The sequence below is a fragment of the Centruroides vittatus genome, unplaced genomic scaffold (genome assembly GCF_030686945.1).
Source record: "Centruroides vittatus isolate TY-2023 unplaced genomic scaffold, ASM3068694v2 contig_634, whole genome shotgun sequence".
Taxonomy (NCBI): Eukaryota; Metazoa; Arthropoda; class Arachnida; order Scorpiones; family Buthidae; genus Centruroides; species Centruroides vittatus.
The window spans coordinates 43748-159765 of NW_027122389.1; the positions used below are offsets into that span (position 1 = coordinate 43748).

At 34.9% G+C, this 116018-nt stretch overlaps 2 protein-coding genes across 2 annotated transcripts; both read right to left on the reverse strand.

Moving 5' to 3' along the window:
- Nucleotides 1–20184: 20184 nt before the first annotated feature.
- Nucleotides 20185–69716, reverse strand: LOC136979769 (nose resistant to fluoxetine protein 6-like). Its single transcript, XM_067275801.1, has 13 exons — nucleotides 69698–69716; nucleotides 67820–67907; nucleotides 59381–59475; nucleotides 58998–59172; nucleotides 49869–49962; nucleotides 49633–49719; nucleotides 49411–49573; nucleotides 48267–48349; nucleotides 39295–39414; nucleotides 39086–39209; nucleotides 22611–22797; nucleotides 21898–22040; nucleotides 20185–20355 (listed from the first exon to the last, which is right to left on the reverse strand). The coding sequence occupies exons 6-13, from the start codon at nucleotides 49710–49712 to the stop codon at nucleotides 20185–20187; spliced, it is 1071 nt and encodes a 356-aa protein (XP_067131902.1). The 5' UTR covers nucleotides 49713–49719; nucleotides 49869–49962; nucleotides 58998–59172; nucleotides 59381–59475; nucleotides 67820–67907; nucleotides 69698–69716.
- LOC136979770 (nose resistant to fluoxetine protein 6-like) lies at nucleotides 58913–96589 on the reverse strand. Its single transcript, XM_067275802.1, has 7 exons — nucleotides 96536–96589; nucleotides 96254–96479; nucleotides 69964–70214; nucleotides 69698–69821; nucleotides 67820–67907; nucleotides 59381–59475; nucleotides 58913–58938 (listed from the first exon to the last, which is right to left on the reverse strand). The coding sequence occupies exons 1-7, from the start codon at nucleotides 96587–96589 to the stop codon at nucleotides 58913–58915; spliced, it is 864 nt and encodes a 287-aa protein (XP_067131903.1).
- Nucleotides 96590–116018: the final 19429 nt, after the last annotated feature.

Sequence of the window (116018 nt, forward strand, 5' to 3'; positions counted from 1 at the left end):
GGTAATGACTGGTCGAGTGCAGCTTAGTAAGCATTGATAAATTCAGCCTTTTCTGTCATATCGAATTTCTTAAATAATTTTTAACTCGTTTTAAAACAGAGAAATGTTTTGCACTGAAGCCAGGCCCCTCCGAATTACGGGCCCTAGACATTTGTCTAATTTGTCTATTCGATAATCCGACCCTGCGCCCAACACACACTAGTATACGTACATATAAAAAAACACTGAATTTTGTTTTTCATTTCTCCATGCCTCCAGGACTGTTGAATTCATAAATATAAAAACCTTGACGAAGTTATTTTCTGACTCATCTCCATTTTTTCTACTGTTGTATATAAACGTTGATAGAGTAAACAATAATATTTTAGTAAAAATAAATAAATAAAAATAATTATGTGAAAATAAATATTATAAAAAACTTTACAAACGCAATAATTAAAAAAATAGTTTAACAAATAAATTATTTATTTATCGTTAAAGTGTCTGAGATTTTCCCAATTTAATAATAATTCAAGTCACACGTACCGAAGCACATGATTAATTGAAAATACGTGTTGTAATTTATATTATCAAAGACGTCGATATGTTAGAAATTTGCTGTTCGTACGTAAAATATTTTCTATATATTATGTATACGTCAAATAGTGTGTCTCATTTTTTTAAACAGTTGTCTCATGCAAGACAGAGTGTAGTGTAATTTATAGTATACGTTGTCGTCGTTATACCAATTTGTATATTTTTATGCTTTAATCTTCGTATTAATGTTTTATATTTATATATGGCTCGTTTGTTGCAACAGCAACAAAGAAATTCAGTAATCGTCACCTTTACATATTACTTACATTGTTAATTTATATAACTTTGTTGTTAATATTAAAAAGTTTATTCCGTACAGTGCGATTTACTCTGTTACAAATTTCGTCTACTTTATTTTATTTATGTGAATAAATTAATTTTTATTTTCCCGGCCGTTGTGCGCAGGAATGGTTAGAAAATGAACCCTACGATTTTTTGGACCTAGAACATAAAAATACCGAAAAAGGAAGAAACAATAAATTGAAAGTTTTCTTTATACATGTGTGAATATGAAAGAAACGATTTTTCTACCCATTATCAAGCATAATAACTCCTCTCTGTTTTTGACAATAATTTCTGAAATTTGGTAGAGTCGTTTGTGTATTGGAGGATTGGTGTCATTAAATTTCATAGTTAAAGGTGGAAGAAATTGCGGAATATTGATGATGATGAGTACAGCGATGAATTGATTTTAATATTCTTATTGTTTCGGTCATAAAGTACGACAATTTTCGTTTAAAGTAAAAGAGGAAGCCATAAATTAAAACAGCAATTGAAAATTTAAAAAACCGGATGTCCCTGATTACTGAATGTTTCCAATGCACGTCCACTCCATTTATCAAATTTAACCTTCCGGCACAAAAATATAAAAACTAGCGACAAGAGTAGAGTTAATTTATTTTTATATCTATCACATATCGTAAAAAGTGGTATAATTTTAATAGAAAACAAAAATAAAAATCAGGTCGATTCTAACCCGATTATTAAAGGATATGTTTACAAGTGATATTATATATTTTTCTATTATTACATAACGGCGGGGGAATATTGGCTTTCCTGAAAAATTTCCTTCCAACTCCGCATCCGGCTTTTTTTCCAACACCGACAGATCTATTAATTGATTCTCTTATCTCTTTTTCTGCCAACTCGATAGTTTCGTCCAGTATCAATTTAAATATTATTTTAAATATGAATTAAACAAATAATTAAACAATCGTATACTGTAATATGTTTGCCGTACTGTATTAACAATCCGGCGCTTCTTAATGTAAGACCGAGACAATTATTTTATTTGAAAATTTCTCACAATGAGCTGTAATATAAATGACACAAGGCTTTCTTTACATCAGTTTAATTGTTTTTTCCATTTGCCGAGACGTTTCGGGCCTTTCTCTTTCTTCTGTCTGCTTTATTTTGTGTAATAAAATGCTCCACAAAAGTATAAAACCGCTCAAACAATTGGTCTTTTAAGGTCAGAATATGCACTAATAGATTGAAATAAAATTTTTCCGTGCAATTCAGCACCTAACTTATAAAAACATAATTTTAGGAAACTGATGCGTAGCTGACTGCGATATAGCGAGAAAGTCAATTTACATATTGCCACATAAGTAAAGAACCTGCATGTTTCTCTCAAGTTTTAAGTGTAAAAGTATTTTTCTATCATGTCTCGTGGTATCCATTAAACTAACATCAAGAAAGGACAAATTGTAGCTTTGAGAAGCACTGATTTCAGTCATCAGGCAGTAGCAAACCGCATCAAATGTTCAAAAAGGTCGTTCGGCATTATTTGTCAAATCCTGGAAGTTATAGACCAAAGCGTAGAAGTGAATGACCTTCGAAGCTTACCCTGCATAACCGCAGACGAACTATTAACGCACCTTCTAATTGTACAGCATTCACGCGTAAAATTTGAGACGATTTGGTTATTTAAGTACATCACGAAACCGTTCGAAGGATTTTATATGGCAAAAACAATAATGTTTGGGCTCGAATGAGAAGTGCTCTGCACTTAAGCCTGAGCACAAAGCTGCCGAACTCGATTTTACTAGGAAAAATATCGCCACTTAATAGAATAATATAAGTTTTTTGTTTCGTTTAGACCTATTGTACTAGCACAAGAAATAACAATGTTTTTTTCGTATAGATAATATTTTCGGGCAAAAAATTTAATTCGGATGGGCTAGAATTTAATTCAATTTAGCGTTCTACTGGCGTGATTTACAAAAACAGCTGAAATCCTTTTTGCAATGGAACTTCGGTTGTGGGAGTGTTATTGTTTAAGGTGCTTTTTCTGCATTGAGAAAATTTGATTTAGCATTCGTTACCTGTCGCATGAACAGCGCCGACTATCAACAAGTTCTGGAGAACAAATTGCTGCCATACAAACGTAGATTCAGAAGAATTCCTGTTATTTTTCAACGGGACAACGCATCTACCATGTATCACAACATACGAAACAGTGTTAGAAAATAAACGAATTGGCCAGTTCATTCTTTTGATTGCACCTCTATAGAATACGTTTAGAGATCTTGGTTGACCGAATTTATGACGAAAATTATCAGTATGTCGACATTGAACACTTAAAACAAGCAATTTTCACTGCATGAAACTTTTTTCGGGCACCGATTATAAAAAACCTTGTTGATATTATGCCAAATTGCATTTTCGATGTTATCAGTAAAGGAGGTGCGCAAATAAATCACTAAATCATACTATTTTGTAGTATATAATTTTTTCTCAATTTTTTTACTAGTCAGTTCTATACTTTTGTGCAGTGGCGTGCCGTGACATTTGATGATAGAGAAGCTGTGTTTCTGTAAGAAGCCGACTTACAGGGGCAATCAATTAATTGCGCGTCAGGACCCGTTGTATTCGTTTGTTCGATAAGCCAGTAAAAACCGTATACTTCTTTAAATGTTTTTTTTGGTTAATGCAAACTTAGGTATACAAAATGGCCGCGCTTCCTGTAGCCTCGGTGGCAAGTGTTTTTAGAAAAGAAATGTAGATGGCGCTGATAGTAATGATGCATCCGTATGCAAATATCCATCAAAAATTTTTGTTCTGGATACATGAGGAATAACGTGAATTTAGAATTTTCATTGCGATGTAGTCGGATTATGTACGAGGTTTTATTTTTTTTTAGTGTCTGTGTATTTTTCAAAGTGTGTACAATTCACACGAAGACAAAAGTTATCGAGAAGAAAGTTTGTGAACGGTAATTAACATGATAAACGTGTCATTAATGTGTTTAATGCGTGTTAAATGTCATAAAGTGTGTAAAAGGTGTGTTAACATTGTATAAGTGAGTTAGAAGTTTTTTAAAGGGTGTATATGCGGTTGTAATTTGCGTTTAAAGTGTGGTAATGTGTTAAATATGTGTTAAACTTGTTTAAAATTGTGCAAATGTGAGCTTAATGTGTTTAAACGTGATTTAAATATGCATTTATAGTGTATAAATGTGTTTAAACGTGTTTTAAAGTGTGCAAATGTGCGTTAAACGTGGTAAATTTTTCATAACAAAAGATATGTAACAGTGATTTCCTACACGAAAGACAACGTGAACGACACAGGGAAGGCTACGTGGCCGTGGATCGCAGGTGCCAACCTTTATGGCGACGCTCTCTATCGTCGATGAAAGGTCGAGTGATGTGAATCGTCGGACTGCAGTTCTTAAGAGGAGTAAATTTTATGTACAATACAGGCAAATTTGGTTCGAACCACTGATGTGTAGAAACTTGTAATTTACATCGTCCATGAACGAATTTATAGGTAGTATGATGACTTTTTTATTTTTCGTTTCTGGTCCAAGAGTAGGAAAAGTAACCGAAAGGAGGAGAAAATGTAAGTAGCAAATTTACGTTTTAACAATTTTTTAGTTTTAGAAACGATTAAATTTAAGCGTGTTTAGGTTATTTTCAACAGTCGCCATCTTGTTTGCACACGCAGATGTGCAAACAAGATGGCGACACTTCCGGCCGCCATTTTGTATGCTTAAGCTCACATTAACCGTTTTTTAATAGATTCGCTGACGTACTTAATAAATAACAGAGGTAATTATATTTAACTTTCTTATTAGATTCAATAAATTCTTTGTGCCCTCTAAATACCAATTCTCGCTTTGAGAAAAAACATATAACATCTATTAATTTAGATATATGTATTGATCGTAATTATCTCTTTATAATTTTCAATATTTATTTTATATTGTCTACCAATGTTAAATTTTATTCCGCTTCGATTTCCAAATTGCTTCAATTTTACAAAAGAATCGTCATTCGTCATAAATTTTATCGTTAAAATGTCGAAATTTGTTTGCCGACGTATTTATATTTAATTTAGGCATTGGTCTTTCTCTTCTAATAACGTTTTCTTTTTCATTATACGGTCTCGAGCCAAAACTTTTTTAAAATAAATTTTTTAATCACTAGCCACGATATAAGGGCTAAAATTAAAATTATAAAAAAAAGTTACTTGGTAAAACAAAATGTGTGAGGAATATACATGCCTAGTACAAAAAATTCGGTACAATTCTAGATCTGTGTGAGGGGGTTGGGACCTTAACAGGGCTGTAGAGCATATTAATAGGAACAAAAAAGTCTAATAAACCATGGGTGTACGGGCGACTCTTCGCGAGATACACGTTCCGCAAAATGACTATATGTGAACTTTTGGTTAATGTTACCCTACGTTACAAAATGGCGGCGGCTGGATTTTTTCCCTACGTTGGAGACTGCAACGGGGAAAAAATTTTTCCCTAGAGTCGTGACGTCGACGCCTTGGAGAACTGTTCCCTGTTTGGTTTCATACCTGAGTTCGACGTTGGCGAGTGTCCTGTAACCTCGAAACGGCGACTTTCGTGTGTGTAAATTTGAGACGGTAGAGGGAGCCTTTTCGTGACGTCGTGCGAGAGTAATATCGGCGGGTAATTCGTAGTGGTTTTACGAACGAATATGCAAAAGCTTGATCTGTGACGTGAATTCTGTTCATTTCGATTCAATTTTATGCAAATTGCCTACCAGTTGGAAACGCCTGCTGCTGTGTTACAGTTCGGTTGAACAGTCGTATTTCTTTTCATAACGATTTATCGGTTTCGCATTAACTATTAGCGGTTAATATTTGTTATTATTACTTCCTGTATTTGTAAGTATTCCTATTTCTTTTATTCCAATATTTCGCTAAGCGTTAGAAAAACCTGTAATTAGAAATTAAGGAAAGGATTTGTTTTTTTTACCTACATTTCAACCTCCCCTCTTTTAGTTTATTTCAAATTGTTCGGAAATGAGTGATTTAGTCGATTTGCTTTCCAACGACGAATTTTGGTCGAAATGCACTTGCCGTGATTTTTACAAGTTGATGGAAGGCGAATATTTTGGAGTTAGGTGTACCTCCTCTTATCGATAGCGCATTTAAATTTGCTGCGAAATTAGGAATACAGCCGACCGAAACCATTTGCATTTATTGTGACTCCCTATGCAAATTATACTACCGGAGTAATAGAGAAAGCTGTTTCCTGCGATGCACGAAGTGCCGTACAATGACTTCAGCCTTCGAAGGTACTGTACATTTAAAAGTAAATTTGGTCGCATTTCCTGGGGTAGCATTCTGTCGTTTATATGGAACTATCTTTGTCTGGAATGTACTGCGACGACCTCTGCGATTGCGGCAGGCATATCTAGAAAGGCGGGTGTCGATTGGTCCAATCACATAAGGTTGGTAATGCTTATTGCTATGAGTAATATGTCATCATTTAAAATCGGAGGGCCAAATAAAACAGTGGAGATTGACGAGACTGTCGTATGTAAGAGAAAGTACGAGAGAGGGCGTATATTAAAGAGCACGAAATGGGTGGTTGGCGGAATCTGCCAGGAAGACAAGAATTGCTTCGTATGTCAGGTTAACGACAGATCAGAAAATACTTTGAATTGGATCGTGTATAAATACGTAAATTCAGGCAGCACTATATTAACGGACGAATGGAAAAGATACATGCATATTGAAGACATCGAAGGGGTAGCAGTTGAACATAGAACAGTAAATCATTCGAAAAATTTCGTCGATCCCAAAACAGGAGATCATACTCAGAATATCGAACGCCTCTGGGGCTATTTAAAAAACAAGAAACACCTGCCAAAACACTATACTAGTGATCTATCTGACTCGTACATGTACTTGTTTATGTATAAGAAATTCTTGAATCGGCCCTCCAGGAAACCAGGCGAGAGATTTCAAATTTTTGCTCAACACTTACGCAACATGGTTAATGTTACCCGTGGTATCGAAGATGGCGACGGGGAAATTTTTTCCCCTAGATACTAGACGCCGACGGGGAAATTTTTTTTCCCTACGTTCGAGATGGCCGCGTTTCCGGTCGCCGTCTTGTCTGCACGCAAGCTAACGTGCAAACAAGATGGCGACCGTCGACGACGACGACGACGACGACAATAAATTATACTTAACTAGATGTTAAAAGATATTTTAAACTATTTTAAACATATATATATATATATATATATATATATAGATGGTATAAATAAACTTACATTAGCGTTGGTCCTTCGCGGTCCTTCGACGCTTTTTTGAAATCGATGTTGAAGACTCGGAAATACTTGATGTCGTCGTTCTTTTCTGTTTCTTTTTAGTAGTACTTTTCTCTGCAATCTTCTTAGTTGCCCCCCCGCATTCCTTTTTTTTCCGAACGTTTTTCCGCTATAGGGGCTGCTGGGACTGTCGCGGGTTCCTTCCATATTGGTTCCTTTCCACGTCCGGGATATATATTCCGTAAATGTCGAACGAAGGTAAAAAAACGATCTCCTAGTTTTTTTGAAGGCCAATTCAGGTATTTTCTATACATAAATGCGTACATGTAAGAATCGGAAAGGTCTTCTGTATAGTGTTTTGGAAGGTTTTTTTTATTTTTCAAATATCCCCACAGTCTTTCGATATTTTGGGTGTGGACTCCCGTTTTTGGATCGACGAAATTTTCAGAGTGATTAACCGTCCTGTGTGATATTTCGATTCCTTCCAATTTGTCGATATTGTAGTAGCCTTTCCATTCGTCAGTCAATACAGTAGTGCCCGAATTAATAAATTTCGATATAATCCAATTGAGAGTATTTTCCGACCTGTCGTTTACTTGGCAAACGAAACAGCTTTTATCTTCTCGGCAAATGCCTCCGACGACCCATTTTGTGCTTTTAAGCTTTCTACCTTTTTCGTATTTTCTTTTACAAAGAACGGTCTTGTCTATTTCGACAGTTTTATTTGGTCCTCCTATTTTGAACGATAGAATATTATGTAGTGCTACTAGCATTACAAATCTGATATGGTTCGACCAATCGACTACAGCTTTGTTAGATATTCCGGCGGCATTAGCAGAAATATTTGTAGAGCAATCGAGCGCAAGGTGATGCCATATAAACGACGAAATCGAATTCCACGGTAAGTTTCCACATTTATCTTTAAACGTACCGTCGAAGGCAGAGCTGAAGTTCCAACATTTGTGGCATCTCATCGCACACGATTTTCTGTCGTTGCGATATACTACTTTGCACGGTTTGGAACATTTCGAACAAATGTCTACAGTGTGCTGTAACCCCAATTTGACAGCTAATTTAAACCCTCTGTCTACTCGCGAGTCAAGTCCAAGTTCAGTATAATCGTGTTCCAACAATTGGAAAAAAGTCTGGGAAGTACATCCCGCCCAAAATTCTTCGGAATTAATATCTATATCACTCAGATCTTGAGTTAAAAAAAAACTACAAATTAAATAACAAAGCTATCGTTAATAATATTATCACACAAAATGCGAATTATCTCGAAATATACAAACCTAAATCACAAAAAAAAAGACTTCTCTTACGAATAAAATTTCGGTTTTCGATAGACGTACCGCACGTCGAAACTTTCCTCTCGTCGAAAAATTAGTATTAATTTGCATAATGCGACAGATAGTACGGGTACGCCCCCAGTAGAGATTATCACTCGAGAATCTGATTCGAGATTACCGGAAACGCGGCCATCTTGAAAGTAGAAAGGGGAGAAATTTCCCCATCGCCGACGAGTCGCTAGGGAAAAAAATTTCCCCGTCGCCATCTTCGATACCATAGGTAATATTAACCCGCAACATATATCCTGGCAGTGAAAAAGTGCCGATTTGGCGCGAGCCCGAAACTGTTCCTTCGGCGCCCGCGGCGAGTACGAAGCAGAAAGGAAACAAGAAAAAGGGAAAGATGTCAAAAAGCAAAAAAGTGCTTCCACATCAAAAGAAGGAAAACGTCAATCGACCAATAAAACAGCGTCTAAAGGAAAAAAACAGGTAAGAAAAGAAATGCACCAAAAGAAAATCTGGAGGTTAGCGAAACCGGGAAAAACTTGGATCGGACAGGGAAGAAACAAAGGAAGAAGTAGCCAACGTTCATCGGAAAGTAAGTAAAAAATTACTTTTTCGCTTTTTTTAATTTGTTACATTTTGGTTAAAATCCGCGTATATTGTCGAGCTATTCAAGATGGCGGCCAGTCACGTGGCCGTCTTGAATCGAGGGAAAAATTTATTCCCCGTCGCAGTCTCCAACGTAGGGAAAAAATCCAGCCGCCGCCATTTTGTGACCTAGGGTAACATTAACTGAACTTTTCGAGACCATCAAAAATGGGGTAAAATTTGAAAGTGAAAATTTTCACAAGTACAACTAAAATTTCCGTTTCGAACGCTTTCTGTTACAACTTACTAGAGACTCCTAAAAACCTCCTGAACACGAGAGTGCCACCTCTCGACCGCCACTTCCGGGGAGCGCCGTAGGGACTCGCCCCGCTCTCTCCGCTAAGCCTGTCGCGCGTTTAACGGCCAGCAAGCCCTATTCTAACGATACTCGTCGACAACGATCAAAGAAACGCCTGATTAACAAGACTAATTAGGCAACGCTTTCTCCGACGCTGCTCCAATGTAAACAGAGCGCGCTTCTTCTATTTCGAAATATCTTTAACACGCTCTAACTACCGAAAACGCCAAGAAAACAGATCCTGCACTCACCTTCGACACAGTCTCCTCTTTTCGCTACCTGACGACGTCTAGCCTGTTTCCGATCTTGTGTAGAACGGGGTGAGGTCGCCGGTCGCCGCCTCCTCCTCGGCTATGTCCCGGAGATCGGCGACGACGAAGATGATGTCCGAACAATCGCATATAATCCAGGTTTCGCGTACAAGTATCCTTTGGTAACGCGCACCATATACACACACAAGCTTCGCCGTTCGCTGGCCAGTCGTCTTTCCCATGCCGTTTCTCTTCGTCGTCCTCGTGCACGGGTAAATCAGAAAACACACGTATACAGATGATGCAGACATGTCGGCGAAGACAGAAACGTCGGTCGATCGTCACATGTAAACTTCGCCGCCAAACTTTCCAAGCTACGATTAAAAGAAGTCCTAATCCATGTTCGTTGAGTTTAGGCATCCATTCCATACGAACTACATCGTTCAAGCTTTTAACGAAATCCTCAGCGGTCTTATAACCGATCTCAGCGTAAGGAAGCCTTCTACTGTTTAAGTCACGATAATCCTTACGTAATTGTCCAATGGTTATGTTCGAGCGACAGGAGATCGACAGCGAAGGCACGATTTGTTTCGTTTCTAAGAACAGATCGTTCATTTCGCTCACTTTCGACCTTACATTTCCTAAACCATCGATTACACTTCAACTTCCGGGTGGTGAATGGTCAAAACCGGAAACATTGACTCGGCTTTTTGCCCGCGAATCCGCGTGACGTAAGCGCATCTTTCGAGGGCTATATCTCGCGAAGGGTCACATATAGAGGTTTGGTTCTTTTGATTTTTTTGCTCGCACGGGGGTCGACAATTTGGGGGGACCCCGCCCCCTCACACACATCTAGAATCTTGCCAAAAATTCTTCAATTGTATGAATATACTTTCAAAGAAACTTAGAATTAAATAAAAGTTTGTAGAAACGTACATAAAAATAACAAAATATTCTTTACTTTTTAAATCTTAAAACCAGCGATTTCCAACCCTTTTTGACCAGGGACCACTTTGATTTCATTGTTGTTAGCAGGGACCACAAGGTTTAAGAAAAATAAACTGTGTCAATCCGAAAATAAACTTTAATCGAAACTTTTGACATAAGTAATAGTTAAACACAAGAGTAACATGCTTTAACAGTTCTATTATAATAGAAAACATAACATTTTTAGTAAAAATTAAATTCAGTTTGTATCAATGTGGGAATAATAATTTAAAATGAGTAAAAGTTTTAAATCTTTCGCGGACCATATTTTAGCTCTTGCAAACCACTGGTTGGAAACCGCTGCTTAAAACAATCCACTTAATGAAATAGCTCCCTACGAGTGGCTAATGAATGGAATCAAAGACGTCCTGGTAGGTGTGCGGTGCGTGCATCACGCAGGTTGTTAAATCCCGAGAGTGCCGATACCGGTCAATGTCAATGCCTGTTTTGTCGCTTCACTAGTATATCTCAAAGGACGCCACAGGGCTGTTGTAAATTTTAAACGTTTCTTACCATAGATGTAAATATGTTAAACTTAATAGTCATTTGTTTTCTAACTACTGTAATTCGTTTTAGTACCAGGTGTACACGGAAATCAGTTCCCCACTGTACTGAGCTAGTGATTGGTTCGGTTAAGCTTTTGTTTAAGTAAAATTCTGGCTCCTTCGGCAGGGTTTTATATATGTCCCCATTCCCTAATCTCTTAATTATTTAACTACTACTTTGTAGAAATAAGTCGAAACCAGTTACTTTGTACCTGAATATCTGTAGTCTTGAGAAAACATTGGAAAAACAAATTTTTATGACAATTGATATATAAATCGTAAATTTAAGGAAAATAAATTCTAGACCGTTTTTCTATCATTGTACGTCTCATTCATTAAATTTGGTTGTAAATGATGCTGCCAAAGTAACAGTTAATTTTTTAACACTGTACTAGAATTGTACACGTTTTTTCTGCATTCCCTTACAGATGGGACATACTAAATCGTAATATCACCGGTTTAACATTGAAATCCGTAAGTAATATAAGATGAAAGAGCGGAATATACGCGGAATAAATATATCAAATATTTTAATAGATTTTTATAAAACTCCTGTCAACTATACAGAACTATCATAAAAACATGCCAGTAAACTCCTATCGGTTGGGTTAAGTTATAAATGTAGTCTAAGGTGGGCAACTTTTTTTATAACATGGGCGAGAATAAATTTTACGGTTTTACCGCAGGCCGTAGTAGTTATTTGACGCCTTCTTGTGACTCGTAAATTCTTTAGTCTGCAAATATGAAATAAATAAATAAAAAGTTAATTACTACATTTATTTCTATTATCGTTCTCGAAAATTACAAAGAATAGAAAAAATTTAATAATCTATTAAAGATCTTGTGGGGCCAGATAGAAACTTTTCGCGAGCCGCAACTGGCCCGCGAACCGGGGGTTGCCCGCTGTTGATCTAGTCTACTCATGATTCTCATAATCGAGCGAGGGCGACCGAATATCTAGCAGGCAGGCGGCTAACAGCCCAGAACTAGTCTGGGATATAAAATTGGATGCTTTACGCCTGTGTCTCTTCTACCAGCTAAACTGGGTGAGGTTGGTACTCTGTAAACCGCATGCGCCAATGCCTGCATAATCTGGCTGATTGGAAACTGACCCGGTTTCGACACTCCTTCTGCCACTAAATTATACCAATATACAATAGCAATCTTATCGTTTTTTTTACATGTAGTATAGAAATTTGTAAAAGATACGTGATGCAGTTATAATAAAATATTAATTTTAATTAATTCAAAATACGTTAAAATATGAAAATTTATATTGTATAAAATACAAAGGAAGGTCATTAAAAGGTGGAAGCAGCGCTTTCGTCGCTTCCAATGACGGCACGCCGCTGCTTTTGTGGTGCTTAAAATCTGTTTATTTACAATTTCTGCTGTTTGTGGCAATAGAGGAAACTTAGGGTACGTTCGTTAAGTGGAACGAGTTAAACGCGTTAGTAACGAATCGTTTGAAAAGTAGTAGTCTCGCTAAGTGAGCATGCTCTGCGGTGATGACGTTTCGAACGAAACTCTAACGAAGCTGACAAAAATAAGAGTTAGTTTACTTCGTTACGAAAATGGCGTTCGACGATATCGATGTTTCTAAATTTACTATTAACGAATTATTCGAAAAGTCTAACGAAACAAGAATAACGGTGACGTCATTCTCGTTTAACTCGTTTGACTTATCGAACGTACCCTGAGATCCGGTTTCACGTAGCGCTGTCTATTGGCAAAAATGTTAACAAAATAATTAATTACATATAATTCTTACAAAAAGAAATATAATTTTAAAAACTATTTGTCATATTCACTAAATTACTGAGACCATAATATAGCGTGAAATAAATGCGCCATTACGCCATCACTACGACAGGCCTGTCTTGGAGTGTAGTAGTGATTTGCTTCCTTGCATCATACTATTCCTGTTAGCAATAGAGCCGTGCTCATTATTTATCTAACTCTGTACGGAAGAAAATTTTGGATTGAAATAACGTGACTTGCTCTACAGATATGAAGTTCATATATACTTATATAAACTCAAGATAATTTCAAAGTTGACAAGTGAAAAAATTGTTTTTTAATATTTTAAAGAAAAAATATATTTCAGATCTGTTAACTACTCCGCATTTTGTATTAGCCTTGTTAATTTGCGTAATACAATAGATAACTGATTACTTTGTTTTACCAATAAAGAATTGAAGAGCGATAAGTAAAAATATTGTTGTATCAATTGAAAGTTAACAACCAAGGAAACATTGTAAATACTGTAAGAAATTAATTTTAAATTGATTATAACACGAAATTTAATTCCAGAGTTGTCAATTAAATAGTTTTATAGTATTAATAAGAAAGTACTTTAAAGAAGAAAGAATTGAGTCTGGAAAAAAGAGTAAAAATTGTACAGTACACGAGCAGAAAAAATAGTGATTCTCCTTCCATTATTGCAAAAAAAGCATCAAATATCACAAGAAGGAGTCAGAAAAATAGTGGTCAAATATTAAAAAACAATAAAGTGAGAAATTTATCACGGAGACACTGCCCTAAGGCTACAACATCAAGAAAAAATGACACGATTCCTCGTGAGACCTCCAAAAACTCTTTTATAATAGCTAAAGAAATAAAAGAAGAGCTTACGCTTGAAGCCAATGTTACAACTATTAAGAAAATAATAAATAAATACAGTTTCCATGGAAGAGTGGTTCGTAGAAGAACCAATGATTTCAGCAGTAAATCAAAAGGAAAGATTAGCTGTGGACAAGCCCCGAGAGTTTTGGAAGTGTGTTATTTGGAGTGATGAGTTAAAACGAGAGTTGCGTGATGCTATGACAAAAATTTGTTTGGAGAAAGAAAAATCAAGCATTCGATAAAAATACAACTAAGAGAACAACAAAACATCCGTGTAACATAATGGTTTGGTGGGGTTTTTCGGGTTCGAAATGGGCAATATTGTTTAAATTCATGAAAGCAAGAAAGCAATAGATTACAAACAGATACTTTAAAACAATTTAATGGCATCAGCAAGGAGAATGGAGATTGAAAATAAATTTACTTTCAACAAGACAATGATTCCAAACATTCAGCACTGCTTCTCAGAAATTATTTCAATGAAAACGATATCAAAGTTTTTAAATGACCACTGCAGTCATCAGACTAATGTTTAATAGAACATCTATGAGACAAATTAAACCGCGTATTTCTCTTAACCATAAAAACTCTTTATCAATGTACAAAGAAGAATTATTTAAGGTTTGGTCAGAAATTGGGCAGGATGATATTCGTAAATTAATTAAGAGTATGCAAAATCGACTTCTTCGTGTAATTCAGGCCAAAGGTGGTCTAACAAAGTTCCTATTTGACTCTTTTTGCATGTTATATTTCGTGTCAACTTTGTCTAATAACAAACTAGTAATAGTCTCTTTAATCCGAAAAATATTGGCAGTAGACTGCCTCACAGCTTAACCCTCGGGGTGCCTGGTGGGGTCTGAGAGGCCCGGCTCATTTTCAATAGTTGATAACTATTTTAATATTTGCGTTAGCAACTTAAGGTTATTAGTAGCTTCAGTTTACTCCATGCTCTTGCGATCCCCACAAAATTTTTAGTTTATCGCGCGATATCCTGCGAACCTAGGCGTGTTTGAATAAGTGCCGGGCATCACAGACCCCACCAGGCGCTCCGTGTTGCAAAAGTGTAAGTAATATTTTATGTGTAAAATATGTCGTCAATAGATAAACGATTATGCAGCTACTGAGCGTCTGTAAAGAATGATCCGGATTTATTTGCATGGAACATGCGAAATTACTATGGGAAAAATGCCTGAATTCTCGATTTCAAATTTTAACTGAAGAAGATTAATTTTTATGCCTTAACAGATAGTTATATTATGTGCTATTAAAATGAAACCAAAATACTTAAATTATAATGAGATTACATCATGATTTCTAAAAAAACCAAGTTAATATTTTTGTTACAACAAAAAAAGTTAACATTTTTTATTATGTAGTTGTGTGAATAAATATTTCACGTAAATCAATGATTGTTTTATTCTATATATGTCTTAATAAACTTATTATATATATATATATATATATTAACATAATATTAGAATTACCTCTACGAGCCATATAATGTAGTGTTTTATTTTGGGGTCACTGAGACCCCATCAAGCGCTTGGCGGAAATTTCTTTACCAAGCACCTCGAAGGTTAAAAGGTTCCAAAAAACTCCGTTCTTGCCTTTTTACAAATGCATTTCGGATCAGTATTATTTTTTCTGACCCCTCTTCAGTGCTTAAGTCTTTCATATACTCCTTAACACCTATACAGTACTTTCGAGTTCTCTTTACGTCACTTTCTAAAAATACAATTATTTTCCCTCGCAACAGCGCACTACAGCAATAGCACAGGCCTTCTGATACAAGATCAACATATAATACAGCTACCATAGGAAATTTAAAAATTTGTCTAATATCATTTATATGTTTTTCTGTTCTTTTCTGCCAGGCAGACTTGTGATAGAATTGCGTTTCCTGTGTATCTGTCTGTGATTGTACTTTCAGTCCATGGTGTGTCACTACTGTGACTGCCCAAGCATAAACTAATGTATGAATGTTATTATTATTATGTTGGGTGTTTTGAAAGAATGCAATGAGTGATGGATGTATTTTGTACATGTGTAGAATATGCAGCAGCCAACTGTGCCGAACGCTGTTGAATGCTTATCTGTAGTCTATATATGCCATGTGTATGTTTCTGTGTTGTTTGTGTGCTTGCCGTAGGATGACTGAATCTATCAGTAACTGTTTTTTATATCCCTCGTGATTTATAACGCAACATTTTTGTTGTTACGTAAGAATGTTGGGTTCTTCAACATGTTTGTATATTTTGTTTGCGATTCAGAATGTCAATAATTTGTAGTGTTGGATGGCATGTAATCGGTCTGTATTGTGTGGGGTCTGTGTTATTGGTTTTAGGTTTCATGTAGGTGATCCCTGAGTAAGAAATTTTGGCATGTCTTGCGAATTGATGATGATGTGTGTTAGGTGTTACCTGAGGCAGACCACCCTTACAATGGGCGCGTTTCTTTATGCAGCGCTCGAGAAGCGCTTTACAGCGAACAGTCTGAAATTCGTTTCTAAATGCATCGCTGCAATGTAGCGAACCGTTTCTAAATGTTTGCTGCAAGAGATCTCTGCAGCAAAGATAACGCAGCTTTTACGTCCACCACACGTGTAAAGCAAAATGGACGCTAATGTGTATAATACGATATTATGTTGTAAAAATAAAAACTCGAAGTGATTGTTGTGTTGATAAAAATATTATGTAAAGATTAAGAAGAATTAAATTTTATACAATGACTCTGAAATTATATTTTCCTATCTTTTAGATAACCTAAAGAATAAGAAAATATAATTTTACATCTTCCATCTCTTTACTTCGTTCACATTTTCGGAAAGAGAAATGCTCAATCCTTTATATCTCTTTACTTAAATATTGTAGGTTAATCGTCGACTTGTGTACTGGTATAATCAAATAATTCACTCCCAACAACCTTTGAAAAAACCAGTAATAGTTAATTGAAAACAAACGTTTTCGACCGTTAACTCAGTCTTCCTCAGGTTATAACTATTGAGATTCGTTACAAGTTCAAAACTCTTTAAGAATGTATTCAAAACTTTCAAATAGAACCGTTGCGCGTTTGTGTTGCCATGGTATCATACGTTCTGTTGACATACGTGATACGTGTGGCGCAATAACACAGTGTAATTACATTGCATATATAAACGAAGGGTTAGGGATGTACTGTACATTAAATATAGCTGTGGAGAACTTCCCCTTCGTAACAAAACTTCTAAGCTTGAGAAATGTTATACGCATCTTTAGAATTGATGCAGGCTGTGCGCAGTCCAGCTTTGTATATTTCCAGAATTTCCAGGGATTGCAGATCGTCCAATCGGTGGGAGAGTTTAATCAATTTTGCGTTTTGCAGATCAGCACTTATGCCCGGGGTCGAGGCATAGGTGGAAAGGGCATTGGTGCATCTGTTGCGGTCAATACTTGTGCTCGCATAGACGCTTGTCGAGCGACCGTTTCGTTGAACCGATGTATATAAGATCTCTTTGAAATCTGCCATCCCATAATGAAACAGAGTATACCCCCGGTGCCATTCTTTTATCTACGTTGTCATTGGAATTGCGCATGAGGTCATATATAGTGATACGCCTCTTTTAAAAGATCTTTTTGTTGGTGTATGCGTCAGTTTCCCTGTAAATGGAGTCTAGGTATTTATTATATTTAACCACAACAAGTTATTGAGTGATATTGGAGTCGTTAGTGCGTGTGTTGGTGTTGTCAGTAAGATGCAATTGTGTATAATATGCAGACGCAAGGTTATGAACCAATGTACGGCTATAGCCGTGTCGTGTGGCTATGTTCTGGATGCGCTCGATTTCAGATATGGTGTCGTCGATTTTGGAGTGGTGCGTGAACGCTCTTTTCGTAAGGGAACGAAAAACAGCTACCTTGTAAGAGAAGGAATCCTCTGAAACGGCAGGAATGAATATCGGTGTGTAGCATGGTTTGTAATGGTCCTTAGTATATATTGTGTTACCATCTTATTGCATATGAATATCTAAGAAATTTGCATTTGAGTTGCTTATTTGGTCAAGCTTGATGTGGAGTACATATGGGTTGTTATTCATTGCATCGATGAACCTGTTTATATTGGGCTTAGTTTTCCATAAAATAAAGATATCAACGACGTACCTCCTATAAATATGTATGTCGGAATTGAAGAGGGGTAAAATTCTTTGTTTCAGTTTTGTAATGAACAACTCGCATAAATCGCCGACAGCGGGCTGCCCATCGGAACACCACGTTTCTGAAGATATGTTTTGTCGTCGAAACGAAAAAAGGAAGTGTAGCACAGAATGTGGGCTAGTTCCAAGACTAGTTTACGGTGCGTTCCGTGCGACGTTAGTAAGAGGTCTCTAATCGCGCAAATCAAGGTTGAATTTTTATCGACAGCTACAATGAAAGGAAATCGAGAACAGTGATGTATGCCCGGTCGGTTACGTTAAGGGGTCTCAATGCATCTAATAATTCATGTAGGTTCCTGACTATCCAGGGGTAATTGTTTAAGTCACGAATTATGTGCTTGTGCACCGCCGCATCCAGCTCTCTAGTGAGGGATTTTGCCTCGTCAAGGACCGGTCTCAAGGATGGTGTATCCTTGTGAGTTTTAGCGAACGCGAATAGCCTGAGAGTATCAGGGGAAGGCACCACTGCCCTGTTAAAATTACGCTCTCTGGCTAAACAAGTGTGTGTAAATCTTTTTACGCGTGCTTTGACAAACAAGATGCAAGATCCATGATGCAAACATACATCGACGACACAGAATGTAAACGCATCGAAGATGGATTTCTCAACAAATAAAAAAAGTAAAAAGTAAAATAACAAGTAAAAATGTCAAAATTAGTACAATCTGATTTTTGCATTTGACATTAATTTAATATAATTTTTAGATTAAAAGGTAAAATAAACACTTCGGAGACTTTTTGTGACTTTGGCGATCAGTGCTTTTTGTATAAGTACCTCAACGAAGTTTCTAAGAAAAAGCGATTACCAGCTTGCTGCAGCCATCGTGTTTTTGTATTGGTAAATAAATATGCTGGTTGTCTTAACTTTTTGTGTATTCAGTGTGCTGTATTGAACAAAATGGTTATGCGGCCCGTGCTCGTCATTCTTTCAGTTATCTGGCCCGCTGTGAAAACAGTTTGGTGACCCATGGTATAGACAATAAAAATTACGAATTTTTGAACAGACGTACTTAAGAAATCTATTTTCACACATGTGCTATCGCTTAACTGAACGACTCAAACGCCCTGTAAAGTTGCCAACTCTTTAGTGTTAATACCAAATCTCAGCATGGTACAACATTCCTTTGAATGTAATGCATTTTCTAGATTCTGGTACTTTAAAATATTTGTGGTTCCTGGGCGTACCACCCGGAAAGAAAAGACTCAATGCGGTCCAGAGAGATATTTGACAGTCCGAATAAAATAACACTTCCATGGCTTGTACTTCTGATTTCTGAATTTTACTTCCGACATTACTTTTGAATCTCAAAATAATCCTGTTTATTTTCTGACAACATAACTATGATAAAATATTCACAAATAAAAAAAGTTTGATAAGGACTTTTTGTCTTTAGGAATAAATGTGCTACATACTATTACAGCAGTGGTAAATTTACGGTAGGAGACATCCACTGCTTGTCAGAAATACCCGATAGCCGCATCACGTAATTACGGTGTGTATTATAAAAATAAAATACTGTAGCTATCACAGTTTTATAGCAAATATCACTATTTCTTTATTTGTTCGTTATATATTAACAAGATAAACAATTTTATAACTCCTCTTAACTTAGAACCATAAAGTTGCATTTGCCCGTTGGAGGTTAGCATTGCGTTATATTTACAATCTCTGTGTATATTATAAAACATAACAGTCAAAAAATTATAAAAAGGTTACATATTAGTAAGCAGTATGTATCAAGTATATTATAGTTGCAATAAACGTCGAGCCAAGCATTATGCTGCTCGCAAGACATATGACATTATCATAGTAAATCAAATTTAAAATATATTTAAAGTTTACTAAAATTTTTTTAAAACATTCCTCAAGACAATACATATAAACGTGTTTTTTTTAATTTAATTTTTTATGAAGTGCCACCGCCAGAAAGATATTTTAACTGTTTTACAGTTAAAAGCGGAGGAGCAGCTTATAAAAAAAGGTCAACTCCGCCGTAAGATTGTTAATTCCTCAAATAAGCATTTGAAAAGACTAGATTAAAATAAAAACACATTCGTATGTATTGTCTTGAGAAATTTTTTTAAAGAATTTTGTATACTTTAAGAAAATGCTGCCCATAGAAAGTCCTGGCCATATTTTAAAATATTTAAAGTTATTTAATTAACAGTCTTATATTATCAGAATATATAATGTTAATATAATCTGCAATGTTTACCACATAACAGAAATTATTTTATTCTTTCTTATCTCCATTTCCGTAATGTTTTGATTGGAAGTTACTTTTTTTGTGATGTTCTATTTCTTGAACGTTGGACAGAAGACTGCTCAATGGGGAGTCGAAAAATACGAAGAAGAACAGAGCAGCGATCAGTGACAGGAACATAGCAAATGAATATACCATCAACTGTAAAAAAGAAATGTAATCAGTTACAAAGGTGAAATTGTCACGCCCCAAAAAAAAAGCGCGTACCCACACGCACATTGCGGGACCAGTTCAGGTAAATCTACCGGTTTCGCAATTCGTGGCTGTACGCATTCCTTCTTCATTTTGCGCTTACACTTTTGAAGAGTGTATATAGTTTATATTTTTATAGTTATTTTATAATGACAATTATAAAAGGTAATTTCCTAGTAAGATCTCATCACAGCCAGAAATGTTATGCACTCGTTCCTGGATTTTCTTATTACGAACAGTGCTACATTACATTTTAAAGGCTGGAGATATTTTAAATGTCATTCGTTCAGAAATGCTTCATATTACTTGTGATTCTCATGGTCTGTCTATCGATTAGCCGAAAATATGAAAGTATGTTCTCCTGCAATCAACGAGGAGATAGTATCAGTGAAAGAAAAGTGTTTCTGAAATGTCCCTCAAAATTGAACGTTTAGAGAAACACTCCAAATGTTTCCCTGCCATAAAAATCAGTTTTGAACCATTTAAGTACATGTACTGTACATGGCTAGAAGCTGTGTATTCTACCATGTAAATCGCATCAAAGTAATAAATAATATTAAAGAAAGGATATAATTTCATTAAGTAATGCTTATATGACGATTTACTTAGATTATCTTCAAATCATTCAAATATTTGATAGCGAAGAAGCTGCAGCAGTTTGGCATGCAATAATTGCAATCTGTTGCAGGTTAGTTAAAGCACATTGGAAATACTTGCAAAATAATTTTGAGGATATTCTAAATTCTACTGCCGAACTGGAAAGTAAAGGTCTGCTGCTAATGAAAACTGTTGATATTTTCTTTGAAACTACAGTCTTGCCACAGCTTCTCGCACAATTGCAGCAAATTATAAAAAGGAATTCAGATAGGGTAAAAGTAAGGAAAATTGCAGAAATTTTATCGAAATCTTGCACAACTACAGCCGATTATGAATATTTTCAAAGTGAAATCGGTTCATTCAAGCATGCAGCAATCACGTCATGCAATGTTCAAGAGTAGTTTCTCTCATTTAAACATCATTGCATAGGCAAGGAATTATGTCTACAAACTAATGTAGCGCCGATACCTGAACTTTCAATCGCCACCAGGTGGCGCGTAGAAAAAATATATAAAGCCGGTTCCCGCACGTCTCCAGCACATTTTTCATAGTTTGTAATTTCTTGTGTGGTGATGAAAGCGATCGTAAACTCTGAACTTTTTGTTGGCGAACAAAAAGCAATATGCCGAAAATTCTAGGGATAAATACACATAAAACAAAGAATACGTGCTTTCAGTATTAGTTTCAACTAATCTTTCTATTTTTAAACATCAAAGTGTCTACTTTTTGCCTGTGTACCTATATTTTACACTTATAGAAATTTTTATGCCTATATGTCCTACACTTTGTAATAATTAAAATTATCACGAGAATGAAAGTGCATAAGCCACATCGCGGTATATTAAATATCAGATTGATAAGACTATTCCAAAATACGAAAAATTACAACTTTACCATATTAAAATGGGATATAACAATAGCTTTTTTCATACTGCAAAAAATGTAAATGATGATCAGACTGTTAGACAGATATATCCAAGTATTCAGACTGTTGAACACTACAAAAATACGAAGAGATAACAAACGATTGACGGTTCCTGAAAATAAACAAATAAAATTTTTATAACGTGACGATTGAAGTTAACTAAAATGTACACAAAGTACGGTTCACGGTAAAGTGATTACTTAATGTTTTTCGAGTGACAAGAAAATAAAAACTTTTAAACAAATGCAGTCAGATTATTTTATTCAGAACAGGTTAAAAAATTAAACTGAAAAAAGTACAACTTCCAGCCTATTAATTTCATTAACTAGAATTATCATGTATAACTGTATCGGTACGGTTAATGAACCAGTTCAGATAATATAGTATTGATTGGCTACAATACAAATATACTTTGCGTTATAAAAGTAATAATTATCTAAATAATTCTAATTCAGTTTCTGTATTTATTTACCTAAATGTAATAGATAGGATATGTATCAGGTAGGAAATTGTATTTTCCATCAGGTAAAGTTCTATTCTTAGTAATTTTACAAAACGTAATTAATATTATTATAAATAGAGCTCATTACCAGTTACAGTAAATTAAACAGAAACAAAAATAAATATAAACCCGAAAAATAAAAATCGAACGTAAACACTACATAATGAGAATTTTCTTTACCTCCGTGACCTGTCACACAAGCCACTGTCAACCAAGCGAGTCCGACGGTCCACGCAAATGGAGCAATGCATTGAAAGGCGATGATTATGTTTTCGTTGGCCAAAATATTTTTCTTGTAACTACGAACTCCAAAAATTGATAATGTCATTAATACAATGCATCCGGTCCAACAAAGTAGAAGGGTAATCTAATAATTCAAACGTAAAATTCTTAATAAACGGACTACAAAGAAAGTTTAATTTACAATTATATGATAATACTTCCTGTGAATTGAAAATAAATGTTTAGAAATTTAAAGAGAGAACGTCTTAAATGAAAATTTTGATATTTACTAACATCATGAGTAACAGTCCTGTCAACAACAATGTATCTTTCGTTAGCAGCTTCACTTAATTAAACATTAAATATTCAATGAATCATTTTACGATGGTAAATTTTATTCGTAAGAGGGAGATGGAAAGTACAAGTTTTCCTCGTATAACACGTTAGTTATGTTTCGAGAAAGGCCGTGTTATGCGAGTCCGTCCTATGCGAAACTAAAGAAGACTGCAAAAAAAAGCCTATGTTCTAAAATCTAATATAAGTATACAATTCTTTTTTGTTCCAAAAAAAAAATATGTTTGTTACAGTAATCGCTAATTTATTTCTAATCAATAATGAACTAACAGTCACAATTGAAAGTATTGTATTACGCATTTATATTAATTTTAGTTAAACAAGGGCATTTTCTTTTTACAAAGTATCGTAATTATCTGCGCTTGTTCAGTCAAGTACCGAGAATTTTTTTTTCTAAAATTTGTGTTGGAATACCAAAGTTTTCGAGTTAAAACAGTTCGAGTACCGAGATACCGCTGTATTTCGTTCGTTATTGTTGCAAACGATTACTTACCTATAATTTTAAAAAATTTTAATTACATTTAACCCTTAATCCGTGAGGTGAAAAAAGAAACATAACCCGTGAGGTGGGGTCACTGTGACCCCTGAACTTTTGTTACAATTTGTGTAATTCAGAAAAAGAAGATAAAGAAAAATATAATCATAAAATACTTTTTACACTTTATTTAACACACCAGAAATATAAAATAGAATTTTTAATAATCAATTATAATTTTAAAAAATCTTTAAACTTTTAGAGTACTAGTAACACTTCAAAATGTTTGGCGCTTAATTATTTTAATATATTAAATACGGTATACTAAATACAAAGATTAATCTATAAAATCTAAACACTGTGACTCACTTAGTGGGTAAAGTCTAAAAGCAACAACAATACCAGCTGATTGATAGAAAAGCAAAGACAAAAGATGAATAATTGTATTATTAGTTTTCATTAATGTAAACCTGACGAAAGGCACGTAATAATTTCAAAATTTCAATTTTCTAAAATCCGTAGGTAGATTTGAGAAAATATGCATGTTGACTTGAATAAAAAAATATCGAATAACAGTGTTCGGATTTAAAGATTGGGAAATTTTGCCAAAACATTTTTCAAATTCTCGATCCGTGTAAGAGCGAAATCGGATGTAGAAAAGCCGTCTTGTGCGAAACAAATCTGTATTGGAATCGTGTAGAATTTGACCATATGTGCGTGTTTCCAAAACTACGTTTTTAGTTCCCTGAATCTTTCCGGAAAAAACAAGGTTCAGGTCTTTTGTACCGGCAAGGTTCAGGTGTTTGTGTGAAAGGGTACGTGTGTATTGGCATTTTTAAAAAATATCTCAGCATGAAATGTATGTCAAGAAACGAAATTGAGCAGAATAACTTGTATACAAAGCAGATAATAATTTTAAATTTTGATGGTAAAAAGAGGTCGATGGAGTAGGAAGATAGAGGAAATTCTAACTTAATGAAAACTTTACTTGTTATTGCCATTTACAATTTTTTTTTATAAAACTCTCAAAATTAAGCTTTTTTATTTCAAGTGACAAAAATAATAACATGAATGCTATTTTCATATCAAAATTTGTAACAGATAATTTTACTTGTTATCATTAATAATAGAAAGTTGTTTTTTCAATGCAATCTCATATCAGCTTGGAGAGATACGTAACTCGTTACTAAATTTTCATCGTTCTACTCACAAAAACAATGATCTTCTTTTATTAGTGTATGGTATGTAAATTTAACAGCCGACAGAATTTATCAAAATAACTCATGACAAACATTAACAACCAAAGCACATCATCAGAATTCTTTGCACAGAATAATAATCTGAAAATACTGCAAACAGAAGTGTTATTTTTTATTAATAAAATTTTCAAATGCGTTACTATTTGGTTTTAAATTAGTTTCAGAGCAAAAAACCCTGTCAAGTAATCAAAATCTAAATTACAGCATTATACAAAAATGTTTGTACGTTAGCTTATAATAAACTACAACTACCCCTCTTAAAAAAATGAATTCACTCCGCACGTGTAGTGCGAACTCATTCTTTTTCAGCAGGAAGAGTCTCTTTATTTGTTAATATTTATTTAATATATTAATATTACTGGTATATATATATACATATTGTGAAAATTCGAACCCACCGGAACCCAGCCGTTAATAATAAAATTATTTTATTGCTTGGTTCCCACAGAGAAAATATGAATCAGGAGAAACAAGAGTCGAAAAACGCGGGTTGGCGATACAGAATAACTTGACCGAGAGAATAAAAGGGCGACGAGGGAAGAGAGGGGGCCGGTTACGTTCTGTCAATTAGACTGGGTGTGTGCGCAATATCGAGGGGAACCGCCCGAAATCGACAGAATACTTTGACTACGAGAACCGATCCGGATCACGAGGTATGACCCGAAATTATGTACACTATCCCTCCGCGAATCCGAAATAAAACGACTGTCGCGCGCCTCTTCTGTAATTATATCGTTAGCTTAAATAAATTTTTGTTGTTGTTATTATCCGTGGGCTATGTCTTTTATTCGGGTATCGTCACTGCTGCTCTATCGTCAGACCCATCCACTTCCTCCACTCGCCTAAAAACGCGTAACGCGTAACACTTTAGAACCGCCATCTTGACGTGGGAAGGTCTCACGGACCTGTGAGCCGAAAAAAAGGAGGAACGAGACTCTGTCCGCCTCCCGGCACCCACAAATTGGTTTTTCAGGAGTGGGGTTCGAGCCCTTCGAAATATCGATAGAGCAGAAAGGACCATAGTCGAATAAAAAAAACCATTTCAGTCTAAGTAGGGACCTAAATCATAGGTAGAAAGACTAGGATTCTCCTCTAATCGAACCTATCATGAAGAATGGAGGGCAATTTGCAACCCGCGGCGGGACCAGCTCACCCAAATCCGAATCCCCTCACTCTAGGAGGGTTGGGCAGAATCATTCTACTACTGCCCGTATTTTCCGGAGAAACGGGAGGCCTCCGAGTTACGGATTTTTTCGACTCGTTAGCAGATGTAACGAAAGTTGCGGCATGGTCAAAGGCCCAAATGCTGGCCGTAGCCAAACTCAAACTCACCGGGATAGCTCGGGAGTTCGTCCGAAAAGACCGACGAATCAAAAAGGTCGACGAGTTTGACGAATTTAAGCGCTTAATGATCGCGCGGTTCGAACGGGAACCTTATTCGTTTAGGCTTAGTAAATTCTATACCTGTGTCGAAAAACGGGACGAGGACGTACAAGCATACGCCGCCCAACTTCAAGCGCTTGCCATGGAAATACAGATTAAGTCAGAGCCCGGAGCAGACGCCGCGGAAGCCGCTATTATTCAGCGCATTCAACGGGAAGGAGTTAGACGAACGGTTAAAAGCGCAATTCCTTAACGGGATCGATATAAGGATCTGTAGAAGAGTATTGAGTCGTGAGGCTGAGACCTTCGATGAGGCGCTCAAAGCCGCGATCAGTGAGGAGACGATCGAACAGCTCACCTCTCATCCGCGGGGAATATTACGAACAGTCCGGGACAGCGAGCGGGCGACAGATTCCTCCTCACAGGACGAGATAGCCCAGCTAACGTCGGCTATGCAAGAATTTCAAGCCAGAGTGGAAGGGTTAACCCGAACCTCCACGACCGGTAATGCTAGAACCCCTCCAGAGAGGCAAAATACTTGGAGAGATAATCGAGGTAATCAGAATAATCTGCCTTCCTGGCGAGGAGGATACCGCTCAGGTAACTCTAGTCGTGGGCCCAACCAACCAAACACCCAACCCTATCGGAACCGGAATTCCTTCTATCGCCGAGATAATAATCGTAGCGATGCTCTGACGCGTACGCGAAGCGACGTCGAGCATATGGAAGCCCCAAAAAGGCGCGAAAGCTAGGAGAGCAATAGGAGTCGTGCTAGAAAGGAGAAACCCAACAGGTGGAAAGGAAACGTGCAAAGCGTCTAGGGCCAGGGATCCCCATATAATAAGCGGCAACGACCCTCTCGGGCCAGATACAATTCCGTAAAGGACAAAAAGCAAAACTCGCACATCGAGAGACCACAGGCTCAATCGGTAACTGCTATTACTTATCCCGATATTCGAAGCGAGGCTACTTTTGAATGTTATATAGGAGGAAGCCCGGCCATTGTGCAGATAGACACCGGAGCTAAGGTATCCCTTTTGTCTAAGGCCTTTGCCAAAACAATGAAGGAAAGGATACAGGTCGACCACAATAAAGAGAATGATCTATGAAGCGCTACTGTCCATATCATTCAAACTTACGGTATTGCTAACACTACCTTCAAAATCGGCGATCTGCAATTTTCCTTTGCTTGTTGTCTCGTAGATATAGACGTTACGTATCTTTGCGACAGAATTATTGGGAGAGATATGATCTCAGATAAGGGCTTTCTTATCAATTTAAAGAAAGAAAAATTGATTATACTCCCTGTTGCGGTAGTAACGTTATTAAACTCCATGATGTCTGGAAAAGAATCGGGGGAAGAACTACCCAACGTAACGACAACGCGTAACCGAGGTCAGAATAAATCAAGGGGAAATGCCCAGGTAACAACGGCTATAAGATTTAAAAAGGGATCACAGAGACAGATAGACAGAGAAGAAGGAAAAGAGGTAGTTTTAATAGAACTGTGCCGACTTCCCCCTATGACGGATAATATCGTAAGCGCGACTATCCGGGGACGTTGCCTTCCAAGTAATAAAATGGGAGTAATCAAAACATTACCCCTTGCCCAGGAAGGGATATTTGGAGCCGATGTACTGGTCACACCCAACAAAAAAAGACAAGTACCTATCCGTCTTCGTAACTCGACCCACCAAACTATAACTTTAAAAAAAGGAGAGAAAGTAGGCATGTATTTCAAGGCGGTCCAGGAAACAGACCCGGTCGGTCGATCCGAGAAGGAGAAATGGAACAATTAACAACAGCCAAATTTAATCAATTATTTGACTGGACTGATATCCTGGAAGACGAACACCAAGAGCTTTTAGCCTTATTATATAAATATTGACACGTTTTCGCCGTGAATGATTATGATTTGCGAAATTGCAATATTGTGCAACATAAAATTGATACCGGCGATGCGGCGCCCGTTTACTCCCCCCCTTATCGAATTCCATATGCGCAACGGCAGCAATTAAATGAAATAATCGATGGACTTTTAGCGAATAACATCATCGAACACTCTACGTCACCCTGGAGTTCAGCGGCGCTTCTCGTTAAGAAAAATCTGAGTGGTTTAAGATTAGTGATAGATTACCGTAAATTAAATAAAATCACCAAAGTAGATCCATATCCACTACCCTTAGTGCAGGAATCCCTCAGCTTGATGGGCCAAGCGAAATATTTCTCCACAATGGACACAGTCTCGGGATTTTGGCAACTGAGTGTATGTGATAAGGAGAAAACAGCCTTCTCCACCCCTGATGGGCACTATCAGTGGAACAGGTGCCCCATGGGGCTCCGTAATTCGCCTGCGGCATTTGAAAGGACAATGGACTTCGTCCTGCATGGTCTGAAGGAAAAGACATGCCTCGTCTACATGGACGACATCTTGACTTTCAGTCCCGACTTCCCTACTTACCTTAAACGTTTGAAACAAATATTCCAACAACTAGGCAAAGCTGGAATTAAGCTAAAGCCAAAAAAATGTCATTTCCTGCAGAGACAGATAAAATTTTTAGGCAATGAAATTTTCGAGCAGGGTATAAAACTGGATAGCGATAAGATAAAGTGCATCTTAGACTTCCCTAGACCCGAAAATAAGCGAGAAATTCGATCTTTTTTGGGATTAACTGGGTATTATCGTAGATATGTAGACCAGTATGAAAAAATCGCCAAACCCTTAACGGATTTATTAAAAAAAGATACCTCTTTCGAATGGGGCCCGACTCAACAGGAAAGTTTTTCGAGACTCTAAAGCAAATTCTAACCTCGACTCCATTATTAAAATTACCAGATTTTTCGAAGCCTTTTATCTTTGCTACGGATGCTTCGAATGTTGCCTTAGGAGCCACATTATCCCTAGAGGAAAATGGCGCGGAGAAGCCGATTGCTTATGCAAGTCGATTACTAAGGAAACTCGAACTTAACTATAGCACGACTGAGAAGGAGTGTTTAGCTACTGTTTGGGCTGTAAGATATTTTAAACCGTACTTATATGGGCGAAAATTTACGATACTCACGGATCATCGACCTCTGCGTTGGTTACTCGACTGTAAGGACTCAACTACAAATTCGTGGCTATCACGATGGATTATCTTCCTCCAAGAATTCGATTTTGATGTGGTTCACAAAGCAGGAGAGTCTCATAAGTATGCGGATGCTTTTAGTCGCATTCCTATTCATCAAATCCAGGAGGTAGACTCTATATTTTCCCTGACGCAGATAGCGAAGGCGCGACAAGGCGATACTCGTTGGAAACTCCTCATCCAACAATTGCAAGACAGAGCAACCTCAGGAAGTTGGAACGGCCTTAATTTGGACGAATTCTATCACAATGAAGAAGGCGCCCTATGCCACAAAAATACCAATAAAGGACAATCTGACTGGTGGGAACAAATTGTTGTCCTAACCACTCTTAAGGATTATCTCCTATATACTTACCATGATAATCCCATCGCTGGACATCTGGGAGAACTAAAATAGCTAAGTCGTTTTATTGGCCAGAAATGACCAAGGAAATACGAAATTATTGCTGAAGTTGTCTAAGTTGCGCGAAACATCGTTGGCGAGGACGCCGAGCCCAAGCCAAATTACAATTATTTGCTCCCCTTTCACACGTCTTTGAACGTACCGCCATGGATATTGTGGGACCACTCCTGCGCACCACTACAGGAAATAAATATATCTTAGTATTCGTCGATCACTTTACCTGGTATGCTGAAGCTATTCCACTACCGGATGTTAGTAGTAAGACGATCGCGAAAGCCTTCGTTACCAATATTATATTACGTCACTCGACGCCGACGCAATTACTGACAAACCGAGCCCCGAATCTGATTTCAAAAATGTTTACCGAAGTATGTGAGCTCCTGAACATAAACAGGCTCCTCACTACCGCTTATCATCCTGCCAGTAATGGCGTTGTGGACAGATTTAACAAAACATTAATTGATATTTTAGCACATTATGTAGCCAGAGATCAACACGATTGGGACGAGTGGATACCTTACTCTCTTTTCGCGTACAACACCTCAGTGCACGCTTCTACGAATGAAAGTCCATTCTTTCTTTTGTATGGTAGAGACCCTACCTATCCGTTTGATATAGTTACTAAGCCGGCGGAGGTGCGCTATGATATAGATAACTATTTTGCCTCAGAATTGCAACAACAGATGAAATAAGCTCATCAAACGGCTCAACAAGTGGCTGAACAGGCCGCCGAAGATCGACAAGAACGACATCGGCGACAAAATAATCCTCCCCGTTATAAAGTGGGAGACCGAGTGCTATTAAAGGAAGTCGTTACGCCACGAGGGTTAAAACGAAAATTAGCACCTCGATGGTCTGGACCCTATCGGATTATCGGAACTCTTGGTCCTGTTAATTTTAAAATTGAACACTTAGAAACCAAACGGAGAATGCACGTCCACGCAGATCGAATCAAACCAACGACCGCCTGCGAGGAAGTCCACCTGCATCAAGACCAAAGTAACGATCAACTCACAACCTTGACCGCAACCGCCGAGCTTGACGAATCCTCGTATTTCGACCCATGGGACGAATTTATCTTAACCTCTATCCCTACTCAACCCCCAACAGGAGAAATTGTGGAAAGGAAAAGTGAAGAGGACACCGAGTGCAGGGACTCAGAACGCAAACAATCGGAAGCCGAGGAACAAGAAAGTACGCCTCCATACGCGCTACGCAGCCGCGGCCCGGTCCCCGAACAACCATGGGTGATGCCACGGCCAAGCCGAAATCGTAGTCGCATCCCGCGGTTCGTTTTGCCCGCGACAAGCCAACCTATCATCCCCTGAGTGCAGGGAATAGACTAAGGAAGGTTAGCAATAACATCTATTACTGGCCTTCATCTTTGCCTCTTCCGTAATATTTGCTAGCTGCTTTGGTGCTGAAATATTTTTTATTTGCCTTATCTATATTTTCCGATCAGTTACACGCCGCCGACAACAAACTCCGGCGGGCCAACAACAACCGCAAGATACTCGACCCGAAGAAATCCGTCTTCAAGAAAGGGAAGCTAACTCGCTTCCGGGAAGTGACACACCCTTACAGGAAGCACCCCGGAGCGATCCCACCCGACTTCACCAACGGTCCATTGTTCAAACTTATTAACACCGCCATTTTTTCCTTTGTTCAAACTTCTTCTTTCGAAGTTTTTGTCCTTATTGTAATCCGTTATAATATAGCACTATATATCATATTATAAAAATATATATCATATCATATATTATATAACTTATTACATTTACTCGAATTTTATTTAACTATTTTAACTAACGTTTTGAATTATACCAACGTATTAGCTTTTCCCAGTTAGACTTAGAATTTTATCATCCAATCGACCTGAAGGAGAGTAACCCCATTTATCAATTTTGTAACGTGTACCTCGATCCGAGAACAAATAGACTTTTCATTTCAAATAACTGTTTGTATTTAACTTTTGTGAGTACCAATAGGACGACATCCTCACCGCGACAGACTAAGACTATGACGATCCACCAAAGCTAATCACCGCACCGAATTCAACGCATGACGACACCGCCACACTACAACAAACTACATCAAGACACCACTCACCGGAATCCTCCAGCCCTCAAGTTCCTGTTCAAAATCTATCTTCAGCAAACATGCCAGCAACGTAGCACAAGTCAACAAACTCCCATCAACAAGGGGACATAACGAACACCCAAGACCTTGAACTTTACTCTCGGACCCAAGTGACGAAAGGAAGCTACGTCTGCACCACGTGCCAGCTAAGGAACAACCTTACTTCCAAGAACGCCGTTAGTGTTTACCAAACCCACCGTGGTTGTCTAACATAACAACGTGTTGTAACGCGCGCCCGAATAATCTTTGATTGTCGCGAAATCTATAAATTGTTAATTTCGCCAGGTAAATCATGAAAAAATTCGCATTATAAATCATTGTCGCGAATAATAAACGTCACCCTGTAAGTCACCAATCAAGGAGAGACAGTGCACTTAAAATAGCCATCCTCCCCAAGAAAAAAATCGAACCTGCCTTCAGGGACAGCTTCGATTTTAGAAAGCCTAAGGTGGTTTGAAAATTCGAACCCGCCGGAACCAAGCCGTTAATAATAAAATTATTTTATTGCTTGATGCCCACGGAGAAAATATGAATCAGGAGGAACAAGAGTCGAAAAACGCGGGTTGGCGAAACGGAATAACGTGACCGAGAGAATAAAAGGGCGACAAGGAAAGAGAGGGGGGCCAATTACGTTCTGTCAATTAGACTGGGTGTGTGCGCAATATCGAGGGGAACCGCCCGAAATCGACAGAATACTTTGACTACGAGAACCGATCCGGATCACGAGGTATGACCCGAAATTATGTACACTATCCCTCCGCGAATCCGAAATAAAACGACTGTCGCGCGCCTCTTCTGTAATTATATCGTTAGCTTAAATAAATTTTTGTTGTTGTTATTATCCGTGGGCTATGTCTTTTATTCGGGTATCGTCATTGCCGCTCTATCGTCGGACCCATCCACTTCCTCCACTCGCCTAAAAACGCGTAACGCGTAAAACTTTAGAACCGCCATCTTGACGTGGGCAGGTCTCACGGACCTGTGAGCCGAAAAAAAGGACGAACGAGACTCTGTCTGCCTCCCGGCACCCTCAAATTATATTATTACTAGTATATATATATACCCACATAATATTACTAGTATATATATATACATATTAATAAAAATGCCTCAGCATTTTATGTATTTTAATGTATAAAATAATAACAGATAAACAAAAAAACAATATACAATATACATCAACGTCACACCAGAATCCAATTTTGCATTTTCTCACGCTAGAGATATTAAGAATCTTTAGACGTTACTTGCTAACAATTGACAATTGCAAAGATGATGTTATCAAGGCATTCGTGATCATTGAAGAGGAAAGTCGAGACAGTTAGGTGATCAAAACAAACAACACTAAACAAATTTTTCACTTTTTTATCTACAGAGTAATTGTTAATGGAAACCACAATGTATTGTTAGCCTATACTACTGTATAACTCACTACTGTATTTTATTAATTGTAGTTTTGTGGTGTTTTTTCCAACTTCGCTTTAGTCGTCACATCGAATAACTGGACACATTTCCACTTTCCCTTGGGGTATCGACTTAATGCGGAGTCGACTGTATATACTTTTTTATAGTAAAAGTTTACCAAGCATAAATCATTTATACACCAATCTAACAATTCTTTTATTATGTTCTAAATTTTTTCAAGTTTGACAGCCGGGTGGCCGAGCGGTCAAGATGGCAGCCTATTACTCTGAGTTACTTGGAATGAAATCCTGTTCCCTGGTCGAAAAATCCCCGGAAATTTTTCGGGGGTGAGCAGTCAAGATATGTTGGTCTTTGTTCCTCACCACCAGGCCGCCCCATTGTGGGCCTGGCCGAATCCATAATGATCTTGTTATAAAAGGCCCTCTCACTGCCCACAACGCGAAAAGAATTCTAAAAACTTTTTTCAAGTATTAAATGTGTCTCTCTCTACAGGTCGCTACATAACCGATGATCCAACGTCATCCAATCCTGAATTTTTAAGTTCTTCGTAAACACGGGGCAAAACAGTCATCGTACTTAGTGCCCAACCATCCCGAAAGAGAATGAAAAGCGAACAAAAAAGAACCCATGCTGCATGTGCTGCTAAGTTTTTAAATATGGGCTGATCGAAATTACTGTAATAATCAAAGTTTTTCGCTACATTCTACCTCTGTTAAATACAAAATTAATTCACAGTTTTATCAAATTACTAAGACTGCAGATGATAAACTAAGATAAAATAGATCTAGCTTGTCTCCCTCATCGTTTCAGTCTTAAACGATAAAATTAATAAAAAAGTTTCCATAAATTATGTTACAGCGATAAATATTCAAGTTCACAAAGACTAAATGAAAATATTTTATTTAAAGAAGTAAATAAAATCTGTTAATTTTATTGAAAGAGAAAATTGTATGGACAAAATATTAGGCAAATCAGAGACGATGGCATTGTTAAAGAATGTCGTAAGATGCTGAAAACTACCAGTATTTAACTTCAAAAATTTTACAGGATGACTGACAGCCTTTCGTTTATCTGCACTGCTTCATCAAGAAAGCTAACACTTCTACAAACTACACTTTCGCATGTTAAACTAGTGTTTTTCATTTCCCGATTTTTTTGCTTGTCCCAAGATTCCGGAATAAAAGTGAACTGTTTTCCGGGATCCTGGAAAAAACCCGTGATAGAATTTTTCTTAATATTGAAGATTAGACAATTCACAAAAAGTAAAATATTTTTGAGTCTATCTTTAAATCCCTTAATCTGACCACAGAAGTAACAGCAATAATGGTTTATGAAGAATGAACTTCTTAAAAAATAAAAAGTAAATAAAAATTCACAAAGTAAAAAACGATCTAGTGTCAGCCTTTTATTGCTCTGATACCTTTCTATTAAAACCACAAACAATTCTTCTCATTCATACTTACTTTATGCCATTTAGAACTGCTTCTAGCTTAAATTTGCATACCTAAACTACATTTTTATAAATGTTGTATATTTAGACTAAACAGTGAGCATCGAAATTAAAGAAAAGATTATCTATTGAGAAAACAGCTTCGGAAGTTGGTGTAGGAAGTTGGTGTAGGAGGTTTCAGTATGTCGAAAATAAAAAATAGTGAGCTACCACATCCGCAAAATTTGACAGCTGGAAGAAAGAAAGTATTCAGTACCAAATAGAAACGTACTGTGTTCGTTTGATAACAATGGACAGTGCAACATGTCATTACAGATTAAAACAGAATTGAAACATGACATAAGAGTAGTCAGGAATTCTACAACTATTCACAGAGGCCTTGAACATAACGACTTCAAAGCTACAGTTAAGACTACAAAGTCTAAACTTATCAATTCACATAAATCGAAACGTCTTGATTTTACGAAAAGTTACAAAAACTTCACCTTTGAAAATTGGAAGAGGAGTGTATAGTCAGATGACACAAATCATAATAGGATACGTTCAGATAGACAAAATGGGTGTAGACCACATTGATGAAGTTTAAAATTAAGCTAGACCTACCAATAATATTGAAATTTGGTAGGGGTAGCTTTATGATACTAACTGTTAATACCAATTTTGCAGTGGCGTGCCGTGACATTTGATAATAGGGGAGTTGTGTTTCTGTGAGAAGCCGACTTCCGGGGGCAATCAGTTAAATGCGCGTCAGTGATGGCCTAAGGTCCATTCGTACTGTACGTGCGTGGTGGCAGAAGAAGACGTATCTGACAAAAACCGACAAAAAAGAAACATGTACGATGTACAAAGTAGTTTGCTTTAGGACAATCAGCCGTTCGGACATCCTGAGCGTCGATGTGGTTCTCTCATGGTGGATCGAAGGTGGCCCCGGGAAAGTGGCGTTAACAAGTCCGTATGGCACGGGGAGACTTCTTCTGTTTGCGTCGGGGACACGGTCCAAGTCCGAAGTGGCACGGGTTACGGATTAGCACAATAGACGAGAATCTGTTTTTTTTTTTTTTTTTTTTTTGCGCGTTGGCGCGCGGCGTTTTGGTTATTCGGAACGTTAACCGAGTGCCGGGTGTCCTCGATTGTCAGAGATTATATCAATCTCCGTTCTTTTTTCATCTATTTTGATTGGTCGTTCTTCCTCAATCACGCTTCCCGAGTGGTTGTCCCTCGTTACTAAACGTAACGAAACTCTTACTTGGAGCGGGAGAAAAGTCAAAATCGAAGATAAATTCGATTTTCCACCGATCGTAGGACGACTTCCTTCCGCGATTTATGGTTTTTGTTCGGCAGTTTGATATAAACAATTGGTGTCCGACTACAAACGACTTTTTCCTGTGTTTTTTTAAACTAATAAATTTTTTCTTAATTAACCGTTTTTTCGCGTCATTCGTGACGGGTCAGACCTGTCCGGTACATGACATTTCCATAAAAGTTTTAAACAGATACGGGAAATGAGAAAAATAAACAATTTATGTATTATAGTTTTAAAATACAAATAATACATACATAATGAAATTGATACGATACAAACAATGATAGAAAAACTAATTTTTTATTTTTTATAAACTAACTCTATTCGGCGATTTTTTCGCAAAGTCGTTAATTACTTTATCGTAAAAGTCGCCGGTCGTCGACTCCATCAACGTATTTAAAAGCTATTTTTCTATCTAAAGCAACGCTAGCGACTACAATCTTCCTTTGACCGAGTGTTCCTGGCCAATGTATGAATTTGCTTCGTGGTCGAAAAACTGCGCTCAGCAGACCCACGGGTAGATGGTAACGAAGAAATTAATGATATTACATGATATAATTCTTTTAGTACGTCTTTGTTCGGATCGATATTAAATATAATATGCTTTATGTTTAAGAGTTACTTGTCAATAAGGCCTATAGTCCGGACACGAATATAAATATTGCGATTCACTACGTAATTTAAATAATTCAAAAAATTACCCATTAAATTTACTTAATTTAAAGAATTAAAACACGCTTGGAAATATTGCTTTTCATAGTATTAAAATTATTAACATCTAAAAGTGATAAAAATTCTAAAAATTTTATGTCTGAAAATCTGTCAATATAATTATAGTATAATTTTAAAAAAATTATAATCAAATGTAACTTTGCAAAACAACGTACATAAAAATAACATTGAATACTCTTTACTTTTTAAATCTTAAACAATCCACTTAGTCAGATAACTCCCTACCCACTGGCTGAGGGATAGAATCGTTGGAAGTGTTAAAACTGTTTCACACTATGATTGACCGGTCAGACCTGACTGATCCTATAATCGAACCGACTAGTAGTAAAAGCATTCACGTCTGTAGCTTCCACCAGCTAAACCCGGTGAGGATGGTGCTCTGTCAAGCGAATGCGAGAGAATGGATTTTCTTTTTGCTAAACGATTTTTGGAACATTTTGCAGTTCTTTTTGGTTTTTTCCTGAATTCTTTGGAGAGAATTTGACGCTTACTATACTCCAGTAAACGCAGTATTTATTCCATTTAATATATTACATTTTATATTACTTTTTCATTAATAATATTAAATATTCGTTTGAACATAAGAAATAATTATAACGTATTTCATTAATAATTTTAAATCTAGTAATCGTATAGACATAAATATTTCCAATCCTAAAAAATTTTACGAATTAAAATATTATTTATTTTTTCGTAACGTTTTCGAAAAGATCAACCTCGGTGTCTTCGATAAATACTTAAATAAAGAATTCAAAATAGTAAACACAAATTCAACAACATTTTACAACATCGGCGACAAGTTGCTTAACTTTCTAGGCAACATTGAATAGCTCCGTCTGTTATGATATTTTATTAAAACACTATTTATATTTTTAACTACTGTATTATAAAATGGCAGAAAGCTTAATTTTCAGGTCAGGCATAAATTTTATAAGAAAATTGTAAATCCTAATAACAAGTAAAATTTGTCAGTAAGTTTGATCTTACTCGAAATACACACAACTCTCTTCATTCCACCTCGACTTTTAATCATCAAAATGTAATACGATTAATCTCCATAATAAAGAAACAGTCACGCCAAATCTTAAAAATATTCGACAAAAAGTACGGGAATTATTAAGCTTCAAGAAATTAAACAAAATCGCGCTACACACTCATATACACAATAATGTTCATTAACACAGTAAAAGCTCCACTGAAATTTTTCCATTTTTTCAATTCCTAATATGTCCTATGTCCAAAATATCAGGGATAGGTCGGGAAAAGGTCATTTTTGACCGATCGCCACACCTTTTCTCTGTGATATATAACAGTTAAATCTAAAAATATCTGGGGGGCGTTATTTTACGCCAACAGAACAATTAAGAAAAAGTTTAGAATATATAATAAAACCTCTCTAACGTAAGATGAACTTTATGAATTCAAAACAGACTATAGATTTCTTAGCCCAATATACAATGTTCTGTGCATAATAAGTCTCGTTAAGTCAAAATTGTAGAAACCGGAAACTATTTTCCGGCTTACCCTCGCACTTTAATGTCCATAATCTTACCTTATATCCACACACTTATATTTTATTTGAAGGTAGAAGATTAAGATAAATAAACACTATGGCTCTCCGCCGAACACAGCAATACTCATAATACATTTTCTCTCTATCTTTTATTGATAAACTATGTTACCGAATGGAGGAAGTAGGGTGCCGGTGATAAGACAATCAACAACGACAAAAACTGAATACAATTTACTAATCGTCCGTGAATATATTCTTGAGAATAGGCTCGATAACGTAAAATTAACCAAATCGTAATATTTCAGAAAATTAAATTCTTTAACTCGAAAATCTTTAATTCCAAGTCGAGATATTTCCCATTGATCTTTGACTTAAAAAAAGGTTACTTTGTTTGGCGACAATTTATAAAAATTGTAGACTTATAAATTTTCACTGTTTACTTACATTCGAGAACGAAGATAGATACATGAATGTCGAGATCATATATGGAAACCTTAGGCGGGGGGAAGTTCGGATATGGTTAGTCGGTGCCTAACCGATCAACTATATCCGAACTTCCTATGCAAATCAGAAATAACGTTATTTATATTCAAAACTTTCCCTCGAAAGGCGTTAGATAAATGACCGGTACAAATATATTATTAAAGAAAAAGTGCAATGTACGGAGGCAAACCACGACTAATTTCAGGTTAAACTACATCAATAAAATTAAATACATTTAAAAAGTATGATTAAAAAGTGCAGCCGGAATTATGACCAAGTCACAATAAATAATTACTCGTATACATATGTGTGTGTGTATATATATATATACATATATATATAATAATAATAATAAATAATATAAAATAAAAATAAAATTAGTATACTTTTCCAAATGTGACCTGTTTCTTCTTCCTTAATATATCTCCAATTAAAGCACCAAAACAATAAGTACCAAGATGGGAATAATATGGTTTAAAATAATTATAAGCAATATATTTATAGGTTTTCCTAAAATAACAAATAAAAATATCAATTAGTTTATTTGATTAATAATCATTAATTATGAAATGACAAAGAAGTTAAATGTTCATACTCGGTAGCCGCAGGTATTCCAATCATCGCGTAATATCCGTTTGAAACTACGTCAACTATATACATGATAATCGCTGTTAACATTAATACAATTATGGCGAGTCTTCGAAATCTTGGCCATCTGCAAAATCATATTCAATACATAGTAAAGGACCTCAAAATATCAATCATCCGTTAAATAATAACATTTAAGATTTTTGTAAATACTGAAAGAATAATGTATCCCTATCTAACGCCATTTTGACAAATCTTTAGGTTTGCATTCGGAAACTTCTACTTTTCAAATCTACCGCAAATCTACTTTGGTGTGAGATTTAGTAACATGCAAAAAACAATTCTGTAAAAAAATTAGTATTAAAACTTACCACTATTGCGCTTTTGGCGCTGCAAGCAACAAACATTTTATACCAGCCAAAACTTCATGCTATACACAGGCGGTAACGCTGCAAAAAACACTTCTCAATTGTTAGACGTCCGTGTTTAACGATAGTGCTCGCGAGAAGAGCTCGAGATCTCGTCCCTCGTTTTTAAAATTAATATTCCCGTTGTTTTGGTTTCGGATTTGTTTTTTCCTCTGTGTAATCAACTGCCATTTTTTTTAAAAATTTATGTCTATAACAATAACTTCAATAAAGTATTTTTTGAAGACTGCTGGTATGTATGATTTGTCATCCTATCCTGCGCTGTGAACGGACAAATTATCATTTGATTATCGAAACTGAAACTAAATTAACGATAGAAGATCTTAACATTGATTATGAGACTGAAATCGCTGATAAGGATGTAAAATGCATGTCTCAATAAGCTACTACATTTTTTAATAAGTCATAAGCAACGCAGAAGTTTATTATTGCCAACGAGTTAGTAATTACCTCAAAAGGCTTCTAGACTGTCGTTGTTTTAACGCACGGTTCTCAAAGTGGGCGATACCGCCCCCTGTGGGCTGTGAGTAAATCTAGAGGGCGCTGGCGGCAGGGTACTGAACGGTGACCAAAGGCAAAAGTTCGAGCTACTGATGAGTTAGGGGGCGTTGGGTATAACTTTTTGGAACAAAGAAGGCGGTGGGTCGAAAAAGTTTGAGGACCAATGTTCTAACGTTATAGCGACATCTTGAAATTATTTTTTTTCTCGGCAAAAGTATACCGTCACAAATGGCAGTTACAAAAGATGATAATAGTATTGAAAAATTAAATGATAAAAATTATTCAATATGGAAGTTTCGAATGCAGATGCTATTAATTAAAGAAAATGTAAATGACGCAGTATTCGGCGTTAAACCTGAAAAACCAGACGATGCATACTATAAACGTGATCGTACTGATAAAGCATTGATATGCTTAAATATTTCAGATTCTCAAATAATTCATGTAATACATGAATCGACTGCTTCGGAAATGTGGAAAAAGTTAAAAAGTGTCCACGAACGAGCTAACTTAACGAACAAATTATTTTTGCTTAGAAAGCTTTATTCTATAAAGTATAATGAAAACACGAAAATTCAGGATCACACAAAAGATATTTTTGGATTAAAGGAACACCTGGAAATCATTGATGAACAAATCAAAAAGTCACACTTATGTGCTATGCTGTTGTGTAGTTTATCAGAGTCATATTGTACTTTAATAACTACACTGGAAAGTAAAGATGAAAAAGAACTAACTCAAGGATATATAACAAGTAAATTAATAGATGAATACGAAAGGCGTTTACGAGGTAAACAAAGTTCGTCGGGACAAGCCTTAGCATTTGAAAGCAAAAATGCACGAAAGTGGAACTGCAAAGAAAAAAAATTTCGCACTTACTGCCAAAAAAGTAATCATTATAAAAATAAATGTTGGCATTTGAACAACAAAATAACATAAGTGAAGATGCTTTTAAAAGACAAAGAACAAATAAAAATGTTCACAAGAATTCTGATAAGCGACACAAGTCCACTGTTTGTGTAGAAAAGGATAAACAAAATGAAAGAAAAGTACTAAAGGCACAATCGTATGAAACAAATGTTGACAATGACAGGATCATTGACTCACGTGCAACATGTCATATGACAGGAAACTTAAAATTTTTCCAAAAACTTAACAAGCAAAAAAGCAACTCTATCACCGTTGCCATTAAAGCAAAGCTAAACTCACATGGCATAGGTGAAGGATGTATAAAGGTCAGAACACCTTATGCAGATAAAGAAGAAATTCTCTTAGAGAATGTGCTTTATGTTCCAGAGTTAGATAGAAATGTACTCTCAGTAAAAGCCATAACTGATAGAGGCTGCTTAGTTAAATTTAAGAAATAATGGATACACCATAGAGAAAGACGATGAGTTAACTGCTACAGGCATTGCCACAGATAGTATTTACAAGTTAATTGCTGCAACAGATAGGCAAGAGCGAGTAAACAGTGCTCAATTAATGCAAAACTGTACAAATAAAAATTGCATACTTATATGGCACCAAAGACTAGGTCACAAAAATTATGACACAGTGAAACAAATGGAAAGAGAAAACTTAGTAGAGGGAATAAAGTTGCAGAATTGTAAACATGATTTACAATGTTCAATATGCATTAAAGCAAAGCTCACCGAATTGCCATATCCGAAGAAGTCTACTTACAGAGCTTAAAAGCCATTGGAATTTGCTCATAGTGACATATGTGGTCCAATGCAAGTAGATAGTGTAGGAGGAAAAAGATACTTCCTTACATTTGTAGATGATTTTTCTAGATTTACTATGGTATATCTAATTAAAAGCAAAGATGAAGTTCTTACAAAACTGAAAGAATTTGTAGCTTTATCTACAAATAAATTTAGAAGAGAAATCAACACATTAAGATCAGATAATGGTAGTGAATACTGTAACAAAAATGTTGAATATTTAACAAAACAAGGAATCACTCATCAAATTACTATACCTTATTCTCTTGCACGAAATGGTGTTGCAGAAAGAAAGTACAGATCTCTCATAGAAATGGCACGAGCTATGATAATAAATGCAAATCTTGCAAAATTCTTTTGGGGTGAAGCAGTGATAACTGCAAATTATTTTCAGAACAAATTACCTACTAAAAAATTAATAAAACACCATATGAGTTGTGGAACAAAAGAAAGCCCAACCTAAACCATCTTAAAGTTTTTGGATATAAAGCATATGTCTACATAAATAAGCATAAAAGAAAAAAATTAGATAAGAAAGCCATTGAAGGTACATTTGTAGGGTATGATATGAGAAGTAATGGATACAGGATTTACACAGGTGATAGAAATGTAATAATAAGTAGATCAGTAAAATTCCTAAAAATAAATACAGGAAAAGAAAATAAAGGAAAACCTGAACTATGGAATAGTGAAGATGTGTTCCAATTTTTCCATGTTAATGAAAGTTTTCCAGAAGAGCAAGACTCAGAAGAAGAAACAGAATCAGAAATTTTACTAAGAAAGTCTGAAAGATCAACCAAAGGTATACCCCCAGAAAAACTGACATTCAAAGCTGAAGTTAAAATTACACATACATATCCAGTCATTTGAAGATATACTGGAATTACCAAAGAAAGAAAAACTAAAATGGGAAAAAGCGACGAGTGAAGAAATTAAGACCCTAAAAGAAAATGAAACTTGGAAATTAGTCCATTTAGCACAAGATAAAAGTGCAATAGGATGTAAGTGGGTTTTCAAGACAAAGTATAATGAAAATGAAAGAGAAACAAAATGCAAAGCAAGATAAGTAGCAAAAGGCTATGATCAAAGATTTGGAACTGACTTTGATGAAACATTTGCACCAGTTGTTAAGCATACAACTATTAGAGCAGTTTTAGCTGCAGCTATATATAAAGGAATGAAAGTACTGTACAAAAAGCTATTTATGCAATAGGCTATTTGGCAAAAGCTGCCAAAGCGTGGAATAAGGCAATAGCAACAACTCTAATTAATCAAGATTTTAAACAAAGCAAAGCAGATACCTGTTTGTTTATTATGGGCGAAGGGAAAAATATTGTATATTGTGTGCTATATGTACATGATATTTTGATTCGTGCCGAAAGTGAAATAAGCATTAGTAAAATAGTAGAAATTCTTAAGCAAAGCTATTATATTACAAATCTAGGAGAAGTAATTTTTACTTAGGAATAGAAGTAAAAAGAAAGAAAGATGGAAGTTTTTTGTTAAGTCAACAAAATAAAATAAAAGAGCTTGTACAGAAGTTTAATTTGCAAGATGCAAAGCCAGCTTCTACTCCAATAGAAACAGACTATTACAAACTACAAGGAGAAGAAAACCTGTTTCAAAATAGCACAAAATATAGCCAGGCAGTGAGGGCTCTCTTGTATATTTCAACTGTTACAAGACCAAATATAGCAGCTTCGACACACATTCTTAGCAGATGTGAAAGTCCAAGAAAGCGAGATTGGAATGCCGTTAAGAGAATTATATGCTATCTTAAATCAACAAAATATCTGCAACTACAAATTTCATCAACTAAAAAACCTGAGCTAAGAATCTACTGTGATGCTGATTGGGCTCGAGACAGACACGACAGAAAATCAACATCAGGTGATGTGATATACCTTGGAAAAAATTGCGTATCGTGGAAAAAAAAAAAAAAAAAAAAAAAAAACTATGTAGCTCTATCCTCAATAGACGCCGAATATGTTTCTTTAGCAAGTGCTACGCAAGAACTTCTGTGGGTTTTACGTATGACAGAAAAACTTGAGCTAAAGCAAAATCTGCTAATCAAAATTATGGAAGATAATCAAGCAACAATAAAACTTTCAGAAATTGAAAAACACAATTCAAGACTGAAACACATAGACGCAAAGTATCATCGCATCAGACATCTTCAAAGAAAGGACATAATTGAAGTTGTGTATTGTCCAACGCAAGAAATGGTTGCTGACATCTTTACAAAGCCTCTGCCCAGACCTCGTTTAGAAACTCATACATGTGCTCTAAATATGCATTCATCGTGTTCGGAGTTAGTGGGAAATGTCAGACGTCCGTCTTTAACAACTCTTCAACGATAGTGCTCGTCCCGTTTTTTTAAAATTAATATTCCCGTTTATTTTAGTTTCGGTTTTGTTTTCTCCTCCGTGTAGTCAAGTACCTTTTTTGTGATTTATATCTATAACAATAACTTCAATAAAGTATTTTTCGAAAACTGCTAGTATGTATGATTTGTCGCCTTATCCTGCGCTGTGAACGGACAAATTATCGTTAGATTATCAAAACTGAAATTAAATTAACGATAAAAGATCTTAAACCTAACATCAATATTCTGAAGACAGATAGCATAAAGGAGATGAATAATGTGTTTAATGACCGAATCAAATTTATCTGCGATGCGTATTACGGACAATTTGGTAGTGGGTTTTAAGATGCCAAATTTTGCAACTCGACTTCGATAAATTTTACTTATCGAGTATTAATAAAACCTAAACTTACACGAACTAAGAACCGGAAACCTAAAAATGTAAGCGACTTTGGGGATTACACTCTGTAAAATCTACCACATCGAACAGAATTCATTTCAGACCATTACGAGATAATTCGATACGTGTTGAAAAGGCTGAGTTAGGTACATTTAAAAAAAATCAATATTCCTGCAATCATTGCCCAGCATCATTCGTACCCAAACATGTTCCGTTGACTATTCGCTAGAAGCTTCAGGACAAGTTATATAGATGAACTGCTGAAAAAAATTTTCTTGATCTACAGAGCTGATCCAGAATGGGATCTTCTTATCGTGCCAATTTTAAACAGAAAAGAAACAATTAGGTAGGATCTCTGGCGATTACAAAAATATTATAAATAAAGCAGTGCGATCAGTTTCTGATTTTATACGGATTATAAGCGTCAGTTTAAACTTCATCTGCAAAGCTGCATGTTTTCTAAATTTGACTTAGTCCAGGCTTACCATCTGCTTACAGTGGATGACGAAACGGCAATAGTACAAACAATATTGGCCAATCGTGATGGTTTTAACATTTATTGCTTCCCTAGCATTGATTTTTATTAGCCCTTTTTCGGAAACATCTGTAACGCAGTGTAACTATGATAGAGATGCGCCTGTGTTCTCGAAAAAGAGTAGAGCCCAACAAGAAACAGAAAAGAATAGAATCAAATGTGAAATAGTGAACTACTAGATCAAAAAGGAAGGAGAGTGGAAAGACACCTTTTCCTGCCAGCACTAAAAATACAGAAAATCCTAAAACTGGGCTGTAGTATAGTCAGCATTAAAGTCGGTGTTCCTGGACACTGGCTCACATTTCTGTGGCTGTTATTTTTTTCATTTGAATGATTTTCGGTTTGTCCTATTTGCATATAGTTAGCGAATACATTTTGAAACTCTGTACAGATGCATTTCACAAAAACTAGGCAAGCTGTAGTGTCACGGTCATAGATAATCTTTCGTTAATGACAAATAGAGATAATTTCATTTGGAACAAACACTCTTAAAGAATTCGAAACACTTTAATAAGCTTATCTAATCGATTTAGCATTGTACGATGAGACCAGCGTTGCCAAATTTGGCTGAAAGTAGCCAAATTTAGATAGCCTATTTTTAATTTGCGTAAAAAAATATCATTTGCGTATTCGCTACTTTTAGGCTACATTAATTTGACTTGGCTACATTTTTGGCTTCTTATTATTTATAAATACATTATTTGAATAAAAATTCACTTTAAAACGGTGTTTCATTATTTTTTTTTATTAATTAAAGACCCAAATAAAACAAATATTTGGGTTTATCAAATAAATTTTTGTTTGTCTCCTTTATAATAAATGAATTTATTTATTTGTAATTTGAAAGTTAAAAGTGTGTGTAGAAGAAATTTTTAAAATATTCTTTTTGTGATAAAGTTTTCATAATTATTACTATAATCCAGACACGTTAATCCATAAATGATAAAAGTCGAAAAAATAACATTAATTTTTCTACAGTCATTTAATTTGAAAGTTGGCTGAGATTTGTTTATTAAACTAATACAGTAGAGCATCGATTATCCGAACCCCGATCAACCGTCACATCGGTTAACCGACCGCGTTCTAGTCGGCAAATTCGAATGTCCGCTAGTGGTGTGACGCTACAATATTTGGCTATGTATTGGTCACTTCAATATTAGTTTTGTTAAATGTTTGCGTGTCTTAGCTGGAAACACTGGCTCGACCATGAAAGGGAGGCCAGTATTTAAACCAGGATTAATTTTTTATTTTTTCTTTATTTCTGTATTTATTTTGTGCAAAATAAACAAATAATTTAACGATGATTATTACTTTAAGAAAATTGTTAGGCTTAACATCGATAATAATTCAACGCGAAGTAGGTTAATACCGATATACTAATAAGTTTATTACATGGGATATACTATACTAATAATGTATTTTTTCATACTTTTCGGTTATCCGACAGACCTCAGTTCCCAATCGAGTCGGATAATCGATGCTGCACTGTACATGCATTTTGGATACATTCAGTGGTGATATTCGGCGGGTTCGCACAGGTTCGGCCGAACCCGTTGTTAAAATTTTCAGTTTTCCGAGCGGGTTCGCCCGAACCCGTTGTTAAAGTTTTCCGAACGGGTTCGGGCGAACCCGTTGTTAAAGTTTTCAGTTTCCCGAACATTGTTAAACACACGGAACATTTCTCAGTGGGTTTGTTTTTTTTTTTAAAAATATATTAAAATATGCGTATTATACTCTGTAATACTACTAAACTAGGCCCTTATACCCCGTTTGCACCGAGCATTTCAATCTAAATTGTGAGCAAGGACAGGGAGTATGTCTCGGTGCGATCTCTTTCGACCGTTTCAATCGAGGTTTAATCGCGATCGATTCAAGAGTGTTCTTGAAAGCAGATCCAGTCATAAGAGAGATCCCAGAATGTCGCGCGCGCGAGACAATACAAGATGGCTGTGGAACACGTGTCGGGCTATGGACAGCGAAAGAAAATGTATAATGTATCTGGAGAGATGATGACACGTGCCTACTTCTAGAAGCGTCATATTGCGATAAAGAATTTCTCTGTCTTAAATAAAAAAAAAAGGTCGACAGATCTAAAATACTGTTGTTACCTGGCCTTCTCCCATTGCTCGTTACGTTCTAAATACGCCACTGATTGTTAGATATATGGTTGCAAGAAAAGGTATTGTATTTATTTCTAGCCAAAACTTCCATTTCGTTTGTCGGTGATTGTCAGGGAAAAATTTTCTGCTAGCAAACCCCTTGTTAAATATTTCGAATATCACCACTGGATACATCAATAACGTTCATCAATTTTGTTTTTGTTTTTCTGTATTAGAGGATGACTTCGAAACGATTATCACTTTTCCTTATGCAATTTTCGATGATAAATTTAATATCTGTTTTTAATATCTGAATTTTTTTGTTGTCTACTTTCTGTACGGGATGCAGGAATTCTTTATGTATTATTATTATTATTAATGTACAGTTCGAATTGGCTTCATATAAAAATCTAATAGTCAACTTTCAAATTAATTAAATAACTGCAGTTTGATAAATTCTTTGTAATAGCAAATGAATAACTATTAAAAATATTACATAGAAAAATTAATTTTTTATAGTCCGTCTTGGCAAAATCACTTGTCGCAATATTCGTTGCAATCTACTTTGCAAATATAATGAGTATTCTCGACATAGTAAATTACACTGTGTGCATATGTTTTGATTCTCACGATCCTTATTTTCATTCAGTTTACATGCCTGCAAATTGACCAAAAGTATTTAATGGGATTAAAGTTATCGCTCGAAAAGCAGGAATGGTGTGTTTTTTTATTTAATCGTCAAATCTCTGGTTATTAAAACAAACTTTTTGAGTTAGCTACTTTTGCGTCACTTGCAAAAATGTATTTGGCTGCTAAAATGTATTTCGCTACTAACACTAAACGTATCTGGCAACACTAGATGAAATTATATTACAAAACATAAATATATTTTTCGTATTAGTAAGAAACAAATTGTCAAATTCTTACCTGTCAACAATACATAATAACAGTGACATTAAGATGGAAAGCTGCAGCAACACACTGATGAACCATAATACGTTAAGAAACTCCTAAATAATGTTTATAAAAAAGACAAATTAAAACCTAATGATACTACTAATAATTTGTTCGATTTATCTATAAATATTTCATGCACACAAACACAGGCAATATCCATAAAGGTATTCATCGACTGGCAGAAATTACAAAAGTTTACTTTCTCCTATCTTTATGCCATAAACCCATTTATTAAAGCCATTCCTACCAATTACTGCTCGCCAGTAAATTTTATCACTGTTTCTAAATTTATCGTTAATAAGATTTCTCTTTTAAATGTTTTTCATTTTACTTAAAAATAGAATAATGAGATAAAACAGATTTCAGATGTTATTTAGTTTTCTGCACATTACAGATTAATATACTTTTTAATAAACCAATAAATCTTTTTATTAAAGCAACCACGAGAGAATTGCTCGGGAAGAATCCTTATCTAACCATTAAACTAACCACCGGTCTCGATAGTTAAATAACGCTGCTTTCTTTTTACATAATATCGTGATTCCATCTGTTTTCTAAAACTTGCAAACAGTTCGTATTTCACTAAGATGTCACTAAGACAGTATTTTCGGAAGCAACAGCAACCTGCACTACAATTGATTATCGAAAAATTATAATAATATGTAATTTGTCAAAATGATTTTGTAAGAGATGCTTACATTTATATAAAAAATTTTTACAAATTAAATCTAATAGAAAATTTTAGAAAAAACGAATTAAAATGAAATTTTAGACGTTTTCGTATCACCGAAAAACCACATTTTACATTTTTCTCACTAAGTAAAAGTTGCATTTTTCTTAACAAACAATTGACATTACGGATAGTAAAGTGGAAAACGTCCTAAACATAATAGTCATACAAAAATTTAAAGTGACAGAAAGTTCACAGACCTTTCAAATTTCTTTACATGTTATACATTAAAAACATTTGTGGCTTAACGATTAATAGTACATATCTAATACATTGGTTTGTTCAAAACAGCTTGCGTGAATGCAAATGTCAATAATTTCACGTAATAATTTATAATGTCCGAAACTTTAATCGAAAACTGAATTTTAACTTTTATGCATTTACCATCGATCCATCCGGTAAGTAAATATGAATATGAGTGATATATTTCCACCATTCGTTTTCTAAGTGTTTTCCCTGACGAATAACGTAATCCCAATGAGGACCTTCTCCGAGAAGAGGCAGAAGAATTGCGAAGCCCAAAAAGAAGAATATCGGAAGTGTATATCTGCAACACGAACAAAATATAATACACGAACCAGTAGCGGTAAGTGTTAAATATTTTACCTGATAATTCGTTTGACTGAAAACATGATGTAGTACTTGGCAGAGTTTCGTCCACGTTCTTGTCTCAGATACATTACCATAAACCCGCTAGCCAGAAATATTATTCGTTATTAATTTTAAAGAGAAAAGTATTTCCGCTAAAAACTATAAATGTTTTTATAATTATTATGATAGCAAATGTAAACATACTATCGAATATTTTATTTATATGTATCAATAAAATTAAAATGACTTACCTGTAGAAGAAGTGTGTTTCTATTATAGTGAAGCCTTGGAGAATAATTTCAAATAAAAGAAGATCCACATGCTTGAAGATATTGGAATATTTTTCTATAAAATATAATTATTGTTTTTTTTAATGGGTAAATATAAAAAATGTTTTGTATGAAATATTTTATTTCGATTTATAAATTTTAGATATATTAATTACCTGCAATATGATAGGAATAACCCTCCCTCGATACGTCACTAAAATTCTGAATGACTAGTTGTTGCTAATTTGGAAAAAATTACTGATGTTCGTTTGTTTCAAACTATAGCACGCTTTAGAAATACTACGGCACTATCTATTGTTTACATGTTGCATACAAAATAATTTGTATATTTTTTATGTATAAATAAATAAATATATATATATATATATATATTAAAACTCCTAATTACTCAAAAAATACAAAACCTATAAAAAACAAATGAGTAATCCGGAAAAATCTGAACTTCAATGTAACATCTATTAAATAGTACAATTTTAAACAAATCAAAAAATATTTAAGATAAAACTTTTTGTCTGTAATTTCGTTAAAAGATGAAAAATTTATTTCATCTGCGCAACAAAGCTACAAAATTCAACCAAAAATATGTTTTCAAATGTATTCTCTTGTACCTCATTTTTACCACATTAGAGACGGAATGTTAAAAATTAATTTCTTAGCGGTTATCTATATCATTTTAGGAATGCGCTGTCAAAATTTCTCTTCTGGGTTCAGTCGTTTGCTCTCGGCGATGATGAATCAGTAACTCGTAAAATGTAATTTTATATATATGTTACCGCTAAATCTCGAAAGCCATTAATGTATACATTGTCTCGCTAATCTCCAGATTAACTAGGGTGATTCGTTAAAGTTTCGGAAATTGTTTCATTTCTCAAATTACCTAGGTAATGTGTACGTGATCTAGGCAATCCGCACATAACCTACTAGGCACTCGGTAGAGGGAAAATAAGATCTTTGCTGGAACAACGGCAACGTTTCTGTACGCTTAAATTAACATAACGTTATTTATTAAATATTCGATATCTAAAGAATAAAGTTAATACAATTAAACAATCAGCAAATTACTTGATAGTATCAATTATCAATTTATTAAAAAATGTAATACAAAAAATCAAACGGTTTAAAATATTATTACAATTAGGGAAATGAATTTGAAAAACATGATAAAACTGTGCTTACTTATTAGTGTAATCTAAAGATTGGTGACACTTTGAGTTACATAGCAATTGGTTTTTGCGACAAACGCGTCAATTTGTAATACAATTAGATTTGCAGTTACATTTTCTGAAATCCTGCCCAGTACCAGGAAATTGTTTTAGTGCTGTTTGACGTAAAGATATTTCTACGGCGGAGACATCTTCCTTCGTTAAAAATCTTTCTTTGCAAGCACCGACTTCAGATTTTGCATACAGTTGTTTTAAAATACTCGTTTCGGTACGAAGTTTATAAAAGCCATCCTCTGTTTTACCAAGAACCACAATTAAAATTGAGCGTGCTTCAGTTTTTGCTCTGTCTTCCTCGGAAAGCAGTAGGGAAAGGAAATGAGAGAAACAAACTTTTGAACTTTAACGATACGATAGTCGTTAATGTGCAGTTTACCTAGGTAAAATGTAAAAAACTCTTGATTCCGCACGTTAACGGATCAGCCTAGTTAATCTGAAAATTAGCCAGGTAATGTACACATTAACGGCTTTCGAGCTTTAGCGATAACATATATATACATTTTGAATAACTATTCTTAAGCAATCGTTCTTCTTATGTGGTGTTCAAACGAATTTTTTTAGACGGAATTAGCTTATAATATTAAATGATTATAAACACTCCAAGCAATTTTTTACTGTAGAGTAAAAAATATATTATTTTAGTTCAATCAACATAATGCAAAATTGTAAAGTGTTTTAAAACATTATTTTGAAAGAAATTTTGTATTTACAAAATTTAAGGGAATGGCGCAAGATTCGGTAAATACGGTTGGATTTTTATTCGATTGCTTCTTAAGAGTTTCGAGTTTGTCAAAATCGAACTAAAACAGCATTAAAAAATAAAGCCAACATTTGATACTCGAATATACTCTGTTATTCTTCACAATCCTGAATAAATAATAACTTAAAACTAACTTTGAATTAATAATCTACATACTTTCTAAATAACGCAATTTCAATCATCCTGCTGAGTCATTTTCCTCTCAGCAATCTCAAATGTTTAGCCTACAAAGTAATCGAGTGAGTATCACCAATGATTTCGTATTGCAAATGTTTTAATACAAGACAGAATTCGTGTGAAAAACGAATAATTTGTTACTTTTTAAAAGCACTTTTTTGTTTCTAGAATTTTCTCTTTATCCAATTTTTGAACATTCGTATTTTCTTCTTAACGTTTCGAGTCCATTCTGATTTACTCCCGATAAAAATTTTACCGGAAACTTCCTTCGATTACAGAACTTTTTGTATTGCGCAAATCCTGACTTCCATCTGTCATACACAAATAAAGATAAAAGCTTTCAATAGTAATTTGGTATTCGTAATTTATTGTTCTTATTCTTCTAAATTGTATCCGTTGCTTTTACATTTATTATAGCTTTAGCCAATTTAATTATTAATTTTTTACATTAAGGATACGATTGATTTTCTGCCGAAATAAGAAAAGTCAATTTTACTCCAATTATTATTATTCGTTTTTTTTATGTATTGGATCGATGGTATAAGTTAACACAAAATATAAACGATCTGCTAAAGAGGTGACTTCGGGAAAGTTCCTCTGGAAATCTAACTCCTGCACAACTGATTGCATGTTTGTCTTCGTCATTATCTCAGAAGTGTAAATTATCGAGTTGTTTCTTAAGATGTTCAAAAAGACAGAAATAGAATGTCTTATGTTCGAACTATCAGCATAACGGCTCGTATTCTGCATGGGAATTCCAGTTTTTATACTGCATGAAAAACTTTAAACTGGCTAAAATGATATGAATAGAAACAGTGGCGAGCAACGCAATCGTCCGGGGCCTCGCTCTTGTAGGGGCCTCGCGCAACAATTCGAGTTGAATAAAGTTGATATTTAAAACTTTTTATTTTATCCTTAGCTATTAATTATAAGCCGCAAACATTATTTTTAAATCCCTGCGTATATCTTTTAAGGCATTTATTTATCTTAGTGTATCATCATTACTAATTTGTCGTCTTTATGACTGTTAACTTTTATAAATCTTCTAATATAATATTTTAAAACTCTAAATTTATTTATTTATAACTTTTGCATTTCTCGACATTGAGCAAAAATATCTATTTTCAATTCACATACTTTGCACAAAGGACAAGGGCCTCGCAAAGATCTGCTGCCCGGAGCCTCGCAATCATTAAGGCCGCCGCTGGATAGAAGGACATGGCAAAATCAGATCGTACATTTGTATACGTCTTATCAAACATTTTGGTGACTTATGTTTCTCAGATGTTGACGAAGTTAAAGATGCAGTCGTGCACTTTCTCAAATTATTAAGTGAAGAACTTTCTCGGTAAAGTACTCACGTCCTTGTATTCAGCGAGAAAAAGTGTTTTAAAAAGAGTAGCAAGTACCTAAAAAAATAACTTAGATTGTGTATTTTCCAACGACTAATTTAAATTTCAAACGTAATTCGTTATTAAATTTCTATAAAAAATTGTACCTTATTTTCGGGACATGCCCGTATCAGTATTCAGTACTGTAGATTTTCGTGTGTTTCTACTGAAAAACGCACATTTTTCTTTTTCAATATTAGGCCGTATCTTAGCTTTCAGATGCGCAGTAAATAATGGCGCAAAAGTCTACGTTGTCAACGTTGCCGCTTTACTAAGTGCGCTATCGCTCGGCGGCGAGAGCGACGTTGCCATTCAGTGCAGCACGTGCCACACCTCCTTTCTACACCGCACCGCCCACCCTTTTACCTCTGCTGATCTAATTGCCAGTTGACTTTCCGCTATCGCTAAATAGTCTTCGCGCTAAATAAAATAAGTAGCTCTTCTCCTAGTCCTGGTGCATAATTCTAATTTGCGGTCGGTTGACACGTCAATGAATCGCGTGACGGAACGCCGCTTCGGCTGCGAGACGCAAGCCGGTACTTTTTCGACTTTTTTCCTCGAGTAAATTCGGCGCGCAATAAAAACGTTATTTATTGCATTTTTCGCAGCTCGAAGAAATTAGAGAACTTGAATTTTTTGAAATTTTTTAATAATTTCGGAAAAATTGCGACTAAAAAAACGCCACGGGGTGTCTGTGACACGCCACGTGATCTTAATAAAAATTGAATTATTTACCACAAAAATGGCTTTAACGATTTGGATCAAATTTGGTCACTTCAGTGCTGCTTCAGCTGCTTGGCGATGAAATTTATCAGGTATGTAGTTTTTAATTAATTTTTTTCAGATATCGAGCCAATTCAGTCAGTTCACAGTTACATCATAATAATAATATAACTACAGTTCGAATTCGTACTGAATAATGTCTCTTACAAAGTCAAGTCAGCAAGAGAAAAGTGGTGAGAATGATAATAAAAAAAACTTGTAAGACTATTTTAAAAAATTGTCTGATAGTCGAAGTACAAAATGCTTACGTTCAAAAATTTTGCTGATTAGTAACCGTTCAACGACAGGCTTAAAAGGCCATCTACAAAAGATACACTGCGTCAACGTTAATTCTGCAAGCAGCAAATTACTACTTTGTAATTCAGATACAGTAGTTCCCACAGCAATAGCAACTACATGAAAATATGTCGATGATCAGGAAGTAGATATTATACCGAACAAAAAGGCTAAGAAGAGTATTGATGTTTATTTTGTAAAAGAAAGTTCGATGGAAAACATGGTTACAAGGATGGTGTGCAAAGATGGTTTTACACTGAGTTCATTTTGCACATCTTCCGATTTAAGACGTTTGTTCGCAAAAAATGGATTCCAATTGGCAACTTTTCCCAACACCATAAGATCGATGATTACCAATTATGCGAAAACTGTCGAAGTGGATTTAATAAAAAAAATTCGCAAATTTAAAAAAAAGGGTCAAAGATTTTCGTTAAGCTTTGATGAGTGGACAACTCAAAAAAAATCACAGATACATAAATCTCAACGTGAACCATAAAAAGACTCATTTTAATCTTGGCTTGATCAAAATTCACGGATCCGGCACTGCCGAACACTGCATTGAATTAGTGTCAGAACGGTTGAAAAAATTTGGTTTCAACTTTTAAACCGACCCCATTGGTATCACTACTGATGGCACGATCTTTATGGTGAAACTTGGTAGACTCTTGCCTTGCTATCAGCAACTGTGCATTACACATGGAATCCAGTTAGCTGTGGTAGACGTTTTGTATAAAAAGAAAGATCAAAAAGAAGTAGAACACAGAGATAGGCGAAAGTGACGAATATTATGACGAAGACACGGAGACTAATGAAGGCTTAGTAGTAGTCATTGAACCCACATCGACACCGACTGAACCTGAAGTGACTCCGCGATACAGCGAACTTCTTAAAAAAGTGCGAAAAGTTGTTAAAACTTTTAAAAACTCACCAACCAAAGATGATATGTTTTTGCAAAAATATGTAAAAGAATCGAAGGGAAAAAAATTGAGCTTGATTTTTGACTGCCGCACTAGGTTGAACAGTCTCCTCAGCATACTGGAACGTTTCTACAGTGTAAAAGTTTGCATCGATAAAGCCTTAATAGACACTGGCTCAGACACTAAATTTTCCTCTATCGAGTGGTCACTAATCAATGAGTTGATCAACAGTCTTCGACCGGTTAAACTGGCCATAGAATCTCTCTGTAGAAGAGAGTCGAGTTTGATAACCGCTGACACAACCCTGAAATTTGTCTTAGACAAACTAAAAAGCGAGGACACGATCTTGAGTACCGACCTTTCCGAGGCACTCCGCAAAAGAGTCAAAGAACGGCGTCTTACCGAGTTCACAGAAATGCTAATTTACATACAGAACCCGAAAAAGTATGACCAAAAAGTTAGAAAGCCCGATTATGTTTTAACAATGCCGAAAAAAAATGTAATGCGCCAGGAAATGAAAAATATGCTGAATCGTGTAAATACATATGTAGTAGAACCAGCAGCAATGGCAGAGAAGATTACGGAGGAGAAAAACGATGATCCAAATAACCCGTATTCCTTGTATTTCACATTGTAACAAGAATTGGAGATCCAACTAAAGAGTGAGAAAGAAAACTTAATGAAACGGAAAGAAACTAGTACTGAGAAGGATTATGATAAGTTATTAAAAAAGAAAATGGCTGTTTGTGAAAGTGAGTCAGAGGTGCAAAACATATCTTTGATTTATGATTATTTGATGACCCTGAAACCTACTAGCGTAAAGGCTGAAAGGGCCTTCTCTGCAGCGGGCTATATATGCAGTTCATTAAGAAGTAGGGTGGGAGACAACACCGTCAATACTGTTTGTTTTTTGAGATCCTACTTCCAGAAAAGTAAAAAAAATAACACGATAACATGTTAAATGACAAAGAAATATTTGATAAAAAAACATATTTGATTACAAAAAAATAACATGAAATAAAAAAACATGAAAAAATAATTAATTGATTTAATTTTATTAAACCTTTAAAATACCTTATTCAAGACAAGTCTAATATTTTATAACTTGTACTCTAATTCTATTAAGAATTTTTAACTTTTATTTTATAAGAAGTTAGTGGGCTGGGCTAGGCAATTTTATTGTGAAAATTAGTGAGAAACTGAGACTACCTAGTTAGTTAAATAGTTAATTAAATTAATGTATATCAGTATCTTGGATATATAATGATATGAATGTATGTGATTCATGATTGTGATAATAACAACTAACTACTAATTACTTACTCACTACTTTACTAATACGAATAATTAAATTACTTATAAATAACTACAACTGATATGTAGTTATATAAGAAAACTGATAAGACTGATAGCCACTTAGCCACTGATTATCCATTCTTACATTATTATAATATAATATATTAATGTAAATTAATTAGTAGAATTACCTTTGCTATTATTTAACTTAAAGATTACATTATAGTTATAATCTAACTGAACATTTAAAGTTAATTATCTCTATCTCGAGTGTTAAACCGAACCAAAGTTAAGTTTACTACCTAAATGTGTAAGAAGTTATACCGATTTATAGTGACCAGTCTAAATTACAAAAGTTTCTTAAGTATTTTTTTAAAAATGTTTTATTCTTTTTAAAAAAACCATAAAATGCTGGATAGATAGAAAGATAAATCTTTATTCCACCAAAAATATATCCTTGCTAGATACAGCTGGATTACAATCCCTAGGCAGGAAATACAACCCATTGTGCAGTATTAGAAAAAACGATTCTCACAATATCATAGAATGATTTCGCCTAATTACGGAAAGATTAATATGTTGCTCCAGAGTACAATTATTCTATTTTTGAATTGCGAAATGTGTAAAGTTTCGTGTGACAGAAGATCGAGATGTTCTGTAAAATATATTTCGTCGTGTAGTATCGTAGTTGCCAAGTCAAATAAAAAAGTAAAAAAACGGAGCAGTCCATAAATTACAAATACTTTCCACCGTATTAATCGCAACTTAATTCTGTAAAGAAATACTTGTTTGAATTTAAAAGCAAATGCTACAATCTTTCAAAGTTTCGAATTTGAAATAAAAAACTTTTAGCTTTTTAACAGCTTTTTAAATTTTTTGATTAAAAGTCATTCATATTTTAGATGTTCAAATTCGTTCACATTTTGAGGCGTTCGTATTTAGGGGAGCTAGAATCGGCATACATACACTACTTTCTCTATTCTGTACAATGAGATTGTATTTCTTGCCACGACGTACGTTGGAGGATCGTGCGATCTGTTCGATGGGTTATTAATCTGCAAATACTTGCAAAGTGTTTTTGTATGAGTGATACAGATATGTTCGTTTGTACAATTTGTCAATTCCACACTGTGGTGAAATGTAAAACCGTGCAATAAATAGAGAGGTGAAGTGTCATTCCTCGAGTAGGGTCAGATAAACTAAACATTCCAATGGTTTTTTTATTCGTAATGATTTAGAAAACTTACCCCTATTTCGAAAATACGTTTTTGCCTATTATGCAAGTTAATAATTTAAAATTTTATTTTTAAACATAATTTCTTAACAGATTGAACCACACATAAATTAACTTTTTGAATGTAACGGTAAGTGATGAAACACTTATTCTCTGCTGTTTTCAGTAGCATTTCATCATTTTCACGTTGAATTTCGTTTTCATATTTGTAGTTTATTGAAATAATTTTCTAAAGAGTTAAAATTGAGATAAATATCGAAAAATGTTTACGGTTAATATTCAATCACTATGTGCAAAAAGTAAGTGTAAAATGAGTGACACTCAGCAAAATATTATCTTAAATCTTAGAAACTTGATTACAAAATCCGCTTCGGTGATTGTTCTGCATCTTAATTTATGAAGCGCTGCAAATTATCAATAAATTAATAACATGAAATTACAATTTTTAAAATATATCTATATAAAGAACTTTAATTTCAAAATTATTTTTATATAATTCTTAATAGTTTTCCTCTTAACTTATTTTGCAAAATAAATAAGGTCGCATTCTTTCTTCTAGCAGAAGAAATATAAATATTTATTATCGTATGTTCGTAGGGCCAGCGCAACACTTTGGGCGAACTGCCTACCCGGGATGCCTTTTTAAATGAAACTGACCCTTATTTAGGTGTGACAGACGTGGAGGAACACCGGAACAGTTTACGCGGCCAGCCCGTCAGAGCGAGGAGCGAACTCACGACTGAACTCCTAGCGTTCAGGGTACGAATACAGCATAGCCACTGGAGGGTATGTTCGTTACAAAATAAAAAACAAATTCAAACTAGAAATTTCTTATTTCATAAGACGATTACGCTACTTTTTAAAAAGTTAACTAAAAGTAATAATATAATTTCATTTCTTATATTAACTATGACAATGAACGAAATGAACAATAGAACTATTAAAATTGTGTTATTGTGGCAAGCGTTCTGCATACACTGCGGCAAAATTTTTTATAAATGTTAAATATTATATCTTACAATAAAAGAAAAAATACCTCCTATTGTGGGGAAAAACAATGCTGTCGCGTATACATGTGTCAATCCCCACAAGATTTACTAGAAGAAATTTCACACCGCACATCGACTTTGTACTTTCGTCAAGATTCGTCGAATACAATTTATGTAGAGATTCATAAGGTGAAGCTTTGAGAATATACTCGAAAATTTTTCCTACAAATAACAAACATTAATAATTTATTATTTTTTTGCACTTAACAGATATAAATATATTTATTGTAAAACTACTTTTATAAATTTTTCATAATATAGTCGAATATAACAGCATTAAAAATCATTTTCCTGAACTTTAAAATATGAATAGATAAATTCTCATTCTTAAATATGTTAAAAGTTTCTTTTGATAATCGTAAAGACTTACCTTTACTCGCCTCCAAAGGAATAACATCGAGTCTCAGTAATATTTCTGTAAACGTTGCCAATGAAACCCACGCAACAAATATGCCGAGAACAGTTCTGAATTATGATAATTAATATTTTTACATCAATTTACTTATATATAATTTACATCATTTAACAATTAATTAGTTAACTATTATTGTAATCAGCGGCGTAGCGTGGGTGTCAGCCGCCCCATTATTTAGGTATTTTTACAAGATATTATTATTTATTGTGAAATTTTGCCGCCCCCTCTACGCTACGCCGCTGACTGTAATTGTATCTGTTTGAATGTAACAAGATAAACATCATTTTTGTGTACATTATAACTTAATGCAATTTTAATGTAGCTCTTATTTATAAATGTCTTAGACACTCGCTTAAATTAATGAAGCCCTTCCACGTGTGAAGCTCCGGCTGGGTACGATTCGCCATCAAACTTTGTCTCACAAAAACTGAAGAACTAAACCACGAAAAATCACAGATACTTTACGTTTAAAGTCACAGAATGATGGAAACTGACAAACATGTAAGCGCTTTCGGTATCGAAATTCGATGTTGAATCGAACACCGACGTCGTCCTCTCTTTCGTCACCAGCTGATACTGAATTTTCTCTGGAAACTGATAAAAGACCGTTCAAAAAGCGCAAAGGCTAACGAGATGAGCGATCGAAGAGGAAAACAGATAAAAACACGTGATGAAATAACCCGGATTCTATTTTAATGTGTTCTTTCCTACTCCAGCAGATTCCTCTTCCACAAACCCTCCTGAAACATTTTTAAATGGTCGCTTTTCTTGTGCGTAAGTGTTAAGGAAGGTCCCATCGATTAATCACGTTACTCTTGTATCTGTCGAAAGAGAATCTTCAGTATGTCTGCTGTCTCGAAACGTTTGAATGGATCTACCCAGTGTTTACTGATAAACTTTCTTAAATTGTTGGTCATTGGATAAGAAACGCGATCAGCCGCTGTACATCGAAGAGCGGAGAAAAACTCGCTAGTATTCGTTTTTATACTGAGATTTAACCATTGAGAAACTATAAACAATTATTACTAAAATTGGTTTATATTCATTCATTTAAGGCTCATAAAGTAGCCTCCAAGTACTCCTACACCTCCGTTCCCATCTCCTTCCTCAGGAAGGAACTCACCGCCATCACTATGTCAAGGTGGCAAAAAGACTGGGACAGTAGCCACACTAGACGAAATACCCACAACTTCCTTCCGGACGTCAACAGTAGCTCCCGCCTCACTTTCCTGAGTACGACTCATTCTATTACGCAGATTCTCACCGCCCATGGCAATTATAAGTGCTACCTTCATCGTTTCCTTAAGAAGGGAAATGGACTTTGTGACTGTCTTGTAAAGGAGAGGGACGACCCTTTTCATCTAATATTTACATGCACCAAGTTCATTCAGCATCGCCAACATCTCAGAGACCTGACAACCCATAAAGGGCACAGCTGGCCTTGCCACCTTAGCGTATTCCTCGAGGACAAAGACATATACACCAATTTTGTCAAATTCGTTAACAACCTAAACTTATCAGACTATCATCTCCCAACTGCTACTCAATCCAACATGCCAGCTATCTCACCGGACAACCACAGCCAGACTCCATAGCATCAAGACACAAGGTTGGCAACCATCAAAGGACCACACTTCAAGGACTTCGGTATCTCTAAAAGGGTGCTACTCCTTCCTCATTACTTTCACCGGCACCCATCCCATGTTCTCAATTGTATTGTAAGCCAAACCAAGGCGCCTTTCTTGTTGTTCAGTTATTCCACCTATTAATTCTTAGGTACTGTATTTGTATTTTGTAATTCTGCCTTTCTACGTCTTAACAGACGGTTCCCAGCGGCACCCTCATTCTCCTCTCCCCTCCTCTATTTCCTTTCCTAATCCCCCTCCCCACCTCTCCTTTTCCACCTCCTAACTCCTCCTTCCCTCCTTTCTTCTTGTAGGGCTATACCTCCGAGTAAGGCCTCACAACCCTTTCACTTATTATTATTATTATTATTATTATTATTCATTTAAATTATTTGTTTTTATTATTAAATATATTCTTCAACGGTTTTAATAAATTTAATCTATTTTTGTACAATTTAAATAGGAAAAGTGACCTCACGCATTTAAAATTAACATTTATACACTTAAGTAAAGTAGATTATTTTAAAATTATTTATTTACTTATTGTTTTAAATATGTTGTGTATACCTAAAAATTATGTAAACATTTATAATCAAATATGAATCAGTATTGCGCCGAATATGAAAATAAGTTCAATCACTTCAGCAAATCAACGTTAGCCAAAGATGTATTAACATTAAATAATAATAGAAAATCTATTAACGGAATATTAAAACAGTTTTAATGCCATCAGAATTGTATTGTAATACTCATTTTAGAATTTTGTTTTAACTCTAACAAAAATCTGTGTCAATAACGAATTGGCACGAACTGTGCGATTTGAGACTTTCACGCGCATTGGCAGTATACAGCAGAGAAATTGCAAATCAACATATTCGAATTACCATTACAGTAACATTTTGCAAGTATTGCAAATGAAGTTCTAGTCGAAAAATCAGCAGATCAATTGCACAAACAAAAAAAATCGTCACAAATACCAGCAAAGAGATTTTACCTTCAATCTACGGTTTGGCAGGAAATAAAATTCCTTGTTGAGAATTAACAGAAATTCCGTAATTTCACAAAAGAATTTCTCCTAAATACGAACATATTATGTATGTCGCTCACGCAGAAATTACTCTAATTTTTGTAATCGTGTTTTGTATAAAGTCTAATATGTCCGATGTGTCGTGACGTTTTGTAAATGAATTTAAGGTATTATACCACGCAGTTCCGAGTCGAGTAAGAGGAGATACAATTGAAAAAACAGACTGAGAATTATCACCTATTTTATTCAGCAATTATATGCAATCTATAAAGACGTACAGGAAAACAAACAATAATTCTGTAAAAGTAAACGATAAAATCTTCAACACACTACGTTTGCATATTTCTGGTTACAAACAGGAGACAAGAACTACAGAACAATCAGATCCAATTAACGTTTCGACTGAACGATATAGAAAAAAAAGTTAGAGGTAGGCCTGGAATGTAATATATTAAGTTGTAGTATAAGGCAAAACACATTACGTGAATCCGTTCAGTGATTTTTGGAATAAAAAAAAAGAAAAAAAAGCAGCAGTTAATGACTTAAACAAAAGTATTTAAAATACAGATATCAAGACAAACGATGTGCATTCAAGTAAAAAATGAATGTCTCTTTAATATCATGTAACGCGCTTCAAATTCGATTGGCTATTTTCTTTGTTAAACTTGTTTTTTGTAGTATGATTATTGGTTAAAATGTTTTTAATCAATTTATTATCGCGTTTTACGAAAAAAGTTTATTATTTATTCATATTTTTTATTGCACCACCAATTTGCCGAATTTTTAAGTAATTTGATGTTATTTTCATACTTTTCAGATTCTTAATCTATATATATAATCGGGACGAGTTTATGATGATAATGATGATGATGATGATAATAATAATAATAATAATAATAACTCTCCCGTGGTCACCACCTGGTCGTGGTGGGAAAACCCAGTAATGTTACTGATCCATAGGGCAATTGCAGGCTGGAGCACAAGCTCCTGGTAGGGACACCCATGCCAGTAAGGTCTATGGGGAGAAATGAAGCTAAGAGTGACCACACCCACATTCTGTGGAGATATTTATTATGGTAATAACTAATCTAAATGTGATACCGGCTCGGACGTCGCCCGGGTTAACAAGGTCCGCGTTCGTGGGTTAGGCAGAGGCTCACGTTCGAAAAATAGGCCACAGTCTCCCTTGGTTACCGGTGGCGAAAGCAGCACCGGCCCAAGCATGGCTACTGCAATGCCCTCAACAGATGTGAGGAACAAACCCAGCCTTGGTGTTTCTGAGGCAATGCGTCCGCAGACCACAAAGGCTGGAAAACCACGCCAACGGATGAAATGGACAGTAGAAATGAACGAGTTTATCATCCGTACTTACTACACAATCACAAAACTCGAAACAAACATGACAGCATACAGACAACAACTACACCATAGATTCACACAACAGTATCCTCATCTCACTGTCACCAAACAAAGGGTTGTTGATCAAAAAAGAACAATTATACACAACAACCTTATTCCACAAACAACACTTAAACTTATCAAACAACAGGTTGCTAATCAAATACATCAACAGACAGAAACATCTAACATTAATGAAGATTACGTAATTTGTCAGGATAATCCAGCAACAAGCATTGATAATAACACACATACAACAATTACCACTAATGATACTACAGACACTTCCTCGTCAATCACTGATAACATAGACATGGATTTAGTTAATACGCTCTCACTTATATTTCAGGAAACACTCACTAAATATACAGGTACAGATCCCACACAACGACCACGAATACCAAAAATCAACAAGTCAAAGGAAGTTAGAAAAAACATTAAATTATGTAAACACTCACTTACTACCAAACTACATTCATTCAATTTCTACACTCGCAGACATTCATACATTAGTTTATGCTGGGGCAGTCACAGTAGTGACACAACATGGACTGAAAGTACAATCACAGACAAATACACAGAAAACACAATTCTATCACAAGCCTGCCTGGCAGAGAAGAATAGAAACACAAATAAATGACATTAGACAGCAATTAGGCAGGCTGACACAATACACTAAAAACAACATAACACCCAAATTAAGGAAACAGCTCAAAAACATTTTCAAGAAAATAAAAACACACACAAAACATGAACATCACAACACACGCATTACAGAATACATTGATACACTAAAACAAAAACTTGCTGCCAAAGCACGTAGACTGAAACGATACATAATTTGTAGAGTGTTGGAAGACAATACATGTCTTCCAACACTCTACAAATTATTCACATCCTGTATCGCAAACAAAATATACAAACATATTGAAAAACACGACATTCTCACGGAACAACAAAAAGGTTGCCGTAGAAACCACAGGGGTTGCAAAGAACAGTTACTCATAGATTCAGTCATTCTACGGCAAGCACACAAACAACACAGAAACATACACATGGCATATATAGACTACAGAAAAGCATTCGACAGCGTTCCACACAGTTGGCTGCTACATATTTTACACGTGTACAAAATACATCCATCACTCATTACATTCTTCCAAAACACCAACTTTCAAAACAGGGTTTATAACACTTCCATACAAACAAACCAAATTTTTATTAGGCGAGGAATTTTTCAAGGAGATTCCTTGAGTCCTCTCTGGTTCTGCCTAGCACTGAATCCATTATCCAACATGTTAAACAACACGCAATATAGTTACAATGTCAGACACGAAAAAACAACACAGTTTACACTGTCACATCTCATGTACAGTACATGGATGACATAAAACTTTATGCATCCACACATAAACAACTTTGTCAACTCCTACAAATCACACATTCATACACCAAGGACATACAAATGGAATTTGGCCTAGATAAATGCAAAACACTTCACATAGAAAAAGGAATCCTGAAGAAAGAAGATTTTGCGCTTGGAAATGGAGACGTTATTGAATCCATGCAAAAGGGTGAGTTCTACAAGTATTTAAAATTCCAACAGGCCAAACTAACAGAACATACACAAATAAAGCAAAGATTAATTAAAGAATACCAAAGTAGGTTAAATGCTATTCTCAGAACACAGTTAAATGCAAAACATACAGTCAGAGCAATAAACACATATGTCATTTCAGTACTCACATATTCTTTTGGAGTTATACATTGGACTCACACAGATCTCGAGCAACTCCAAAGGAAAACAAGAACTACACTTACTAAGCATAAACAACATCATCCTAAATCCGCCACAGAAAGATTAACCCTTTCACGTAAAGATGGCAGACGTGGCCTGATTGACATAGTTAACCTTCACTACAAACAAATACAGTCACTGCGGAGTTTTTCTACAAAAAACAAGAAACATCACAATTACATAGAGCAGTAACTCTAGCAGACTCAAATAACACACTATTAAACTTACACTCACATCATATGGACACAACACAACATATAAAAAGCACAGACACCATTAAGCAATCGTGGGCTCGAAAGGCACTCCATGGCAGGCATCCTTACGATCTGGCCCAGGATTTTGTTGACAAAACTGCGTCAAACAGCTGGTTAGCTCGGGGATTCCTCTTTGGGGAGACGGAAGGATTCATGATCGCCATACAGGATCAGGTTATAAATACTAAAAACTACAGAAAACACATACTCAAAGATGCAACACTCACAAATGACACATGCAGAAAATGTCACATCATGCCAGAAACTATACATCACATCACCTCTGGTTGCAAGCTCTTGGCACAGACAGATTATTTACACAGACATAATCAAGTAGCAAATATAATACACCAAGAGCTTGAAAACAAACACAAATTAGTAGACATCCACGAACCATACTTCAAATACATTCCACAGACAGTATTGGAAAACAACACGCACAAAATGTACTACGACAGAGCCATAATCACAGATAAAACAATTTACCACAACAGACCAGACATCACTCTCATTGACAAATACAATAGAATCACATACATTATAGACATATCCATTCCAAACACTCACAATATACAAAACGCATGCACTGAAAAAATTAGCAAGTACACAGAACTCGCCCAGGAAATAAGGCATCTGTGGAGGATGGATAGGGTGCTTATTGTACCTGTTGTTTTCTTTTCTACAGGTGTCATACCACACACAGTACACAAAAGCCTGGGCACATTACAGTTGAATAGAAACATATACATCACACTACAGAAGGCCACTATATTGAATACATGTCATATTGTGAGAAAATTCCTGAATACAGACGCACACACTGATACACTTTTTTAATTTCTCTTTTGGTTACTATGCCTTGACTTTGGTCCGGCATAGTACACAGTCACTGGTGTTAACCGAGTATCTCTCACTTAACCCAACACAATAATAATAATAATAATAATCAGTGCAGAGCCCAAACGGTTAGGAGTTGAAAGTTGAAATTTGGTACACAGTTAGGGTACCAGATATAAGTTCTGAAGTGTTAAGTAACAATGGAGAACAAGAGAAACCGACGTGAAAGATTTACGGGCGCTGGAGGGAAAAAAAGAAAAAGAGTAATGTGTTAGAACTTATTCGATTTTCAAATTTAAACAGATTAGTTCGGTTTTTCTCGACCTTTCTTCTTTAGAACATTCGATGAAAATCGAACGATATAATCAGAACACGTCGTGAAAATCGAACAATATTAGAACATTCGATTTTCAAATTCCACCTTTCTTTAGAAAAACTGAGTTCGTTGATGAAATTACGCTTTCTTTTTTGAGTATAATGTAATAATCTTAATCTTTGCTATTGTTACTTTTGCCCGAGCAACGCCGGGCCTACTTACTAGTTTAATATAATTGTGAGATCGGAGCTATGTGTACACCAAATTTTTCTTTTCTCTCATAAACTTTCAACATATTTTAACTAAATTCGTCACGCATCCGTTAAAACAACATCGCCGGGAACAGAAATCGAACATCTTTTCAACAACTATCAAAATTTATAACCGTTCTTTTTGAATGTAAACATTCACCAATCCAAGCACTTATTCTGAAACTGCAAGACTTAAAGTTTACAATTCACGTCCGATTTTATCACTTTATTTTGGTCCAGGGAATACCTTTAACCTTCCCTCCTGCTAAAGTAACCTTTACCTCCGACAACATTTAATCATATGACATATTTTTTCAAGACGAATCTATGTAAGCTCGCCTCCTCTCCCTACAAGTGCGTACCTCGTCGAACCTCTAGCGGTGACAAATTGGAATAGACCGAGGAACAGCTACGCCGATTTTGTCTATACCAAGTGCGCGTTACGAATCTAGTCGCGACTTTTTATAATTGTGTACGTCTACCACAACAAGGACAGATTCGAACCTGCGAGGAAACATCAAAGAGTTATAATAGTCAATCGTGTAAAATCTTTTTTGGCACCACTTCCTTGTACTCGGAAGCTAGAGAAAACTCTCGTTAGATATTCGATGTTTGTATTTTTAATTCTCTAATTGTTACTCAATAAATCTTTGTTTTTCTTTTTAAATGGTGTCATTTGTTTGTGTATTGCCTACGCCTTATCGACGACTCCTCTCATTTCCTTTACTCGACCTGATAAAAAGAATCTCGATTTTTCGAGATCATAGAACGTAAAGCAGCCATCCTCTGACAAGTGGGCAGTTTTCACCAAACTGTTGCCGAGAAAGAGGCAAGACAATCGCTTTGCCTCCGGTTACCGTATAATTAATTTAATAAAAATATACTTACAACGATATCAATTGTCCTACACTATATTCAATGCGTTCATCTATGATTTTGCAATATTCGATATTCAAGTCTAACACTGTTCCTAATACTGAAAAGTACAATAAAAAACGTAGTTAAACACTTATATAAGTTCATAAATTAACTTCTCAATAAATTAGATTGAGAATTTAATTTACTGCTTATCTTATTTTTAATTTATCAGATAAAATGGCGTTCAAAATGCGTTTCTTCCCCTTTTGACTGTCTGAAGGATAAAGATTAAATTTTTGTATTATAGAATTGAACTAACAAAAAGACAAGTGTATGAAAGAAAGCTAATCTTCAAATGCGGTGCTTCCCTACACATGAAGAAATTTCAATGGGAATTTTTACATCAGAAACATCTGACGTAAACTCTTCAGTCAATTTTTCACAAATTCTTTACAGAATCTGTTATTGACAGGCGTTTCACGAAGTACAGTTACTACTTCCTTATAAAAATAGCAAAAAATAGTTTTCTTTTTCCAATTTATACAATTCACTTTTGCTAATCCGAACTCGTTATCGTAAGACGCTTACGGACTACTAAATAATAATTTTATAAATTTTTTATACTGAATTCGGTATTTATATACATATTTGGTTAATGTGAGCCTAGGTATACAAAATGGCGGCGCTTTTGGTGGCCATCTTGTTTGCACACGCAAATGTGCAAACAAGATGGCGACCATCGACAATTACCTTAACGTACGCCTATATTTAAACTTTTTTAAAACTAAAACATTTCTAAAACGTAAATTTGCTACTTACTTTCTCCCCTGCTTTTAATTACTTTTCCTACTCTTGGACCAGAAACGAAAAATAAAAAAATCATCATACTACCTATAAATTCAATCGATGCATGAACGAAGTGAATTATGAGATTCTATACATCAGTGGTTCAAACAAAATTTGCCTGTATTGTACATAAATTTTACTCCACTTAAAAACTGCAGTCTTACGATTCACATCTCTCGCCTTTTCATCTACGATAAGCAGCGTCTCCATAGAGGGTGGCACCTGCAATTTACGGTCACCTAGCCTTCCATGTGTCGTTCACGTAGTCTTTCGGGTCGGAAATTACTATTACATATCCTTGGTTATGACAAATTTAACATGTTTAACACACATTTACACACTTTTAAACACATTTAACACATTTACACATTACAGACGCACATTTAAACCACGTTTAAAAACATTTAACTCACATTTGCACACTTTTAAACACATTTACACAATGTAAACGCACATTTGAACCACATATAAACCCTTTACAAAATTTTTACCTTACTTACACAATGTTAACACACTTTTAATACGCTTTTATGACATTTAACACGCATTAAACACATTAAAGACAGGTTTAACATGTTAATTACTATTGACAAACTTTCCTCCTTGAGAACTTTAGACTTCGAGTAAATTGTACAAACTTTAAAAAACACAGACACTTTTTAAAAAATTAACAACGTGCATAATCCGACTACATCGTAACCAAACTTCGAAATTCACATTATTCCTCATGTTTCCTGAACGGAATTTTTTGATGGATATTTGCATACGAAGGCATCATTACTATCAGCGCAATCTACATTTCTTTTCGAAAAATACTGGCCGTCGAAGTTACCAAAAGCGTCGCCATCTTGTATACATAGGCTCACATTAACCACATATTGAAACACATTGTAAAATTATTATTTGTATATACAAAGTAATTATGATTTTTTAGCGTGATTTTGTTTTTTATTTGGCTAAATATATTAATCAGAATTGTTTCGGTTCCAACAGAGAATTGATTAACGCGTGTTTGAATTTACGAGAGTATTTCGTATGATTACAAACTATCAAAGGACTTACTCCAATTCCCAACGTTTTTTAAGTCTTCGTTACTGCATGTACTCGGAATGCACACATCTAAACGTATTCCCGTCTTCGTTTTGATTACATCTGTTTTGAATATGTCATCGAACTTCATCGGTTTCTAAAAAATTAATTAATTCAGTATGAAGATTTTTCAGGAATTATTTTATATACAACTTTGTTGTATTACTAAATTAACCTAAAAAATTACACCAAACTGTATCAGTCCATCGCAAAATTTTTGTTCAAACTTTAATACTTACAATAATCTCTTTCGCTATTTTAATCAATGTATTATTTTCAAACTTATGAATTGACTTCGTAATACGCTTTAGTGATTTTTGTATTCCAATTGTCAGGGCACAGTATTTGCCTCGAATCTGTTCACTTCCTTTGTCGGTAGTTTCTTTTCTATTTTGAGGAATATCTATGCTCAAACACTGGTCATAATCCCCTGCTATCCACTGTGTCATTCCTAACATTCCTGCCGGCAGTTTTCCAAAAGAATCAATCACTGCAAATAGCAAATACATAAAATTAACGTTATCTTTATGTATTACGTGTTTGAAAAACAAATCGAAAGAGAAAATAATAATACTTTCTCGTGCAGTTTCACAGTACAGAGAACCCTCGTACATGTAGTTAATTTTAGTACCACAAAAATAGCGCGCAAGCGAAACCGCGAATGTAGATGCTAATAATAAACCGAAAATGAATGAATTTTTAAACTTTCTGAAACCATAATTTGTACATTTACACTTGATTGGAAAAAGCAAAAACGATGATTACCAAAGATTTAGGACAAAGTACAGTGTAGTTGCACAAGTAAATCAAGTCTTATAAATGTGGTAAAAATATTTTTCCAAAGAAACCTTCACTGTTTGAACAAACGGACTTACTATTCGAAACTTTCGTCCGTTTGTTTCAATGATTTGAAAATACTTTAAACCAGCGTTTCTCAAAGTGGGCGATAACGCCCCCTTGTGGGCGTTGAGTAAATCTAGTTGGAACGCTGGAGGCAGGGTACTGAACGGTGACCAAAGGCAAAAGTTGGGGTCACTGACAGCCGTTTCCTTTCCTCTGTTAAACAGATAAGAGGAAACATTGCGTTAAATGGTTTCCAGATGTTGAGAACAATGTACGGTAAGGGCACAAAGTGTGAGATTCATAGAAAAGTTTTTTTAAGAATATTTCCAATCCTTTCTCACACAAGAGAAAATGAGTTAGGGGGCGTTGGGTATAACTTTACGGACAAAGGGGGCGGTGGATCGAAAAAGTTTGAGAATCACTGCTTTAAACGTTTTGTCAGACTAACACTTTAGGAATGACTCGCAGGTAGTGACAGCAATTCTCCTAGAAGAGTAAAACTTTGATTAAAGATCCCAACTTTTGAGTTGGAGGTTTAGACATGGAGCCAGCTCTCCCCTTCTCGAGAAAAAAAAACTTAAAAGCTAAAAATCCGAACAGAAGTAAGCCGGCTGCATATTCGGGACGACGTGAAAAATTACGGATAAGGACAATCATTATTGAAACGTAGAATGTGCAAAGTATTAATAATAAAAAAAGACTAATTGTCTCGGAATTAAATAGAATACAATAGGATATTATTGTATTTACTGAAACCAAAAAGGAATGACAGGTAGTGGTAATAGAGAATAAATATTTACATTTTTAGTGGCGTATTGAAAATACTAGATAAAAAAGAGGAGTTTCTGTTCTGATATTGACGAAATACAAGAAAAGTGATACATCTCGGAAAGCAATAAATGAAAATATGATTAAATTAATTTAATTCTATTTCGTAGAAATATTACAATTTGGGAAATATGTGTGAAATTCGGGTTTTTATCTAGTTCTTCCGAATTAAATGTTCCTACGATTTTAAAAACGAAAAACAGAATTCGTGGGAAATTTTATAATTCTGCCTATTGAGGCAACCGATCTCCCGCTGTAACATCATAAAATTTAAACTAAACTGAATTCCTCATTTTCTTTCGTCCTGACAACGATCTCCTAACTTAGTTCCCACGGCGAATCTATAAAAACCGCGTCTTTTTCCACTCTGAGGGGAGTCTCATTCGGTCTGCCAGTCGTACGTGCTCGTGGACGAGCTGCGAATTAATTGTTCATCAAAGTCGCGAAAATTTGACCTAGTGCCTATAATTTTGGATATTCCGTCGTCTATGAAATCCTATTTGTAAACTCTCTCTCTCGAGCTGCCTCTACGCGTAATCGAGAGTTGGAATTGTAGCTTAGCGAACTTAGAATTGTAATCAAATTTTTCGTTGATTTTAATAAATATTGTTTTGTTGTTAAATGAAGTCTTTACTTGACTGTCGACCACACCTTGTCGTCGACCTCATCTCACCTCCCCTCTATTCGCGTAACGCGTAACAAAACGTGACAGCCACCCTTGACAAGTGAGTAGGTCAACGATCTGTTTCCGGAAGGAACAGTCAGACTTCCTCCGACACTCTCCCGGCTCACATATGCTTTAAGTGATAGTGAAAATAAATTAGGTAAAGATGAATTCTTTGAGAAATTAAATCTATATATATAATCGAGACGAGTTGATAATACCAATAATAATAATCAGCGCAGAGCCCAAACAGTTAAGAGTTGAAAGTTGAAATTTGGTACGCAGTTAGGGTACGTAACGAGAACGCACACTAAGAAGGGATTTTTCGAAATTCCTTTTCACGGGGGAGAGGGACAGGATTAAGTCTTAACGCTTCCATCAACAATGGAAGTGTTAAGTAACAATGGAGAACAAGAGAAACCGACGTGCAAGATTTACGGGCGCTGGAGGGAAAAAAAGAAAAAGAGTAATGTGTTAGAACATATTCGATTTTCAAATTTAAACAGATTAGTTCGACCTTTTCTCGACCTTTCTTCTTTAGAACATTCGATGAAAATCGAACGATATAATCAGAACACGTCGTGAAAATCGAACAATATTAGAATATTCGATTTTCAAATTCCACTTTTCTTTAGAAATATTTAGTTTGTTGATGAAATTATTTTTTTTCTTCTGTGACTATAACGCAATAATCTTAATCTTCGCTATCGTTACTTTTGCCCGAGCAACGCCGGGCTTATCTGCTAGTACTATAATGTGAGCCCGCAGGTTTTGAGGACGTAAATTCGAGAGTTTAATGGGGTTCATGACCCGCAAGTTCGATAGGAAATCGATCGGATGTTGATTACACATCCGATCCGATCAGAAAGAGAAAACAAAAGTCCAAGTCATCGAACATTGAATAACAGGCTGGCCCAGTGCCAACAACGATCGTATAAAAACCCGATCAACTCTGGAAAGAAGGCGATCATCCAGGAAGGCCTGAATCCAGTGTCTCCAGTCCCGGACATAAGACTGATTTCAGCTTTCATAGTCCAGGAGGTCGTCGCATACTGTCATCGGACCACATATTAAGGTATATCGATGTAACCTTTGTAAACTCTCTCCCACTCGAAGTTAGGCACGTGACTAATTTATTGGTTAGATCGCGATTAGCGATAGGAATATTTTATCCGCATTTTAGCAGTAGTTATCTGTATATCTTTATTTTATGTGTATCTTTAGTGTATGTTCGCTTGTGTAAGTTAATAAACCTTTATTGTTATTTGTCAAACCTCTCTCCTGTCAAAGTAAGGATGCCTGTCGACGTACTGACGCACCTCCGCACTCACTTTTTGCTCTCCTAGCCATCCAACGACAACGAGGTCGGGTTTTACCAACCCGTGCAGCGTAAGTGGTCAGCGAAGTTTTCCCTCTGACCCACTGCTTATCTCACAATAATAAATAATATTGGCAACAATAGAAAAGTTATAATGGCAGCGGATTTAAACGGCCGAATTGGTAAAAAGCGTAAAAACCAAATAGCTAGACCTATGAAGAAGATAGAATAACTGATTATGGCGAATGATTAATTGAACTATGCATGCAGAACTCGTTAAAAACAACAAATGGTTATTTCTAGCATAAAGATATACATAAACACACTCGACATTAAGACAAAATTCAAAATCAATATTGGACTATATCATTGTGAAACAGAATACTGCAAAAACTCTGACATCTTGGACCGATAGTCCAAGATTTTTAGTGGGATTGATTGCGGAAGTTTTCATTATGTGATTAACAGTAAAATAAATTTTCCATACTTTAAAGTTGACACTAGTATCAATAATAAGTAAAAAAGGACAGAATTACAAATTCCAAGATATAATCTACTCTCTTTACAAAATGAAAGTAATCAACTATTGTACCAGAAACGGCTAGATGATAAATTAAAAGAAACTTACTTCGATATAGTACAAGAACAATACAATCATATAGTGCAGAGTATACATCAATCGGCTAAAGAAGCATTAGGAGAAGTTAAATGTGGAAAATATCAAATAAAAATGTATTATTGGAATGAAGAAATAGCAGAATTGGTGAAAAATTACAGAAATTTATATTTAAAATCGATAAATACAAAAAATATAGATGATAAAATAGAGTATAAAAACGTCAGAGTGTTATTAGGAAAAAACTATGGCAAGAAAAAAATAACAATTGGGACAAAGTTTGCAATACCTTACAAACTTTTATACGTGAAAGACACCCAAGCATGCAGAATTTTGAAAAATTCGGAAATAATAATAAGATAACCAATACTATTCAGTACATATCACTAAATAAATAGAAAGACTATTTTAATAACCTTTTAACAGAAAACAGTAATGAATTTATGAGTTTACTAGCTGTTACCCGCGGCTTCGCCCTCTCGGATTTTCCAATTTGATAGAAATAACCCTCTCTCGGTACTTCACTAAGGTTTTCAATCATTAGTTGTTACTAACAAATAAACATCAAAATGTCTATGAGACAGGTCTTGCATAAAATTAAAACGCAGTCGCTTTACGGGATTTCCTTCTACGCCAAATTTCTCATACAGCTCGCCATTGTCGTAAACTTCGAAAGTTAACAGAAATATTTGTCCCGCTGCTACTAACTCGCATAAACCTCAGTAAGTATGAAATCGCGACATACGGTCAAAGTATTCGACAGAACTGCTATAATTATTTTCATCACTATCATGTGAGATAATCGAAAATCCATCCCAGTGACTCATCACATATTCCACTATTTTTGAACGTACTGTTTTGGCCATCACTTGGGTGTCATACAAAACAAAGGATATTGCTCTAAAAAGGCAACCTCCATCGCTTATAATTGGAAAGATAGTGTGGGGCGTCATAACTTCATTTATATTTAGTATATCAGACACCATAGTAATTATTTAATTTATAACAATCTAATCTAAATCTAAATTATATAAAATACTCACACGAGCGACAATCAAACGTGGGTCGTATCAACTTACAGACTACTAACTTTTCCCCCTCCTTACTACTTCGAGGTTCTCACCAAAAGTGACTCTGTCTCTTTTCGTTTGGCCCCAGAGCCCCACATTGTCTTTTGTTCTACTTATTTTCGTGGAAAAGATAATCCTACTCAAGATAAGGGTTAGATTAAAAAAAGTTCTAAAATTAATTCAGAACAGAGAAACAGGAAGGAAGGCTAAGATAAATTTAAATAAAATATACAAACATACAATATCATGGCCTACGGCCACACTATAATCGAAAAATATGTAATAAATTCGAATTTAAACGGTTCGAACATTTATTTGGTTAAAAAATCGTAATACCTATATATTGTACGTTTGGACATTAACCCTTCCGCAGTCATGTGATTTTTCGACTTAATTTCAGTCACGTGGTCTTCAACAGACGCCATTTTTTATCTTGAAATTGTATAATTTTTGGCTTCGCTTCAAAAATTATTATTTCATCTTTGCTTTCTTTATTCTCTCTACTTTTAAACTGTGTAAAATATTTTTATATCGACACAAATGCTTTATTTGTGTCGAATTTAATGCAATTTAATACGTAAAACGTAAAAAATAAACATATCAAATTTCAACTCGCTGTAATTTATCTCGTGTTTCGCCGATTGCCATCGGGTTTGTTCGTTAATAGGGAAGAAATGTAACTCTTGCAAGTCAAGTCAGTAGAAATTCCGTACTATTGCAAGAAAATTTGTCCACAGACCTCGCGATACCCCCTAAAGTCATAAACGTTAATTGTTTTTGACTCTATTTTCAAATGCTACTTTTTGAGTTGTAAATCGACCAATTGACAAAGTTTTTATCTCGTTTTACTCATAGAAATGTTGTATTTACGATTTAACAGATAGTTTTCTTAGATGTTTATATATTAATTTAATTTTTAGTTTTTAAATTTTTACCATCGGAAACAAAAAATCGCATCTGAAATAGTACAGTTGAAGCCGTTCTTCTGGTTAAAACTTAATGCTCTCCCTTTCCACGCCGCGGGAAAATTTCGAAAAATCGCTTCTCAGTGCGCATCCCCATGGCGGACCCTAACTCTGTGTCAAATTTCACCTCTTTATGTTCAGCGGTTTGCTCTGGGCGATGACGAATCAATCAGTCAGTCAGTCAGTCAATCAGGACAAGTAGTTTTATATATATATAGCTATAATACAGAGAATGAGGACACACAACATAATATGAAGAATGGCTATATTCGGATAATATGAAATTTTTTAAAGTACAGTGGAACCTCGGTATACGATCTTAATCCGTTCCTGATGTTTGGACTTATACCGAATAAGACGTATACCAAACCAATCTTTCCCATAGGAAGTAATGTAAAAATGATTAATCCGTTCTCATGTAAAAAACCCTTTTGATATGATATATTAATGAGGTTGTAAAATATTGATAATTTAAACACTGAGCACATTAATAAAAAAATAAATTTTATCATAGATTTTTAAAGTTATTACAGTATATTGTATTATATTATATAAATCATTAAATCAAAATCAAATCATGTCAAATTCTCCTTAATACTAATAACCTGTTTAGAAATTCATTAAACACCTTTCGCAACGTTAGCAGATTTAATAATGTCTTTATTTTTCACGATTGTCGATATCGTCGTTCTCGGAATACGGTATGCAACAGTTAAATCTCGAACACCCATGCCACCTTCGTATTTCTCAACAATCTTTTTATTCAGTTCCATTGTGATTCTAGTCATTTTTTTTAGTTTTCTGTTGCTTTTCATTTGCCTTTTTGCAATTCGTGATTAATAAAAATAATAAAATTTTACTTACAAATTAAAATCAGAAGAAATTGAACAGTTATCAACCGTGGGACCGCGAACGTCTAGTCTGGTCTAGTACACCGATAGCGCTACTTGTTCATACATGGCGCGTATAATTGAATTAAGTCGTATACCGAACAAAAGTCGTATAGCGAGCAAAATTTCTTTCGTCCAAACAGGTCGTATTCTAAAGCAGACGTATACCGAGGTTCCACTGTATAATCGAATCTTTAAAAAATAATAAAACTAGTGACATTGGTAAAATACCCAGCAGAGCTAATTCAGAGTGGAGGTGATAGGTGACTTAGAATTTGAAAAAGCTCAGTGGAACGATGTATAAATGAAAATATCCCACAAGACTAAAAAGTTAGGTATTTGTCACCAATATACAAACCAGGCAAAAAACCTGAATTTAAGAATTACCGATGTACATTCAGCGTGATATACGAAAAATTATTAAAATATTACTTAGAAGAGGAATACAAAGATATGGAACATGAGAAACAAGCATGTTTTAAGAGTGAAAGATCAACACTTGATCATATTTTCTGTGTTGGACAAAAATTACTGAGAAAAACGTTGTTAGAAATCAAACTACACATTTATTATTTACTGATTTAGAAAAGGCATACGATAGTATACCAATTAAAAAATTATGGCAAGTATTGGATAATACAACAATAAATAGGAAAGTAATAAATAATATTTAAAAATTATATCATACTCGATTGTTAAAATTAAAATAGCAACAAGATTATCTGAAGGATTTCTAGTTACCAAAGGTTTACGCCAAGGTTGTTGTATTTCTCCAACATTATTTAAATTTACATTCGAAAGGCTGTGGATATATGGAAGAAAAAATGTAGTAATATGGGTCTAATGGTTGGAGATAATACTGTATATAAATTATTATTTGCAGATGACCAATTAGTTATAGCTGACGATAATGATGATTTAACATATTTGACAAGAAAACTGAAAAAAGAATACAATAACTAGGGACTAAATATTAATATGGGAAAAACTAATTATATGGTAATTGGAACTGAAGACATACATGATTTAGTTTTGGAGGAAAATGGAAAATCTGAAGAGATTAAAGGATGCGACGAATTTAAATATTTAGAAACAAATATTACTAATGATGGTCAAATTGGAAATTGAAATTAGGAACATAATTACGAAAGGGAGATCCATGATAAAAATGTTAAATGGCATCTTATGAGATAAACAGATCTTTAAAATAAAAAAAATAAACCTATATAAGTCATTTATTATACAAAGTGGCTATTTATACATACGGTATGTATACTCGATTGACGGTTTAAGTTATCTGGATATTTAAGTTATGTTAAGTGAATCGTTTATTATGCCATAGTTGTTTGTTTGTGTCAATTGAAACTATGGATCCTGAAATTATTGAAAAGGTATTCATGAGTTAATTTTTATTTATAATTATATTATAAATATTCTAACTTTAATTTCAGATGACAAAACAAATGTCCGATCATAATGAAAATAACATTAATAAACATAATTTAAATGTAGGCCGAAAATTCAATGACTATGAACAATTATCAACGTTTGTTAATGCATTTTGCAGAGAACATTATCATCCATTTGCCATTAGAATTCGATCTGAAAAACAAGTTTTATACCAGTTCTATAGTCGCATGATTATGCCACCCCCCTTTATTGCGCGGCGTCTAACAGAATCCATTGTTTTACTTTAAATTGTAAAATTTTTGGCTTCGCTTCAAACATTATTATTACATCTTTGTTTTTTTAATTTTTTTTTACTTTTAAACAGTGTAAAATATTTTTTTATTGACACAAATGCTTTATTTGTGTCGAACTTAATGTAATTTGATACGTGAAACGCAAAAAATAAACATATAAAATTTTAACTTGCCGTAATTTCTCTCATGTTTCACCGATCGCCATCGGGTTTGTTTGTAAATGGGTGAAGAAATATGACACTTTCGAGTGAAATCAGTAAAAATTTCGTACTACTGCGAAAAAATTTGTCAATATACCTCGCTATTCCCCTTACGGCGAAAGTCAATAAACGTTGATTATTTTATGACCCTATTTTCAAATGCTTCTTTCTGACTTGAAAATCGACCAATTGACAAAGTTTTTATTTTGTTTTACTCATATCAATGTTGTATTTAAGATTTCACAGTTATTCTCTTTATATTTCTACACATGAATTTTATTTTTAATTTTGAATATGATATAGTTGTTAGGCTTAACTCGATCACCTAATATAAAACTTGACATCGCTCAAAATATTATTCAATTCATCAAAATTTTTTGTTGATATTATAGATATAAATGTTTTCTGTGCATGAAATGAAGCAATCAAAAGAATAATGCGTGGACCATCGAAAATTCGGCAATCTACGACATGATGTGAAATGCGTAAATTCATCTATTTATAACTAAAAATATTCTCGAAATTTCTCCAAAAAATGCATTTGCAACAATACCTATATGAAATTCTTACGCAAGAAAATAAATTGTACAATTAGCGCAATTTGTATTAAAGATATTAATTTTGAAAATTTTTGTCGCTGTTATTTCTCGCGCGGCCAAACGCGATTTCTCGCAGAGTATACAGTCAAACCTGTTTTTATGCCAGGGATAGGGACCGCATTAAAAAAGACGCATTAAAAAAAATCGCACGAAACTTCACGAATGGCTGTAAAAAATAGTTTTCGCAACACAATTAAAAAAATATTTTTTTATGCGGTCAACAGGGACCGCATAAAAAAAGTCTCACATAGAAAATAACTCAAAACCGTACGAAATAGAATTTATTGACAACAGATGTCGGCACTTGACTGCATCGTCTGGTCTATCGTCTGTTTTACATATTTTTGTCCAGGTGGTGTTTTGTTGACTTAAAAAGTAAATTATTTCATTTTTCGCATATTCATGCAATAATATTACTATAATAAGTGCATTTATGCTATAATAAGTTTATTTAGCTATAATAAGTCAACGTAAGACATGATGAATCGCACGAAACAAGTCGCCAACTATACCGCACAAATAAAAAATCGCACAAAAAAAACGCTTAAATTAAAAATTCGCATTAAAAAAATCGCACAAATAAAAATCGCACATAAAAAGAGCGCATAAAAACAGGTTTGACTGTATATAATAAGACATCGCTGAGTTTAGTAATAAATCTGTATATCTCGGTTCCAAATCAGGCTAATATGAATCTTTTTATTGAAAAAAGATAATAAAATTGTTGAGAGAAAAGAATTGATAGCGAAAAAGATGCTCGCGATGGTCGCGATCGACGAAAGCGATTATCGCGAACTCGTTTTTTTCTCGAATTTTTACTACTGCGCATAGTCGCGTGGAAGCTTGTTAGAAGCCAGCACTTTTTGAAATTTTTTGAAAAATTTCAAGAAAAATGCCACGAAAATAACCACCACAGGGCTTCTCACAGAAGCCAGCGATCATAGAAGGGAAACAAATGTTGTCATGGTATTAAGTAAATTTTTAAATGTCAGGGAAAACGTCCAAATCAACATTACTATTACAAGAGTTGTCCAGCACGAATAAATTTTTATAGAGGTGAAAATAAAAAATGGACGCTAACAAAAATGTTACTTAATCATAATCATACAATCGGAAAAGAAGAATATGGATATTACGGCAAGGCAAAAAAATGAATGAAAATGACTATGATACAGCAACGGATTTGTTATTATCTACTGCCAAAGATAGAATGATTGCAAGAGTTTTGAATAAGAAAAGTGGAAAAAGTTTATACGAAAGGACATTCAAAATTTGCGAAAAAAAAACTTTTTCCTACAAGTACAGAAACAGACCAAAATAATTTAATGGAATTTTTAGCAGAAATTAAAGAAAATGGTGATGTGTACGCTATGAAAAAAGATGCCGAAAGAAGTGGAATCACTATTTATAGCCTCTTTAGAAATGGTTATAAATTATAATAATTCTCGGTGCCCAGTTATACAAATAAATGTTTCTTTTGGGTTTATTGTTAAAAATTATGAACTTTTAGGATTTTGTTATTACTCTTGTATAACCGAGAAATCGAAATTTGCAACTGTAGCATTTATTGCTAAAGAAACATATTCGACATTCACGTATTGTATGAATGAATTTTAAAAAATATGTATGACCAATCCGTCCGTTGTAACGGACACTTGTTACATGCGCCTGTTCGAGTGACTAGTGGCGCGAAGCTATTGTTCGTGGGATTATGACTAAACACCCCTAAGGCAGAAGACCCCTAGCCGCGACAACAGAAGTCGTTGTGATAGTAATCCTGCGCGTTACGAGGAAAACCGGTAGGTTCAGACAGTTTGTTACTTGGTCCCTTGTTGTTAGGACGTTGATGAGTGTGGAGCAAGAACGAACATATACCCAAGAATAGATTCGAACCTTGGGGTACGGACTCTCGCGTATCGACAACCCTGAACTTGTACTTGGCTAAGATTCCCGTTAGCCGTAAAAAATTGGAGCTACTAGTGAAAAACAGAGGTTCATCACATCTGAAGAAAAAGAAAGAAAACCAAAAAAAAAAAAAAAACGATAGCAAGGTTCAACTGAATAAGAAGAGAAAACGGTAAGTTCATTGTTCCTTTGTCTCATACATAAGGTCTGGCGATAACTGGGTTTTGCGACCAGGGATTTTTGTATATAATCATAAAATAAGTTACATTTTGGGTAACTTAATATTAAATTGTAATAGGAATTCTCGTACCTAATCAAAATGCCGAAAAAGTTGGCCATGAAAGACAAAATTGATATTTTAGAGGATAGAATTATTTCTAAAGATAACGAAATTATGCAACTAAAATCAGTTATTCGTGAATTACAAGAGAAAATTAAAAATCTTGAGAAAAAAGAAAAAAATAGATCCAGGAACATCGAAAACTCGGGAATGGAACGAGAACCTTCTCCTACTGTTCTAGAGGATGATGGGAAGTCGGACGTTTCGTCTGTTTCACCTATTAACATGATGATTAACTTAATAAATCAAATTAGAGAGGAATTCGAAACTAGATTTAATAAACTTGAGAATACGTTTGTAAATGCAAAATGTGCTGACTCAAATCCTTCAATCAGTCCTACACTTCCGAAAGGTCTTACCATTCCACAAAAGTTAATATCTTGGCCCGCTTTTGATCCACAAAATATACATATTTGGCTAAAAAAGCTGCAAGAAATAAAAGAATGTTTCGAATTAGACGATACAACATTTATTTCCACATTAAAGCTACAATCAGATATAGATTTGGTAAAAACAATTAGGCTAGAAGAGGCAAAAGAATATGAATTGACTTGGACTAGGTTGAAGGCACAAATAAAGAAATGGTATGAAACAGATTCTACTGTAAAGAAGACAATTAAAATGTATGATAGAGTTCAAGGGAAATTAGAATCAGCCTTTTCTTATGTTTTAGATAAATTAAAATTAATTCTTTAAATCATTAATATTTGGAAATAGAAAAAATCGAACTATTAAACAATGGTCTGCAAAAGGAAGAAAGAATGTCTATTGAAAATAAAACATTCCATACCTTAGATCAGTGGTTTCCAACCTGTGGGGCGCGCCCCCTAGGGGGCCCGAGACTGTTGCAAGGGGGCATGCAGCTGTTTCCAAAATATCATTTTCGAATACAAACCAAAAAAGTCGAATAGATGTCAAAAAATAAATCAGCAAAATAGGTATACGTAATCCACAATCCTCGCCGCGAATTTTTCGGGTACAAATGCTAAAACATCCATCCATACTCTTGCTGGAACGAGAACATCTCGCTTTCGCGTTTGGAGCCGAGCGCGCTTTGAGTATTTATGAAATTAGATTGTTAGAAAAATTAAGGGAGCGCAAGAATTTTTTTTTTTTTAAAGGGGGGCTCAGGTACAAAAAAGTTCGAAACCACAGCCTTAGATAATTATATTAATGCCATTACGGAATTAGACTCGATAACAAAGAGAGAGCGCGAAAAATACTACAAAAGTTTCAGTGTAGGCGAATGTTCAAATAGACCTAATGGGATTTCAAGGTCACCTAAGCCTTACAGCTATTCTTACAAAGAACAATCGAGTCGTCAAAATCGTGAATTAATGGACCGTGAAAGAAAATCCGTATACAATAAGCGTTCTAAAACCTTTAGGAGAACTAACAATAGAAACAATGGCATACAATCAGAACAGGCTATTTCTCGAAATCAGACAGTCTCAGAAGAAAGTTCTAACGATATTATTTGTCACAACTGTTGGAATAGGGGTCATTATAAGAAAATATGTAAATATCCAAAATTTTATGCGTTCGAAAAAATGCGCCAACTCATGGATAAACTCGAAAATCAAAACGAGGAACAAAAAAACTAATCGGTCGGGCTCCTGAGGGAGAGCCCTGTTTCCAAGCTGCTAGAATCCCTCCTTACCTTTTAGAGTGTCTCGCAATTTCGAAATCAAAATTACGCACTATTTATTTGGAAATCGAAGGCTCTCCGTTTAGTGCCATCATTGATACGGCCTCAGAGAAATCATTGATAAGCCGAAAACTATGTATAGAATTAAGACTAAAAATATGTCCTGAACCTATTAAACTCATCGTAGCAGATAATAGAAAGATAGAGTGTGAAGGTACTTGTATGTGTAGACTACAAATAATGGGAAACAGTATTGAATTTGTGTTTGTAGTATTGGAAAATTTCCCACATGATTTATTACTAGGTAGTGATTTTTGTGAACAAATGAAAGCAACCATCAGCTTCAAAGACAACTTATTTATAGTGCCAATGGGAGAGAATTGTATTAGTCAAATTCAAACGCCCCTCTTACATCACACCAACGCAAAATTCCGTACCACCGAAGAAACACTTGTAAATGCTTTTACTATGCGTACCTTAAAAGTCCGCTGTCCAATTAAGCAGGGTACAGTAGAAATAAAGCACGAAATGGGCGAGAATGGTATCAATGTTTTGTCAGGTATTTGTGAGGTGAGAAATAATGAATGTATAATTCTAGTATTAAATAGCACTCCAACTCCTGTTTTACTCCCAGCGGAATCTACTGTTGCCAAAGGGAAACCATGTGAAGAATATGCCTTTGTAAATTTGTCTTTATCATCACGATCAGACAGTAATGCAACAGATTCAAATACTATAAAGCCAAACGCTAACCATTCGAAGGAAAGAAATGTTAGCTTATTTGTTCATTCTTATCGAAGACTAAACATAGAGTCATTTACTTTTAATATCGGGAATGATTTATCTGAAGATTCTGTAAAACAAATAGAAGATGTATTGAGAGAGAACCTAGACGTATTTGCCAAAAGCAGTTTCGATCTTGGAGTATGCACCCTAGGATCTCATGAAATAGTAACGAAGCCGGATGTTAAGCCAATTAAGCAAAACGCTTATAGAATGTCTCCATGTCAACGAGAAATTGTCAGAGATTTAGTAGAGCAAATGCTTCAAGCTGGTATAATTAGGCCGTCAAAGAGTCCCTGGGCCTCACCTATAGTGCTAGTGCCAAAGAAAGATGGGAAACATCGATTATGTGTGGATTATCGTCGTCTGAATAGCCTCACCGTCTCCGATACTTATCCTCTACCTCGTATAGATGATGCCTTAGAAATCTTGGGAGGAAACAAACTCTATTCGGTAATAGATTTAGCTCTCTGGATTTTGGCAGATACCCATGGCTGAAAATGATATATGTAAGTCCGCATTTATAATCCCAGATGGCATATATGAGTTTTTGAAGATGCCATTCGGTTTAAAAGGTGCCCCAGCAACATGTCAGAGGATAGTTGACCAAGTTTTAGGCGATCTAAAGTGGAAGGAAGCACTTACATATATCGACGATACTATAGCATTTTCCAAAGACCTCCCAGCACATTTGAAATTACTAAAGGAATTGTTCGAAAGATTTAGAAATGCTCAATTGAAAGCTAAACCTGAAAAATGCATATTTGCCGCTAATCATATTAAGTTTCTTGGATACATCGTTGAAGATGTAGGTTGTAAAACCGACCCAGAGAAAGTAAAGGCAATTACTGAAATGAAAGTACCTACTACGGTGAAAGAACTTCGATCCTTCTTAGGAATGTGTGGATATTTTAGAAGATTCATAAAGGATTTCTCGACTATCGCCACACCATTATTCCGTTTACTTAGAATCAATCAAAAGTTCATTTGGAGAGATATCGAACAAGAAAGTTTTGTACGATTAAAGGAAAGTCTATGTAACTCACCAGTTTTAAGTCATTTTGACCCAGAAAGAATGTGTTATATACACACAGATGCATGCGATATAGGATTAGGAGCTACTCTGTTTCAAAAGGATGATGACGGAAGAGAGCATCCCGTATGCTACATCAGCCGAACGCTTAATAAAAGTGAGTGTAATTATCCGACAACACAGAAGGAATGTTTAGCCATTAAATGGGCTATCGAGAAACTACGTCCGTACATCTATGGCAAAAAGTTTATAGTTGTAACTGATCACCACAGTTTGTGTTGGCTAATGCGCTTAAAAGACGCGAATAGTCGTCTGTGTAGATGGTCGTTAAGCCTTCAGTGTTACGACTTTGACGTAGTGTACAAACAAGGTGCATCTCATAGATGTCCTGATTGTCTAAGCCGAATCCCAAATGAAAATATCATAGACCTGGAAAGCAAAGAGGACGACTTTTCCCTATTCACTACTTCTGTGGAGAACGTAGACATGTTAAAAGCACAAACAGAAGATGCATTTTGCCAGGAAATAAAAAGTATTATCACAGGAAGTAGTAACAGCGCTAACAATTCGAAACGTGTTCATACTATTAAGCGTTACTTCCTACATGAAGGTATTCTTTATAAACATCTTTATCTTCCAACTGGTATAAAACAAGTGCTGGTTTTACCTAAAAGTCTGCAGTTAGAAGTTCTTCAAGCTGCTCACTCTAGCAAATTTGGTGGACACTTTGCAGTGAAGAAAACGTACGAAAAAATACATTCAAGATACTTTTGGCCAAAAATGTTTCGTATGATTCGTGATTACGTAAGAGCATGTCCATCCTGTCAATTAAGACTAGGTCCTAATGGTCCTAAAGCAGGTATGCTGATGCCAGTACCAGTCAACGCGCCTTTCGAAGAGTTTCCCTAGATCTAGCTGGTCCATGGCCTAAAGATAAGTTAGGACGTACTCATGCAATAGTTGCAGTCTGTGATTTTACAGGTTATGTGGAAGTAGGTGCGCTCCGGACCGAATGCTCCGAGGATGTAATTGACTTTATAGAAAACTTCATCGTTTTAAGGCACGGCTGTCCCAGAGAAGTAAGAACTGATCGAGGCTCGCAATTTATTTCGAAAGCAACACAAACATTTTTGAAAATTAGGTGCATAGGCTCGAAGCATACTTCTGCTTATCACCCTCAAGGAAACGGTCTTGCAGAAAGAACGATAAGAACGATTAAAAATATTTTAAATCACTTTTATAAGGCAAACCGTAAGAATTGGTCAGAATTGTTAAATTACGCAGCCTTCGCATATAATACCACTTATAGTGAGCCTAGAGGCTTCACTCCGTTTTATTTGGTATATGGTAGAGACCCTCTATTACCCACGGATCTACATTTAAATAGAATCAATTTTGTCGATAACAACGAATTGGCCGATACAAATATTCCTGTCTGGGTTAGGCGAGCGGAGGCCGCTCGTGAAATTGCGTTAGGTTATATTGCTAACGCAAAAGACCTTTGTATGAACAAATACAATGAACGCCGACAATTTCGTGAATACTTTAAAGGACAGCTAGTATTATTGGCTATCCCCAAACAATTACAGAAGGGCAAACCTATAAAATATAGAGGTCCCTTCAGAATTGTAAGCAAGCTGAACGATAACAACTATGAAATAGAGGCTATTGATTCTAAACCTCGTAGTAGCCCTTGGCATGATGTGGTCCATGTAGAGCGCCTAAAACCGTTCTACACACCGAAGTTCATCATGAAGTCCCTAGATCAAACAGAGGACAAGGAATCAACGTTGACACAAGATAGCAGTGACTCCGACGAAGAACCAGAACCAGATGACCCGCGAGATGCAGATTACAGCACCGACGATCTCCCAGGAACTAAGAAGAAATATTATCTTCGTCCTCGGAAATCATAACTATTATATTCTTAAGAGAAATTGTTACGAGCCGAGACGTCTCGTCCTAAAGGGGAGAGTACTGTAACGGACACTTGTACATGCGCCTGTTCGAGTGGCTAGTGGCGCGAAGCTATTGTTCGTGGGATTATGACTAAACACCCCTAAGGCAGAAGACCCCTAGCCGCGACAACGGAAGTCGTTGTGATAGTAATCCTGCGCGTTACGAGAGGAACCGGTAGGGTTCAGACAGTTTGTGACTTGGTCCCTTGTTGTTAGGACGTTGATGAGTGCAGAGCAAGAACGAACATATACCCCAGAATAGATTCGAACCTTGGGGTACGGACTCTCGAGTATCGACAACCCTGAACTTGTACTTGGCTAAGATTCCCGTTAGCCGTAACAAATTTGAGCCACCAGTGAGGAACAGAGATTCATCACATCTGAAGAAAAAGTAACAAAACCAAAAAAAAAAAAACGATAGCAAGGTTTAACTGAAACTCGAGGTACGATACCACGCAATTATCAAACCCCCTCGGAGAGACAAAACGATCAGGGCAGTTTCCAGAACTCCACCTATGCTAGGCCACCTACCCGGCAAAATGACTATCGGTTGACAACTTTCTGACGTCGGTTCGATCAGTCGAATGTTCGAGCTACCCTTAACTCCAATCGGAACTGGAACTCGCTCACCCCCTCAGCCATTAACAAAGGCGAGAGTGCGACACCGCCCCCGCATAGAAACTATTCACCAGCGAGACGGGAACCCGGTAACGAACAACATAGGGTCCGATTTCGATCCCAATCTTCGGAGAACTGTCAGTGCAAATGGAGGGGCATAGTGAGTGGCGTTGACAGGCGACGATATTGATCTCACCCCCGAAGAAACCCTTATCCTACAGCTAGAGTTCGGCCGCGAACACAGGGAAGGCGAAATCAGCTATCATAAAACCGGAGAGCAAGGAACCGAACCTTGTCACCTCTTGCCTCCACGATTTTTTCTCCTAGGCAAAGCGAAGCCATCTTTGAGTGTTTCATCGAACGAAATCCGGCCACAGTTCAAATAGATACAAGAGTGAAAGTCTCTCTCTTAGCCAAATCTTTTGCTAATACGATGACAGAAAGGGTAGATATCGATAGCGATAAGGAAACCGATTTAAGAAGCGTGACTGGGCATTCTATACAAACCTACGGCATCATGAGCCCCACTTTCGAAATTGGTCGGGACATGATTACCGATAAGGGCTCTATCATTGATTTAAGGGGAGGAGAATTAACGATTCCCATGCAAATCGTAATACCCTTTATAACCTCCCCTAAAGCTAGCGATCGAAGAGAACAGGAACAATTTAGCGATATAGATCGGGAGACAATCCCCGACCATAGGAGAATTCAAGATGGAAAATAGCAAGCCTGCCCGAGGAAAAGAGTATAGTAGAAGTAGACAATTCACATTCTCAGGAAAGCGAGAACGATGGAAGGGACATCGTATTAGTGGAAACCTGTCGGCTTCCCCTTTTAACCGACAATATAGTCACTGCTACTATTAGAGGGACCAGAGGGATAGGAAAAGTAGGAGTAATAGATTCGATCCCCTTCTCGCAGGAAGGAATATCGGGAGCCAATTTGTTAGTTGCCCCTAATAAGAAGGGACAGGTACCCATTCGTATCTGCAACACTACTCGTAAAACAATTAAATTAGAAGAGGTTACAAAGGTCGGAAACTTTTTCGATGCAGAGAAAGAGACTGACCCTGTGAGAGTCAGAAAGGAAAGGAAAACGGCGACAATGTCGAAAGCTGAGTTTAGCCAGCTTTTCGATTAAAGTAATATCCCGGAAGAAGAGAAACAGGCTCTTCTAAACTTACTATACAAATACCGACATGTTTTGCCCTAGATGACTATGATTTAAGATATTGCGATATTGTACAACACAAAATTGATACTGGCGACGCCGCGCCCATATACTTGCCGCCCTATCGAATCCCTTACGCTCAACGGCAACAATTAAATGAGATTATAGACAAACTCTAAACTCACAATATCATCGAACATTCCACTTTTTCGTGGAGTTCAGCCGCAATTTTAGAGAAAAAGAAATTGGGCGGGGTCCGCTTAGTCATAGATTATCATAAACTTAATAAAATTACGAACGTAGACCCTTATCTCCTTCTTTTAGTGCACGAGTCGCTTAGTCTAATGCGACAAGCGACCTATTTTTCGACGATAGACACTATTTCAGGATTTTGGCAACTTAGCGTGTGCGATAAGGAGAAGACTGCTTTCTCCACCATTGACTGTCATTATCAATGGAACAGATGTCCGATGAGACTTCGTAATAGTCCTGCGGCATTTGAAAGGGCTATGGACTTTGTCCTACATGGCCTAAAGGGAAAGACCTGCCTCGTCTACATGGACGACATTTTAACTTTTAGCTCTGACTTCGCTAGTCACCTCAAACGATTGGAACAAATTTTTCAGAGGTTAGGAGAAGCGGGAATTAAATTAAAACCGAAAAAATGCCACTTCCTGCAGTGACAGATAAAATTTCTAGGGCACAAGATTTCTGCTCAGGGTATAAAACCCGACGCCAATAAGGTAAAATGCGTATTAGACTTCTCAAAACCGAAAATGAGCGAGATGTTCGATCCTTTTTAGGTCTAACAGGGTATTATCGACGACATGTAAACGCTTACGCGAAAATCGCTAAGCCCTTAACTGATTTATTAAAGAAAGATACGCCATTCGAATGGGGACCAACCCAACAAGAGAGGTTTGAAACCTTAAAGACCATTTTGACGTTTGCCCCTGTATTAAAGTTCTCTGTGCTCCTTAGACAGCCCTATACAGCGAGATCCGTCACAAAGCTGCTAATATGCTTTATTTGGCGGCAGTGAAATAAGGTCAAGAATCTCTGCACGCGACAAATTGTCCCTCAATTCTCGCCGATTTTTAAAAGAATAGATCAACGAGGTACCTGGATTTATTTTACTTCTAAACCTCTCCTCCTCACAATTCGATGTCCAACACGACGTCGCAATTTCCCTCTTATCCCATTCACAAAGAAATTAAATAACACCGGCACTATTAATCTCTTGAATGCTTGTACAGGTTACCTGCCTGGGATCATCCTCACAAAACACTTTCAAAGACAATCAACTCTTCAATTGGACATAGCCCAACAATTAGTTGTTTCCCAAATCAAACAAATCCTAAATCAAACCGAAATACGGTTACTTCAAACCCGTCTAAAAGATCCCCAGACACAACCCGTCAAGGTACTAACCTCCTACGATATTGGAAAAAGCCGATCGTTCCCTGACAAACGTCCGGTATGACCTCGAACATTTATTACGTATGTCAACACCTCCTCTGTCAACTACCTTCACCCCCTTGTTAATTACCATCCTGATGAGTTGCTTACTGATTGCTCTTCTTCCCATTGGCATTATATATGGTTGTGGCTATTATCTACCGTATTGCCGTTGCTGTTTATCCAACTCCCGCGAACGAAACCCTAATCCGGCAAATCACTTCCTCGAAGAAGTACACCTAGACAATCTAGCTGCAAACCTGGACCAAGAGTAAATTCTGCCCGCTGAGGGACCTAACGGTTTCTAATCCCGCACCACGGAGACCAACACCCGTTGCTTTCTCTTATTAATTATTTGTATCGTCTGGCGAGTAAACCTATGGGCCCGGTTAGAGTGTTATATTTGCCAATATATCTATTATTTCCCATTAGTTCTAAACTCTACCTACTACCCATCCCACCACTGCCAGATATCTCACGTTATCCTCTTTCCCTTTCAGACCGATGGCCGCTATCAGACAGGAGGACGTGAAGTCACTGGTAACATGCCCGATTTGTTTCGACCTGGCCCAACCGCCTGTACACCAATGCACAAATGGGCACATAGTCTGTTCCAGCTGTCGGCCTCGAATCGACCATTGTCACACTTGTCGGGAGCCGTTAGGGCACATCAGAAGCCTTGTTGTAGAGCAATTGGCCTCCACGTTGCTATTTGCATGTCCCTATCAAACTTACAGTTGTCCCTTTCGCACCCCCCTCCATCAGAGGGAGGAACACTAAAAGGCCTGTCATTTCAGGCCTGTAACATGTCCCTTCTCGGAATCTCGTTGCTCCTGGGAGGGGGATCATACCACGCTTCTTACTCATCTGCAACAACGCCACCCCCTTGCCCGTCTTTACTCGCGATCTACACTCCTTTTTATGGGGGTCGCCTCTGACCAACCCAAACCTACTCTGTGGGCCTCCATTCTCGCCTGTTATGACCATCATTTTCTAATTCGCATTATTTGACGTCATACAAAGGTCCCTCTCTACCGAATCGAGGTTCTCCACCTACCCACTCATCCTCCTGACTCCGCCTCCACTAATTCATTTTCTTACTTTCTTGTGTTCCGGCAGGGATGGTATTCGTTACAATGGTCTGTCCCTTCGGTTCCCACTTTAGGTGATATTCCCCTTTCTAACTCTCATTCCTCTCTCGTACTCCCTTCCGCAATCGTCCATTCCTTCTGCAATTGCGACAATTTTAAGTTCTTTTTACAAATTAACGCTGACAAACCTTTCAGATGACCTTAGCCGACACTTGGGACGAGCCAGAGGACACGCCTTTCCTCCTGCAGCGACCGAGAAACCCGAGGTCGATTCGGCAGCCCTTCAGGCTGCCCTAAACTTCGCAAAATCACCACGAAAAAAAATGCTACCCCGGTCTCGATAGTTCTTCTGCTGAAGCACCAATGTCCCACAGATCTCCGACTAGAGCTAACGAATGAGGAAACTCTTACGAACTTTTATTCGCAAGCAAGACCATCCTCCATGCCGAACCCGCCGACACATGCAGCGCGAGTCCCCCTCTTCCCGAACTCCGGTTCGACATCTGAAGTCCAAACCCGCTCGCGAAGGTCTCGACAAAATCGCCGAACACGAACCTAACCATATATATTCATTTATATATCTATATATATATCGTATCAGCCTTTTCTATGTAACCATTTATATACCTATCATACTAACCATTCATATGTAGCCATTCGAATGTAGCCATTTATATATATCTGTATTGGCCTTGCATATCCAATGATGTTATTTTACCTTTAGTTTAATAAATGCCCCTTTGATATTTTATTCAAGCCTTAAACAATACATACAAACTAAATATCATAGTTTGCCCACAATTTATTTATGTATCGAGGAGATCATAAACTGTATTGATTCAAAAATAAACAACAAATTAGCCATAAAAAAACAGAAAGGTTTTAAAATTATGGATAGTGATATCGAAATGAGAAAGATACTGGAAAAATGTTCTGAAGCCCTCGCAGAGACAGGAATAAAATTATTTCATAGACAGTGAAAATTATTTAAAACTTTGTAGTCCGAAATGAGAATTTACAATAATTACTAATTGAGGAAAATCTTGATAGCAAAATATCAAAATTTTATAATACTTCAAAAAAAACATGGTCCTGTTCATTTTGGAATTCTTTTAGTGCGCCATGTCGCCATATTCTTATGATAAGACAATATAATAATTTGGACATATTTTCAAAAACTTGCTTTCATGCAAGATATATTATTTTAATTGAAAATGCACTAAGTATGCATACAGATGATATAAATGTAGACATCGATGATAATATTTAAAATGAAACTTTTACTGATGATTTTGATTGTCTAAGCAAAATATTATTCGATAGGGAAAAATTTAATACGGCACAGCACACGGCACTAAAATATTGCTGATATTTTGTCTAATTATGGAACGCAAACCTGCGATAGATATGTAGAAAACTTATAAGTATTAGAAAGCAATGCAAGAAAAGGAATTTCTCTTTTTGAACACGAGAGTAGTGTGCTTAGTACAATTGAACCAGAAGAACCTGAAAAACAAATTTCGTCTAATAACGAGCCCTGTACAAATCAATCAAATAAAAACATAAATTCAAAACTAAAATTAAATCCAAAGTACGTCCGAAGAGAAAGTCTAAGCAGACCACTTTTTACAAAAAAAAATAATAATAAATAAATAAATAAAATAAAATACATAATAAAAAATGTATTTATTTTACTTTATTGGTATACCTATCAATCTACTTTAAATTGCATTACCTATATTTCACTAATTTAATGATACTTCATAATTTATTGATTACTTTATTGAACCACATTGTAACTGAACTTTAATTGTAACTGAACTAATAAATAAAACTATAATTATTTATAATTGTGTAATTATTATTAAAATATTAATTTTAATAATAGCGCATAAATACCGTATGTATAAATAGCCAATTGCATATACATACTGTATGTATAAATAGCCTCATCCTTTATTATAAGTGTGATAACTTATGGAGCAAAAGGGTGGGTATTGAACTCAAAATTTAAATATAAATTTAAATCCACAGAAATGGACTTTTTGAGAAGATCTGCTCGATTTTCAAAACTGGATTTAAAAAATGAGGAAATTGGAAAAAAACTAGGTTATCAAAACTCTATACTCGATTATATCTATAACAATCAACCTGGTGTGGCCATGTTCAGAGGATGGAAGAAAATAGACAACACCAACAGATATTGAAATGGATTCTGGCAGGCAGAAGGAGGAGAGGAAGGCCGGGGACTACATGGATAGAGGAAGTAACGAAAGGTATAAGGCACAAAGAACTGACAGAGGATAGTGCTTTTTACGCCATATAGAAAATCCATTAAATATTTTACGATATGTAAAGTCTTATCTATTTTGTTACGCTATATAGAAGCTATAACGGAAATGCTATGTGTTATCCTATGCATATATAATGTAAATAAGTAAACGAAAATTATTCTTTGATAATTAAATTGTAGTGTGCTCTTTTTTCGGACGAGCTGTCTCTCAGCCGTCCCTCCCACCTTCAGACTCCGACCGCTCGCAGACTTAATCGCCATCGCGATTTCTGTGTTCTCTAAAACACAGCGGTGTCAGTTTTGACGTGGGCATCGCCGATCACAATTATTCAAAATGTACATAATGAATATTTTACATATTTAATATTTTAAATTCAGTAATATATTATAAAAGTTAAGTTTAGTTTCTGACGGACAAATGGACGAAGGTGTTCAATCAAAAATTTTTCGATCGTTTCCCCTCTACCATTTTATCAAAAGATCTGTTGAAAACCATAAAAATTATTTCCCACGAACTTGCTTCCTCGTTGAGGATGATCCATCTAGTTAGGCGTATGTCACCCGGAACTTTCAGAATTCACGTATTGGAAACCCGACCCTTAACGAGATTCTGATTTCCTGGAAAAAACCCAAGTGGAAAAATAATACGAGAGAACGATGACAAATCCAAGCAGTCGTCGTTTGGTTAGCCACCGCGAGCCCAACCCTGGAAAAAACTTCCCGCAATTTTCCGATCTACGTCCAAGCGTTACCCCACTTACAAGACCGGGAATTAATACCGTGAAAATATTACCGTATGGATTGTTTTATACTGTGGACTGTTTTATTCTGTAGATTGTGTGCCTCTGTAAAATATACTGTCTAGGATCGTGGATAACCGGCGGCACAAGGAACTGTAACATCTCTTTAACCAAGGAACTTATCAAATCGCGGGTCGTTTATAAACTTTCTTTTTCCGTATATCTAGAAATACGTTACTGTTAGCTGTGCGTCGTGCTGTAATGTTTTATAAATTTTTATTAAATTCATTCTTGTTACTTAGCCAGTATCCCGAGTGACTCACTTCCTCGATTATCCTATTTCCATCTCCAGATCGAATGTATCCGCTCACGCGCGACTGCTCGCGTGACGTAAGAACACTCTGTCGCGATTTTCGAGTCCTAAAAGACTCGGTGGTGTTATATCCTGACGAGGGGTCAATGAGACGCCTCCACACAAGTTTGTCTAACTAACTCAACTTTTAACCTGGTAAATATTAAAGTGAAGAATTAGGCAATAAAAATAAAACCTAATAAATTATGTATAGTTTATTACATTGCATTTAGCTTACATATTATTTTAATTTTCAAATAAAAATCAATACATTTTTAACTTAATTAAATACATTGTTTTACTCAAGATAAATTTTTAAAATCACTTCTTTGCACCATTTTTGATCTTTTAGCATTCTGAAATCCTAAGCTTAGTTATAACATGTGAGACCGCGGCTTTTAGCGGGAAAATTTGTGTAAATGAAAGAAAACTTTCATTTTTTGTTCAAAAATTATTGTAAAAAATCACCTATAGAAAAATTCCTCGCGGAAAAACGGAGCAGAAGTCTCCAGTTAGGTGGGAAAGTTGACACTTAGCTGTCGAGAATTCCCGAGTAATCGTCAAAAACCGACCGCTTTCCACACTTACACTATAAAAGCTCGCGCCACCGAAAACTTAGCACGCTCGCATAGGAAGTTGTTTCTGTTCTTGTGTCGTCGTTCTCCATGCCCAGGAACGATGTCCTGTCGGCGGGAAGACTTACAGCAACTCTTTTACATCGTCGGCGATCGCCATACATCGAATTATATACTCCAATCTCAAACTAAGAGGTATTTTGTTAGGACCTTTGAAAACTCTTTCTCTCTCGCAACGGCAATAGGCTTAGCTCCTAGCCACCTGTTTGTTTAGAACTCGTAGAGTTATCTACACGCATATAACCGCATTTAAACGCATAGCATCGTAGAATAGTTGTAATCGTCTTGTCTTTCATTCTAGTTATTCAATAAATGTTTTATTTGTTAAACCTGTCTCTAGTCAAGTCGAGACGCCTGTCGACTTACTGACGATTTCCCCACTCACTTTTTGCCCTGCTATCCATCCATCGACAAAGAGATCGGCTTTTGCCAACCCGTGCAGTGTAAGTGGTCACCGAGGATAAACACCTGACCCTCTGCTTATCTCACATAACATAACACAGTTATGTTGCATGTTATAACAGCCAGGAAAGTAACGTAATTAATGCTACGATTTTAAAACTTTCTTTTCACTCCTCTTATCACAAAAAAAGTAAAATTGAATGGCTACTTTCTTGTCTGTCAAAATGAAATGAAGTATTGTCATTGTGTGAAATTTGTCCCTCCGAGATTTTTGTAAATATTCACGTTTTTAAACCTCCCAAACCCAGTTCATAAGGAACTTTCATCCGCGTTATACGAGAAATTCCTGTTTATATAAATTCTAGCTTAAATTCTAACAATTGAAAACATTGAAGTTTACTTACTTCGAAGAGGCCACTCTTTCAGTTTCATCAAGTCTTTCAGGAAGAGCGTGGAAGACTTCACGCAAGGTAAAGATACGTTTACTTCTTCGAAAATTCTCATCAGGTAAGGAAGACTCTGCTTTAAAACGGACTTCAAAGAGGTTTTGATTCGCATCTCTGCAGTTTCTAACATCCTCGACGTTTGTTCGAAATCATCGCCGTCCTCGGACTTTGTATTGTTGCACTTCTGCATAACACGAGAATAACGTGAAGAGTAAGAAGAAAGTAAAAAACCTTTCGTACTTCATTTTCGGAGCTTTCTCTGTCTCGATCAGCAACTTGTAAGTGGCCTTGCATGTACTCTCGTGACAAAATTTATAAAATTACGTTTCCCGATTATAAAAAACTGACTTATCGATGAGAACAACTTTCCTGGAACTTATAAAACATGATTTGTTGTCTAAAATACAAATTATCAAATAATTTTTGAATGTTCTGATTATTCCCGGTGTTCAAGTGATGAGAGAAAAATAACGAACATCGTATTTAACATTTTTAAGATATAATTGTATATTTCATTATCCAAAGGCAAAGTGTTCGGCTAGCAAATGCAGTTCGAGGAAGTACGTGACAGAAAAATAATCAAGGTTTAAACTTATTCAAAACTCGTTTGAAACAATAAAAACACCGCCAAAAAAAATAATTTTATAAGTAAATGCATTTAGGTAGACATTTTACACTAACTGCGTATTTATTATACACTATTTCTTTTCCTCTTAGAGATTGTTCGTACAGATAGTAAAATCGAAAATCTAGTAAGCAGATTTCGGAAATTTCACTTTAAACAGCGAGGGTTAAACTGTCAGCCTAACAACTGGTGCGTAAATTCAAATTTAACTTCCACAATTTACACACCGCAAAATATTTTGAGCATTGTCTCATTTCTAGCCACCTATCGGAAGACTTAGTTACGGATTACATATACATTTGATTTGATGAGTGAGCATACATCACAAAACATAAATATAGAGATAATAAGGAAATGAATATCACTGCATACCGACAGGATAATGTAAAATATATCCGGCAAAACCTGCGTAATTTTCCCAGTTAAAGAAAAAATTAAAATTGTACGTGGCGCAATCTGTTTCGATGTTTAATTTTAAAATGTTTATATTATTAATTATTTTAAAATATCAAAATCTTAATTTTCAGGTTAGAGACGAGTTTTATAAATGAAAAACAAAACATTGCCAGTACTAATAACGAGTAAAATCTTTGCGAAGTCCGACTTCCCTCGAGATACGGCGTGTGAGTTTTGTACTTTCCCCACTTCGTAGACCTTTAGCCACCAAAATTGAGCAGCATCGATTTTCTTAATGCACAAACTTCCCTGCAAAATTTTAGAAATTTTCGACCAAAATAGAAGTTATAAAATTCAAATTGAATAAAAAAAACGCTCTCGCCAACACACATTAATAAATGTACACATAAAAAACACCGAATTTTGTTTCTAATTTCTCCGTGCATCCAGGACTGTTAAATTCATAAATATAAAAACCTTAACCGAGTTATTTTTTAACTCATTTGCATGCTTTCCTACTGTTGTTCATAAACGCCGAACGAGTAAACAATAATATTTTTGTTAAAAAAAATAAATACGATTAATTATGTTAAAATAAATATTATAAAGAACTATACCAACGTAATAATTTAAAAAATAGTTCAACGAGTAAATTAATTATTTATTGTTGAAGTGTCTGAGTTTTTTTCAATTCGATATTAATATAAGTAACAGGTACATTACAAATACGTGTTTTGAATTAATGATATGTCGAAACACATCATTAATTCAAAACACGTGTTCGTAATTTATATTATTATCAAGGACACCGAGATTTTAAGAATTTTCTGCTTTTATTTACGTAAAGAAAATTTTTATTTTTTTTAAATCCGGGAAATAGTTTATCATATTTTTAAACAGTTGTCTCATCCAAGGCAGAGTGTAGTGTAACATGCAATGTCGTTGTTCGTCGTGATGCCGATTTGTACACTTTTACGCTTTACTTTCGTATTAATCTGTTTTATATTTTTATATGGCTCGTCTGTTGCTATGACCACGAAAAAATTCAGTAATCGCCACTTTTATATATTACTTACATTATTAATTTATATAACTTCACTGTTAATATTAAAAAGTACAGTGCGATTACGTCAGTTACAGATTTCATATACTTTATTTTATTTATGTCTATAAATTAATTTTTATTTTTCCGGCCATTATGCGCAGGGATGGTTAGAAAATGACCCCTACGAATTTCGGACTAGCACATAGAAATACCGAAAAAGGAAGAAACGATAAATTGAAAGTTTTCTTTATACACGTGTGTATACGAAAGGGACGATTTTTTCCACCTATAATCAAGCGTAATAACTCTCGTCCGTTTTGACCATAATTTCTGATATTTGGTAGGGTGGTTTTTGTATTAGGGGAATTGGTGTCATTAAATTTTAGTAGTTAAAGGTGGAAGAAATTGCGGAATATTGATGATGATGTGTATTACGATGAAATGATTTTAATATTCTTATTGTTTCGGTCATAAAGTACGACAACTTTCGTTTAAACTAAAAGAGGACTCCATAAATTAAAACAGGAATTGAAAATTTAAAGAACTGGATGTCTCTGATTACTAAATGTTTCCAAAGCACCTAACTTATAAAAACACAATTTTAGGAAACTGATGCGTAGCTCACTGCGATATAGCGAGAAAGTCAATTTACATATTGCCACATAAGTAAAGAACCTGCATGTTTCTCTCAAGTTTGAAGTGTAAAAGTATTTTTCTATCATGTCTCGTGGTATCCATTAAACTATCATCAAGAAAAGACAAATTGTAGCTTTGAAAAGCACTGATTTCAGTCATCAGGCAGTAGCAAACAGCATCAAATGTTCAAAAAGGCCGTTCGGCATTATTTGTCAAATCCTGCAAATTATTGACCAAAGCGTAGAAGTGAATGTCCTTCGAAGCTTATCCTGCAAGACCGCAGACGAAGTATTAACGCGGCTTCTAATTGTACAGCATTCGCGCGTAAAATTTGAGACGATTTTGTTATCTAAGTACATCACGAAACCGTTCGAAGGATTTTATATGGCAAAAACAATAATGTTTGGTCTCGAATGAGAAGTGCTCTGTACTTAAGCCTGAGCACAAAGCTGCCCAACTCAATTTTACTAGGAAAAAAATCGCCATTTAATAAAATAAGTTTTTTGTTTCGTTTTGACCTATTGTACTAGCACAGAAAAATAATAAGGTTTTTGTCGTATAGGTGATATTTTCAAGCAAAAAATTTAATTCGGATGGGCTAGAATTTAATTAAATTTAGCGTTCTACTGGCACGATTTACAAAAACAGCTCGAATCATTTTTGCAATAAAACTTCGGTTGTGGGTGTGTTATTGTTTTACGTGCTTTTTCTGCATTGAAACAATTGGACTTAGCATTCGTTACCCGTCGCATGAACAGCGCCGACTATCAACAAGTTCGGAGAACAAATTGCTGCCATACAAACATAGATTCAGAAGAATTCCTGTTATTTTTCAACGGGACAACGCATCTACAATGTATCACAACATACGAAACAGTGCTAGAAAATAAACGAATTGGCCAGTTCATTCTTTTGATTGCAGCACTATAGAATACGTTTAGAGATCTTGGTTGACAGAATTTATACGAAAATTATTAGTATGCCGACATTGAACACTTAAAACAAGCGATTGTCACTGCTTGAAACTTTCATCAGGCATCGATCATAAAAAACATAATTGATATCGTGCCAAATTGCATTTTCGATGTTATCAGTAAAGGAGGTGCGCAAATAAATTACTAAATCATACTATTATGTAGTATATAATTCTTTTTGCATTCATTTACTAGTCAGTTCTATACTTTTGTGCAGTGGCGTGCCGTGACATTTGATGATAGGGAAGCTGTGTTTCTGTAAGAAGCCGACGTACAGGGGCAATCGATTAATTGCGCGTCAGGACCCGTTCTATTCGTTTGTTCGATAAGCCAGTGAAAACCGTATACTTCTTTAAATGTATTTTTAATAGACTTGCTGACGTACTTAATAAATAACAGAGGTAATTATATTTAACTTTCTTATTAGATTCAATAAATTCTTTGTGCTTTGTAAATGCCAATTCTTGCTTTGAGAAAAAACATATAACACATATCGATCTAGATATATCTATTGATCCTAATTATCTCGTTATAATTTTTAATATTTACTTTATATTGTCTACCAATGTTAAATTCAATTCTATTTTGATTTCCAAATTGCTTCAATTTTACGAACGGATCGTCATTCGTCATAAATTTTATCGTCAAAATGTCGAAAATTTTTTGTTCACGTATTTATATTTAATTTCGGCATTGGTCTTTCTCTTCTAATAATGTTTTTTTTTCATATACGGTCTCGAGCCAAAACTTTTTTAAAATAAATTTTTTAATCACTAGTCACGACATAAGGGTTAAAATTATAATTATCAGAAAAATTTACTTGGTAAAACAAAATGTGTGATAAATATACATGTCTAGTACAAAAAATTCTTCAATTGTATAAATAAATTTTTAAAGAAACTTAGAATTAAATATAACATTTGTAGAAACGTACATAAAAATAACAAAATATTCTTTACATTTTAAATCTTAAAACTAGCGTTTCCCAATTTTTTTGACCAGGGACCACTTTGATTTCATTGTTGTTAGCAGGGACCACAAGGTTTAAAAAAAAAATAAACTGTGTTAATCTAAAAATAAACTTTAATCAAAACTTTTAACATAAGTAATCGTTAAACACAAGAGTAACACGCTTTAACAGTTCTATTATAATAGAAAACAGAACATTTTTAGTAAAAATTAAACTCAGTTTGTATCAATGTGGGAATAATAATTTAAAATGAGTAAAAGATTTAAATTTTTCGTGAACCATATTTTAGCTCTTGCGGACCACTGGTTGGGAACCGCTGCTTAAAACAATCCACTTAGTGAAATAGCTCCTTACGAGTGGCTAATGAATGGAAACAGAGACGTCCTGGTAGGTGTGCGGAGCGTGCATCACGCAGGTTGCCAAATCCCGAGAGTGCCGATAACGGTCAACGTCAAATGTCTCTTTTGTCGCTCACTAGTATATCTCAAAGGACGCCACAGGGCTGTTGTAAATGTTAAACGTTTCTCACCATAGCTGTAAAAATCTAAATATGTTAAACTTAACCTCTTAACAGTGGAACAATCAGACGCGGCGCTTCCAGTTAGTTGTAGAAAAGAAGCGTGGGAAAATTTTCCCACGCGTTTTTCTCGTTTCCGTTTAGGAAAAAAAATTAAACAGTTACGTCCAGTAAAGAAAAAATCGTTCTTTATTGTCACATAATTTTTTTATATGTGAATTGTTTTCGCGGTAGTTTTTTGCTAAATTTTTTTTTTCAAATTTATATTAAATTCTTTTTTGATTTTCCATCCGATACGATTTTTTCAAAAGTTTTAAATTTATTTTCAATTTTATATAATTTTTTAAAGTTTTAGGCATTTAAGTCATGACGATTTTTTCCAACTTGCGAATCAAATGCAAGAAAATGTAATTGACAGTTAACGAATTTCATCCACAACGGTAGCTGACGTAAAGGTTGTTATGTTTATAACTACGACGCCTAGCGGTCTTTTCCCCCAGACTGAAATGTGGGTGAAGGTCGTCTCATGTTCTACTTTTTGTAGAAGTGACGTAACCATTGTAAATAAAAGAAAATTTCAGTATATCTTTTATTTAAAATTTTAAAATTCGTTTTTCAAATTTACACCGAAATATTAAAGCGGTTTAAAATATTAGCATTTGGTAAATAAACTTACTTTACGTATAATAAATTGAAATATATTAAACTTTAAGAAACAACGAAAAACAAAACAATGAAAAAAATGTAGAAATATTTTTATATTCATCTTCAGATTTATTACATATGAGATCGTTATTAACTAATATTTAATTTTGAAATCAATATTCATCATTGGCATGCATCAGAAAAAAAAATGCATAACTTCCCTAAAATACACTTCACTAAGAAAGTCCGCTTCACTCTGAAAAGTGAACAGTCCTCAATCCAATGTGCGACCTACTTTCTCTAACATAGTAAAACGAAGTAATTTACAGTACAACAATACACATGAACACTAACCATAATAATCAAATCAAATTGTTAAAGGATAAGTTTTTCTAAAAACCTCTAATCGGTATTTGATGTAGTTCTACGTTTTAGCACTAAATTGGTATACATGTCTAAATAACACGCTTATAAATACTAAAGAACAAATGTTTCGAAACTAGAACTACATAATTATATGCACAAATAAATTAGTAGTCCAATAATACATACTTCCACTTATATCCAAGTATTATATCCAAAAATAAGTTCTCGTTAATTGTCGAAAAATAAATTATTTTCAACTTTTCTTTCTGAATTTAGAACTAATTCACAGTAAACTTTACGCCTTAGAATATCCATTACAATCAACGCAAAATCTATCAATCCGCGTGTTAAAAATTTATCGCAGTGAACTTCAAAAGATAATGAGAAAATACAAACACCACACCACACTCCACGAAATCTGGCGCGAACTGATCATATACAATGGACAAAACGAAAATGCTCTTGTTCAATGTCATCAGGTGACAAAAAGTTTCTAAATAAACGCTAAAAGTTTTAAAGAATTCTTCCACAAAAACCGATAAATTTAATTAATACACAATAACTAAATCTGTTCAATAAAGATTAATAATTTACCATTATAATTATGCAAATTAGATATACAAAAGATCATTGCGCAAAATCTCCCGCGAAACATGAATGACTGTTATGTCACGTGGCTTTGAAGCTTTTCTAAAAGCAAAACACTAAAAATTTTATATAATTATTTTACTAATCCAGTCAAATTTAAGTAATATAAAATGTCTAAATCTGTTTAATAAAGATTAGTAATGTACTATCACTAATACGCAAATTAGATATCACAAAGATCACTGTAAGAATTATGCCGGCAAATTGATCACGTGACCGAAAGCTAACAAAAAGAATTATGAAGAAATATGTTTAAAATTTAATTTTTCAGCTTACATAAACCGTACAATAAATGAGTATTTCTTCGAAAGAAGTCGATATACACGAATAAATAATAATTATTTAATAATGCTTTTATCCATTTTAAGTTGATATTGTAAAAATTAAGCCATTTAATCTGTGTGGCTTTTATAATTTAGAGTTTCCGAGTATTTTACTGTGAAATTCAATTTAGTAAACAGAAACAAAGTTAGGTTATTAAGTATAAACAGCACAATACAATAATTTATACGTAAGTTGAGTGTAAATACAGAAAAAAACGAATTATATCAAAAATGAGACAAACAAGCTTACATCCCCAGAACAGAGCTTATAATTTGCTGTCAATTTTAGCCTGTTCCTACTTCGACTGTTTTATGTTGGTAAAAAGTTAATATTTTAAGATGTTCTTAGTGAAGAAAGATAAAAGTATCGAAATGTAATATTCACACACACAAAAATATTCATGTATGTCAATATTAGAAATTTGGAATGAATTATAGAATGTCCTGGATAGACATATCGTGTGATTGTTTGTTTCTTCTGGCTTATTTTGTTTTTCTACGTGAAAATGAGATATCTTTTATAACTATTGATAATATAAACATTTTGTTTCGTTATATATTACCTTCAATTACAGATGCATACTTTAACACATGGAGCATGTGAGAAAGTATTATTGTATCGATTATTACATTTTTATGAATACACCTGAGACTCGTGACAATATATATTAACCTAGTTTAAGTGTCAATATTTTATTTAGAATCATTTTAAACGTTATTATTACATCAAATTATAAAATGGAATATTCCAAGTATAGGAGTAAAAGGGAGGGGAAAGAAGCCATGCGTGGGAAAAAAATGAGTTTTTATCTAAATTATAATAAAATTTACTTATATTTACGAGAAATATCGATAATTTTCTTCTGGAGAAATCTATCTTGATAAAATTAATTATCTATATAAATGAAACTTTCAATAATACATTAGTTACAATGACTGACATTCCTTTCTTACCCTTTCTGTAGTATGTCTTGTGTATTAAACATAGTTTCCTAGATTATAGCATAATAATGTGTAAAAAAACGGAAAATTCTGTTAATTTGTAAACGCAGATACTATCACATAACAAGCATACTGTATCCTCTGTAGATTTAAAGTCAGTTATTCGCGATAGAATTTTTCTAAATAAACCTGTTTAATCCGTAATTTATTTGACAGAAAGAAATTGTTTATGACTCGTATTTCATATATCTAATGTTTTTTTCGTGATATTATTTCTAATATCGGAAAAAATATACATTTCTAATATGGACATACATCAATATTTTTAATTCTGAATATCAGTGGCGTGCCGTGACATTTGATGATAGGGAAGCTGTGTTTCTGTAAGAAGCCGACTTCCAGGGGCAATCAATTAATTGCGCGTCAGGGTCCGTTCGTATTCGTTTGTTCGATAAGCCAGTAAAAACCGTACACTTCTTTAAATGTATTTTTAATAGATTATCTGACGTACTTAATAAATAAGAAAGTTCAATATAATTACCTCCGTTATCAGATTCAATAAATTTCCTATGCCCTCTAAATGCCAATTCTCGCTTTGAGAAAAAACATATAACATCTATTAATTTAGATATATGTATTGATCGTAATTATCTCTTTATAATTTTCAATATTTATTTTATATTGTCTACCAATGTTAAATTTTATTCCGCTTCGATTTCCAAATTGCTTCAATTTTACAAAAGAATCGTCATTCGTCATAAATTTTATCGTCAAAATGTCGAAATTTTTTGTTGACGTATTTATATTTAATGTAAGCATTGGTCTTTCTCTTTTAATAATGTTTTCTTTTTCATTATATGGTCTCGAGCCAAAACTTTTTTAAAATAAATTTTTTAATCACTAGCCACTATATAAGGGCTAAAATTAAAATTATCAAAAAAACTTACTTGGTAAAACAAAATGTGTGACGAATATACATGCCTAGTACAAAAAATTCTTCAATTGTATGAATATACTTTTAATGAAACTTATAATTAAATATAACTTTGTGAAGAAACGTACATAAAAATAACAAAATATTCTTTACTTTTTAAATCTTAAAACAATCCACTTAGTGAAATACTGTAGCTCCCTACGAGTGGCTAATCCCTAATGAATGGAATCAGAGACGGTCCAGGTAGGTGTGTGCGTGCCAAATCCCGAGGGTGCCGATACCGGTCAATGTCAAATGCCTCTTTTGTCCCATCACTAGTATATCTCAAAGGACGCGACAGGGTTGTAGATTTTAAACGTTTCTCACCGTAGCTGTAAAAATCTAAATATGTTAAACTTAACAGATTGTCTGTCGTTCGTTTTCTAACTAATTGGTTTTAGGACCGAGTGTCCACGGAAATTAACAAAATTTACAACTTTTCGGTCACTCTCATTAAACTGGAAAAATTTCTGTCTTTACTACATCTAATATTACGAAGAGATCAGACCCCACTGTACTCGGCAAGAGATTGGTTGGGTTAAGCTTCTTTTTAAGTGAAATTTCGGCTCTTTCATCGGGGTTTTATTTATGTTTCTAATTCCCTAATCGCTTAATTATTTAAATACTTCTTAAGTAGAAATAAGTCGAAACTAGTTACTTTGTACTCGGATATCTGTAGTCTTGGGAAAGAAGTGGAAAGAAATTTTTATGAAACGGATACATAAATCGTAAATTTAAGGAAAATAAATTCTAGAGCTTTTTTCGTACCATTGTACGTCTCATTCATTAAATTTGGTTGTAAATGATGCAGTCAAAGTAACAGTTAATTTTTTTAACACTGTACCAGAATTGTACACGTTTTTTCTGCATCCCCTTACAGATGGGACATACTAAATCGTAATATCATCGGTTTAACATTGAAATCCGTAAGTAATATAAGATGGGGGAGCGGAATAAACGCGGAATAAATATATCAAATATTTTAATGGATTTTTTTTAAACTCCCGTCGACTATACAGAACTATCGTAAAAACATGCCAGTAAATTCCTATTGGTTGGGTTAAGTTATAAATCTAGTCTAGGATGGGCACCCTTTTTTATAACACGGGCCAGAATAAATTTTACGTTTTTTCCGCGGGCCGTAGTAGTTAATTGACGCCTTCTTGTGACTTGTAATTTTTTTAGTCTGCAAATATGAAATAAATAAATAAAAAGTTAATTACTGCATTTATTTCTCTTATCGTTTTCGAAAATTACAAAGAATTGGAAAAATAACTATTAATTAGTTATTTTTCCAATTTAATAATCCCGTATAAAATATAGATATATATTATGTCAGCTTACATCCCTTAACTTATTATTTAGCAGATCAATACGTTTATTTAATTAATTTTATTAATGTTTTTATTATTGTTTATATTTTATATTTTACATGAAATGTTTCAACGGTTTTTTAAAATTTAAAATATCTTGCGCGTATACATTCGAACCTGCACGAGATAACATTCCAAAAGTAAAAATTGCTTGAAGATGACCTGTGGAACAAGTGGAAAACGTTCGCAATATTAAATTAATAATTTCTCAGAGGTATAAGGTGTCTGAGTAGTGAAATTTTAAAACTCTGAGCATTTATTCAAATTTAATAATCTATTAAAGATCTCGCGAGCCGGATAGAAACTTTTCGCGAGCCGTAGCTGGCCCGCGGGCCAGGGGTTGCCCGCCGTTGATCTAGTCTACTCGTGATTCACATAATCGGGCGAGGGCAACCGAATATCTAGCAGGCAGGCGGCTAACAGCCCACAACCGGTCCGGGATATAAAATTAGATGCTTTATGCGTGTGTTGCTTCTACCAGCTAAACCGGGTGAGGTTGGTGCTCCGTAAACCGCATGTGACAATGCCAATATAATCTGGCTAATTGGAAACTGACCCGGTTTCGACACTCCTTCCTCCACCGAATCATTCGAATGTACAATAGCAATCTTATCGTTTTTTCACATGTAGTATAGAAATTTGTAAAAGATACATAATGCAGTTATAATAAAGTATTAATTTTAATTAATGCAAAGTACGTTAAAATATGAAAATTTATATTTTGTAAAATACAAGGAAAGGTCATTGGAAGGTGGAATCGGCGCTTCCATCGCTTCCAATGACGACACGCCACTGCTGAATATTATATTTCGATACTTTTATCTTTCTTCACTAAGAACAAAGTACTTTTATTTTGAAAAATTAACTTTTTACAAGGATAAAACAGTCGAAGTGGGAACCAGGCTGAAAATGACAATGAGTATATGAGCTCTGTTCGAGGGATGTCAGCTTATTCGTCCCATCTTTGATATAATTCGTTTTTTTCTGTATTTACACTCAATTTACGTAAAAATTATTCTATTGTCCTGTTTATAATTAATAACCTGTCTTTGTTTCTGTTTACTGAATAGAATTTCACAGTAAAATATTCGGAAACTAAATTATAAAAGCCAAACAAATTAAATAGCTTAATTTTTACAATATCCACTTGAAATGGATAAAAGCATTATTACATATTTATTATTTACTAGCAGATAGGCCCGGCGTTGTTCGGGCAAAAGTAATGATAGCGAAGATGAAGATTATTACGTTATAGTCACAGAAGAAAAAGAGTAATTTCATCAACAAACTAAATATTCTTAATAAAAGGTCGAATTTGAAAATCGAATATTGTAATATTGTTCGATTTTCACAACGTGTTCTGATTATATCGTTGGATTTTCATCGAATGTTCTAAAGAAAAAAAGTCGAGAAAAACCGAACTTATCAGTTTAAATTTGAAAATCGAATATGTTCTAACATATTACTTTTTTTTTTCCTCCAGCGCCCGTAAATCTTGCACGTCGCCTTCTCTTGTTCTCCATTGTTACTTAACACTTCTATTGATACTTAACACTTCCATTGTTGATGGAAATGTTAAGACTTAATCCTGTCCCTCTCCCCGTGGGAAGAAATTTCGAAAAAATCCCTTCTTAGTGTGCGTTTTTGTGACGTACCGTAACTATGTACCAATTTTCAACTTTCAACTCCTAACCGTTTGGGCTCTGCGCTGATTATTATTATTATTATTATTATTATTATCAACTCGTTTCGATTATATATATAGATTCGTGCATATCGACGTCTTTCAAAGAAATAATAATTTATTGTAGAGTTTTTATAAGCTAAAAATTATTCTGTTGTCTTTGATGAAATTTGTTACAATTTACTAATTTTTACAGAGACATTAAATTTTAAACGATGACATAGTTAAAATTTATTAATATGTACACAAATATTAAACTGTAGACATATTTCTTCGTATTTCTTGGTGATCACGTGACCGAAAGCTATTTTTATTTTGGCAGGAATTTTCCCACATTGATCTTTGTCATATTTAATTTGCATATAAGTGATAGTACATTATTAATCTTTATTAAACAGATCTAGACATTTTATATTATTTAAATTTGACTGGATTAATTAAATAATCATATAAAATTTTCAGTGTTTAGTGAAAAAGCCTTCAATCGCATTTGACATCGTAAGTTTTCCCATGACGTGTAGTTGGCGAAAGAATTTGCGCAGTGATCTTTTTTATATCTAATTTGCATAATTATAGTGGTAAATTATTAATATTTATTAAACAGATTTAGTTATTGTGAATTAATTAAATTCATCGGGTTTCGTGAAATAATTTCTTAAAACTTTTAGCATTTATTCTAAAACTTTTCGTCATGTGAAAAAATTTTTCATGGAGCATCACTATATGAATCAATTGGCAGCAAAATTTTATAGAGTGCGGTCTGGTTTTTCTGTGTTTCTCGTTTTTTCGAAGTTCACTGCGATCAATTTTTATTACGTGGATTCATACATTTTGCGTAGTTTTTAACGGATAAATAATGGAAATTTTACGCTGAGTATAGAACTTGTTTTTCAGAATATGCTACTTTACAAAAAAAAAAGTTGAAAATAATTTATTTTTCGACAATTTGGGAGAACTGACTTTTGGATATAACATCTTATATATAAAATTCTCGTGTCACAATGTTAGTTACCTTACTCCTCCGAAACGGCTTTACCGATTTTTACCAAATTTCATATGCATATTCAGTAGGTCTGAGAATCGGCTACTATCTATTTTTCATACCCCTACACCATTTTTCCCTTTTCAAAAATATATTTATATATGGATTAAGGCTTTTATGTCCAACAGATGGCGCTAACTTCCGACGACCTAAGTTTGCTTTTCTGTGAGGCATTCTGCTTTTCTGTGAGAATGGACTGAAGCAGATCATTTTCTATCTATCTATATAAATAAAATATAACGTTCGTTTGTTCCTACCGATTCCTTTGAAATTTTGACACAACGTTGCATTCGAATACGCACGTGTTTTTATATAATATACATGTCGAAATTCCCCCCAGTGGGGGGAGATGGACGGGATTAGGGCTCACCGTGAAGAACTCGGCTTCTATTATACTATTTTACATGCGGTTTTTTGCGTTTTTAATTGCGTTTTAATAGGTTACGTCAACAGAATATACACTAAAAAGGGATTTTTCGATATTCCCCAGCGGGAAAAGTGACGGGATTAAGGCTTACTGTGAAGAACTCGGCTTTTATTATACTATTTTAGACGCGTTTTTGATTGCGTTTTAATAGGGTACGTCAAGAGAATGTACACTAAGAAAAGATTTTTTGAAATTCCCCCCACGGGGGAAGTGTTATACATTTATAATATATACATTTTGAGCCACAACAACGCGTGGCCGGGTCAGCTAGTATGGATATAAATGAAAGTATGTATTATTCGGCTACTAATTTATTTGTGTTTATGTGTATGGTTGTACTGCAACTTACTTTGTTTTACTACGTTAGAGGAAGTAGGTCACACATTGGATCGCTGACATTTATACAGAAAAATTTATACTTGAAGAATTTTGTTTTTATAATTATTGCCTCGTGTTTATGTCAAAAATATTTTTCATTTATATTTGTAATTACAGTTAATTCGAATAGTAATGGCGCTTAAATATTTATAAGATTAATTGAAGTTTTCGAATTTTGTTTGAGGAAACTGAGGAAGGCAAGAGTATCGACAGTTGAATAATGAACTGAATTTAAGTAAATTAGGTGACTTTGTATGTTTTGATGTAGTTTTTTTTATAATATTACGATATACGAACTTTCGATTTTGTAAATTGTATTGTACAAAAAAATAAAGTTTTTCGTTATTCTCCTACTTAATGATGTATTTATAATGTTTTTGAACTAAATAATACTTATTAAATTGAAATCCAAGCTTTACAAAGTACTATGAATATTAGAGAAGACCGTTTTACTATAAATTACTACGTCTTACTTTAATGTTGATTCTACGAAAAGTAAATGAGACGAGGACCGTTAGACTAATGACGTAGGCTTTTTACTTCCGATTGCATCGGTGCTCTCCCGCAATAGCGTCATTTACAGAAGTCACACCTACTTTTTTCTGACGCGAGCCAATTAGGAATATTGATTTTTTTAACCAATCAGATGACAACGGAAATTTAAATTTGATTTATCTCGATAGATGGCCGTCTAAAATTTCATATTTATTTTAATTTTCTCTCTTTTAATGTAATTTCTCGAAAACTAAAGGATATTCCAAAACGAAGTTGGAAAACCCAACTACTACGTGAAAATTCTACGACTTCACGAAATGGTCCAGGTATTTTATAAGAATTTTTTAACGACTATAGTCGTCCTCACCACTGCCACTCGATCGCCTTGGACGACTATTCTCGTCCCTCACTGTTAAGAGGTTAATAGTCATTTGTTTTCTAACTGATTCGTTTTAATACCAGGTGTATACGGAAATCAGTTCCTCACTGTACTGAGCTAGTGATTAGTTGGGTTAAGCTTTTGTTTAAGTAAAATTCTCGCTCTTTCGGCAGGTTTTATTTACGTCCCCATTTATTAATCTTTTAATTATTTAACTACTTCTTAGTAGAAATAAGTCGAAACCGGTTACTTTGTACTTGAATATCTGTAGTCTTGAGAATACATCGAAAAGATAAATTTTTATGACAACGTATTTATATATCGTAAATTTAGAGAAAATGAATTCTAGAGCTGTTTTTGTACAGTACCTTGTATGTCTCATTCATTAAATTTGGTTGTAGATGATGCTACCAAAGTAAGAGTTAATTTTTTAACATTATACAGAAATTGTACACGTTTTTTTTGCATTCCCTTTCAGATGGGGCGAATTATAATCGTAATATCATTAATTTAATATTGAAATCCGTAAGTAATATAAGATGGGAGAGCGGAATAAACGCGGCATAAATATATCAAATATTTTAATGAATTTCTTAAACTCCTGTCAACTATACAGAACTATCATAAAAACATGCCAGTAAACTCCTATTGGTTGAGTTAAGTTATAAATCTAGTCTAGGGTGGGCAATCTTTTTTATATCATGGGCCAGAATAAATTTTACGTTTTTCCTGCGGGCCGTAGTAGTTAATTGACGCCTTTATGTGTCTCGTAATTTTTTAGTCTGCAAATATGAAATAAATAAATAAAAATTTAGTTACAACATTTATTTCTTTTATCGTTTTCGAAAATTACAAAGAATTGGAAAAATGTAATAATCTATTAAAGATCCCGCGGGCCGGATAGAAACTTTTCGCGAGCCGTAGCTGGCCCGCGGGCCGGGGTTGCCCGCCGTTTATCTAGTCTACCCGTGATTCGCATAATCGGGCGAGGGCGGCCGAATATCTAGCAGGTAGGCGGATAACAGCCCAGAACCAGTCCGAAATATAAAATTGGATGCTTTACGCGTATGTTGCTTCTATCAGCTAAACCGTGACGTTGGTGCTCTGTAAAGCGCATGTGCCAATTCCTATTTAATCTGGATGATTGGAAACTGACCCGGTTTCGACATTCCTTCTGCCACTAAATTATTCGGATATACAATAGCAATCTTATCTTTTTTTTTCACATGTAGTATAGAAATTTGTAAAAGATACATGATGCAGTTATAATAAATTATTAATTTTAATTAATGGAAAGTACGTTAAAATAAAAAAATTTACATTTTATAAAATACAAAGGAAGCTCATTGGAAGGTGGAAGCAGCGCTTCCATCGCTTCCAATGACGGCACGTCACTGCTTTTGTGGTGCTTAAAATCTGTTTATTTACAATTTCTACTGTTTGCGGCAATACAGAAAACTGAGAATACGTTCGTTAAGTCGAACGTGTAAAACGCGTTAGTAACGAATCGTTTGAAAAGTAGTAGTCTCGCTAAGCGCGCATGCTCCGCGGTGATGACGTTTCGAACGAAACTCTAACGAAGCTTACGAAAAAAAGAGTTAGTTTACTTCGTTACGAAAATGGCGCTCGACGATATCGATGTTTCTAAATCTACTATAAACGAATCATTCGAAAAGTCTAACGAAACAAAAATAACGGTGACGTCATTCTCGTTTAACTCGTTTGACTTAACGAACGTACCTTTAGTTTCGGTTTTACTTAGCGCCGTTTATTCGCAAAAATATTAACAAAATAATTAATTACATATAATTTTTACAAAAAAGGATATAATTTTAAAAACTATATGTCATATTCACTAAATTACTGAGACCATAATATAGCGTGAAATAAATGCGCCATTACGCCATTACTAAGACAGGCCTGTCTTGGAGTGTAGTAGTGATTTGCTTCCTTGCATCATACTCTTCCTGTTAGCGATAGAGTCGTGCTCGTTATTTATCTAACTCTGTACGGAAGAAAGTTTAGATTGAAATAACGTGACTTGCTCTACAAATCGAAAAGTCATATATATTTATATACACTCAAGATCATTTCAAAGTTGACAAGTGAAAAAATTGTTTTTTAACATTTTAAAGTAGAAATATATTTCTGATCTGTTAACTACTCCTCATATTGTATTAGCCTTGTTAATTTGCGTAATACAATAGAGAACTGATTTCTTTGTTTTACCAATAAAGAATTGAAGAGCGATATGTAAAAATATTGTTGTATCAATTGAAAGTTGACAACAAAGAAAATATTGTAAACACTGCAAGAAATTAATTTCAAATTGATTATAACACAAAATTTAATTCCAGAGTTGTCAATTAAGCAGCTTTATTGTATCAATAAGAAAGTACGTTTAAGAAGAGAGAATTGATCTGGAAAAAAAAGTAAGGAATGTACAGTACACGAGCAAAAAAATGGCGATTTTCCTTTCATTATTGCAAAAAAAGCATCAAATATCACGAAAAGGAGTCAGAAAAATAGTGGTCAAATATTTAAAAAACAATAAAGTGAGAAATTTACCACGGGGACACTGCCTTAAGGCCACAACATCAAGAAAAAATGCCACGATTCTCCGTGAGACCACCAAAAATTATTCTATAACAGCTAAAGAAATAAAAGAAGAGCTTACGATTGAAGCCAGTGTTACAACTATTAAGAAAGTAATAAATAAATACAGTTTTTATGGAAGAGTGGTTCGTAGAAGAACCGATGATTTCAGCAGTAAATCAAAAGAAAAGATTAGCTGTGGACAAGCCTCGAAAGTTTTGGAAGCGTGTTATTTGGAGTGATAAGTTGAAACGAGAGTTGCGTGATGTTATGACAGAAATTTGTTTGGAGAAAGAAAAAACAAGCATTCGATAAAAATACAACTATGGGAACAATAATACTCTCATGTTACATAAGGGTTTGGTGGGATTTTTCGGGGTCGAAATGGGCAATATTATTCAAATTCATGAAAGCAAGAAAGCAGTAGATTACAAACAAATACTTTAAGACAATTTAATCGCATCAGCAAAAAAAAAACGGAGATTAAAAATAAATTTGTCTTTCAACAAGACAATGATCTGAAACATTCAGCATCGCTTCTCAGAAAATATTTCAATGAAAACGATATCAAAGTTTTCGAATGACCACCGCAGTCATTAAACTTATGTTTAACCTCTTAACAGTGAGGGACGACTATAGTCGTCTAAGGCGATCGAGTGGCAGTGGTGAGGGACGACTATAGTCGTTAAAAAATTCTTATAAAATACCTGGACCATTTCGTGAAGTCGTAGAATTTTCACGAGTAGTTGGGTTCTCCAACTTTGTTTTGGAATATCCTTTAGTTCTCGAGAAATTACATTAAAAGAGAGAAAATTAAAATAAATATGAAATTTTAGACGGCCATCTATCGACATAAATCGAATTTAAATTTCCGCCGTCATCTGATTGGTTAAAAAAATTAATATTCCTAATTGACTCGCGTCAGAAAAAAGTAGGTGTGACATCTGTAAATGACGCTATTGCGGGAGCACCGATACAACCCGAAAATGTAAACAGCCTACGTCATTAGTCTAACGGTCCTTGTCTGACCTACTTTTTGTAAAATCAACATTAGAGTAAGACGTAGTAATTTATAGTAAAACGGTCTTCTCTAATACCCATAGTACTTTGTACAGCTTGGATTTCAATTTAATAGGTATTATTTAGTTTTCAGAAACATTAAAAATACATCATTAAGTAGGAGAATAACGAAAAACTATATTTTTTAATATAATACAATTTACAAAATCAAAAGTTTGTATATCGTAATATTACGAAAAAATTACATCGAAACATACAAAGTCAACTAATTTACTTAAGTTCAGTTCATTATACGACTGTCGATACTTTTGCCTTCCTTAGTTTTGTCAAACAAAATTCGAAATCTTTAATTAATCCTATAAATATTTAAGCGCCATTACTATTCTATTATTCATTATTATTCATTACTATTACCTAATTGCTGTCTAATGTCATTTATTTGTGTTTCTATTCTTCTCTTCCAGGCAGACTTGTTATAGAACTGTGTTTTGTGTCTATCTGTCTGTGATTGTATTTTCAGTCCATAGTGTGTCACTGATGTGACTGCCCCAGCATAAACTAATGTATGAATGTCTGAGTGCGTAGAAGTTGAATGAATGTAGTGTGGTAGTAAAAGAGTGTTTTCATAATTTAGTGTTTTTCCTATACTTTAGACGTTATGATTTTTGGTATTCATAGTCGTTATGTGGGATCTGTGTTTGTATATTTAGTGTTTTCTGAAATAAAGTGACAGCATATAAACTAAATTTATGTCTACGTTATCAGTTGTGGATGAGGAAGTGTCTGTAGTATCAATAGTTGTAGTTGTTGTGTGTGTGCTGTAATCAGTGCTTGTTGCTGGATTATCCTGACAGATTACATGATCTTCATTAATGTTAGATGTTTCTGTCTGTTGATGTATTTGATCAGCAACCTGTTATTTGATAAGTTCAAGTGTTGTTTGTGGGATAATTACACAAGTTCTTGTGTGTAATTGTTCTTTATAGATCAACAACCCTTTGTTCGTTGACAGTGAGGTGAGGATATTGTTGTGTGAATCTATGGTGTAGTTGTTGTCTGTAGGCTGTCATGTTTGTTTCGAGTTTTGTGATGGTGTAGTAAGTACAGATGATAAACTCGTTCATTTTTATTGTCCACTCTATCCGTTGGCCTGGTTTTCCAGCCTATTTGTCTGTGGATGCGTCGCCACAGAAACACCAAGACTGGGTTGGTTCCTAACCTGTGTTGAGGGCATTGCTGTAGCCATGCTTGGGCCGGTGCTGCTTTCGCC

What these genes read in the sequence shown, in the direction of transcription:
- LOC136979769 (XM_067275801.1), bottom strand. Translation starts at nt 49,712, where the DNA reads ATGGTAATGTATCTGAGACAAGAACGTGGACGAAACTCTGCCAAGTAC. An exon ending in ACTTACCGGATGGATCGATG is followed by an intron (nt 48,350 to 49,410) that starts GTAAATGCATAA and finishes AACATTATTTAG; the next exon opens with GAGTTTCTTAACGTATTATG. An exon ending in GGAATACCTGCGGCTACCGA is followed by an intron (nt 39,210 to 39,294) that starts GTATGAACATTT and finishes TTGTTATTTTAG; the next exon opens with GAAAACCTATAAATATATTG.
- LOC136979770 (XM_067275802.1), bottom strand. Translation starts at nt 96,589, where the DNA reads ATGCAAGGCCACTTACAAGTTGCTGATCGAGACAGAGAAAGCTCCGAA. An exon ending in AAAAAACGTTGGGAATTGGA is followed by an intron (nt 67,908 to 69,697) that starts GTAAGTCCTTTG and finishes TGTACTTTTCAG; the next exon opens with TATTAGGAACAGTGTTAGAC. An exon ending in TCCTTTGGAGGCGAGTAAAG is followed by an intron (nt 58,939 to 59,380) that starts GTAAGTCTTTAC and finishes ATTTTGCCGCAG; the next exon opens with TGTATGCAGAACGCTTGCCA.